At 40.5% G+C, this 126656-nt stretch overlaps 2 protein-coding genes and 1 pseudogene across 9 annotated transcripts; 1 reads left to right on the top strand and 2 right to left on the bottom strand.

Moving 5' to 3' along the window:
- Window positions 1–23610: 23610 nt before the first annotated feature.
- LOC150066263 (golgin subfamily A member 2-like) lies at window positions 23611–25020 on the top strand. The gene is made up of 2 exons (XM_090328996.1): window positions 23611–24612; window positions 24712–25020. The coding sequence occupies exons 1-2, from the start codon at window positions 23611–23613 to the stop codon at window positions 25018–25020; spliced, it is 1311 nt and encodes a 436-aa protein (XP_090185122.1).
- A 14713-nt stretch (window positions 25021–39733) lies between these two features.
- Window positions 39734–87983, bottom strand: LOC150066261 (ATP-binding cassette sub-family D member 2-like). Of its 6 annotated transcripts, none has more exons than XM_090319675.1 (7): window positions 86869–87983; window positions 84598–84778; window positions 74083–74204; window positions 67477–67645; window positions 66403–66497; window positions 62809–62954; window positions 39734–39764 (listed from the first exon to the last, which is right to left on the bottom strand). In XM_090319675.1, the coding sequence occupies exons 1-7, from the start codon at window positions 87808–87810 to the stop codon at window positions 39758–39760; spliced, it is 1662 nt and encodes a 553-aa protein (XP_090175801.1). In that variant the 5' UTR covers window positions 87811–87983; the 3' UTR covers window positions 39734–39757. The 6 variants fall into 6 exon arrangements, with proteins under 6 accessions (XP_090175801.1, XP_090175783.1, XP_090175792.1 ...); XM_090319657.1 differs by lacking the exon at window positions 39734–39764 and adding an exon at window positions 39906–39971; XM_090319666.1 differs by lacking the exon at window positions 39734–39764 and adding an exon at window positions 44454–44524.
- On the bottom strand, window positions 67560–69632 carry LOC150066262 (calponin-2 pseudogene; annotated as a pseudogene). Of its 2 annotated transcripts, none has more exons than XR_016532833.1 (2): window positions 68397–69632; window positions 67560–67645 (listed from the first exon to the last, which is right to left on the bottom strand). The product of XR_016532833.1 is annotated as a calponin-2 pseudogene, transcript variant X1 (transcript). The 2 variants fall into 2 exon arrangements; XR_016532836.1 differs by having other exon boundaries at window positions 68416–69632.
- Window positions 87984–126656: the final 38673 nt, after the last annotated feature.

Raw genomic sequence — 126656 nt, 5'->3', positions numbered from 1 at the left:
GAATTTAAATGGCATGATGAATCTACATATTACTGTGGATTTCTTCTCAAACTGACAATGTTAAGATTTTAAAGAAATAAAGTTCCAGTTAATCTGAAGCTCAATGCAAAGGATTGAGACTTTTCCTTTATTAAAATTGAGGTGAAATTCTTTTTATTATCAATGTTTGTTTAGATCCCGTAAACTATGCTTTGTTTATAGATATAATATTCTTTTGTCTTATACCCCCACTCTTTTCTTCATAGAAACATGGTGTGACATTCATCTCTTTGCTTCCTGATGCTAACCTAGAACACCACTGCGCATTCTAGCCCACTCTGCCAGCTCTAACACGGGTCTCTTCCTGGGTCTGTTCTCTACTCACAGGATGGGAAGTACGTGACATACTGCTTCTGTATATGAAGTGTTTAAGTATTGATTTACTTTTTGTTTTAGTTGGTCTGAACTCTACCCATTGATCATATTTCTTGAAGCAGGAGACAGACTAAAGAGTATAAAAGGTACTTTAGGGTGCTTGTGTGCCATTGATAGCATTTTTTATGTGCCGTAGGTAAGCAGGAGATAGCTCTGTAGGTTTGATCCTCCATATCTTACACCACGAGCTACTTGGGAACAGAGTTTAGGGGTCCTAGCAAGCCAATTAGTTGAAATTTAGTGAAGACTAATATCTGTATTTTACTTGGATTTAGTGTAGAGTTGCTTCCTCAGTATCTCACATTTATAGTTTTCTTTTTTGTGTTTAAAGGGACAACATGGGTTTACATGTGGCTTCCTTTGTAGGTGTTCTAGGACAAAAGGTTCTTTAAAAGAATATTTTTCGGGTCCGGGAGTTTGGCCTAGTGGTTAAAGTGCTTGCCTAGCATGCATGAAGACCCGGGTTCGATTCCTCGGTACCACATACATAGAAAAAAGCCGGAAGTGGTGCTGAGGCTCAAGTGGTAGAGCTCTAGCCTTGAGAAAGTCCAAGGACAGTGCTCAGTCCCTGAGCTCAAGCCCAGGACTGGCAAAAAAAAGCCAAAAAAAAAAAACAAAAAAAAAAGAGAATATTTTTCTTCTGACTTTTAAAACAATTTAGGAAACATAAAAACTCTGATTTTTAAAAACAAAAATACTGAATGGCATAGAAATTAATTGTTGCGCCATGTTAAAGATGGGTAAGACAAGACTTGAACATAGTTGCACTTAGGTTATTATCTAAACATGATGGTTGAATTGAGAGTTTTGAACTCTATAATGAATTACTGTGTTCTAATGGATTTGTCAGATAAATCATTTCTAACAACAACAGAAACCTTTGTGTTTATAGACTCATGAGTATTTCTACTAGGCACTTCTAGTTCTGGGGGCTTTACAAGTAAGTTTTACTTTTCTAGTAATTGGGCTTTTTTTAAGGCTGTGTCATGAAGCTTGATGGGGGAACACTTTAATACATTAATATATACCACCATCTCTGTGACACGTACATATACTTCAGAAGCAATTGTGTCTTCTAAATTACTTGTTTGTATTTGATTGGGCTTTTTGTTTTGGGTCCCTTTTAAAATTCATTACATTATATATATATATATATATATATATGTATATTCTCTTTTTACTAGTCTACACCCAAAGATCTGTGTTCTTAAGGTCTGAATGACTTTTGTTTTCTCTACTTATTGATGACTTAAAATAATGTTAGTCTTCCCCTCAAATCATGCATGCAAATAGGACAGTTATGTGACTAAACTGGAATTAGGTGCTTAATCGGTCTGAAGCATTACAGCTATAAGCCAGTAAGTGACTAGCCATTGTCACCTCCCTTAACTCCCTGTTTTTCTAATGTGCCTATGGTGAAGTGACAGTAGCATTTGCTGGCTTAGTTTGCAGTGCTCAGGAAGTGGGACATTAACTTTGGAGGTGCTTATTTGTGTTATCTGAACCCTCCCTCTAAGATATCTCTGGTAGATTTACCTCTTATAATAAAGATTTCAACAGCTATGCCTGTTTGACACTACATTCTAGTTCTTATGGTTCTTTCTAGCCTTCCCTCCCCCAGCTAGAAATAGGTAGTATCTGTCTTCTCCAAGTTTTTAGCTGGTTTTTAGCCCTCATCTGAGATCAAAATTGGGGGAGTACGCCCACAGAATTTAATTACAATGATGGTAGATATTTCCACTTGGTAAAACACCTCCATGCCACTCCATAATGAGTATTTCCTCTTTGGGAAGGCAGTGAGAGGAAATAATTTCATCTTAAATAGTAGTTTAGCTCTTGTTCTCCCCTCTCTCATTCAAGGGCCTAAGCTCAGGGTCTGGACACTGTCCCTAGCTTCTTTTGCTCAAGGCTAGCACTCTACCACTTGAGCCATAGCACCACTGCCAGCCTTTTCTGTTTATGTGGCACTGAAGAATTGAACCCAGGATTTCATTCTAGGCAAGCACTCTACCACTTTTTTTTCCCCTCATAATATTGCTTTCCCAGTTCCATCTCAGTTCACTACTTATTTTTTTTTTGCCAGTCCTGGTTTGAGCTCAGGGCCTGAGCACTGTCCTTGGACTTTCTCAAGGCTAGAGCTCTACCACTTGAGCCTCAGCACCACCTCCAGCTTTTTTCTATGTGTGTGGTACCGAGGAATTGAACCCGGGTCTTCATGCATGCTAGGCAAGGACTTTAACCACTAGGCCAAACTCCCAGCCAGTTCACTACTTATTAGAACTAATTCAAATAGTATTTTCTTGCAGTTAACCGTTCAGATGAATTCGATGTTATAGATATGATCAGATCCTGTCAACTGAACCAAATTGGACACTTCTAATAGTTCTTTTTATGTCTATAAAAATTCAAGTAACCCGGGGACAGGAACTAGTGCTTTTCTTTAAGCAAACTTCAGTTTTATCGCTACCGTGAGAATATTAGAAAGGCAAGAGCTAGAGGAAAGGCATCAGCAAAGATCATAGGCCACTGTTGCTTCTGAAATAAGTGCCCAATCTTTCTTTGCCTTCATTGCCAGTGATCACACTGAAAAGAAAAAATCTCCCACCTTAGGAGTCTGGAAACGAAGGACAAAATATGTGCTGTGGTCTCTATGCCATTTGCTGAGTTATCCTACCTAAATAGAAGTAATACAGATTTCCTAACAAAGGGTAAGAAAAATTAAAGCAAGCTATTTGCTCTGGAGGGTACAATTTTGCCCTTTTCTCTGTGGATGAAACTGAGTTTACTTGAAAATCAAGAGGTGGTTTATTGTTTGTGTCTTAGACCATCCTGTGTCTGTTTCGCCTAATTTTCCCTTAGGCTTGGATAAACTCAACACATAATTCCTTTTTACTATAAAATTCATAAATTTTACTTTTGTTCAAAGCAAATCACAGTGGTGGTGACTGTGATAACCACTACTGGGGAAAGTGCCATCCGTCTACTTGCCCGTGGCCATGCCAGTGGCGTGGCAGGACTGGTGACACCTGCATGGGCATGCCCCTTGTGACTGGTGGAACACCACCGTCGCACGGACACTTTGTACATCAGGGCCGAGGAGGGTAAAACTGGGATTTTGTTTTGTTGTTCCTTTTCTGATGGGGTGTGTAGTACTCGGTTTATGCGCTAACATAACGTGTAAAAGCCCCTGAAGTATTGTATGGGTATGGGTGTGTGTGTGAGAGCATTCGTATATGTCTGGCCATTAAACCTTTGTCTTTCACCTTTCTTGTGGAGGTGTTCGGCTGTTGTCATTACACCACAAGATGTCCAGTTCTGGCTAAGGAGGAGCCGACGACGTTTCCGCAGCAGTATACATCTCTTAAATGCACAGCAGCGTCCTATGCAGCAGAATAGAATTAAAAGATTCCAGACAAAACAAGAGCTCATCTTCACATCGAGACAAGACTTGCTAGGAAGAGCAAAAGGAATGCTTGACATGGTGTTTACCTGGCAAAGAGGCCCGGAGGCCCGGAGTCCGCTGCTCTCTGTCCTCTCTGCTCCTGGCTGCCTGGGAGGGCGGAGCGGCCGCTGCACTCCGTGTCCCCCAGGAGGCCCAGCACCGCACCTTCGTGGGCGCCGGCCCCGCGGGGGTGCTACGTGGGTGCTGCCTCTGGCTGCGGTGCGTGGCTGTGGTGTGCGCTGCCGCCAGTGGGGGGCGCCCGCCGCCCGGTCCACGTGGGGCTGCACAAGGGTGAGGTCCGCACCACGCCCCTGGCCAAGGCCAGCGCACCCAGGCAGCGCCTGCTGGGGCTGGTGGAGGACCAAGGCCAGCCGCGCTCGGCCACGGGGCTGGTGCTGGTGTCTCTGGGGGTCGGCGGCCAGGAGCCGAAGACGTCCCGGGTGTCTTTGGGTGTGGTTTGGCTGGTGGAGGTGAACGCGCCCCTGACCGTGGCCATCTGCGCCGTGTCCAGTCCGCGGGTGCCGACGCCGGTGGCCTGCGGTGCGGGGGGCGGGGCTCCCACACGGGCGCATGCGCACTGGGAAGCCGGGCTGCTGCGCCCCGGCGCGGTGGGGAGCGGGTCCCACCCGCAGCAGAGGAGCCAGAGGGTGAGCTCGGGAGGGCTGCCACGACCTGGCCTTCAGCCCAGCCTTCCACCTGGTCCGGATCCACCCGTGCCGGGAGACCCAGCTACGATGTCGACTCTGCCGGGCAGGCAGGTTGTCTACAACCTCATTTATACTTATTTTTCTACGTACACGGGTTTTTATTGTAATTAACAGAAGGCTTACATTATTTCACCATAGAGAAGCTGCGTTACTTCACAAGCATTGATGCCCTTTCTCAGGTCTTGTCCCCATTTCCCTTCTTCATCCCACCTCCGCCCCGCACCTTGTTTTCCCCCTTCCCTATCCGACTTCAAATAACAAAATGAGCATATATCCAATATATCAGATAACAAGGTGAAATACTGTAACAATGTGAGATAACCAGGGACAGCAAAAGACATGAGAGATAACGTAGTGCATCAAGGACAACCATCACTCATTAAATGGCTTTTGTTTCTGTATCCTGGAGGTCCTTTTGTTTAGCGTCATCCTAATGGCCTTATGTGTCTAGGTTTTGCTCTACTAGAAATCTCTGCTAGGAGAGCCCAAGGTTTCTACTGATGATGACGAATGAGGGAAACCATTGAGCCTAACTTCCTTTGAGTCTGGCTTACTTCACTTAATGATTTTTACTAAGTCTTTCCATTTCCTTACAAATGGGGCCATGTTCTTTTTGACAGCAGCATAGAATTCCAATTTCATACTTATTTTTCTTTTTTGTTTGTTTTCCTTGTACGATAAAATTAATGAATTATGAGCAATGAACATTACAGATTTTCTTCCTTAATACTTCTTTTTTCCTACATCAAACCAGATAATTAAGACAGCCGATCTCAAGTGTAACAGAAGACCACAGTATGATTCAGAGGAATAGGAACGTCTGCTTGCACATCTGCACACTTCCTTAAAGAACCAAAGGAATGCTCCCTATCTAAGACAACACCGCGAATTGGATTGTACATTTTTTCCTGACCATTGTTGTGGTTGAAATACAAATACTACTTCCTTTCCCCCAAACACTTTTTGTGCACAGCACACTTCCCCATTATTTTTTCCTTTACCTTCAATATCCTTGTGAGGTAGAGAAGGGAGGGAGCAAGAATTGTCTGTTTTGCAGATGAGAAAATCCTATGTGAATTTTAGATCAATTGTTCTCAATTTCATAGGGACATCATCAGAAAGTTTTCAAAAATCCCAATGGCCAGGTCACATCCCAGACCAAAATCAGAAACTTAGGGTCTAGGATGAGATCCATCCCATGAACATTTAAAAAAATACATTCTGAAGTGATTCCAAAGTGCAGCCAAGGTTGAGAAGCTACTACTGGTCTCTAGTAACAAATGCGTTTATCAGGTTATAAATGAAGGCTCTTCATTTCCCCAATGTTCACACTAACTAGCAACTTCTATTTTACAAAACTTGCAAATTCGAATCTTTGAGATCCAAATGGCTTGTTAAGTAGTAGGGCAATGATTTTGATCCTAGGTTCAATATGAAAAACACACGTGTTTGCTATATGTTTTTCCAATCACACCTTCAAAACCAGGTTACAAATGTTTACTAATAAGACAAACAGAAGTTACAAACAAAACTATCGGCAAAAGCTCTTGAAATAGGCTGCCTCACAACCTGAAAATGCAACAAGTACTTAAAGGACTTCATGATTTTCTAACTAGTCACTTTTCATCCTGAATCAGCTTTCATCATTCATTACATTTACATCTCATCAAACTGAGTTGAGCTGAAAAATCAATTTCTGTGTCAACCATGGTCTCAAATACATGTAACATACAACTTCATTTTGTACAACTCAGTTTCTTCTTGACAGGAGTATCAAAATGAAACTTTAACAAATTTCACTGTTCAAGCAATGTACCAGAAACATAATAAATACGTGTAAACCTTTCAGGTAGAAACAACAAATTTTTGCTCTATGGCTGAAATCTCCTGCTTCATAGGAGTGTTGTTCATTTTAACTCTCTAGGAGCAACCCCCCCAAGAACCCCAGCAAGCTGCTCCCTGTCTCTAATTCTGTTAGATTTAAAAGAAGATATAAATAGAGCAATAACCTAAAAGTACAAAGATTTCACTTGCTTTGATCAATTCTTATGTATCTGAGTCCATACAATTTATACTTTCATACAGAAACATTTCCCTTTGAACAAAAGAAAAATCTCAACTCATGTGTGTTGGATTATTAATTCAAGAGTCAGTGAAGAGATGAGATTTATCAGAGACCCAACCATCCAGAATCTAGGGCATACTAAATCCACTAGCACAACAATGTTCATTGCAGCATTATTCACCATAGCAAAGATATGGAACCAACCTAGATGTCCCTCAGTTGAGGGATCAGCAAGATGTGGTATTTGTACACAATGGAATTCTATGCTGCTGTCAGAAAAAATGACATCGCCCCATTTGTTAGGAAATGGAAAGACTTAGAAAAAATCCTATTAAGTGAAGTAAGCCAGACTCAAAGGAACTTAGGCTCAATGGTCTCCCTCATTCGTCATAATCAGTAGAAACCTTGGGCTCTACTAGCAGAGATCTGCAATAGAGCAAAACCTTGATACATAAGGCCATATAATGTGAAGCTAATTGAAAGGACCTCCAGGATATTGAAACAAAAGCCACATAACGAATGATTGTTGTCCTTAATGTACTATGTTATCTCTCATCTCCTTTGCTGTCCCTTGGGTATCTCATATTGTTACAGTATCTCACTTTGTTATCTGATATATTGAATTTATTTGTATTTGGTTATTTGAAATTTGATAGGGAAGGGGGGAAAACCAAGATGGGGGGTGGGTGGTGGGTGGGGGGAGAGTGATGGGTACCAAGACATGTGAAAGGGTATCAATGTATGTGAATTAATGCACCTTCTATCTGGCAAATATTGTGTAACCCTTTTATTAATTACAATAAAAATATTTAAAAAAACAAAGATTTATCAGTAAAAGTAGGAAATGATAGACTTTTTTCCATCATAACTTTCAAAATATCGCCAACCCCACCCTTTCAAGCACAATGTGCTATATTTCAAGTCCCATGGGAGTATTTACCTATAATGAGATTAAGAATAGTCTAACCTGAGCTCAGGTTGGCGCTCTTTAGGGTGAGTGAGTAAACATTTTCTTGATAGCCCAAGGCAGAGTTGGAGGCTTGTGCTGTTGCATGATATAAACAATATTAAATTAAGATTATCTGACAACATATACATCATTATAAAGTTAGGAAATAAAAGAACCATTAAGCATTCCTTTTCCTATGGTTTATGATGAACAGATCTGCTATTTGAGGACTATAAGAGCACATAGCATTGTCCTATAAAATGAGGCACTTTCTCAGAAGGCCAAAAAATGAAACCAGGTACCAAAAGATGTGCATTACTATTACATCTTAGAATCACTGTTACTGATATGAGTGTAATTAGAAGAATTACTTTCCCTCAATATTAAGTCAGGAGGTGAAGAATCTTTACCATTATCATGATGGTAAAAAAAAAACAAAACAAAAAACCAGCAACAACAAAAACCCTGTAAAAGTTACAGGAACTGTAAACCAAAATAATACAAAATGAGCCAACATAATACATGTCCTCTTAAGGTCCTCTTCTTTGTGGTTACCCAATTGTCCCCAAATGTTATTCTAATTTTGTACCATGTAGTGGTTTTTGGTTTTGTTTTTTTAAGAAATTTAACTAGAACAAAGCAACCACTTTGTCCTTTTTTTCTTAGTTTTTATACATATATTGTATATACAACTTTTTAAATAACTGCACAATTTTATTTCTCATTGCTAGAGAAGTGCAGTCCAGGCAGAACATACTTCTCAATATATTAAAAATATTAAGTAAAACCCCAACCAGTTTCATACTTACCTAACAGTCAAGCTGGCTGGCAAAACAAAGTGTATCAGGGAGGGAGGGACTGGAGAAAGAACAGGCAGTTGTAGATGGAATCAATCTTTCTTTACAAACAATTTAAAAATTTTGCTACTTCCTTATCCCTTTGACAGCACCTCTAACATCTCACCTTTTACTCTGGAAAGAACACACTGATAACATTTCTGGGCAGTGATGACCGGAGCAGGGGCTGGAATTTGGTGGACAATAATCTACTGCATAATGGCGAAGTCAATGGCAGTTTTCCACAGTGTAATAATGCACCAAAATACCAGATAGGAGAAAGAATTCGAGTCATCTTGGACATGGAAGATAAGACTTTAGCATTTGAACGTGGATCTGAGTTCCTGGGGGTGGCCTTCAGAGGACTTCCAAAGGCCTGCTTATATCCAGCAGTTTCTGCTGTATATGGCAACACAGAAGTGACTTTGGTTTACCTTGGAAAAGCTTTGGATGGATGACAGTGGCTTTTTCAGGTTGACAGAGTAGAGGAGACCTACTTGTGGAAAGTAGAACCATGAAGTGACAGTAATGTGTGCATGTCCAAGAAACATCCTGAAAACACATGAAGTTGTAAACTGGAGAAGCAACTCTACATCAGAGATGATCTTAGTGTTTCCTCTTTCCACTGGGCCAGAATAATCCTCAAGGTTGCGTTGGTTGAGTGCGCAGTTGACTTATGCATGTTATACTTATTTTTCTAAGGTTAATATTTCCAATCATATATTTAGTTTTTTCATATTTATAGAAATTGATCATGTAACAACTAACAATGTTTCCATTAGCTTTAGATCTGAATTATGTGTTTTATCTTTCCTTTTTTAGAGTATGATAAATTATTTATGAAGGCACATCCAATGTGCCTTTATGTAACTTTAATTAGGGTATTTGTTGAGACATTGGATTGTAGGGTTGATCTGCTATAACATTTGAAGGTTAGTGGGGTTGTGAAAATAATGTAAATAATTCTGAAAACATCACTCTACCATTTATTTGGTAATTGTATTGTGTTTTTATGTTGGGCTTGGGGATTGAACTCAGGTCGTAAGCAGTCACTTCCAGTTCGGATGGTACCTACCCCAGGGAGGAAGAAGAAGGAGCCGGGCTGGGCAGGCTGGCGGGTGTGCAGAGGGTGCTCCAGGTGGGCCGCTGGAGCTAGCCGCGCCTGCTGCTGGCCCAGCCCGGGAAGTGGTGGAAGGGCTCCAGAACACCTCCCTGAAGAAGTGGCTGCTGCTGCGAAAGGACGCCCCAAGTGTGGCAGCTGATGGCGACAGTGACTCCCCATCTGTTGGTGGAGACCCAGGAGCACAACTTGACCCAGTTTAACACGTGGACCAGGCGCACGCCCACTCATGACAGCTGAAGATGGAACTGGGGGAATGATGTGTACTTCAAGAGCACGAGATTTCATCCCCAAAACCTTAGGAAAACCCTTAAACCACGCACTTTCTTCGCAGGTGAAATAAAGCAGGCTGGGGACAGGAATTGGCCAGTCCAGCTAGATCTGCTCATGGAAAGTTTTTACTCTTTTAGGTTTTTCTTTGAGGAGACAGATTTGTTGGTTTGGGCAGGAGGTGTCAGTGTGTTGCTTGAGGAGGTCTTGAGGAGCTGTGAGGACACATGTGAGCCACCACGTGAACACGGAAGATTATGGCTGCTGTGCATCCCTGCTCTCAGTTCTTTCTCCCAACAGGTCGTCCTGCTGCTACCTGCAGCTGCCTGCTGATCTGCTCAGACAGAGTGAGGATCAAACATACCATGCGAACTGAGAGCTGGTGCTCACGCCTGTAATCCCAGCTACTCTGGAGACAGAGATCAGAGAACTGTGGTTTGAAGCCAGCCCAAGCAGGAAAGGGAAACTTTTATGCCCCCCCAAAACAAGAAAAAAGCCAGAAATGGAGCTGGGAATCAAATGGTAGAGAATGAACCTTGTTCAAAAAGCTCAAGGATGACATCCAGGCCCTAAGTTCAAGAACCAGAATCTACACACACACACACACACACACACACACACACACACACACACACACACACAAATTGCACCTAGAGCCTCACAGTGTGCTAGAGAAATTCTCCACCACTGACTCACAAACAGCCCCTTGGGAGCCAGAATGGAATCAAACTCCCCACAATGAAAATCTAAATGCTGTGTGTGTCTGTACACAGGAGGAGTAGTGTAAAATAAAACAAAGTTAAAACAGAGGTATGCAAAATCATGCCTATATTATCCAACTAAAAATCAGAAAGTAAGCCAGGCACAGTCGCTCATGTCTTCAATCCTAGCTGTTTGAGAGACAGAGATCAGAAAGATTGAGGTTCAAGGCCAGCTGGAACAAAAATAGTTCACAAAAGGGCCGGGAGTCTGGCCTAGTGATAGAGTGCTTGCCTAGCATACACAAAGATGCGGGTTTGTTGCCTTGGTACCACATATACATAGAAAAAACTGGAAACAGTAGTGTGGCTGAAATGGTAGTGCTCTATCCTTGAAAAAGTCCAAGGACTGTGCTTAGGCCCTGAGTTCAAGGTCGAGGACTGGCAAAATCAATAGTTCAGACATGCCCATACATTCAATGCGCAGCATGTTGGGACATTCCTGCCATTCTACCTTTGTGAGAAATGTAGCAGTATGGCAGTCCTGGCCGCCGAGGCATAACTCAAGAAAGTAATTACAGAGAAAAGGGCTGGAGGTATGGTTCAAGACATAGTGTGCCTGCCTAGCAATTTGAAAGTCCTGAGTGAAATTCAAATACTGAAAAAGAAGAGAACAAAAAAGAAAAAGAAAATAAAGAGAAACTATAAAGCAATGCATAAAAACTACCTGTGGTTTCAAAGATGGAGCTTATTCAATTACATTTGAATATCATTTAGCTGGATATTTTTTAGAGACATAAATGATTATAGATCTTTGTGTAAAAAGAATTTGATGGCATTTGTGTTGGTTTGGGGGCATGAACTTGGGACCTGGGCTCTGTACCTTTTTCTGTACCTGAGCATCTTTTGCTCAAGGTTAGTGCTCTACCATTTGAGCCACAGTGCTACTTCAATTTTCAAGTGGTTAGGGGGAGATAAGGGTCTTACTTGGAATTTGAACTGTGTTCCTAGGGTCTCAGCCTCCTGAGTAGCTAGGATTACAGACACGAGACACAAATCTGGCTTGGTTGACATATTTTTAAGCTCTTATTAAGAAGAAGCATTTTTTTGCCAGACCTGGGCTCTTGAACTCAGGGCCAGAGCACTGTCCTTAGACTTTCTGAAGGGTAGAACTCTACCACTTGAGCCTCAGCACCAATTCCGGCTTTTTTCTAGGTATATGGCACCAAGTAATCAAACTCAGTCTTCATGCATGCTAGGCAAGCACTCTACCTCTAGGCCAAACTCCCAGCCCCAAGAAGAAACATTTTCTAAGGAAAGCTTAGAAATAATTTTATTTAATTTCCAGAAACTTTAATATCAAATCTAGTAATACAAAATCTAGTAATACAACATTTTATAAAATCTGGTAATACAGTACAAAAATGTGCTCTGAGTGCTCAAGAATTTCTTTACAGGAAACTTACTTCTTTACCAAAAAACAAAACAAACAAAAAAAGAAAACCTCTGCATTTACAACAGTCAACTGAGAAGATTTCACTTTTATACCATTTCTTTTTCAAGTTTACAAGAGGTTTCAAACTTACTGGAAGGTAATGATAGTAGCAAATAATCATACTGATGAGGATCAAATGGGCTGTGGTCAGTTTTTGTCCTAAGCAATATATGAATATGAAGCCACCAAATTTGTACAACAACACTTTCAAGCACACAAAGCAATTTGTTTTGCAGCTGAGACCTGGCATGCTTTTTCCAGATCCCGTTCTTCCCTGGATGGCAGCAAATTTACAAAGAGGACAGAGGTAGCTGATTACTGATTTTAGCTGCACTGTGATCCTTTTTTCCTTGCAGTGCATTTGCGAGGACAATATGCGTACATTTGGAATGGCATTGAACTATAAATTCAAATTAGAAATCTTAAATGTAATCCCTACAATGACTCAAATATATCTATAGATTGAGTAGAAAAGGAAATGAGAAGGGAATTTGAATGTCCCATGATTTAAAAAATTAAACACAAAAGAAGATAGCAAGGCAAGAAATGGGACAAAAAGATCAAAGAATTATCAAATCGTTACTAAAGTATGCACTGTAATCAACTGGCAAAGACTGGTAATGGTGAATATTTCTGACTTCCTTGTGCTGTTCACAAAAGACATTAGAACGAGAAACACAAACAGATTAAGAATGAAGGGATGGAGGAGGGATTCCATGCTAACAGAAACCAAAAGAAAGCTGTTTCAATACCAGTTTATAGAGCACATTTCCACATGTATGTGTCGTGTGTGTGTCACAGCCTGGGCTCTGTCCCTGAGCGTTTGTGCTCAAGGCTAACGCTCTACCACTTGAGCCCCAGCTCCACTTTTGGCTTCTTGGTGCTTTATTGCAGATAAGAGTGTCATGGAATTTCCTGCCTGTGTTGCTATTAAACCAAAATCCTCCCTTCTTGGCCCCCTGGTAGCTAGGATGCCAGGCATGAGCCACCGTGCACAGCTCAGGCTCCTATTTTCTAATGTGACCCCTGATTCCATATCATCCTTATAGGGTGTGAGACTTCCGGGCCCTGATGCTCCGGAAACGTGTGCAGGACTTTGGACCCCTCAGCCACCGTAGCCCTGGATACCTCAGTGCCTGCCTGCCTAGGCGCCATAGTGGACTCCGACACCTCTGGAGACTCAGCTGCTGCCATGGTCACAGTCAAGATTTCATAGGGCTGAATGAAGTAAGAAATATAAAAGAGATTCTATATATGTTGTGAGTCCTGGGTCCTGAACTCAAGGCTTGGCTTTTCTGTTCAAGACTAGTGGTCTACCGGCTCTACCACTTGAGCTACAGCTCCTCTGGCTGGTTGAAGACAGGACTCTGATGGACTTTCCTGCTAGGCTTGGCTTTGAACCTTGATTCCACAGCTCAGCCTCCTGAGTCGCTAGGATTACAGGCAGAACCCACAGAGTGACATCAAGTCATGTAAGTTTAAACGATCACAAAATAATTCTGGTTAGAGTTCCTTAGTAAACATTTGTGGACAAATAATGTTTGTGGTGGGGTTTGAAAGGTGAAAATTCCTTTGCTAGCTAATAGAATGCTGAGTAAGAGTGAAATTAAATTTCAGGTCCACACAATGATGGGTCATTACTATGCAGAAGCATGGGGAGTTAGGAAATGTAGAGAGACAAAATAGATATGAATTGGCAGGTGAGCTCTATTTCTAGTAGAACAGGAAGACATGTCTATTTCTTTCATTGAGGAAGGGAGAAATCATTCTACCCAGTTTTGACAAGAAATATGCAACTGCTTCTTTTAATATATAAGGGAGAAAAATTTATTTCTCACAGTCCAAGGTACCATCATATGTCATCTGATGTCAGTCTTCTTGCTGTATCCTCAAGTGTCAGAAGGCAGAAAGGGCATCCAAACTTTGGATGCATTTGTCTATGTTGTTGTAGTTTTGGCGAATATTAAGAATTTCTTTAAAACCTTTCCCAGACCATCCACAAAATCATAGATGAGGTTAGACTTCAATTCTATCCATTTCCTCATTGAAGGAAAGGAAACAAATGTTTTCCCTGAAGCCTACAGAGTGGGAGAAGATCTTCACCAACCAAACAACGGACAAAGGCCTCATATCTAAAATATATCAACAACTCAAAAAATTGAATCACTCCAAAACTAACCTCCAAAGTAACAACTATCCCATTAAAAATGGGCCAAAGACTTAAAGAGAGTCTTTTCTGAAGAAGAAACAAAAATGGCCTATAGCCACATGAAGAAATGCTCAACATCTCTGGTCATAAAAGAAATGCTCAACATCTCTGGTCATAAAAGAAATGCAAATCAAAACAACTCTAAGATTCCACCTCACTCCAGCTAGAATGGCCAGGATCAGGAAAACGAATGACAACAGATGCTGGAGGGGATGTGGCCAGGAGGGATCACTACTACACTGTTGGTGGGAGTGCAAACTCGTTCAACCACTATGGAAAGCAGTGTGGCAGTGCCTCGAAAGGCTAAACATAGAACTCCCCTATGACCCAGCAATTCCACTACTTGGCATTTACCCAACCACCCAGAAACAAGGACATACTAAACCCACTAGCATAACAATGCTCATTGCAGCTCTATTCACCATAGCAAAGATATGGAACCAACCTAGATGTCCCTCAGTTGATGAGTGGATCAACAAGATGTGGTATTTGTACACAATGGAATTCTATGCTGCTGTCAGAAAGAATGACATCGCCCCATTTGTTAGGAAATGGAAAGACTTAGAAAAAATCATATTAAGTGAAGTAAGCCAGACTCAAAGGAACTTAGGCTCAATGGTCTCCCTCATTCGTCATAATCAGTAGAAACCTTGGGCTCTACTAGCAGAGATTTGCAATAGAGCAAAATCTTGATACATAAGGACATATAATGTGAAGCTAATTGAAAGGACCTCCAGGATAGTGAAACAAAAGCCAAATAATGAATGATTGTTGTCCTTAATGTACTATGTTGTCTCTCATCTCCTTTGCTGTCCCTTGGTTATCTCATATTGGTATAGTATCTCACTTTGTTATCTGATATATTGAATTTATTTGTATTTGGATATTTGAAATTTGATAGGGAAGGGGGGAAAACCAAGACGGGTGGGGGGCATGGGGGGGAGGGAAACGGGTACCAAGACATGTGAAAGGGTATCAATGTATGTGAATTAATGCACCTTCTATCTGGCAAATATCATGTAACCCTTTTACTAATTACAATAAAAAAACAAATGTTTTCCCTAATAATCAATTGTTTAGTTAGAGCAGGAAACAGGAGAGAGTATGTATGATGAATAGTGATTTTTTTTTTAATAACAAAATGTGCACTTTGCTGGGTACTGGAGTCTCAGGCCTGTAATCCTAGGTTCTCAGGAGGCTGAGATCTGAGAATCTCAGTTCCAAGCCAGCCTGGCCATTAAAGTCTCTGAGACTCTTTTTTTTTTCATATATTTTTATTGTAATTATAGAAGGGTTACATTGTGTTCACCAGATAGAAGGTATATTACTTCACAAATATTGATACCCTTTCTCATGTCTTGGTCCCCATTTCCCTCCCCCCCCCCACACACAACCTGATTTCCCCCCTACCCTCTCCTATTTCAAATAACCAATTAAGCATTTATAAAATATATCAGATAATAAGGTGAAATATTGTAACAATATTAGATAACCAAGGGACAGCAAAAGAGATGACAGATAACATAGTACATTAAGGACAATAATCACTCATTAGATGGCTTTTGTTTCCTTATCCTGAAGGTCCTTACATTTAGTGTCATACTATATGGCCTTTTTTATCTAGAGTTTATTCTGTTGTGAATCTCTGTAAAGGAGAGCCCAAGGTTTCTTCTGATTATGTCAGATGAGGGAAACCATTGAGCCTATGTTCCTTTGAGTCTGGCTTCCTTCACTTAAGTAAGTCTTTCCATTTCCTTACAAATGGGGCAATATCATTTTTTTCTGACAGCAGCATAGAATTCCATTGTGTATAAATACCACATCTTGTTGATCCACTCATCAACTGAGGGATATCTGGGTTGGTTCCATATCTTTTCTATGGTAAATAGTGCTGCAATGATAATCGTTGTGCTAGTGGATTTAGTATGTCCTTGTTTCTGGACAATTGGGTAAATGCCAAGTAGTGGAATTGCTGGGTCATAGGGGAGCTCTATGTTTAGTCTTTTGAGGAACTGCCGTACCGCTTTCCATAGTGGTTGGAGGAGTTTGCACTCCCATCAGCAGTGCAGTGATGATCCGTCCTGTCCACATCCCCTCCAGCATCTGTTGTTATTAGATTTCTTGATCCTGGCCATTCTAACTGGAGTGAAGCAGAATCTTAGAGTTGTTTTAATTTGCATTTCTTTTATGATAAGAGATGTCGAGCATTTCTTCATGTGTCTATAGGCTATTCTTATTTTTCTTCAGAGAAGTCTCTCTTTAAGTCTTTGACCCATCTTTTAATGGGATGATTGTTTCTTTAGAGATTAGTTTTGGGGTGATCCAATTTTTTGAGCTGTTGATATATTTTAGATATAAGGCCTTTGTCTGTTGTATGGTTAGTGAAGATCTTCTCCCACTCTGTAGGCTTCCTAATTAATTTACTAGCTATGTCCTTTGCCATACAAAAGCTCTGCAGTTTAATGCAGCCCCACTTATCCAGCCTTTCTCTGATTTGTTGAGTTTTTTGGTCCTTATTGTGAAAGTTTCGACCTGTGCCAAGGAGGCCTATTGTAGTTCCTTTTCCTTCTTGTAAAGTTTTCAATGTGTCAGCTTTTACCTCGAGGTCTTTGATCCATTTGGAGTTAATTCTAGTGCCGGGTGACAAAGAAGAATACAACTTTAGTTTTCTGCAGGTGCTTAACCAGTTCTGCCAGCACAACTTGTTGAAGAGGCTGTCTTCATTCCATTCTACTTTTTTTGGCTCCCTTATCAAAGATTAAGTGACCATAGGTCTGTGGTTTAATATCTGGGTCCTCAGTTCTATTCCACTGGTCTTCAGGCCTTTTCTTGGGCTGTTTTGATTATTATAGCTCTATAATAGAGTCTAAAGTTTGGCAATGAAATTCCTCCTGCGCTCTTCTTTCTGCTAAGAAGTGTTTTTTGCTCTACAGGGTTTTTTATTGTTTTATGTGATGTTTTGGATTGCTCCTTCTATTTCTTTATGAATGACATTGGGATATTGATGGGTATTGCATTGAATTTGTAGATAGCCCTTGGCAAGATTGCCATTTTCACGATGTTGATTCTTCCAATCCAGGAGCATGGGAGGTTTTTCCATTTCCTCAGTTCTGCTTTAATTTCCTTTTTCAGGGTTTTAAAGTTTTCATCAAAAAGGTCCTTTACATTCTTAGTTAAGTTAATCCTACATACTTTATTTTCTTTGAGGCTATTGCAAAAGGAGTTGCTTTCCTGATTGTTACCTCGTTCCTCTCACTGTTGGCATATAGGAAGGCAGTTAATTTTTGAGGGCTAATTTTATACCCTGCTACCTTGCCAAAGTTTCAAATCAGCTCAAGCAATTTGGGAGTGGAGTCTACAGGTTTCATTATGTACAGAATCATGTCATCTGGAAAGAGAGAAAGTTTCACTTCCTTTTTCCCTATTTCAGTCCCCTTTATGCTTGCTTCTTGTCTTATTGCTCTGGCTAGGAGTTCTAATAGTAAGTTAAAGAGGAGTGGAGAGAGTGGGCATCCTTGTCTTGTTCCTGATTTTAGAAGGAATGGCTTTAGCTTTTCACCATTAAGTACAATGCTAGCTGTCGGTTTGTTATACACAGCCTTTATTACACTGAGAAATGTTCCATGGATTCCTTGTTTCTCCAGAGCTTTTAGCATAAAGAGGTGTTGGAGCTTGTCAAATGCCTTTTCTGCATCTATTGAGACAATCATGTGATTTTTGTCCTTCCTCCAGTTGATGTGTTGAATTATATTAATTGATTTGCGTATGTTGTACCAGCTTTGCATCCCTGTGATGAATCCTGTTTAATCAAAGTGTATGATTTTTTTGATGAGTTGTTAAAGACAATTGGCCAGTATTTTGTTAGAAGTTTTGCATCAATATTCATCAAACAAATGGGTCTATAGTTCTCTTTCTTGGATGAATCTCTGTCTGGTTTTGGGATGAGGGTTATACTGGCTTTGTAGAATGAGTTTGGCAAAAAGACTTCATTTTCAATTTCGTTGACAAGCTTGAGGAATATTGGTGTGATCTCTGCTTTGAAGACCTTATAGAATTCAGCTGTGAAACCATCTGGCCCTGGGCTTTTCTTAGATGGAAGGTCTCTTATAACCATTTCTATTTCAGTGCTTGAAATAGGTCTGTTTAGTTGGATTAGGTCTTCTTGGGTCAATGTTAATATTGGCTAGAAATTCATCCATTTCTTCTAGATTTTCAAATTTGTTGGCATAAAGGGTTGAGAAGTATTTCCTTATGATGCTCTGGATCTTGGTAATTTCTGTCGTGATATTACAATTCTCGTCTGTGATTTTGTTTATTTGGGTATGCTCCCTTCCTTTTTTGGTAAGATTTGCTAAGGGTCTGTCAATTTTGTTAATTTTTTCAAAGAACCAACCCCTTCTTTTGTTGATTCTTTCTATAGCTATTTTGGATTCCAGTTCATTTAATTCTGCTTTGATTTTTAATAATTTGCTTCCTTCTACTGGGATTAGGGTTGGTTTGTTGCTCTTTTTCTAGGTGCTTAAGGTGACACATTAAATTGTTGGTTTGTGATTTTTCCAATTTGTGGTTATAGGCACTTAGAGCTATAAATTTTCCTCTGAGTACTGCCTTTGCTGTGTCCCAAAGGAGCTGGTATTGTGTGTCCTCCTTTTTCTGTATTTTTGCATAGCATGTTTGTACATCAGAGTGGTTTTAAATTGGATTCTCTTCCCTATAGATAAGGAACATCCATTCCTAGTATTTTGACTTGAAGTCAATCATTTGAAAACCATTACCTGATCCCTCTCACTCCAGTGAGCCTGAATTGCTCCAAATCCCTAAAGATGTTTTAATATAAAATACCCAAGATTTTATTAGAAAAATGAAATCATGAATCTCTCATTAGAAAAAAGAAAACATGAATCTCTCAGAGCCTGTAAGAGCTTTAGGACTTCCTGGGTACCTGTGCAGAGGTTTACGGAAAGAATTATAGTAGTGTCATCCAACATAAGATTCATCCTCTGCAACTTGGGTTGAACTCTGCTGCATCCCACAAGACCTCCACATGAGTTCTTCTCACACTCTGCATGTTCTTCAGCTGATTGTGTTCAAGGTGATGAAGACATTCACAGAAACATTTCATTCCCTTCATAGAGCCATGGGTGTGTGGAGGGGGTCACAGCCTGGCGTTCCAGGAGCAATCAGAGGTTAGGGGCAGCAAGGGGCAGCAGGAGAAGAGCAGGACATGTGGGTGGAATGGAGGACACAGGCAGGAGTGGTATGAGAGAAGTGTCCTTTGAAAACAGGCTACCTTGGGGAGGGGAGGGAGTGTGTCAGGGCAGCTACACCCAATATTCTGGGCTACTCAGGATTAAGTAGCTGCTAGAAGATTGAGGAAGGACTTGAAAGGTGCTGGAAAAAGTGGACAGATTGTCTGAAACATGAAAAATTTTCTGTTAGTGTGATCAATGATATTGTAAGAAATGGCCGTTCCTGGTAATGGGTAATAGAAAAAAATCTGTCGTATTGAAGGTGATAACTTGCCAACTGTGCTTGAAAACCATGAAGGCCAGAAGCCAACCAATCATTGTGGTTTCCTCTTCCAAGAATGTTGGAGAGGAGCTTACAAACAGAAATGAAATTGCCAGAAGTGTGTGTGTGTGTGTGTGTGTGTGTGTGTGTGTGTGTGTGTGTCTTGCTCTATGGAAATCTGAAATATTGCCTGATAAGTTGGCTTCTATAGAAAGCCACGTGGTCTAAATGCTGTATCACCCCCAAACAATGCAGAAATAAGCACCAATGGGATGGATTTAGGAGGTGGGAGTTTGGGGAGGTGATCAGGTAATGAAACCTCAATAATGAGATTTGCACCCTGGCAGAAGAGCTACAGGGAGCTGCCTCCCCCCTCCCCCATGCAGAGCACACTGAAGACATGCCATCTGAGAGACAGGGCTTTGTGCATGCTAGCCAAGTAGTCTACCTCTAGGCCACACTACTGGCCCATGAGCTGCCCCTTTTCCTATTATCCTGCCATGAGTTCAGAGGATTGGACCAGGCCAGGCTAATAGTAGTCATTCTTGAATTTTTTTCCTACTACAGTTAGGGAGGACCATGAACATTAAGATACTATTCCAACTGCCTCTGCATTCAAGGTGCATTCATGAGTAAACCATATAGCCACAATGATAAGTAAAAGAATTAAAATACCTAACGTATCTGTTAGTGTATGTTCACTGATTTTAAATAGTTCAGATAAAAGTTGTGGGGTGTTTTGTTTAATAAAAGATGACAAACCAGGACTGGGAATATGGCTTAGTTGTAGAGTGCTTGCTGAGACTGCAGGAAGCCCTGAGTTTGATTCCTCAATACTACATAAAAGAAAAAGCCAGAAATGGTCCAGTGACAAGGAGGTATATATGCAGGCATTTCTTACTGATTTTTTTCTTTTTAAAGAAATTTTATGAATTGTCTCATCTGTATGGAACCATGGGTAGGTTGATCTGCATTTTTAAAAAGCATTGCATATCTTTGTAAATAAGATAGATAAATGTTTCCCATATATGATTCATACTGGTACATTAGTTTAAATCAGAATGAAATTTAAGCATATATATGTGAAGGTGTATAGATGTCATCAGCTTATTTAGAACTGATGGCCGGAACCTTAAAATCTTGTTTGACCCAAATGAAACGAGTAGGTTGGAAAGGAAAAAGGAGCACTTTTGTACAGTAGCTTTCCTTCTCCTCTTCCTTGATTCTATGGTGGTGTCCTGTATTTACAAAGTATGCTTAGTGTTAATTAGTAAGGTATGTCTCAAATGTTACACTGTTTCTACCTGTATTCCTGCAACCCCTTAGAGGACAGGTGTTTGTGCCTGCATTTATGATGCACTGTGTGTGTGGTGAACAGTGATGGCAGTATTGTGGTCTTGCTGGGCTTGTCTCAGCTTTTGAAATAGATATGTAGTAGTATTTTTCAGAGTTAAGCTAAGTCCTTATTCTAATTTTATTCCTAGGGCCAAAATATCACAAATGATTTCTCTGAATCTTTCCCAGAATAACACTTTTGTGTTTGGTGTTTTCATATGTTATGGCCTTGTGGTGCAATTTAGACAGTGTTGGCCTTTCTCCCTTTAGCTCCATTCATGATGAACTCCCAAAGCCTAAAGAACAGTGCAAAGGATTGAAGCCCTTCATACAGCAGGCTGTGTGCATGTTTAGGGTACAACCAAATCAAGGATTCCTGGTGGTCTTGTGCACTTTAATCTGCTATAGTTAGACTGAAGGGACAAGGAAGAAATGAACTTACTAAAGCAGGCTGGCTGCATGATTCCGTTGTTTTTTCTTACTATTTTACCTCTGCAGACCATCCTGTGCAGATTACCACTTGACAGTTGCCAAATTTTCACATGCTGACTTCTGAAATTCACTATCAGCAGTTAGGCTACATTGCTGTGTTTCACATTAACCTTAGCAACTGTATATAATGTCACAATCCAATGGTATTTGACAGTATTTATATATACGTTTGAGAAGCATTTTTAATGGGATTTGTATTTTTAAATTTAGTATGTAATAAAAAGATGTGTTTGAGTGAAAAATTATTATACATACATATATATACTGTTATCTGTTATAGAAGCCAGGAGTTCAGCCTAGCATGCACAAAGACCTAGGTTCAATACCTAGATACCACATTCATTTGATTTTCTGCTTGCTAGGATTTTATTTTTGTCTATTTCTTAGGAGAACTGCATGTTGGAACCCCAAGTCTTTTTGCTTGGAGAAAGCTAGGGAATTTCCCTACTTTTCCAACACCATCTTGAATATGCAGACTGATTTTGAAGACAACATTTTGCTTTTTCTTCTCCTGAAGCCTGAGTTCACATAGAAAACGTTACACTCTAATGAAAATTTTTCCATATGAAAAAATTACAAGCACTTGCTTTGTGTTCCAAAATCCAAACTTTACATTCAAGGAATCTCAGAGTATCTTTCTAAAATGCATACAACTGTAAAATAGCATTGCAATCAAATTACTTCACAGATTAACATTTTTAGGTAACTTGTTCAATCGAATTACCTCTGACTGATGGAGAGATTTTTTTTTTTATCGGGCATGGGACCTGAACTCTGGAACTGGGTGTTTTCCCTGAGCTTTTTAGATCAAAGTTACCACCCTACCCCTTGAGTCATAGTACCACTTCTGGTTTTCTGGTCATTAATTGGGGACAAGACCCTCACCGACTTTAATGTCTGGGCTGCATTTGAACCGCAATCCTCAGATATCAGCCTCCTGAGTAGCTAGGATTACAGGTGTTGTGCCCAGATTTGGGGTCCCTAAAGACCACCAAGGATCCGAATCTGATGTAAGAGCACGAGAGTCTTCATTGCAAGCTCGAACGTGGACTCACAGCCAACACCGACAGAGCAGATCTGCGTTGAGAAAGTACCGACTTCCTGTTGTACAATGTTTTTATAGGATTAGCTCAAAGGGTTGATGTATTATGAATTGATTGGCTAGTGTTAGAGGATACGTGTGCAGTTCATGCTTAGGGGATACATGCCAAGCTGCCGGGCAGCTGGAGGACAGCTGGTCAGGATATCTCAATGGTTATTTTATCCTAGGGCCTCAAATCACTGAGAGTAGTCTGTAATTTATTACTTTCTTTGAAACTGCTACCTCTGCTGGTTTAGAGTCAGTTCAGAGCGACCTTCTGGCGGGGCCTGCTTAAAAATAACTTTTTACTGCAGTTCATCCTGAAAATTAATTTAGGCTTTCCAGTATGAGCCACTGTGTCTGGCCTTGATGAAGAGATTTTTTAAGATATAGATATTTGGCAGTAAATTGTGAAATGCAAGAAGGTATGTACAGTGATGGACAGTTCTGTCTGCATTCTTTATTCTCCATTTGAATTCTGAGATCCCATCCCCTGAACTTTGGTCATGAGAATCTGCAAAACAAGATGGTCTAGGGCAGAGACCTGAGACTGACATCCCAGGATTGTAAGTGACTGGAACTATGTGATGGAGGTCATGGCCATAAACAGACCCCAGTAGAGCTGTGCAGGCTGCCAGGTAGAGGTGGTCCCTAACTGACACCATGTGTGAGGGACTGCCTAGGAGAGGTTCAGATGCAACTGTCAGTGGGCCTTTAGCATTCTGCCTGCATCACAAAATTCTGGCCACACCTCCAATTTTTCATGTTGCTCTGACCAATAGGACACAAGAATTAAGGCCCCGCCCACATTCCATGCTGCCCAGTAACACCAGGATTCCCTCTATTAGCTCACACCACTACAGGAGTTGAGGGATGTAGAGGTGGTGAGTGGTGAGTGAGCGAATCGAGGTGACATTGCAGATAACGTTGGAGGTAGACAGAGTTATTGGTGATTGTGAGAAGTGAGTGGAGTTTAGAGCCTGGGAATGTGGCCGCCCCACCTTCACCGTCCCAGTGCTGGGATGTCTGAGCAGACGAGAAGAAAAAAGGTAGCTGCAGGAAGGAAAATACTGCAGGAATACCAGCAGAGAAATCATCCTGATAGACCTGCAGCATCCAAGAACAAGAAGAACACTAGAGAGGGAGGTAAACCCAAGACAAACACCTCTGGGGACTGTCCTGTACTCAAGGGGGCAGCCCAAGACCACGCACACCTTGAGCCTCCCCCTCCAATGGGCACTGTCACAGCTGCCAGGGGTAAGGGGGTCACAGGTCATAGTCACACCGAGGACCTGGAAAGGCAATGCCAGCACCTGGTGCTTGCCCTGGACTCCAGCACCACACACATCCAGCAGCTGTATAGAGACATCCAACAACTGAACCAGGAGAAGGAATCCCTGCAAGATCAACAGAGGGAGGAGAACCAGAAGATGGCCTGTGTGCAGGAAGCCCTGAGAGCAGAGCTGGAGCAGCACAAGCTGTGCATACACATGCTGAGCTCAGAGAAATGGGATTTGCAGTCTGCCCTGGCCCACATGCAGCAGGTGACCAGTGAAAGAGCACTGGCGCAGGAGAGTCTCACCAGCCGCCTGCAGGCTGCAGAGCAGCGCGTGGTAGAGCTAGAGATGACCTCGTCTGCAGACTGCACCAAGCAGATGGAGGCCGAGCAGAACAACATAGAGCTCCTGAAAGCCCTAAACCGTGTGAAGTTGCAGCTCCAGGCGAAGGCAAGTCTCTGTGAAGACCTGGAGGACGAGAACACAGTGCTGCAGGAGAGGCTGGAAGAGCTCCTGAGCGAGAAGGCCGCCATGAAGATCCAAGTGCACGAGGGCCAGCAGGCACTAGAGGAGTGGGCAGCATTGGAAAGTCAACTCAACCACATGAGAGAGATGGTGAGAGCATTGCAGTTGGAGAGAGACACCTTTGCAGAGGACCTGAGGGTGGAGAGGTGCACGGGGCAGGAGAAGGTCCAGCAGCTGGCAGAACAGGTGAGCCAGCTGAGAGAGGAGAAGGAGCAGGGGCTGGGGCAGGTTGGGGAGCTGGAGAGCAGGCTGGTGGAGCTGAGAAAGCAGCTGTCAGAGCTGCAGCCCCCGCCGCCCCCCGCAGGCCCATGTGAGGCTGAGCAGCAGCTGCAAGCCCAGGCCCTGCAGTGGCAGCAGGAGCTCAAGACCGTGCAGGAGCAGCTTCATATGCAGGTGGAGGAGGACCAGAGCCTCAGTCTCCAGTACCTAGAGCAGCAGCAGCGGCTGTGGATCCTGGAGAAGAAGGCTGAGGAGTGGGATCAGCCCGCTGAGGATCGGCGCAAGATCCTGGAGAGGATGGAAAAGGAGCACAAGACCATGAGATGCACCCTGGTGCTCAACCGAGAGCTCAAGGAACAACTTGATAACACCTAAGTCCATGCAGAAATATTCATTGGTTTCCACAGTCCTTGCAGTAAGTAGAAAAACAATGTACCGTGTTTAATGTAGAAGTCGAATGTGCGGCGCCCGGCACCCCTGACCAGCAGGGAAGAACGGACACCACCCGAGGATCCTTCTCGTATCACACTTTTAATGAAGAGCAACTCGTTTAAAGGGAGAGCTGAAGCGGAGGGGCGCGGGGCAGGGAAGTGCAGCTGCTTATAAACAATCAAAGAACGCGGGACTTTTTCCATTGGCTGCCCTGTTGCTAGGGTCATTTTAGAACTCGGGATTGGTCAGGCCTCTGACGTCATACGCGCAGACTCAGCGGAACGAGCAAAGGCTCTGCACTCACACACCAGATAAGGGGAACTAAGAAATTTGTATACAATGAGCGAGACAGGGGACAGGCGCCGTCTCGGCTGCTCCGGCTCCCCACATCTCCCCCTTTCTGTTTTAACGCAGCAGGCCAACATACCTGTTGTGAAGAGAGTAGAGGTGCTGTCCTCCAAAGTAAAACTTGAGGTCCTACTCTACAGGAGTGACCCAGGCGGCCAACCCTGGATCCCTCCCCTCCAGGTCCTCTTTTCCCTTTGTGGAGATGGGCTAGGGGCGCAGACCCATATGCTGACGCACATGCTCTCCCTGACCTGTTAGGGTCAGGAGTGGTACTTTGTCCATCATTTCACAACTCTTGGCTGCCTATACTCCTATACCTCGTGCAATAGACTAAGGTCTTGAGGGTGCAAAGGCAGTACAGGGCAGTTTTAGTTGGCCTTTAAAGCTGCAAGCCAAATTTTGGGGGAGTGTCCCTGCTCCAAGGCAGTGAGTGCATGAACAAGCATTGCTCTCTCTCTCTCTTATTGCGAGACCTCATTCAGCAGAGCAACCAAAGGCTAAAGACACAAAACCCAAAACAAACTGCAACAAACATTCACAGGAACTGGAACAAATGTAGGCAACGGCTCCAGCATTGACTCAATTTACACTCTATGGCAGAACAATTTAAAATAATCAGAGCGACCCAATTTTTGAGAAACCAGCCTAACACAGAAGGACAGATTGTTTTGACAGGGTAAGGCATAGGGAACCTTGCAGTTCTAGGGAAGTTGCAAGGAAGAATTGGTGGCACAAAGGGGAAAATGGAAGAAGCATTAGTCACAGGCATTGGTAATGGAAAGGTCTTCATCACTGCCCACATCGTCTTTTCCTTGTTGCTTTTTCCCTTCTGTCTCTTCATCCAAAGTCGTGGCAGCAGAAGAATTATTAACAGGATTATTCCCAGGATTTTGTTTCGCATCATCCTCTTTAGGCGTTTGATTTTCCTCCAATATCCTTACTAGGCGCTGCGGCACCCAATGGGGGGATTCCTGTCCCTGTGGAAAAACACAAACAGCTCCCCTGGATCTCTGAATTACAGGATCCGGTCCATACCATTTGTTATCGATAACATTTTTCCACATTACTTTTTGTGTGGGTGGTATTGCCATTTTTCCAGCATGCCGATCAGCAGCTGATTGTCCATTGTCATCCACTGTTACATAATTTAAGGTAAACAGTGCAATGGCCAGCCTTTCTCTGGGGGAGGCATCTCGGCCTGTTCCCTCCTTTTGTTTAAATAAAAGTTGTTTAAGTGTTCTATTGGCGCGTTCCACAATTCCCTGACCCTGGGGATTGTAAGGGAGGCCAGTAGAATGAACTACCTGCATTTGAGTGCAAAAGGAGCGAAATCCGGCAGAGGCATAAGCAGGGCCATTATCTGTCTTTAATTTTAATGGTTTTCCCCATGCTGCCCAGGCTTCCAAGCAATGAACTTTAACATGGGACACCCTTTCCCCTGTAAGGGCCGTGGCATGCAATATGCCAGAGAAAGTGTCCACTGAAACATGAACATATTTTGTCCTGCCAAACTCAGGCACATGAGTAACATCCATTTGCCATAAGGCATTAGAGCAAAGGCCTCTAGGATTAACTCCAATTATGAAAGAGGGGTGATATACTACACAGGATTGACAAGCTTTAACAATTTCTCTAGCCTGTTGGCGTGAAATGGAAAACTTATAACGAAGGGTTTTTGCAGAAACATGATAAAGTTGATGAAAATCTCGTGCTAATTGAACAGAATTATGGGAAAGGCCCACCAGTGCTCTGGCAGTCAAATCCACTAAGGCATTGGCCTCTGACATGGGACCAGGCAAGCCAGTATGTGCCCGAATATGACCAATGAAAAAAGGATTTTTCCTTTGTAAAATTAAACTCTGAAGTTGGGATAATATATTTGAAACTGTACTGCTACCTTTTATGGAGGCTGCGACTTCCAGGGATGCTACTGCATTAACTACATATTGTGAATCAGAATATAGGTTAAAAGGCTCAGGAAATTTCCTGAATACTTCTAAAACTGTTAGACATTCAACTACTTGTGGAGTTTCTGGTTGAAAATTTAAAGTTACTGGCTCTTTTCCTTGAACTACATAGGCACCTCGGCCTGTTTTTGACCCATCTGTAAATATAATTAGGGCATTACTCAGAGGCAGTTTTTTTGTAACTTTGGGGAAATACACCCAATCTTCACGCACAAAATTCAGCAGTGGATGTTTGGGATAATGATTGTCAATTATATTTGGAAAGGAGCACACCAAAACTGCCCACCAGTCAACAGAGGCAGCCAATATTTGTACTTGTTGTCGGGTATAAGGAATAATTAATTTGTCAGGAAATTTTGCAAAGTGAGTCAAACACGCCTTGCAACCTGTAAGAGCTAACAAAGCAACTAATTCTGGAAAATACTGAATAGTTTTTAAGCCATAAGAATTTCCATGCAACCATAACAATGGGCCTTCTTGCCATAATACTCCTGTAGGATAATTCTTTGTTTTAAATATGCACAATAAGATTGGCACTGATGGATTTACACGCAAGAGTTGTGCATTTTCTATGGCCTGTTCAAGACGCTGAATGGAACTCTTAGCCTGAACAGTCAATTTTCTAGGTGAGGTAACATCCGGGTCTCCCTCCAATAAGGAAAAGAGGGGCAACAATTCAGAGCGAGGGACATTAAGAAAATTTCGGACCCAATTTACGTCCCCCATTAATTTTTGAAAATCATGAAGGGTATGCAAATGCTTTGTTTTCAAGACGACCTTTTGGGGTGTCACAGCTATGGGAGAAATTATGGAACCTAAAAACTGAACCTTTTCTGAAAATTGCACCTTTTCTGGTGCCAAGGTTAAGCCTGCCTTTGCAAGGAGCTTAGATAATTTACTAAATACTTGAAAAAGGATATTCTGCTCTGGGGCAGCTATTAGAATATCATCCATATAGTGAAGAATTCTAACAATGGGAAATTGCTGTCTCACAGGGAAAAGAACTGTGTCAACATATAGTTGGCATATTGTAGGGCTATTAGCCATTCCTTGTGGAAGAACCCTCCACTGAAATCGCGCATCAGGTTGTTCATGATTAACAGAAGGCAGGGTAAAGGCAAAACGTTCTCTATCCCTGGGATGCAAAGGAATAGAAAAGAAACAGTCCTTAATATCAATAGATATAATGGGCCACTTTTGGGGCAAAGCAGAAAGCAGTGGGAGGCCGCGTTGGACTGACCCTAATATTTGCATTTGAGCATTAATGGCTCTGAGATCATGTAATAGTCTCCACTTGCCTGAGGCCTTTTTAATAACAAAAATAGGGGTATTCCATGGAGAAACAGAAGGCTCCACATGTCCAAACCTTAGTTGTTCCTGTACCAATTGAGTTATAGCCTCCAGTTTTTCTTGGGACAGGGGCCACTGAGGCACCCACACCGCTTTAAAGGAACTTCCCTTTGGGACGTAGGGGGGTGGGGCAGAGGGGACAGGTCGGGCCTGGCCATTGTCTGCACCAAATCCTCCCCTGGGGCTGTACGCGGCAGCCTGTTCCTCTAACTCCTCCTCTTCCTTTGAACTTAGCTCCTCAGGGGGCCCTTCCCCCTCATTTTCTGTGCTTTGATCTGACTCTCCTGCATCCTGATAGAGGGAGCTCCTTGGTCCCTCCTGTTTTTTCTTTTCTCTTCTCTCCTCCTCCTGCACTGTACTTTGTGAGGGCTGCAGTCCCTCAATTCCATTCTTTTGTTTTCTCTTACATTTTACCCCACTCTTGGTGGTCCCTCCTTCCTTGTACGATGACTCACTCCGAGAGACTATCCTGGTGCTTAATTAATACCTTCCTCCCTTCTTTAATAATCTCAGTATTTCTGCCCTCCTCCAAACAAGCTCGCACCATTCTCCATATGGGCAACGTGGCGCGGGAGACCCCTCCCTTTTCTAGAGCTCTATCCAGGTCCTCGCCTAATATATCCCAACAGGCCAGTGAGAGATCTCCAGACTCCGCAAACCATGGGGCGTGTATCTCAATATCTGTTAACACTCTATGTATTGTGCCGCGGGAAATTCTCAGCCCACGCTGTTTAAGAAGGGCCTGTAAGGGGGCACAGAAGTCCCTTATACGGCACACACTTCCTGAAGAGTTACCCATACTGATGTTTAAAGACCGAGTTAACACAAACCACAGAGGAAGAACGATAACAAGCACCCAGACAAGAACTTCTCAGAACAACATACCTAGAAGGAGTCCTCTTCACGTGTCAAGTTCTGGATTCTCTTTGGCCCCTCCGCAGGTCCCGGGTTTTCGGCACCAGTTGCGGCGCCCGGCACCCATGACCAGCAGGGAAGAATGGACACCACCCGAGGATACTTCTCGTATCACGCTTTTAATGAAGAGCAACTCGTTTAAAGGGAGAGCTGAACCGGAGGGGCGCGGGGCAGGGAAGTGCAGCTGCTTATAAACAATCAAAGAACGCGGGACTTTTTCCATTGGCTGCCCTGTTGCTAGGGTCATTTTAGAACTCGGGATTGGTCAGGCCTCTGACGTCATACGCGCAGACTCAGCGGAACGAGCAAAGGCTCTGCACTCACACACCAGATAAGGGGAACTAAGAAATTTGTATACAATGAGCGAGACAGGGGACAGGCGCCGTCTCGGCTGCTCCGGCTCCCCACACGAATGCAACATTTCTTTCATGAGATGTAAGAGAAGTAAGAAGCTTTAGATCAACTGTACACCTAAAGGGTAGAAGTACAATGCCCTTCAGCTGCTATAGGATGAGATGCAGATCGAATCATTTTCCACTGTGGGTTTGTGACAATGCATTGTGTTCATGATTAGAGAGGGGAGTGTATTCCCTGTGAGGAGGTGGTGAGCTTGACCTTTCCTTGTTTTGCCTCTGAGGAAATAAAGCGTCAAGGATTTCCTGTAAACCAGGATCTTAAAACGGAGTCTTGGCAAAGTGAGATTAGAACCCACAATTATAATTCTGTTTCTAGAATTTGCTGCTTTTCTGGAACTTGTTAACACAGGTTTTTCTAAAAATGCAGAATTTGTTTGTTTCTTTGTTTGTTTGTTTTTTGGTTCTGGGGCTTGAACTCAGGTCCTGGGCACTGTATTTGACCTCTTTTGCTCAAGGCTAGTGCTCTGCCACTTTGAGCCCCAGCACAACTTCTGATTTTTGAGTGGTTGATTAGAGATAAGAGTCTCCTGGAGATCTTTGAACCTCGATATTCAGATCTCAGCCTCCTGAACAGCTGGGGAGCCACAAGCTCCAGGCTTAAAACAGCATTTCAGTGGCCCATGAGTATTTCCAGTCTTCTTCCATAACTTTCATTTGGCGATCCTATGGTTTTGACTTCAGCACATCCATGTCACTTGCCAGTTCGGATGGTACTTACCCCAGGGAGGAAGAAGAAGGAGCTGGGCTGGGCAGGCTGGCGGGTGTGCAGAGGGTGCTCCAGGTGGGCCACTGGAGCCAGCTGCTGCTGGCCCAGCCCGGGAAGTGGTGGAAGGGCTCCGGAACACCTCCCTGAAGAAGTGGCTGCTGCTGCGAAAGGACGCCCCAAGTGTGGCAGCTGATGGCGACAGTGACTCCCCATCTGTTGGTGGAGACCCAGGAGCACAACTTGACCCAGTTTAACACGTGGACCAGGCGCACGCCCACTCATGACAGCTGAAGATGGAACTGGGGGAATGATGTGTACTTCAAGAGCACGAGTTTTTGTCACCAAAACATTAGGAAAACCCTTAAACCACGCACTTTCTTCACAGGTGAAATAAAGCCGGCTGGGGACAGGAATTGGCCAGTCCAGCTAGATCTGCTCATGGAAAGTTTTTACTCTTTTAGGTTTTTCTTTGAGGAGACAGATTTGTTGGTTTGGGCAGGATGTGTCAGTGTGTTGCTTGAGGACGTCTTGAGGAGCTGTGAGGACACATGTGAGCCACCACGTGAACACGGAAGATTATGGCTGCTGTGCATCCCTGCTCTCAGTTCTTTCTCCCAACAGGTCACCCTGCTGCTACCTGCAGCTGCCTGCTGATCTGCTCAGACAGAGTGAGGATCAAACATACCATGCGAACTGAGAGCTGGTGCTCACGCCTGTAATCCCAGCTACTCTGGAGGCAGAGATCAGAGAACTGTGGTTTGAAGCCAGCCCAAGCAGGAAAGGGAAACTTTTATGTCCAACAAACCACGAAAAAAGCCAGAAGTGGAGCTGGGAATCAAATGGTAGAGAGCGAACCTTGTTCAAAAAGCTCAAGGATGGCATCCGGGCTCTGTTCAAGAACCAGAATCTACACACACACACACACACACACACACACACACACACACACACACACAAATTGCACTTAGAGCCTCACAGTGTGCTAGAGAAATTCTCCACCACTGACTCACAAACAGCCCCCACACTGAAAATTTAAATGCTGTGTGTGTCTGTACACAGAAGGAGTAGTGTAAAATAAAACAAAGTTAAGACAGAGGTATGCAAAATCATGCCTATATTATCCAGTCAGAAAGTAAGCCAGGCACAGTCGCTCATGTCTTCAATCCTAGCTGTTTGAGAGACAGAGATCAGAAAGATTATGGTTCAAGGCCAGCTGGAACAAAAATAGTTCACAAAAGGGCCGGGAGTCTGGCCTAGTGATAGAGTGCTTGACTAGCATACACAAAGACGCGGGTTTGTTTCCTTGGTACCACGTATATATAGAAAAAGCTGGAAATAGTAGTGTGGCTGAAATGGTAGTGCTCTATCCTTGAAAAAGTCCAAGGACTGTGCTTAGGCCCTGAGTTCAAGGTCGAGGACTGGCAAAATCAATAGTTCAGACATGCCCATACATTCAAAGCGCGGCATGTTGGGACATTCCTGCCATTCTACCTTTGTGAGAAATGTAGCAATATGGCAGTCCTGGCCGCCGAGGCATAACTCAAGAAAGTAATTACAGAGAAAAGGGCTGGAGGTATGGTTCAAGACAGAGTGCCTGCCTAGCAATTTGAAAGTCCTGAGTGAAACTCAAATACTGAAAAAGAAGAGAACAAAAAAAAAAAGAAAATAAAAAGAAACTATAAAGCAATCCATAAAAACTACCTGTGGTTTCAAAGATGGAGCTTATTCAATTACATTTGAATATCATTTAGCTGGATATTTTTTAGAGACATAAATGATTATAGATCTTTGTGTAAAAAGAATTTGTTGGCATTTGATTGGTTTGGGGGACCTGGGACCTGGGCTCTGTACCTTTTTCTGTACCTGAGCATCTTTTGCTCTACCAGTTGAGCCACAGTGCTACTTCGGTTTTCAAGTGTTTAGGGGGAGATAAGAGTCTTACTTGGACTTTGAACTGTTCATCAGATCTCACCTCCTGAGTAGCTAGGATTACAGACATGAGCCACGATCCTGGTTTGTTTGACCTATTTTGAAGCTCTTATTAAGAAGCATTTTTTTTTGCCTGACCTGAGCTCTTGAGCTCAGGAACAAAGCATTGTCCTTGGATTTTCTCAAGGATAGAACTCTACCACTTGAGCCTCAGCACCACTTCCAGCTTTTTTTTAGGTCTATATATGGTACCAAGTAATCAAACTCAGTCTTCATGCATGCTAGGCAAGCACTCTACCACTAGGCCAAACTCCCAGCCCCAAGAAGAAACATTTTCTAACTACAGGCCAGAAATAATTTTATTTAATTACCAAAAAATTTAATATCATATCTAGTAAGACAAAATCTAGTAATACAACATTTTATAAAATCTGGTAATACAGTACAAAAATGTGCTCTGAGTGCTCAAGAATTTCTTTACAGGAAACTTCTTTACCAAAAAAAAAAAAACCTCTGCATTTACAACAGTCAACTGAGAACATTTCAGTTTTATGGCATTTATTTTTCAAGTTTATAAGAGGTTTCAAACTGACTGGAAGGTAATGATAGTAGCAAATAATCATACTGATGAGGATCAAATGGGCTGTGGTCAGTTTTTGTCCTAAGCAATATACGAATATGAAGCCACCAAGTTTGTACAACAACACTTTGAAGCACACAAAGCAATTTGTTTTGCAGCTGAGACCATGGGGCCCAAGGCTATACAGGTAACTTCTGACTGGACTCTTCATCCATTCTTCATATCCACAGTGAGCAAAGTGAACGTAGCCTTCTAAGCCAGTTACATTTTAGAAACATGGCATACTTTTTGCAGATCCCGTTCTTCCCTGGATGGCAGCAAATTTACAAAGAGGACAGAAGTAGCTGATTACTCTTTTTAGCTTCACTGTGATCCTTTTGTCCTTTGCAGTACATTTGCGAGGACAATAGGCATACTTTTGGCATGGCATTGAACTATAAATTCAAATTAGAAATTTTAAATGTAATCCCTATAATGATCACAAATGTATCTATAGAATGAGTAGAAAAGGAAATGAGAAGGGAATTTGAATGTCCCGTGATTTAAAAAGTTAAACACAAAAGAAGATGGCAATGCAAGAAATGTGACAAAAAGATCAAAGAATTGTTAAATTGTTACTAAAGTATGCGCTCTATGTATATATGTACATCTATGTACATCAGTCTAAAATCAGAGATTTTAAGCCTTAGTCTCAAACTCTAGAGGCTTTACATTTGAGGTCCAGTCACTCACCAGTATATGTCAAATAAAGAAACATGGTAAGCCAGGTGCCAGTCACTCATGCCTGTAATCCTAGCTACTCAAGAGGCTGAGATCTGAGGATCAGGGTTCAAAGCTAGGCCAGGCTTGAAAAGCCTGTGACACTGTTATCTCCAATTAACCACCAGAAAACTGGAAGTGGTGCTATGGCTCCAGTGGCAGAGTGCTAGCCTTGAGCTAAAGAGCTCAGTGACAACAGCTAGGCCCAGAGTTCAAGTCCCAGGATGGAAAAATGAAAGAGAGAGAGGGGGGGGGTCAGACACTAGTGGCTCAAGCCAATAATCCTAACTACTCAGGAGGCTGAGCTTTGAATATCCAAATTTGAAGTCAGCCCAGGCAAGAAAGGCCAGGAGACTTATTTCCAAACAAGCTACTCAGAAAAAGCTGGAATTTGCACTGGGATTCCAGTGTAGAGCACTAGTCTTGAGCAAAAGCAGCTCAGGAACATGACGAATGTAACTGTAACCACTCTATATATTATCCCAACAATAAAATACAATTAAAAAAAAGAAGCTCAGGAACAGTACCCAGGCCCTGAATTCATGCCCCAAGATGAGAGTGAGAAGGAAGGAAGGAAGGAAGGAAGGAAGGAAGGAAGGAAGGAAGGAAGGAAGGAAGGAAGGAAGGAAGAAAGGAAGAAAGGAAGGAAAATGGTAAAAGACAGAGGAATATTTATTACCTGACACAAGGCATGCCATGGGAAGACAGCCCATCTTCAATCATCTTCATGGTAGAAACATTTATCCTAAGTTCAGTAGGAAGAATTGGGAGCAGAAGTAGGAATGTATGTGTAGACACAATAGTTTCAGGCATCAGGCATGTGGCAGGAAGTCAGGGGTGGCCAGGGCTGGCAGTAGAGATGGCCCAATGGCTGTCTCAGGATTGATCAAGGGCATAGAAAACTCACTGGCACCTGGCAGGTGGTCTGGCTCTTGTTCTTTCCTTCCTGGTTTCTAAGATGTTTAAGTGACTTTAGGAGAGAATGGCTCACAGAGAAAGGCCTACATATGGAATGGAGGAGTCTAGGATAGCCCACCTGCATTCTATTCTTAAGAAATTCAGGGGTCCAAGTGAAGAGTCAGTGTTTCTCAGCACCAGCATCTTCAAAGTATCTGTGACAATGCTCCTGTCTTCTTTTTGATAGGGATGAGTGGGGGCGGAGGGGGCCGTGAACCAAGGGAATCTTAAGATGGTTCATCATACCTGTGCTGAAAGCCTTTTGCTTTCCTATATGATACACTCTGCCAGACATCAGCGGCTCAGGCCTGCACTCCTAGCTACTCAAATGTCAGAGCCAGAGACCCGAGTTCCTTGAACCACAGTTGGGAATTGGTCACCTCTGCCTGAAGACTTGGGGGCGCAGTCATTTGGTTGTAGGCAGCAGAGAGTGAACATTTAACTATATCACAGACATTCATCTTAGTCGCCATGTCTCAGGCTTCATAGGGCCCAAACCACTCTACCTCAAACATCATAGGGTCCAATTAGTAGTAACTTGCACATTTGTTTTGCCTTGACTGTTTGACATCTATGTTCCAGGCCTCCTGAGTACTGATGAGGCATCATTCCAACCTCTTAACCCTTTCCTGGTGTCAGAGCTCAGCTGAAGACTTCCCTACCCCTCAGAAATAGCTTGATCTGGCTGATCCCTGGCACTCAAAGGCTGAGATCTGAGGATCATGGTTCAAAGCCAGTCCAGGCAGGAAAGTCTATGGGACTCTTGTCTCCAATGCCTTCTTAGGGGATCAAAGGGATCCTAAGACATGTCCTAACTCTTTTGCAGCTTTTAGGTCAATCACACCTTGTGGGCTTGTCTTTCAGGGACTGGTTGTTTTACGCCTTTAATGAAAGTCTGTAGCATGATGGATGGAGTGGTTGTTGTTGATTTCTCTTTTTGAGAGGACATATTTTCACCTCTGAAAGGGCATTTTTCTGGTCTTAATACACTACACATCCTTGCCTGAATGATTCCATCCCTTCATGCAAGAATCTAGACCGCTATAGTACCCCTTCAGTGACAATTCTTTTTAATATTGCACATGTTAACCTGTCTCATCAAGCATAATTAGTGCTCTATTTTTCACAACATGCTGTAAATGAACTATTGTAGAGCTTGTTTTGCAGTTATATGTATCGCAATTACTTAATCCCCAAATAGCTAAAACTGCCAAAACCAAAAGACTCTAAATTCTCAGGTTCTCCTTTCATTTGTTTTTACAGCCTCTTTATGTGAACTGTGCAGATCAGAACCCATTTCTTCCCTTAGCTGAGTTCCATCATTATACATCTGCAGCTACAGGCTTCCATAATTTGAACATCTGTCCCCCACCAATCCAGCTTTCTTTGAAGTATCCACTTCATAAATTTATCTTAATTACCAATGCTATTCACTCCAGAAATAAGAACAATTCAGGAATAGCACCTGCAATTGCAATTGTCAGTCACTCCATTACTTCGTGAGTAGTAGTAATAGCAGTGAGCCTGTAAACTTTTTAATCACACTGAACATGCAAAAAAAGCCAGTTATAGGTGCATGTAATCACACACACTGGGAAAAATACATATATAACATAATATATGTATACATACATACATATATAATTTCCAGTCCCTTACTAGTTTTGGCTGCCTCTGTCACTGATGTGTTTATTATTTACAGTCTTCACTACTATCTCAATGTGAACTCCATGATGACAAAAATCATACAGAGCAGACATTATTCAAAAATTTAGAAAATCTACATATCATAGAGATTTTATGTAACATTTTCTGCATAAATTAAGATTCTCTAAATCTTTGTTAAAGATGTGGTCTGTCTGTGCACATTAATTTCCACAATGCAGGGTTTTGTTTTGTTTTGTTTTCAAGATTTTTTTTTAGTTCCCAATTGAGAATCCACACCTCTCTTCTTCTGTGCATGCTGGAAAAAAAAAGACCCGAAAAAAAAGCTTTTGGACTATTCTTCAATGGTCTTCTCTCCAAATCAATATCTTGTGTGTGTGTGTGTGTGTGTGTGTGTGTGTGTGTGTGTGTGTGTGTGTGTGAGTTTCAGTTGTGGGGCTTGAACTCTGGACCTGGGCACTGGCCCTCAGCTATTCAACTCAAGGTGAGTGCTCTAGCACTAAATCCACAGCACCACTTCCAGTTTTCTGGTGGTTAATTAGAGATAAGAGTCTCATGGACTTTCCTGGCCAAGCTGGCTTTGAACTGTGATCCTCAGATCTCAGCCTCCTGAGTAGCTAAAATTACAGGTATGAGCCACTGGCACCTGGCAATTTCAAAGTTTTACATGCAGAAGCAGCCTAGCAACCTATAGTGACATCCCTCTGTAAGAGGAAATAAAACTAATATCTGACTTTCACAGATAATCCGTTTGCCTTCAATTTTCCAAAAGGCATTGACTTTCTGTGTGTATGTGCTGGTTCTAGGGTTTGAACTCACGGTCTGGGCACATCCCCGAGCTTCTTTTGCACAAGTCTAGCACTCTACCACTTGAGTCACAGCTCTGCTTCCATAATTTTTAAACCTTGATTCATAATTAATTCTTGATTTCAAATTGTATTTATTTCACTAGCAGTTCTATTGAGTGTGTTTAATATGCCTATACAATTTCATGACTAAGAGGGACAGTTTCTTTGCCTTTTCAGAAGAGTTGAGTGATAGTTTCAAGAATGCGACTGGGAATAAGATTTCTTCCCTAGTATGCTTAAGGCTCTAGGTTTGAGTCCTCATTACCCTATAAACAAAAAAATTAAATAAAGCATTAAAATTTGTTCTAATTACCAAGAAAAAAACAAAATATTTTTTGCCAGTCCTGTGGCATAAACAGGGCCTGAGCACTGTCCCCGAGATTTCTCAAGGCTCGTGCTCTTCCACTTGAGCCACAGCACCATTTCTGGCTTTTCCTGTGTATGTGGTACTGAAGAATTAAAGCCAGAGCTTCATGCATGCTAGATAAGCACTCTGCCACTAGGCCACATTCCTGGCCCAAAACTGATTTTTTAGATTATGGCAGCAAAGCTGGGCATTGGTGGCTTATCCCTGTAATCCTAGCTACTTAGGAGGCTGAGATTTGAGGATCTCGATTCAGACAGAGCACAAGCAGAAAAGTCTATGAGACTCTTATCTCCAGTTTATCACAGAAAAACCAGAAGTGATACTGTGGCTCAAGTGGTAGAATGCTAGCCTTGAGTAGAAGGAGCTTAGCAACAGTACTCAGGCTCAGAGTTCACCAGACAGACAAAACAAAAACAAAACATGAAGGCAACATGAAGAAGATCCTATAGGATCAAGAGCAAGAATAAAGGAGAGTCTCTGGGAGACTTAGATTCACTGTTTTTTTTGGGGGGGGGTGTTTGTTTTGTTTTTTGTTTTTTTGTGAGTTGTAGGGCTTGGACTCTGGACCTGGGCACTGCCCTTTGCTTTTTAGCTCAAATCTAGTACTCTACCACTTGAGCCACAGCACCACTTCAATTTTCTGGTGGTTAATTGGAGATATAAATCTCAGGGACTTTCGTGCCAGGCTGGCTTTGAACCATGATCCTCAGATCTCAGCCTCCTGACTAGCTAGGTTTATAGGCATGAACCATCAACACCTGACATAGAGTCACTTTTTATTCTTCCTTCCTTCTTATCTTCCTTCTTTCCATCCTTTCTTCCTCCCTATTTTCTTTTTCTTTCTTTTATGTAGTAGGATTTTAACTTTGTTTCTCATGCTTATTTCACTTGAGCCCCACTTCCAAGTCAGTTTTGTTTTAGTTCATGTTTCCAATAGGGTCTTCCACTTTTTGCTTGGTGCTAACCGTACACTGTGATCTTCCTACCTCTTCCCTAAGCTTTGCTCATGTCACAGTCAGGAACCATAATGTCTCCATTTATTTTTATTTATTTTTTGCCAGTCCTGGGGCTTGAACTCAGGGCTTGAGCACTGTCCTAGGGCTTTCTGAAGTCTCAAGGTCTACCACTTGAGACACAGCACCACTTCTAGCTTTTTCTATGTTTGTGGTATGAAAAAAGCAAACATGGGTCTTTGTGCATGCTAGGCAAGCACCCTACCATTAGGCCATGTGCCCAGCCCTCAATGATACTAAATATTAAACATTTTAGAAGTGCGGGGAATCTTGTGCCATTTATATTGTGAAGAACACAATTTTCAGATTACAGTTATTGTGGAGATGACATGAAGAGATGGAGATATATTGCATAATATGCTTGAGTCCCATTTTCTTGAAAAACCATCCAGCTGACTCATAAAACTCCAAGTTCGAGTACATATTATGAATCTTTCACAGGAAACAAAAAACCGTGACCCTGCCAGAGGGAGATAAGCTTGCTATGTTCTCATAATGAATAGGACCTGTGATCAAAATTCAAGTTGCTCTGATTCTCAAGTTGGTAGTCTTCACTTTAGGCTGCATATTCTCATGCTTGAACTTGTATCTCTAATTGACAGTGTTGTTGTGTATTCCCAAGCCAGCAGGGATGGTTGATAGTGTCATGAATTGTGAGCTGATGTCCAGAGAGCTTCCAGTTATCCACAGCCTGTGTGAGTGTGTCCTGGGTCCTTAAGGTCTGTGTTAAGTGAAGTCTCCGTCGTAGCATGGTACCGACCTGACACTGGCATTCACTGGCTGGTACTCAGGAATGGCAGTTCTTGCTGAGGTTGCCTGGTTGGCTTCTTCCATGAAAATGAACTGTGACATTGCTCTGTTTACTTCCTAAGTAATCAATTCAGAGATTTGGAAATGGGTGTGACTAGTATTGAAGTGGTTAACTCAAGTCTTAGAAATTAGTAAGAATGGATTAATAGTTATTTTTTTAAACGTCTTTGTAGGGTTTTCTTTTGTCCCTTTGAAAAACCTACAAATTCCATTGCTCAAGGCATTTGATTTCATTGTCACTTGCAAACATCTTGCTGTCCCCGTCTGCATCCAATAAGAAATGACATGAAGGCATCAAATGACTGCCAATCATTGTTTTTCAATAAGAACCATGACAGTTGAACACAGAATAACAAGTTACTTCAATACAGTTGAAGTATTCCAGAGAGATCAAAAGCTTTCAATGGATTTTATTAAAATTGAAAAGAAAAAATGACACTTTTCCCAATTATTAATGTCTGCATATATACTGTATCCCCTAACAAATATGCACATCACATCCTATGGCCCCATGGTATAAAATATGGTCTTGAAAAGTTTTTTTTTATCTCAAATATGTAAGTATTCTCTCACTTAAATAAAAATGAGGGACAAAGACATTTATGGAGAGATAATGTGGCCTATCTTTTTAATCTTTTACTAAACATTATCTTTAAGTAGTTGTACAGAGAAACTTTATGTCAACATGTCAGTTTATGAGAATAGTAACTCTTGATCAATGTCCCTTTAAGGTAAATTAGAACACTGGTTCTGAAGACCTTGCAATGGCAGATATGAAGAGAGGAGTCTCATTACCACTGATGTACTATTGTCAACAGAGGATGAGGATGTTTTCTAGTGGGTGTTTTGTATTTTGTGTCTGGTTTGTTTGTTTGTTGGCAGTACTTGGAATAAAACCCAGACATTCTGTACGCTAACCAAGTGTTCTAGCACTTGAATCTCAAAACTCAACCCTTTTATTTTGATGCTTTGCTTGTTTGATGCAAGGCCTGAGTCTTGAACTTGGGGTCTGCTTGCTGTCCCTGAACTCTTTTGCTACAGGCTAGCACTCTACCACCTGAGCCACAGCGCCAATTCTGCCTTTTTTCTGGTTAGTTGGAGCTCACATTTTCACAGATTTTCCTGTCCAGAATGACTTCACAATTCTCAGCACTCGGTCACCTGAATAGCGAGGATTACAGGAATGAGTCACCAGTGCCTACCCTGTATTTTATTTTTGACACAGCATTTCACTACCTTTTCTCTGGTTAGTATCAAACTCTGTCCTTTTGTCTCTGTCTCCCAAATACTGATATTGCGAGTAGCCTGTCTCCTTTCAGAATTCTTCTTTTCTTCACCCCTCTTTGGTTTGTTTTGGGGGTTTTAGAATTGATTTTTCCAAATTCATTTAAAAGGTTAGGCTCTGCAGTCGAGAATTCAATCATTTCATTCTTCAGACCTGTAATATCTATTAGCAGCATTGCCACCACCATTGTCTTCTCCATAAATGCCCTCTTTCATTCCAAAGTCTTGTGTTTGTGATTTGTGTTTTCTAGGAGGCCTGGGGTGGACATGTCTCTTCATTTTCCCCTTCTCTTTCAGACCCTACAACAATAGCTGCTTTGTTTTAATAATCAAGATCTATCACTAAAAATCTCGCTCATATACATGAGGAAAGGAAGACTTCCTTTCTGGATGGTTTCTGACTATATCATCATATCATCTGTAAATAGGGGGGCCTCTAGAATCAGCAAGACCTGTGCTAACCCAAACCTAGAAAGCACCTGGGTAGCCCTGCTCCTCTTACCCAAACTAGTTTGAAGCATCAATTAATCTGATAGATCCTGCAGTTTCCCGTTCCATTCAACACCTCAAGTCTCTTTGAGGTAACATGTAGTCTTATTTGTTTATTCATTTAAAAAAATTTTGACAGTATTGGGGCTTGAACATATTACTTTGAGCCTGCTAGGCAGATGCTCTATAACTTGAGCCATGTTCTAGTTATGTTTGAGACAGGTTCCCATTTTTTTCCTTAAACCAGCCTACATTATGATCATGGAGCCCAGAACTAACTCAATGAGGGAGATGTTTCTCCTACTGCCAATCTCCCATGCTACCCAGAGAAAGTCCTATTTTTTTAAAAGTCCTAAAGATAGATTTTTTTCCTTTCCCCTTCTCTTTTTTGCCCGGCCTGGGGCATGAACTCAGGGCCTGGGCCTTGTTCTTGAGTTTTCTCAAGGCTAGTGCTCTGCCACTTGAGCCATTGCACCACTTTAGGTTTTTTTCTGTGTATGTAATATCAAGGAATTGAACCCAGGGCTTTGTGCATTCTAGGCAACCACCATACCACTAGACCACACTCCTGGCCCCAAGATAGAATTTTAATATGATCGTATGACACCACCCCTGAAGCAATATAAACAAGCGTGGGATAGAAATACCTGCACACCCACTTATCATTCTTTTTGCGCATCGTGCTTCAGAGACATTGCTGTCGGTTCATTGAAATCAGTAAAATAAGATGTAATACCATATAAACATGTGGACATTTTCGTATTTTAACTTAAAACACAACAAATATGTTTGTTTGGGCTCAGTTCTGGTAAGTGGATTCTCTAATTGGACTCCTTTGTTCTCTTTGTCAGAAATCACAAACCCGAAGCCCATTCCTGACACTTTCATCTTGGCTCTGATACCATGATTTGGGCCCAGAAATGTGCATGGGACTCTGTCCTGCAGATCCAGAATGGATGTGTCAGAAACGGGTGATGTGTTCCTGATACCTGGAGCTTTGGGGAGAGCATGTATCTCCTCGTGTTTTTGTAGCCTCTGGAGTCTGCTTCTGTTCCTTGTCTCCATCCGCCTCTCTGTTCCTCTCTTCAGAACTATCCATGTTATATATCTGTAATCCTAGCTGTTCAGGAGGTTATATTCTAAGGATCACGGTTCAAAGCTAGCTAGGGTAAGAAAGCTCATCATGAGACTCATATCTCCAGTTAAATACCAATAAACAAGAAGTTGAGCTGTGGCTCAAATGGTAGAGCACTGGAGCCTCAAAGCTCAGGGAAAGCGCCCAGTCCCAGAGTTCAAACCCCAAGATTGGCGTCGTACACACACACCATCCGTGTTCCATCTTCCTGGCCATGTTTGTACAGTCACATTGCCCTCTTTCCATAGTTGAGAGAAGAGGCTTTTCATTCTTGAGGACCCCTTGATGACGTCACACCCTCCCCCTACCCCAAGTCACACAGAGTACTCCTAATCACACCCGCAGAGTATTTTATGGCAAGTAATAAAACATACCTGTAATTTCCAAAGACATCTTCGTCAGGGAGAGTGTTGTGTTTTCTGGAGTCCCAGGTCTTTCCTATGAGCCCCCAAATTTATATCTATTGGATAAACTTAGATTGACTCCATCCTAAATTCTCAGCAAAGTAGTGCATTAATCTAAATATCTCCTCATCCCAGATCATCCAACGATCATTATTTCTTTGTTCTTTTTGCTTTTCTTTTCTTTCTTTTTTCTTTTTATTCTGGCCAGTCCTGGGGGTTCTTCTCCCCATTTGAGTTATTTTCTGTCTTTAATTGAAATAAGTTGCGATGAAAAATTTGTAATGAGGCAGATGTGCTGTGAATGGGTGTTGGCTTCCATGTGCCCAGGTGACAACTGGGCATTAACAAAGGAGCCATGGAACTGAGCGCTAGTGGTCCCACCTGTAACCCTATCTTCTCAGGAGGCAGAGATCTGAGTAATGCAGTTCGAAGCCAGCCTGAAAAATCTGTGAGACTCTTATCACCAAATAACCACCAGAAAAATGGAAGTGGTACTGTGGCTTAAGTGGTAGAATGCTGGCTTGAGCAAAAGAAGCTCGGAAACAGCTCCTAGACCCAGAGTTCAACTCTAGGACTGCCCTCCTCATCACCCCCAAAAGAAAGGTAGCCTTGGAAAATACTGAAAACTCAGTAGATTCAATATTTATTAAAAAAAATTTAAACAGCCAAACTGAGTTGTGGCTAAGGGGCAGAGGGCCAGCTATGAGCAAAACAACTTAAAGAAAATGCCAGGCTCTGAGTTCCAGCCCTACAAGTACTACACACATACACACACACACTCACAATCAAAACACCGATTAAAATTAATTGGTTCCCCATGCTTTTTCTTTTTTTCTTTTTTTTTTCCAATCCTGGGCCTGAGCACTGTCCTTGGACTTTCTCAAGGATAGAGCTCTTCCACTTCTGGCTTTTTTCTATGTATGTGCTACTGAGGAATCAAACCCCGGTCTTCATGCATGCTAGGCAAGCAGTCTACCTCTAGGCCAAACTCTCAGCTTCCTTTGCTTATTCTAAAATGCTTTAAGTATAATCATTAGTAAGTACTTTCAAAGGGAACTGGAATGGCAGCTTAATCTGGTGCAATGGAAATATTTTGATGAGATTGTTCCCTCATTACCTCTGAATTTCCTCACTGCAGTTATTCAGTAAGTTTCAATGAGTTTTTAAAGAAATTTTTATTGTGGTAATGTATAGAAGGGTTACGGTTACACAATGAGTTGTTTTGTTACCTTCTTTCAAAGATGCAATATATTTTTGTATTCTTCAGCCCCTAATATCTTCTTTTCCTACTTCAGAATCCTCTCACAATTATAAACAAAGTGTGGAATGCCTGCCAAATTCATATATGATGCTGTCCTGGGCCTCTCTATAGCATTCCAATTTAGTATATATGCTGTCTATGTGGACAGTTCTTCTCTTCTTTTCCTCTTCTTCTTCCTCCTTCTCTTCCTTTTTCTCTTTCTCTTCTTCCCTAACTCTGGGGTTATAGGCTTGAGCCACTGCAGCTGGAAAAATGATGAGAACAATGATGAAGATGATGATTTTAATAATACTTACCTTGCTGACATTTGGGAGCCCTGTTTAATTGTAAAGGTAAAAAACTGGCAGAAAAAGCATAGTGTTTTGTTTTGTTTTGCACAAGGTTGGCTCTCTATCATTTGAGCCATAGCTCCACTTCAGGCTTTTGGTGGTTAATTAGAGATTTAAAAAAATGCCTCACAAACATGTCTTCTGGCTTTGAACTGTGATCCTCAGATCTCAGCCCCCTGAGTAGCTAGGATTACAGGTGTGAGCCACCAAAAAAAAAGGAGTGAGCCACCTAGAAAAAACATCTGGGACAGAAGTTCTGCATCAAAGTTTGGGGTACCCTAAAGTGATCATTTTGAACCACTATTTTTTTTCAGCTCTCCTTTTCCTAGTTCTCATTTTGGACTAGATCATCTGTCCTAATAATGAGTTCCATCCCACCATCTCCCTCCAATGAAAACCTGCACACTCATGTCCACACACACTTAATTCTTTGGAGTATCTTTTGAACTTTGATATGACTTAAGCAAAAACCCTGAAGAAACTAAGCTAAACCCGTCCACCCCTTGCTCTCAGCCTGCTAAGCCCATTTTCTTGATGCACTTCTCACTGATCTTAACTGATGTGTTTGGATGATCAAATATACTTATGCTTTAATCCTAAGGTAAAGAAAATTAATCAGAGATTCTTCCATGTAGAAATTGGGGTCAGTGGACCAGGAAAGGGAATATTCAAATTATTCAGGAACTTGTATACAAGTGTAAAAACAAGAATGTTTGATAGGAGTCAGCTGAAAATAATTTCATTTTTACTACTAGGAATGAACATTTTAAGAGAAATAATTGTATGTACGTACGTATGTATGTATATATTTGCTGGTCCTAGGGCTTAAACTCAGGACCTGGGCACTATCCCCAAGCTTCTTTTGTTTTTTTGGTGATTAATTTGAGTTAAGTCTCATGGACTTTCCTACCCAAGGTGGCTTCTAACTGCAATCCTCAGATCTCAGCCTCTTGAGCAGCAAGGATTACAGGTGTGAGTCACAGGCACCCAGATGAAATTCTGAATTTACGAGGAGAGAGTTTGGGGAACTGTGTGTCTGTTTGCTGGTTTACTTCCCTATTTATTTCTCTTTTCTGAAGACTAGAGCCCTTTAGCTTTAAGTAAGTAACCCTGGCCCCAGAGCGCTTTATTTCATGATGGATTTTGCTATATCACAGCACTTACTTTCTTTTCAGTGTTCTAATTATTTTTAATGCATGTTAACCCTTATTGTTTTATCTTTCCCTGAGAAAATCCAATGAATAAATGCTTGTTGGTACTAAAAACTGGATTAAAAAACCTGCCAGAGTAGCAGGGCAAAAAGTAGCCAGCCCAGGTAATAAAGTGAGACTCTTATCTCCAATTAACCACCAGAAAACTGGAAGTGGAGCAGTGACTGAAGTGATAGAGCTCCAGCCTTGAACTGAAGAGCTCAGGATCAGCACCCAGGCCCAGAATTTCAAGCCCCATGACCCACCAAAAAAAAAATCTGCCAGAGTTCATAGAGTAATTGGAGATTGGATAAAATGGCTACCGTGGCTTATGTGAGAAAGGCAAAAGTGAACAAACCTAGATCTTAGCGGAGAGAATTTGGGTAAAATAGTAGTAACCAGAGGTTACTTTTTATTTATTATTACAGAGGCCATGGTGTAGAAGCCTTAAACCCTTTTAGGGACAGAAATGTATATAAAACATAGAAGAAACACTTTCATAGTAAAGCCAAATGTCCTTCAAACATGTGCTCTGTCCTGATCAATTCTTGCAGATGTCAAAAATTCTTTTTTTGACTTGGGAATTGAACAAACAGCAGGATTTTTTTGTGAAAGATGATTTCCATGTGAGATTAACAGAAAGTTAAATAAAACACCCAGGTTCCTTTCATGACTGTGATTCTAACAATATTAAGGCAAATATTTTTCCAGTTCCCTGACAGTTCTCTCCCTCAATTTTATGAAATTGCAAGCCTTATTTCATATTCTTTGATATGCTCTATTCAGTATCCAGAATCTTTGTCAAAGCAGCAAAACCAGAGAGTTCTTCTTGACCACAAATATTTCCTTTTTCTGAACAGAAATGTACTCACAAAACTAAACACCAAACACATAGATTTACATGCAGAATTGAATATTTATGAGGCTTATTGTAACCGAACTCAGAACAGATTGTTCCTACAATTTAATTCTCAGGAAAAACTTTTTACTTAAAAGAAAAATGATGAAATTATGTGATTTTTTCCCTAACTATAAGACAAATTCCCTAACCTCTACAGACTAGAAATCCCTAATTTTTTTTTACAATGGGGCATCTGCCTTTGAAAAACAAATATAATAAGGTGCCACATATATATATATACATAATACATACATATGTATTTATACATTGCATACATATATACATACTTTTTTTTGCCAGTCCTGGGCTTGAGCTCAGGGCCTGAGCACTGTCCTTGGACTTTGTCAAAGCTAGAGCTCTGCCACTTGAACCTCAGCACCACCTCTGGCTTTTTTCTATGTATGTGGTACTGAGGAATCGAACGCAGGTCTTCATGAATGCTAGGCAAGCACTTTAACCACTAGGCCAAACTCCCAGCCCATATATATATACATACATTTTTACTGCCTTTGAAGAAATGATAATCTCATTACATTTTCTTCTGAAAATGTGTGTTTAAAAATGTACTTGTGGAGCTGGGAGTTTGACCTAGTGGTAGAATGCTTGCCTAGCATGCACAAAGACCTGGGTTTCGATTCCTTGGTACCACATATATAGAAAAGCCAGAAGTGGTGTTGTGGTTCCAGTGGTAGAGCACTAGCCTTGAGGAAAGCCCAAGGACAGTGCTCAGGCCCTGAATTCAAGCCCTAAGACTGGCAAAAAAGAAAAAAAAAAGAAAAGAAAAAAAGAAAAAGCCAGAAGTGGTGCTGTGGCTCAAGTGGTAAAGCTCTAACCTTGAGAAAGCCCAAGGGCAGTGCTTAGGCCTTAAGTTAAAGTCAGGACAGTCAAATCAAAAACAATATCTGTGTATGTGTGTGTGTGTGTGTGTGTGTGTGTGTGTGTGTGTGTGTACATATATTTTTTTTGCTCTGTCTCTTCCAGGAATAGCATTATGTAATTTGTTTTCATAGTTGGTTTCCTTTCTTCTTTCTTTTTTTTTTTACCCAGAGGCAATGTAATGTTCTTAACAATTTTTCTAAGGAAAAAGTAAAGTTCATCTCCTTACAGACTACTAGATAAAGCAGAATTGAAAATACCAAGGATTTAGTCAGAATAAAGAATAGAGTCCTTGACCTGTTGATCTTTTTCTGGTTAGTACCCATTCTATATTGTTGCTCGCATGCCTGTAGCCTTCTCTTATTTATTTTCTTTCTTTTTTTCTTTGTAATAATTTTATAAGATTAAGAATTCTTTTTACATATTCTACAATGTATATTACAGTACAGAAACAAAAGAGAGTGTTAAATACTGTGAACAAAAGTTATTGTCTTTGTAAGTTCAAGTTTAGGAATTTTGGTATTTATAATTTTGTTAAGTACCTTCTATATATAGTTTTCCCCCTTAAGCATTTTGATATTTACGCCAGAATTCAGTATATTTGGTGTATTTGTGTATTTCTGAATAAGAAATTCTTAAAATTTGATGGGCTGGGTGAAACGCTTTGTTCCAAAGAAAAGCAAGTACTTGGTGTTGCATTTTAACTCTATGTGGGAAAGACCCTTTGTCCATTTCCCATGTATTTATTATTTCTGAGATCATCATAAAAATACAGTCATTTTCTCATTTTTATCACTTTTAAAGACAAATATTTTTGTACACCCTTAATTAACAAATATCTTTTTAAATTTGGCAACAACAAGTTGATCTGTAAATATATTAGCTCTTACCTTTATGTTTCTTTTTGTAAGACAGGTATTCTGAAGAGATTTATTTTGTTCCTTCTGTGCCATTCGAAAAAAGTGTGTCATATGATTGCATTTCACTTTGTTCTAACCTTTGTACCAGTGACCAAATGAATAAAAAAAAGGCTGAGCTTCCTTAGCAAAAGATTGACTAGAATAATTTCTTGAAGTCATCTCTGACTTTTGTAGCATAATAAGATGGTATGTTTATTTATGCTACTTAAGTACTATTCAGAAAATTACTAAAATGTGAAGAATTTTACTTTGTGACTTAAGTTGTATAATATTAATGTATACTTTCCTTTTTAGTAATATGTTTTTTTCTCATTTTATTTTTTTATTGTAATTAGTAAAAGGGTTACATGATATTTGCCATATGATGCTGTTTCCTTATTCCCTGAACAAAATTGGAATCATATTTGAACTCCACAGAGGTCTGCACTCATTAGCTCTGTTCTTGGGGCAAGATTCTTGACTTCTTTGAGCTTGCATTTCATCATCTGTAATGTGAAGGTAATATTTACTTTGCAGTGATTACATAATTATGTAGATTATGCATGTATACACAAATTATATAAATTAAATAATCTATTAAGGAAAATTCTTAGAACGCAGAGACATAATGACATTAAGTAAATGTCATAGTATTTCAAATTTTGCATTTTATCACCTAATTATTTTTCTCACCTAATTTGTCTAGGCAGGTTGAAAAATATTATGGCAAATGAATGTAGTCTATTTTTCTTTAGGAGAAACACATCTGTATATCTGAGAGCAACAATCCACAGAAGAATTTCAATAACATTTGTTGACAGAGAACACTTATAGATACAAAACTCAAATGAGCTAGGTGTCAGTAACTCATGCCCGTAATTCTAGCCCTTTAGGAGGCTGAGGTCTGAGGACCCTTGGTGGGAAAATCTGTGAAACTCTTATCCTCATTAACCAACAAAAAGCCACTGGAGCTGTGGCTCAAGTGGTAGAGTACTTGCCTTGAGCAAATATACCTTAGGGACAGAGCCTAGCTCCTATGTTCAAGCCCTAAGACAGATAAAATAATAATAATAACAAGAAGAAAGAAAAAGAAAAAGAAGAAGAAGAAGAAGAAGAAGAAGAAGAAGAAGAAGAAGAAGAAGAAGAAGAAGAAGAAACAGAAAGGAATAGCAAAAACAGAAATAAAGAGCCATTGGATAAGAATGTGTCCCAGGAAGTCATCTAGGAAAATGCTATAGCCTCTCTGACTTACACTGCTCATTGCCTTCCATTTCATACACTTTCTAACTTCTGTATTTGAATTAGGAAAACATGTTTTGGTTTTGTTTTGTTTCTTTGTTTTGTGTTTTGTTTTTATGAGTGTGTGTGCCAGTCCTGGGGCTTGAATTCAGAGCCTGAGTGCTGTCTCTGAGCTTCTTTGCGCTCGTCTGGTGCTCCAGACTTGAACGCAAATTTATTTTTTTCCTTTTTTTATTGTAATTAGTAAAAGGGTTACATGATATTTGCCAGATAGAAGGTGCATAATTCACATACATTGATACCCTTTCACATGTCTTGGTACCCGTTTCCCTCCCCCCCCACACCCCCCACCCATCTTGGTTTTCCCCCCTTCCCTATCAAATTTCAAATATCCAAATACAAATAAATTCAATATATCAGATAACAAATGAGATACTATACCAATATGAGATAACCAAGGGACAGCAAAGGAGATGAGAGACAACATAGTACATTAAGGACAACAATCATTCATTATGTGGCTTTTGTTTCACTATCCTGGAGGTCCTTTCAATTAGCTTCACATTATATGTCCTTATGTATCAAGATTTTGCTCTATTGCAAATCTCTGCTAGTAGAGCCCAAGGTTTCTACTGATTATGACGAATGAGGGAAACCATTGAGCCTAAGTTCCTTTGAGTCTGGCTTACTTCACTTAATATGATTTTTTCTAAGTCTTTCCATTTCCTTACAAATGGGGCGATGTCATTCTTTCTGACAGCAGCATAGAATTCCATTGTGTACAAATACCACAACTTGTTGATCCACTCATCAACTGAGGGACATCTAGGTTGGTTCCATATCTTTGCTATGGTGAATAGTGCTGCAATGAACATTGCTGTGCTAGTGGGTTTTGTATGTCCTTGTTTCCGGGTGGTTGGGTAAATGCCAAGTAGTGGAATTGCTGGGTCATAGGGGAGTTCTATGTTTAGCCTTTTGAGGCACTGCCACACTGCTTTCCATAGTGGTTGAACGAGTTTGCACTCCCACCAACAGTGTAGTAGTGATCCCTCCTGGCCACATGCCCTCCAGCATCTGTTGTCATTCGTTTTCCTGATCCTGGCTACTCTAGCTGGAGTGAGGTGGAATCTTAGAGTTGTTTTGATTTGCATTTCTTTTATGACCAGAGATGTTGAGCATTTCTTCATGTGTCTATAGGCCATTTTTGTTTCTTCTTCAGAGAAGACTCTCTTTAAGTCTTTGGCCCATTTTTTAATGGGATGGTTGTTACTTTGGAGGTTAGTTTTGGAGTGATTCAATTTTTTGAGTTGTTGATATATTTTAGATATTACGCCTTTGTCTGTTGTTTGGTTGGTGAAGATCTTCTCCCACTCTGTAGGCTTCCTGATTAGTTTACTAGCTATGTCCTTTGCCATACAAAAGCTCTGCATTTTAATGCAGTCCCACTTATCCAGCCTTTCTCTGATTTGTTGTGATTCTTGGTCCTTATTAAGAAAGTTTCGACCTGTCCCAAGGAGGCCTAGTGTATCGCCTACTCCTTCCTGTAGAGTTTTCAGTGTGTCAGCTTTTACCTCCAGGTCTTTGATCCATTTGGAGTTAATTCTAGTGCAAGGTGACAAAGAAGGATCCAGCTTTAGTTTTCTGCAGGTGCTTAACCACTTCTGCCAGCACAACTTGTTGAAGAGGCTGTCTTTCTTCCATTCTATTTTTTTGGCTCCCTTGTCAAAGAATAGGTGGCCATAGGTCTGTGGTTTAATATCTGGGTCCTCAGTTCTATTCCATTGGTCTTCAGGCCTGTTCCTGTGCCAGTACCAAGCTGTTTTGGGAATTATAGCTCTGTACTAGAGTCTAAAGTTTGGTATTGAAATTCCTCCAGCGCTGTTCTTTCTGCTAAGAAGTGTTTTTGCTATATGGGGTCTTTTATTATTCCATATGAAATTTTGGATTGCCTCTTCTATTTCTTTAAAGAATGACATTGGGATGTTGATGGGTATTGCATTGAATTTGTAGATAGCTCTTGGCAAGATTGTCATTTTCACAATATTGATTCTTCCAATCCAGGAGCATGGGAGGTTTTTCCATTTCCTTAGTTCTGCTTTAATTTCCTTTTTTAGGGTTTTAAAGTTTTCGTCAAAAAGGTCCTTTACATTCTTAGTTAAGCTAATTCCTAGGTACTTTATTTTCTTTGAGGCTATTGTGAAAGGAGTTTCTTTCCTGATTATTGCCTCGTTCCTCTCACTGTTGGCATAAAGGAAGGCAGTTGATTTTTGAGGGTTGATTTTATAGCCTGCTACACTTCCAAAGCTCTGAATCAGCTCAAGGAGCTTGGGAGTAGAGTCTATAGGATTCTTTAAATACAGAATCATGTCATCTGCAAAGAGGGATAGTTTTATTTCCTCTTTCCCTACTTGGATCCCCTTTATGCTTGTTGAGCGCAAATTTAATGGACTGGTCAGGAAAGGGGGGTTAACCGCAGGTCAGATAGAGCAGAGGCTGCTGGGAGGTGTCCATATCAAGGCAGGGCTTAAGACTTTATGGGTTCCAGGGAACAGGCCCAGGTCAGGGTTATTATAAAAGGTGAATCCTTTACAAAGGAAGCTGGGAGTAATGACCTTGCTTCATATTAATATTGGATGACACTGATATTAATTAATTATTGGAATGGTTTATAATGTAGTAATATCTTGACTTCATATCATGATATTATCTATTTTTCAAAAAACCTATACATGACAGTACTATATACATGATTTTAATCATTTAATGTAATAAGTTGGTACATTTATTGTATAGTTAGGCATATTTTCTTAATGTACTAAGCTATAGGAGCAATGGAAATAGTCTTGTTTGAATATTATAATGCCATGAGGAAGATATTGAGATGACCAAATAGTAAAAACTGTAAGAGAGAGAGAGAGAGAGAGAGAGAGAGAGAGAGAGGAAGAGAGAGAGAGAGAGACAATGTTCTTTTTTTCTTTTTTTTTTTTGCCAGTCCTGAGCTTGAGCTCAGGGCCTGAGCACTGTCCTTGGATTTTCTCAAGGCTAGAGCTCTACCACTTGAGCCTCAGCACCACTTCCGGCTTTTTTCTATCTATGTGGTACCGAGGAATCGAACCCGGGTCTTCATGCATGCTAGGCAAGCACTTTAACCACTAGGCCAATCTCCCGGCCCGAGACAATGTTCTTAATGGTACATATTTAGAAAACTGACAAACTATGAGTATAAAAATTATAGATGTGCTGTACTTGAAAACACTTTCCAAATTGTTTACAGAATTGTAATCCTAAACGAAAAATATAGAATTTTAGAAGTGCTATAGAAGAATATCTCAAATGTCAGTGTTTTTAGTAAACCATACAGCAATATGTTCTATATTATTTCTTGAATAAATAACATTTTCTCTTGCCTTTCTTTTTAATTTTCTTAGTTCATTACATTTACAATTACACATTATACCAGCAACAATGTATTTTCTTGTTTGAATATTAAAATGCCACAATGGGTTTTTTGAGATGAGTAATTAGCAAAAACTATAGAAAAGAAGGAAAGGTTCTTTTTTTCGCTTTTATATGATTTTATTCATAGGGTAGAAGAAAGACGAGATTAACAGCTTTTTATACTATAAAAGCCAGCATGGTGATATACGATACTATAGAATAATATTCTTAATTTTTTTTTGCATTTCTTTTTTTTATTGTAATTAGTAAAAGGGTTACATGATATTTGCCAGATAGAAGGTGCATTAATTCACATACATTGATACCCTTTCACATGTCTTGGTACCCGTTTCCCCCCCCACACACACCCCCCACCCATCTTGGTTTTCCCCCCTTCCCTATCAAATTTCAAATATCCAAATACAAATAAATTCAATATATCAGATAACAAATGAGATACTATACCAATATGAGATAACCAATGGACAGCAAAGGAGATGAGAGACAACATAGTACATTAAGGACAACAATCATTCATTATATGGCTTTTGTTTCACTATCCTGGAGGTCCTTTCAATTAGTTTCACATTACATGTCCTTATGTATCAAGATTTTGCTCTATTGCAAATCTCTGCTAGGAGAGCCCAAGGTTTCTACTGATTATGACGAATGAGGGAAACCATTGAGCCTAAGTTCCTTTGAGTCTGGCTTACTTCACTTAATATGATTTTTTCTAAGTCTTTCCATTTCCTAACAAATGGGGCGATGTCATTCTTTCTGACATCAGCATAGAATTCCATTGTGTACAAATACCACAACTTGTTGATCCACTCATCAACTGAGGGACATCTAGGTTGGTTCCATATCTTTGCTATGGTGAATAGTGCTGCAATGAACATTGTTGTGCTAGTGGGTTTAGTATGTCCTTGTTTCCGGGTGGTTGGGTAAATGCCAAGTAGTGGAATTGCTGGGTCATAGGGGAGTTCTATATTTAGCCTTTTGAGGCACTGCCACACTGCTTTCCATAGTGGTTGAACGAGTTTGCACTCCCACCAACAGTGTAGTAGTGATCCCTCCTGGCCACATGCCCTCCAGCATCTGTTGTCATTCGTTTTCCTGATCCTGGCCATTCTAACTGGAGTGAGGTGGAATCTTAGAGTTGTTTTGATTTGCATTTCTTTTATGACCAGAAATGTTGAGCATTTCTTCATGTGTCTATAGGCCCAGGAAACTGAGCTGGCTTATATTTCATTGTGAATTATTTATTATACTCAATGTGATCAACAATTAATAAATACCTAGCTCTGTGAAATTTGAAGAGGCCATTCTGTTCAGTGCTCAGGTACACAAAAGCGCACTGAGAAGCATTTCCTCTGGCAACTGGAGTAAAGTTTAGCTCATGGAGCTGCTCTGGGGCCTGAAGCCATCACCACCAATGGGGTTACCAAGACTTTCTGTGGTAGGAATCCAGAGTAGCAAGACACTGGACTTGTGCTAAAGGACAAACTGATTACTATGTCTCATTTCTTTAGGTGTTTGGAAATCATCCTGTTTTCTTTGATGAACAGAAATAGAAATTTTCCTCATAAAATGTCTTGACTAAGAAAATTATTTTTTTTCATTTCATTTTTTGTTTAGGTGTTTAACTTTTTTTTTTACAAGCAAGTGAACATGGATAAACTTATTTTTCCGATTAGAACTATAGAACACATTTCCAGGCAGTACAAACCTATGTTTATACTAATGTTAATAGTAACACCATTTTATCCATTACATAATAAGGATGTTAGGAGTATCCAAATATTGTTACACAGCTCAAAAACATGAAAAATAATTAGTTGTCTTCTCAGTTCACTAGCAGAAACCAACTTTATTTCTTTTTTCATGAGCGGATGGGAGGAGAGGGAGGAAAAAAAAGTTGGTAAGCCATTTCTAAGTATGAAAAAAGGACTCTGCCACTAGGCCAAACTCCCAGCCCCAAAATATAGAGATTTATTAAAAGCTGAACTACTCTAATTACTGCATGCAGGTATATGATTTATAGTTCAAACAACCAACTGTCCAGAGGAATTTATACAAAGTTTACCTCTGAATCTAATAGCTAGAAAGCAAGCAGTAGAAGTCAACCAGCTACAGCCAAAATGCTGAGGGTTCTTCATGGCCAAAATAATTTCTTTTAAACTGGGCACCAATGGCTCATACCTATAATCCTTGCTACCCAGGACTCTGAGACCTGAGGATTATACTTTAAAGCTATCCTGGGCAGAAAAGTCCCTAAGACTCTTATCTCCAATTAACCATCAAAAAAGAGTGTGGTAGAGTGCTCCCCTAGTATGCACAAAGCCCTGGGTTTGGATTCCTTGATATCACATACACAGAAAAAGCCACAAGTGGTGCTGTAGCTCAAGAATAGAACACTAGCCTTGAGAAAGCCCAAGGACAGTGCCCAGGCCCTGAGTTCAAGCCCCAGGACTGGTCAAAGAAAAAGAAGTAGTTTTGTGGCTCAAATGGTAAAATGCCAGCCTTCAGTAGAAAAAAAGCTAAGGGACAGACCCAGGACTTGATTTCAAGCCCCAATACTATCACAAAAAATAAAAATGAAAGAGAACAAGGGACATATTCATCCTAGCAAAAAGAGGATTATGCAACATATTTAGTGAGCAGCAGTATAAATAGATTGTTCATAATTAGCATAATTGACAGATTTGTAAAGAGAAACGAATTTGTGAAGATGTCCATTCACTTACTCAGTTGCTCATCAGCCATTTACTGCACAGTTAAAACAGACTTGGTAGGATGCTGCTTATACTGCCTAGCACATAGATGTCTTCTCCAACTTCTAGTGTATAAATATTTGATTAAGGAGGTCACATCATTGGAATCTTTCCCCAAATACATCATACTTTGGTTGACATGGTTGTGTGTATATGCGTTTCATCTGACCCAGAAAGTATTTACATATATGTTTATAATTTAGATTCAACTTCCACACAGGAGAGAAACAATGCAACCTTTGTCTCTCTGAGTGACCTCTGACAAACTTAGTATTTAACAAATAGAATGAATTCCAGGAAACTGGACCATATGTTGTCAGGGGCTGGGAAGAGCAAGGAGAAAGGAGATAGGCAAACAGAGAGGAAGGGTGAGTGAACGCTGTCATAATAAGCAATGTACACATGTGGATGTGGAGCCAGGTAACTTGAGAGGAGAGGGTGGGAGAGATGGGGGAGAAGGATAAAAGGGGTGATCAAGATGCATTATGTTCACAAACTGACATGCTGAATGGAAACCTTTGTACAGCTACTAAAGGATAATTTAAAAATAAAATAAAATAAGGATTTGTTCAACGGTGACTCGTCATGGGCAAAGTGTTCCAATGCAATGCTTACTCTCACAGCCCAAGGGTGTTGAACCCATGTCACTGTGACCTGTTGGTTGAAATGATCTTGAGAAGGCTGGGATGAAGCCATATCGCATTCTTCCTTTATAAGAGCAGTCAGATCCATAATCCACCAGGCAATGGCTTTTTTTTTCTCAAGAGACTGTATGTGTTTTGGCATTCAGAGATTCATTAAGAATCAAAAGGTTCAAAAGCCAGATACCTGCTGAGTGCCACACACTCCAGTTCTTGAACTCAGGGCCTCACACTCTCATTTGGCTTTTTCTGGTCAACGCTGGTTTTCTCAACCATGTAAGTCACACCTCCACTTCTAGTTTTGTGCTGGTTAATTGGAGATAAGAATCTCTCTGATTTTTCTTCCCAGGCAGGCTTCAAACAGTGATCCTTAGATCTCCTGGGCAGTTAGGATTACAGGTGTGAGACCCTGGTTCATGGCTTCCTTTCGGGCTTTCACTGAATTTAGTTCATGATCATGTGAGAGACCACAGGAGATGTAGGCAGTTCAGTGAGAAAGATCATGATATCATTTAACTTCCATGGAATCTTCTACCAATTAGCACAATTAGTCAGTTAAAATAGAGGTATAATAACCTTCCTGATACATAAAGCTGAGTTTCTTTGCTATGCTGTTCTGTCTTTTCCTTTCTCTTCCCTTTTAAAAATGTGTCCCTGCTATAGGTGCCAAATAAGATCGAGGGCTCAGTATGCATGAGGCCCTGGATTGAGTTGCCAGCAAACAAATGAAAGCTAATCAATTTAATTTAGTTCAAAATTATAATACCATCCCCACTTTCTACCTCTCAGATTCCATGTGTGATACAAATGGATGGAAATTTATGTCTCATATCTTCATCCACAATTCTGATTCATCTGAATCCATTTCAGATCTTGTTGGACTTGGAATCTGAGCAGGTAGAATTTCTCTCCTGAATGGATGAGTATATCAAAAAATGTGATATATGTATACAATGGGATATATGTACACTCATCCATCAGGAAGAGAAATGAACAGACTTGGAAAAATTTATGTTAAGTAAGGTCAGGCCCAGAGAAACAAAAAGTATGTGTTTTCTCTCTCGTATGTGGAAGTTAGGTATAATGTATAAATTTACATGTAAACATATACAGGGTCATATGCATACATACATTAATGTATATTAACTAAAGTATGGTATATGCAGTAGAGAATTCAAATGGTGTAACTACTTTGACCAACTGACATACAATATAAAGAAAATAAATGAGTTGGGTGCTGGTGGATCATGCCTCTAATTTTGAAGCCAGACCAGGCAGGAAAGTCTATGAGACTCTTATTTCCAATTAATCACCAGAAGACCAGAAGTGGAGCCATGGCTCAAAGTAGTAGAATGTTAACCTTGAGCAGAAAAGCTCAGGGACAGGGCCCAGGCCCTGAGTTCAAGCTTCATGACTGACTAAATAAATAGGAGGATAGTAGAACTTGAGGTATTGGGGAAGAGATCAAGGGTTAGGGGTGTAGACAAATGATAAGAAGAGTGGGAGAATATAGTCATAACATTCAATGTACAGATGTGAAACATGGAACCAGATCACTTGAGCTGTGGGTGGAATTCATAGAGATGGAAAAGCATGATAGAAGGAGTGATGATCAAGATTCATCGTACTCATCAATTTACATGTTGGAACAAAAACCTCTTGGTACAACTTACTTACAGATAATTAAAAAAAATAAACACATCCTCTCCTGAGCCATTTCTGCCAAGAGTAATGAGCAAAGGAGAACTGAGGTAGAATTACACAGTGGTGGACGTCCTGTGGTGAATGAAAGAGCACCTCTGCAGTACAGAGGAAGGCTGCACTTTGTGACCTCCTGTTAGTAGACACCAACTGCTTCCTGTCTTTCCTTCTCCTCGCTGGCAGCTACTTCCGGTTCTCATTTTGGTGATGGGTAGCACATTCTGTTCTGTTAGAAGGTGAACTAAATAAATGCACAGAAGGCTGACTTGTGGAGCTCTGGTAGCTGATTACGAAAGCTCACTGGGGATAAGTGAGCTAGGGAAGGGCCATCAGTTATTGGGGGAGTGGAATCAAGAGCAGAGGTTCACAGTTCCATCTAGGGACTTTGGAAGGCAGAGAGATACCACACTAAGAATCTCATATTGTCACAATATCTCACTTTGTTATCTGATATATTGGATACATTTGTATTTGGTTACTTGAAATTGGACAGGGAAGGGGGGGTGGGGGGGAGGTTAATGGGGACCAAGACATGTAGAAGGGTATCAATGTATGTGAATTAATGCACCTTCTATCTGGCAAATATCATGTAACCCTTTTATTAAATACAATAAAAAATTAAAAAAAAAAGAATTGACAAAACAGTACCGACATTCAAGGGAAAGGCTTTGCTTGACGGTCAGGGCTGCTACTCCAGCAAGGAACCCTACTCACCAGTGTAAGCAGGATAATCACTTTGCTTAGGAAATGCAGTCTCTAACAGATGACAGTTGTCAAAATAGTTTTCAAAGATACTATCTGAACACAATTCAGTATTTTGCCATCTGTCATCCCAGGGATGTAAAGTGCTAGTCTACATTGTAGATGAGATGGGCTTTTCCCACATGTTCCTGTAGTTATTATATTCTACCATTAATTAAGATGGGTGAGGCAAGAGTGTCTCAAAATTACATTAATATAGCACATCTCTGTACTCTTGGCCTACACCCAAGTTTTATTTTCTCTGGTTCTCATTATTAACATTGCTAAAATATCAGGAGACTCCAACTGGGAAAACATATACATGCTTGCACAATTTCCCAGAAATTTAGGTGACCCAGCTTATAAACTGCCAATAGCTCTGTGTGTGTGTGTGTGTTAGCACACGTGCACAGAGCTGGTTAAAAAGTAAGTAGCCTTAAATATGATGTTTTTCTCTCAGCAAATATCTATTGAATATCTAACACATACTAAGAAATTGTTCAGGGTTTAGTGGCTTAATATGTCTAACAAGAATGTTTTCCTTTTGTATACTGAGTGGTGCTATTAGAAGTCTACGGTTATAAAAACTATTCAATTTTCTACATGCAGTAACTATTCATGTACTTTTGTATTTGATCAATGCACAGATAGCCACCCGTTACCTACCAGGAAGTATTACATAAAACTTAAATAAAAAGTGAACTGTGAAATTTGTTTTCTGACTTGTGCAGTTGACATTTGCCTCACTTGTATATTGATTTTTTCCTTTTTATCCCTGCCAAACAAGAAATTAATCTAGATCCCCATGCTATACAGTAATATAAAACTCAATTAAGATATTCATTAATGAAAACAGCCTAAGAACAGAAGGTTATTTCCTGACACATATTTCAAAATAAGTTGTATTGCATATAAAATTACCTTGAATTTTACTTGAGAAAATACCAGCTTTTAAAGTATAAGAAATAAACCTCTTTCAGTTTACATACACATTTAAATAAACTTATACCTTTTAAAAAGAGATCTTATGGGGCCAGGAGTTTGGCCTAGTGGTTAAAGTGCTTGCCTAGCATGCACGAAGGCCTGGGTTCGATTCCTTGCTACCACATACATAGAAAAAAGCCGGAAGTGGTGCTGAGGCTCAAGTGGTAGAGCTCTAACCTTGAGAAAGTCCAAGGACAGTGCTCAGGCCCTGAGCTCAAGCCCAGGACTGACAAAAAAAAAGAGATCTTATTAGAAAATGTAAACATATACTGCGAATTTTCATGATCCTAAGAACTACAGAAGTAAGGTAAAAATGACTATAAACTAATTATTTTAAAACAGTTTAGCCTTCAAATGTAGACATCTTTCTCTTATTTTTCTTCTTAACTAGGTTGCATTTGACCTTTTTGCTTGGGAAAAGTTTCACAAGTAAGTTATTTGTTTGTTGCAAAATAACAGGTCTCCCTTTGGGCAAACATGCACTTTTAAAAATTTATTCATTGCTTGGAAATTTCTTAAGTCAGTAAGGCCAAAGGTCTAGTCAAGAACTGTTTCTTTCATACTAATACAGACTCTACAAGAGCTAAGATATTAAATTCACTATATTCTTTGATTTACCTTAAGAGAACAGATATTATTGAGACCATTTTTCCTCATGATTCTACGCCTTACAACATGAGTACAAAATTAAGAATATTCTACTTACTATAATTCCTGAAATTTGAACTTTGTGGATGTGTCTGTGTGTGTGTGTCTCTGTGTGTGTGTGTGTGTGTGTGCATGAGTGTGTGTGCATGAGTGTGTGTGCATACACATGCACACTTGGGCACCAATATTAGTACTTAAACTCAGGGCCTTATTGTCTCATTTGGTTTTTATCATTCAAGGTTATTTAACCCTTAGTAATAAAGCATGGAAAAATTACTGGTCCAGAAGTACATGAAGAATGTCTTTTGTTCAAGCCCCATTTCATCTTATCAAAAAATAAATAAAATCCTGCCTCTGTTTCATTGTGTGTGGCACTTCCAAAGCATTATGAGGGAAGACAGCTGAACATATCACAGGAAGAAATGTTCTTTCCCTATGGCAACATTTTCAGTTTTAAACCAATTTTAATTAAAATACTTAAAATTGTTACTCATGAAGCACAGTCATAATACTTTTCCCAGAAACTCTTCAACATAAATGGGCAAATTTTATGGCCTATAGACACATGAAGAAATGCTCAACATCTCTGGTCATAAAAGAAATGCAAATCAAAACAACTCTAAGATTCCACCTCACTCCAGTTAGAATGGCCAGGATCAGGAAAACGAATAACAACAGATGCTGGAGGGGATGTGGCCAGGAGGGATCACTACTACACTGTTGGTGGGAGTGCAAACTCGTTCAACCACTATGGAAAGCAGTGTGGCAGTGCCTCAAAAGGCTAAACATAGAACTCCCCTATGACCCAGCAATTCCACTACTTGGCATTTACCCAACCATCCAGAAACAAGGGCATACTAAATCCACTAGCACAACAATGTTCATTGCAGCACTAGTCACCATAGCAAAGATATGGAACCAACCTAGATGCCCCTCAGTTGATGAGTGGATCAACAAGTTGTAGTATTTGTACACAATGGAATTCTATGCTGCTGTCAGAAAGAATGACATCGCCCCATTTGTTAGGAAATGGAAAGACTTAGAAAAAATCATATTAAGTGAAGTAAGCCAGACTCAAAGGAACTTAGGCTCAATGGTTTCCCTCACTCGTCATAATCAGTAGAAACCTTGGGCTCTCCTAGCAGAGATTTGTAATAGAGCAAAATGTTGATATATAAGGACATATAATGTGAAGCTAATTGAAAGGACCTCCAGGATAGTGAAACAAAAGCCATATAACGAATGATTGTTGTCCTTAATTTACTATGTTGTCTCTCATCTCCTTTGCTGTCCCTTCGTTATCTCATATTGTTATAGTATCTCACTTTGTTATCTGATATATTGAATTTCTTTGTATTTGGTTATTTGAAATTTGATAGGGAAGGGGGGAAAACCAAGACGGGTGAGGGGTGGGGGGGGGAAGGGAAATGGGTACCAAGACATGTGAAAGGGTATCAATGTACGTGAATTAATGCACCTTCTATCTGGCAAATATCATGTAACCCTTTTATTAATTACAATAAAAAATACAAATAAATAAATAAATAATTAATGGGCAATTTTAGAGTGGAAGAATGCTGACAAGCTTAATGGAGAGATAGGTAAACTATCTGAGTACTCAGGACTTTGTGAGAATTTCACATCTAAGGCAGTCCATCCTTTGCAATAGTTTGCTAATCCCTCAGGCAAACATCTATAGTCCCTGAGTATTCGTTATATTTCACCAGATGTGAGAATAAAAAGTAACAATTTTGTGCCAGAAACTATTATAATCAAATTGGGGTGATTGAATTTTTATTTCCTTAGTAGATCTTTCAGTGAAAATATCCACGAGATTTATCAATCCAAGAGTGTGTGAAGAATGAAGATAAATTAAGAGTGAAAGGATTTTTTTTGCCAGTCCTGAGGCTTGAACTCAGAGCCTGGGCACTGTCCCTGAGTTCTTTTTGCTCAGGCTTCCATGCTACCACTTGAGCCATAGTGCCACTTCCAGCTTTTTTTGTGTGTATGTGGTACTGAGAAATCGAACCCAGGGCTTCATGCATGCTAGGCAAGCACTCTACCATTAAGCCACATTCCCAGCCCTGGATGATGTGTATATATATATATATATATATATATATATTATACACATATACATAGAGAGAGGGGGGGTGGGGAGACCTACCTTTGTGGGATATAGAACATGTGCTGAGGAGGTGGTTTGTAGAGGGTCCCTTCATATACAGGCCAGAGCCCACTTAAAATTCGGAAGAGAGAACTTTTCCCACAGCCATTGGGACCAGTTATCAAAAGATGCATTCCTTCTTGTACCTAAAGTGAGAAATCAAATTAAAAACTAGAATATTTAAAATTATTTTGGCAGCATTTAAAAGTGCTTTTGTAAAATTTTTTGAGAACATTCAATCACATGACCTCTGATGGACAAGAAATCAAAGAAAAATGGACCAAGGTTGAGAATCTCCAGTTTTGCTTTAATTAGTATCTAAAATGAAAAGCAGCATAATTTAATTGCAAAGAAGATGAATTTCTTAGAACAAATTTTTTTTGTGCCAATACTGGGACTAGCACTTATCCTTTTTATACTCTACCACTTGAGCCACAACTCCACTTCAGGCTTTTTGCAGGTTAATTAGAAATAAAACTCTCACTTTTCTGTCCAAGATGTCTCAGATCGCAGCATCCCAAGTAGCTAGGTTTATAGACATGATCCTATCATTGCCTGGCTTCCAATGTTTTCACTGAACTTTTATTATCACATAACTACACATACAAGGTGATACAATCACATGAGAGAAATTATGACATCTGCATTAAAATATAGTAAATTTCATATTAATAGTTGATTAAGATTTATATTGAATGTAAAAATAACTGCAAAAATAATTGCTTTATATTAAGTGTAAAAATTCAACTGTTACTCTGTAAAGCACAGTTTTCTGAAGAGCCAAAGTAACCAATTTTGCATTTCAGCCATCACAAAAAGTCCAGTCTGAGTCAAATTCTGTTTTGTTCACAGATGTAGAAAATAGATTTACCAAAACTAAGATGAGAAAATATATGTAGTCTGTTCTCAATACTCACAAGTTCTAGAATTGAGAACACAATAACTGTGGGTTAAAGAGAAAAAAATTGTACCTGCTCTAAAAACAGACATGTTTTTCTATGTGCCATTTTATTTTATTTTATTGTTGATCATGGGACTTGAACTCTGGGCCTAGGCACTGTCTCTGAGCTCTTCAGCTCAAGGTTACTGCCCTACCCTTCGAGGCACAGTGCCACTTCTGGTTTTTTGGTGGTTAATTGGAGACAAGAGTCACATGGACTTTTTAGTGCCTGGGCTGGTTTTGAACTGTGATCCTCACATCTCAGCCTCCTGAGTAGCTAGGGTCACAGGCAGGAGCCACTGCACCTGGTTTATGTGCACCACTTTATATGAGGGACTTGAGTATCAACAAATTTTGATAACCACAAGGTGTCTTGAAACTGATTACTACAAGATACCTGATGGGAAAACTGTATGTATGCACATACATACACATGAATACATGTATATGCACTTATATATGCATATATAAGTGAGTCATTCTCTACATACATAAATATTCCATGCTTTACAGTATTCAATGATAAAATATTATCTTAGATAGTTTCTTTTATTTTGTATTTGTTGGTCACGAGGCTTGAACTCTGAGTCTGGGCATTATTCCTGAGCTCTTCAGCTCAATGCCAGTGGTTCTACCACTTGAGCTACAGAGCCACTTCCGGTTTCCTGATGGTTAATTGGAGATAAAAGTCTCTTACAGACTTTCATGCCTGGGCTGTCTTTGAGCTGTGATTCTCAGATCTCAGTCTCCTGAGTAGCTAGAATTACAGGTGTGAGCACTAGCTCTTCTATTTTAATTATTAATTACTTTTTCCTGTGACTTGAACTTGAGTCAAAGGTTTCATGCTTCCAGTTGGTTTCCTTGCTTAGGTCTGGCACTCTACCACTTGAGCCAAGCCTTCAGTGCAGTATATTGTTTGTTAATTAGAGTCAGAGACTCACAAACTTTTCTGTATGGGCCTGGCTTCAAACTGTTATCCTTCAGGTCTCAGCTTCATCTGTAGCTAGGATTATAGGCATGAGCCACTGTTGCCAGGCTTGTTTATCATATTTTTAAATTTAAGTTTGAATAAATTTCATGAACATCTACTATGTTCAGTAGGATGAAGAAGGTGTATTACTGTATTAAGTTAAAGATACTGTGAATAAGGAAAAGGAACATCATTTAAAGTTGATTTGCTTTTTCCTAAGAACAAATAGTTTTTATAGTCAATGAGAAAACCAACAAGAATACAATATGAAAGCATGAGAGGCAAAAAAATCTTCAGGTTATCTGTAGCTGTAGCTTTGTAGTGAATGGATATTAATATCCAACATCAGTGACAAGGAATTTTCAATACTGAAAACTCAAAGATGAAGGGCATCGTATCAAAGAAAATCCTGCAACAAACCTTGAATAAACTCATTTTATGATATGCCTACTCTTTCACTAGACAAGATTAAGGAAGTTTGAATTTATACAAGTTTCTATGTTTCCCAAGTGACATTTTAAAGATATATACGATGCCGAGACCTGCATTCACAAAATATTTTAAAAGATACTCCTCTTTTAGAATTATTGATTTCTAACTTAGAGAGTTATATTTTTATGTAAAATATAATAGAAAGTTTTGTTGCCCCTGTATTGATTTAAAATAAATAGCTTTCTAGAGGAAAGGATTATCATTCTATTTTATTCTACCTCCAAAATTAAAAATACCACTTGTAGAAGAAAATTCAGTAAGTGAAAATGCTTTTTACTGCATACTGTGAACAGCAAGCCAGAGAACTTATGCCAAATATTCATACTAACTGAGCACTAGTGGCTCATGCCTACAATCCTCTCTATACTCAGGAGACTAGATCTGAGGATAGCAGTTCAAAGTCACCTTGATTATAAACATCCATGAGAGCTGAGCATCAGTGTCTAACACCTGTAATCGTAGCTACTCAAGAGGCTGAGATCTGAGGATCCCACTTCAAAATCAGCCCAGGCACGAAAGTCCATGAGACTCTTACCTCTAATTAACACCCAAAAAACCAGAAGTGGCACTGTGGCTCAAGTGGTAGAGTGTCAGCCTTGAGCTGAAGAACTCAGGGACAGTACCCAAGCCCCAAGTTCAAGACTACTGACAAAAAAGAAAAAAATTAATTAATTAAAAATCCATGAGACTGTTTTTTGTTTGTTTGTTTTTGCCAGCAAAAAGCCAGGAGAGTAGCTGTGGCACAAGTAGTATAAAAAGTATTAAATAATTGGTTATTTTCCAAAGAAAGCCAAGCCAAATTTAATTCTGTGTAACTTCTGCTGCTTTCTCCTAATCGTAAATGTGGTTACTGAACATATTACAATAGTCCCATTATTTTTCAGTTTCTGTAAGGAAAACTAGTATTTTCATATATTAATTTATAAAGAATTTTTCTATTGTTCCCCTATGTTACCTGGCATAGGCTCTCAGGGCACTGATTTTCAACCTGATAATAAAGCAGCAGAAATTTCTCTTCTTTCTGCTCCTAGAAGGTAACTGTTTCTGTGCCTGAGCCACTATGCATATCTTTCTTGATTTCTCCTCCTTTCACACTCCTCCAAGCATTTAACATAAGGGACATGAATTCTGAGTTAAAACCTATGTACCAGTGTGACAGCAACAATCAGAGGGTTTGTGAATATCATCTTACTTTGAAGTTTAGACTGGAAGCCACCACTTCTCCTGCTGGCGTAATTATGGGAACATTTTCACATATAATTCCATGATCCACATCAATAACTTTTCCTATAATTAAGGATGAGCTTAAGTTACAAAAGCTATCACAGTTTACTGCTAATTAAATAGCTCAAGGTATAATGTAGTATAATGGGTAGAGGTAGTGATACAGAAAATTCATGTTAACAACTCCTAGGAAAATATAAAGATATGAAATGATGTTTAATATTTTTGACACATCTATTTAGTATACTAATACTAAATAACGTATAGTATATTTTTGACACATCTGTTTAGGAAATCTTTCTGAGAAGCATTATTTTATAATAGTGCAATGTCAACATCATTATGATAACACAGCTAAATGCAATCTTTCATAGCTCAGTCATATGTTTTAACAGCCAATTTTCCCTGAATCATTCTTTCTTACAAAAAAAAAACTCCAAAAACAGAATTAAGAAATTGGATAACGGGCTGGGAGTTTGGACTAGTGGTAGAGTGCTTGCCTAGCATGCACGAAGACCCGGGTTCAATTCCTCGGTACCACATACATAGCAAAAAGCCAGAAGTGGTGCTGTGGCTCAAGTGGTAGAGCCCTAGCCTTGAGAAAGTCCAAGGACAGTGCTCAGGCCCTGAGCCCAAGCCCAGGACTGGCAAAAAAAAAAAAAAGAAATTGGATAACATATTTTCATACATAGTGACCAAACAAGTTTAGATACAGAAAAAAATGAAAAACAATTTAACATCTGTTCTAATTCGATTTGGCAATTGAATTTTACGAGCAAATCATTTATTCAGCCAAATGTTTCTAAATAAAATTCTGGAAATGTTTTCTTAAGTAAAAGTAGTATAATATTTTTATGGTATCTAGTTACTGCTCTTCACACTGCAGTGCTCATTTTAGGGATTGAAGCTTATGTAACATTGCTTATAAAATACTGGTCCCTTATAAATATTAAAAGCTATCTTCCAAAAAAATCTCTTTAGTTCTGCTGATAAAATAATACTTAAATATAAGAAAAGTATAAAAAGCAGTTGGGATTCATACCTTTAATTTCCCGTGTGTCACTGAGGGGTAATTCTATGTTAGTTTCATTCTTGCTCTGAATTTCAGGCTCTTGAATGACAGCAGCTCTTTTATAAATGCCTCTCTTCACTTCATCAAACACCCAAAACATATTGTACACTCGAGCAGTATAGCCTGCTAATTCAGTGACCTAAAATTAATATGAAGCGATAAAATTAAGTTACTATATCCACCATAAGCTTTATTTCTTTTCATTAAAAATGGAGGTTTTTATTGCTTTTGGTCCACACTAAGTATTTCACATTATCTTAAAAGTCCAAGGGCCCCTGGGCTAGAGAGGGGGGACAGTGGGCAGTATAGTGGGGCAGATAGAGAAGAGAAGGCCACAGTGGAACTAGTCAGACTCAAAATGGGAAGACCCGAGCGGCCTGGGGAGGCACTTGTGAGAAACATTCCGAACGCTACTGGGCTGTCTGGCCTCAGTTTCCCCACTAGGCTGCTGAGAGAGGTTAGAGTTGTTCATCAGGGAATATTAGGGAAACCTTGTCCTTAAGAGGTCTACAATATTTTGGGCTTCCCCCACTCTGGGGGGGGGTGTCAACTACCCAGCATTCCTCTCTACTAACCTTGCCCCATTCCCCCAAAAAAGGAAAGAAATAACAGGGGAAACTGTGGCTCCTACCTATAATCACAGTTACTCAGGAGGCTGAGAGCTGTGGATCCCAGTTCAAAGCCAACCAGGCAGGAAAGCCCATGGAACTCTTTTAATTCCAATTAACCACAAAATAGCCAGGAGTAGAGCTGTGGTTCAAGTGGTAGACTGCTAGCCTTGAGTAGATAAAGTTAAGGGACAGAACCCAGTCCTTGAGCTCAAGCCTCAATATTGGCAGAAAAACAACACACACACACACACACACAATGTTTTCTTTCCTTAAAATTACCTAGAAACTTCTGCCTTACAGAAACCACAAGTTGATGAAGAGATGAGGAAACAGGAAGTCATTTGGGGGCTGGCCCATAACTGGCCCTCCCTACCTTAGAGCCTTCTGGGAAATTTGTTGCCAGGCAACATGCCCCACCCACTGACTCCCTCACTTCTGCCCAGGATGGGACATCCTGGCAGAATAGGTAAGAGCAGCCCCAATCACCTACAGACAGACCCTCCATGGGTGGCAGTCAATGTTTAAGAAAGAAGAATTAGAAAAGGAAAAATAAACCCACAGGACCTCCCAAAACCCCAGATAAGGTGCTGCAACAGACAGTTGACTTTCTGGGGTGCTTCAGTAGCCAGCTTCCTCCTGGTAGGGTGGATACTCTGGGGCCTCCCTGGAGTCATCGCTGGCACCAGGTGGCATCCCATCCGCCACAGAGCCTTGTGGGCAATACTTGGGGTCGTATATCTGGCGGCCCAGACCAAAGATTTGGCCGCTCTGATTGGCACCCTGAGTGTAACCCATCTGCAGCGACATGGAGGAGTTATCACACTTGTCCGTTCCCAGCTTGGTGTCGTAGATATGTCGTCGGGTCCCTGGAGCAGTCATGCCCACCTGACTGGCACACTTGTTTGTGCCCATCTGCAGGCTGATGGTGGAGTGGTCCATGGGAGGCAGGATGTGGTTTTCGGGGTCATAGAGGTGTCGCCTGGTGCCATAGGCTGTCATCCCCGACTGGCTGGCACATTTGTTGGTACCCATCTGCAGCCCAATAACGCACTGGCCGGCCTTCATGGTGGCATCATCAAAGTTCCGCTGCTGCTTCTCTGAGTACTTGACTCCAATGTCCACGCCACTCTGCAGTCCTTTTGTCTTGGCCTTCCCTGCCAGTGCGAGAAGTGACACCTGAACCTGAGTTATGTTCCCGCTCTCGAACAGGTCATTGGCCTCAAACAGGTCCACAGGGTTCATACCATAGTTGACCATGGCCTTGATGAAGTTGGAGAGGTTTTCTAGCTGGTGCCAGTTCTGCATGGAGCGGTTGATCTTGGAGACAGAGCCTGGCTGCAGCTTGTTCATGAGTGTGCACAGGATAACTCCATCCTTCAGACCCTTCTGGAAGTCGGGCCCGATGGAGAGGCCCATGAGTCCTTCGATCCAGCTGCGGAGCTCTGCCTCCTTCTGGGGGTCGTATTTGGACAGGAGCCGGTTCTTGACTTCGGCCGAAAGTCCTTATGAAGGTCCCTTGTTGAACTGCATGGAGCTCATAGCAGGCGGGACTGCTGTGTGGCGGGACCGGGACGGGATGCGGCGGCGGCGGGGTCCGGCGGTGCGGCGGGCACCATAAGCTTTAAAATAAGTAGATTATAGGTGCTTCTTGATGTAATTTTTTATTTTTACTTTTGCCATTCCTGGGGCTTGAACTCTGGGTCTAGGCGCTGTGTCTCAGCTTCCTTTGCTCAAAGCTAGTGAGTGCTCAACCACTTGAGCCACAATGCTACTTCTAGCTTTTTCTATGTAAATTATTGGAGATAAGACTCTCATGGAGTCCTCAGATCTCAGTCTCTTGAGCAGGTTAAGATTACGGGTGTGTGCCAAGAGAGCCTGGCTTGATATAACATTAAAGATTCTATTTTATTATACATGAGAAGTAGATAATACATTTCATAACTAATATCAGTAAAAGATTTTTAAAAGCTTACCCAAGGCAATAATAAAGCTAGATATCAATGTAATTTTGTGTGTGTGTGTGTGTGTGTGTGTGTGCGTGTGTGTGTGTATGCATGCACAAGGGCATACCAGTCCTGGGACTTGAACTCAAGGCCTGGGCACTGTCCCTGAGCTTCTTTTGCTTAAGGCTAGCACTCTACCACTTGAGCAACAGCACCACTTCTGGTGGTTAATTGAAGGTAAGAGTTTCACAGATGTCTGCTGGGGCTGGCTTTGAACCATGATTCTCAGACCTCAGACTCCTGTGTAGCTAAGACTATAGGCATAAGTAATGCAATCTGTATTAATGCAAATTTCATTGGGATTTTAAAACACATAATGAATGTTAAGCTTCAAAATGAGAAATGAGTCTTAAGGATCTTGTTACCATACTTCTGTCATGGCCCATGTTCATACGACAAATTTCCTTTCCATAGTATTAGAAAGTCAGGGATTAGATAGTACCTGCACACAGGAACAAGGCCATATGTTCAAACTCTAAGACCGACCCTCCCCACAAAAAGCTATCTACTGAATGAAAATAATAACACTGCCATTTCATTTTTGTTTGCTTATGTTAATAACTATTAAAAGGATAATTTCTAAACTGCTACCTTAAAGAGTTTTTTTATTAAAGAATTTATTAACATTGATTTTGACATCATATTTCAAATAACGTATTTAACAAATTCAAGAAGGGAATCTCTATATACAATCACTGGCACTTAAGATTTTAGAACATAATTAAAATTAGGCTGAGGGTTTTGTATGTCATATATACATATTAATCTATGTAATAAAACATTATGTCTACAGTCATAAATTTTTATGTCTATGTAGTTGTGTTTACATTTCCAGGACCATGCCTTAAAGAGAGTTTTATATTTGAAAGTAGAGAAAAAGAAAGTTAAAGCTTAACCAAATCTGTATTCAAAAGAAACATGGGCCTGGGCCAGGTGGTTCATGCCTGAAATCCTAACTACTCAGGAGGCTGAGATCTGAGGTTTGAGGTTCAAAGCCAGCCTGGGGAACTAAAGACCATGCGACTCTTATCTCCAGTTAACCACTGGAAAACTGAAGTGGTGCTGTGCTCAAGAAGTAGGGCGGTAGCCTTGAGCTGAAGAGCTCAGGGATAGCACCCAAGCCCACAGTCCAAGCCCCCCGACCAACAAAGAGAAAGAGAGGGAGGAAGGGAGGGAAGGAGGGAAATAAAGACAGACAGACAGACAGAGAGAGAGAGACAGAGAGAGAGAGAGAGAGAGAGAGAGAGAGAGAGAGAGAGAGAGAGAAGAGAAAGAAAGAAAGAAAGAAAGAAAGACGGACTAATATTTGAATAAGAAAAATACAACGTCCAAAATCCAAATGCAATAAACAAGGTAGGCATTAATGAGTAAGTAGACTTGGATAGAGGGTGGTATAGGCAGGTTGTGCCTTCAGAAAACTTCAGAATGTGTCCATGAACAAATTATTTGGAGATTTAAGACACAGGACTTAGCTAGGAACTGGTGGCTCACATCTGTAATCCTAGCTACTCACGAGACTGGGATCTGAAAATCACAATTCAAACCCAGACAAAACACAAAAATCCATGAGACTCTTATCTCCAATTAACCACCACAAAAACCAGAAGTGGTGCTGTGGATCAAAGAGGTAGAGCACTAGCCTTGAGCTAAAGAACTCAGGGACAGTGCCCAGGCCCAGTTTTCAAGCTCCATGATCAACCAAAAAAAAAGTCAAAGGACTTGTCCCAGAAACTGACTATAAAAGGAATCCAGCTTCTCTGGAGTCAACAAAGAAGGCATAGCAATGGCCTGTGTAACCACAGCACTACACAGTACTGTTCCTTTGTGTGTGTGTGTGTGTGTGTGTGTGTGTGTGTGTGTGTGTGTATACACACACATGCATGTACACCACTCCTGGGGTTTGCACTCAGGGCCTGGGCACATTGTTCCTAAGCTAGTGTTCTATCACTTGAGCCACAACTTCACTTCTGACTGGTGGATAATTGAAGATAAGCATCTTAGACTTTTTTGCCTAGGCTGGCTTCAAACTATAATCCTCAGATCTCAGCCTTCTGAGTAGTAGGATTATAGGTGTGAACCACCAGGGCCTGGCTTAGTGCATAACTTTTAAGAAGTATAATTATATGTTTCAAAATAAATGGAGGCAGGGCTGGGAGTTTGGCCTAGTGGTAGAGTGCTTGCCTAGCACGCACGAAGACCCAGGTTCGATTCCTTGGTACCACATACATAGAAAAAAAATGCTGGATTCCCCCCTTCCCTATCCTATTTCAAATAACCAAATAGACATATGTACAATATATTAGATGCGGGGTGGGAATGGGGGAGGGGAAATGGGGACCAAAACGTGAGAAAGGGTATTAATGTTTGCGAAGTAATGCACCTTCTATGTGGTGAATATAATGTAACCCTTCTATTAATTACAATAAAAAATATATGAAAAAAAAGCTGGAAGTGGTGCAGTGGCTGAAGTGGTAGAGCACTAGCCTTGAAAAAGCCCAAGGACAGTGCACAAGCCCTGAGTTCAAGCCCCAGGACAAAAACAAAAAACAAAAAACAAACAAAAAAACAAGTAGAGGCATTTAAGGCAGAATTCAGTCATTTTTTGGATTAGAGATAACCTAGACTGATTAAATGATACCATTTCCTAAACTTGAGAGTGTTTTAATATGGATGAATCAAGTTTTGTCAGTTAATTTCAATTATCACTTAATATTAAAATAAAATATAATATACAATTCCAAAACTGCATTATCTCGTTGCCTCAAGGTTAGCTTAGAAACTAAATCTGTAATATGGCTGTAGCAATTTATATTGATGTGAAAAACACAAGAATAATCAATTGCGATAATAATTGTTCAGAGGCAAATCTGAGTTGAATAAAGTGATTTTAATCTTAACCCTAAGGGATGCATGTCTGTTACCATTCTTTACTTTTCCTAGCCACATGCATATTACACAAAACAGTAAAATGAGTATTAGGAATGTAAGGGTAATTCAGACAACCCTTGTCGCAAAGCTTCTCCAGGTCAATAGGATAACAGGACAATGTGGGTCAGATGACACAGGTAAAGACAGAGAAGGAGATGCCAGCTGCAGGGAAGGTGGGGTGAAAGAGGCTTTCTAAATGGTTTGAGACTTTATCAATGAAGGATGGCAAAAGCTTGCAAGATACGGAAGTATTATTAGCTGACATTTGTTGAATGCCAAAAGTGTGTATTGTTCCAGGGTTGTGGAATCTGGCTCAGTGGTAGAGGGCTTGTCTAGCCAGTGAAAAGGCCCTGGGTTCCATACCCAGTGCCACAAAAGAAGGAAAATGTACTATCATCAGTGCTCTACACTCATTAACTAGCAGCAGCCCTTGATCTTCCCTTTCTTACAGATGAGTAAATAAAAATACCAGAGGATTTAGGGAAATGAACCAAGCTTACCTAATTAGTAAATACAAATGTAAGAATGTAAATATAAGCAGGTTCTAGAGTCCACAGCTGAGGGATTTTTTTTCAATTTAAAAGCAAATAAGTAATTCTACAGACAAAAACAACAACAACAACAAAACAAAACCAGAAGAATCAACCAATGTACCAGCCGACATGTATGGGGGAGGGGCCACTCGTAACCTTGCCTGTACTCTTAAAAGCTAGGGTAGAGGGGCCAGGGTTTTGGCCTAGTGGTAGAGTGCTTGCCTAGCATGTGTGAGGGTCTGGGTTCAATTCCTTGGTATCACACACATAGAAAAAGCCCTAAGTGGTGCCGTGGCTCATGTGGTAGAGTGCTAGCCTTAAGAAAGCCCAATGACAGTGCTCTGCATTCAAGTCCCGGGACTGGCAACAAAAAGAAAAGAAAAGAAAAAAACCTGGGATAGAGTAAAGGTATTTCTGAAACACTATGTGTACTTGAAAATTTACCCTTCGTTTGATTTTCTTATGTGTTATCTTACTTTAACGACAGGAAGTGGCCAATACCTCTTTGTAGGAAGACATGATCCTCTCAATTGCATCAGCTCCAGAAGCAAGTAAGTTGCGCGCAGTGGTAAAGGCTTCGGTCCGGTCACTGACCATGGCTTGTTTCTGGCCATCCTCTAGATCTAAAAGTCAATCACACAACTCCTGAGTTTCTTGTTTTTCAGAGTAGCTCCATGCATTACTTTAGATCAACTAAATAATGGTGAAAACAGCCATAAATATTTCATTAGTATTAGCAATTTTCTAGAAATGAAATGAATTATTAAAAATGGAGTATTGAATAAATAGATTTTATTTGAAGCTTCCTTTTATTATCATCTAAAAGGAGAGCTAAGACAGTTAAATCTAGAGGAATGAGAGATTGCTTTCATGTAATTTCTGATTTTTCATATATTCAGTCTTCTCTAATCATTGTAGCTGCGCAATAAGATACTACCGGTGTGGCCAATAAATACTATTAGTGAATATAACAAACATTCATGATGTAGTTTCTTTAACAGAAATACAAACTAGCTGGCCTTCAGTCTAGATTCTGCTTTTCTCAAGATTCAGATGTATCCCAAACTTTGCCCTATTCTGTCAGTCTTCTGGTATTGGCACGTTTATTTCTTCCAACATTAATGTGCTTTTTTAAAATTGCCTGGCTCTTTATTTTGCTAACTCTCCTCTTTAAGGGGAATAAAACATAACTTAACTTTAATTATAGATTTTTCTGAAAAGGGCTTATTTGTCTCTTCCAGTGGATTACCAGTTCTTGAGGGTCAAAACCCTTTCATGCTTAACCCCTAGTATTCAGTATAGGACCTAGCACATAGTATTCCATAGTGTATAGAGAAGAGGTGGGTGAATGAATAGACGGATGGACTGACGGACCTATGGACACTGTTAGGTTATTGGTTAAAAGCCAGAAATCAGATTGAGGCATGAATTCAGGTTCTATTACTTATGGAAAAGTAGGAAGCTAAATAGAACAAGACACCTTCCCCACACTTGTTTTCAAGTCTTTAAAATGTGGGAAATAAGCTGGGCATGGTGGCTCAAGCCTGTAATCCTAGATACTCAGCAGGCTGGGATTTGAGGATCTTGGTTCAAAGCCCAGAGACTCTTATCTCCAATTAATCACCAGGAAATTGGAAGTATCTGCTGTGGCTCCAAAAGCAGGGCGGTAACCTTGAGCTGGAGAGCTCAGGGACAGGGTGCGGCGGCCCGAGTTCAAGTCCCACAATCAACAACAACAACAAAATATGTTCCAGGGTTAAAAGTAAAATAATAATGAAGTGTTAGTCGAATATATGTCCACAGAAAATGCTGCATTTGTGGCATCATTACCTTCTCTAGTTATTACTAATTTTTTTTGCCAGACCTGGGGCTTGAACTCAGGACCTGGGCACTTGGGGTTTCTCAGTGCTAGCACTCTACCACTTGAGCTTCAGTGCCACTTCTAGATTTTTCTGTATATGTGGTACCAGGGAATCAAGCTCAGGGTTTCATGCATGCTAGGCAAGCACTCAACCACTAGGCCAATTCCTAGCCTCATTAGTACTATTATTGAATCAGGTTAGTATTTCAGCCTTCCCTATTTGGGCCTGCAGTAAGATTATCAACCAAATTCCAAAGTAAGTGTTATAAATTAATGAAGAAATCAATAATGATGTGAGATAGCTCTGGGGCCACTTTGATATTTATTTCCTCATATTTTATATTAAAAATTCTGCTCCTGTGACAAATATGTAAGTTCTATTCCAATATTATTATGAGATAGTTTTACACTGAGATTCCACCTCACCCCATCAGAATTGCTATCATCAAGAAAACAGATGACAACAAATACTGGTACAGATACGGGAAAAAGAAACTGGTACTGTCTGCTGATATGTACATGAATCAGTCAAGGACTTCATGGAATTCAGCATGGAGGTTCCTCAAAACAATGAAAAGTAGAATTCCAAATGATCCTGTGTAAATATAGTTAAGTATAGAAATATCTATATGCCAGTTTTTATCACAGCACTATTCCTAATAGTCAGATTATGGAATCAAGGTAGGTGCCTATCATCATATGAACAGTGGAGTTTGATTCAATCACTGGAAATAGTAAGATTATACCATTTGTAGGAAAGCAGAGGAGAGCCAGGTGCTGGTGTCTCACTCCGATAACCGTAGCTACTAAGGAGACAGATCTGAGGATTGCAGTACACAGTCAGCCCAGGCAGAAAATCTGTGAGACTCTTGCCTCCCATTAACCATATAAAACCAGAAGTGGAACTGCTGTTCCAAGTGTTAGAGTACTAGACTTGGGCACAAAAGCTCAGGGACAGCTTCCAGGCCCTGAGTTCAAACCCCATGACTGACAAAAGAAAAATAGATGGACTCGAGACCATTATGTTAAATAAAATAAGCCAGTTTCACAAAAACAAGTATCACAAAACAAAGACTAAGTAGTGTGAACAGAGTAGGAGATTACTTGGGGAGGATGGGAGAGAAGGGTGGAGAGGGGCCAAGAGCAGTGATGGATGAATAGAACCAAGGATTGTGTACACATGCTTGGGAAATGTCACAATGAAACCTTCTGCTGTTACAATGAAGACACAGCAAATTTTTAAAAAGAAAGAAAAATAGATTGGTGAAAGAATGTAATCTTTGTTTTTTCTCTTTTTATTTAGGTCATTGTACAAAGGAGTTGCCTTTCTTCCCCTTTCTTTTTCTTTCTTTCTTTCTTTTTGCTACAGGATCTTATTATACAGCCCAGGTGAGCCTCACATTTGTGATCCTTCAGCCTTCATCCAACAAATACTTGAATTACAAGTGTCCATCCACCGCACTAATTTTAGAATTTCCCTGTGTGTGTGTGTGTGTGTGTGTTAGAGAGGGGGGGGAGAATATGAATTTGTATGTGGTTATATGCCAGTCCAAGGGCTTGAATTCAGGACCTGGCCACTGACTTTCATTGCTGGTACTCAAAGCTAGCACTATACCACGTAAGCCACAGCTTAAGCTTTTGGTGGTAAATTGAAGATAAGAGTTTCAAAGACTGCTGCCTAGGTTGACTTCAAATGGTGATCTTAGATCTCAGCCTCCTGAGTAGCTAGGATTATAGGCATGAGCCACCAGCACCCAGATTTCAACTCTAGAAATTGTGACTAATACAGTTACACATATGGTAAGATTTAGTTAGTCACAAAAACAAAACAAAATATAGGATTCATGGCAAATTACCAAAGCAGTGAATTGCTATATCTGTGAAAACATGGAGAATATAAACTCTCTGAGCCCAAACTGCCTAATGATCCAAAATCCTAGGGTTTTTATGAATTTAAATGAAAAGGCTTTTGTCCAGGAGCTTTCATGGCAATCTCTGCTAAGAAGAACAAAAATAACATTTGGACTACTAGCCGATATGAAATGGCTATTTTCACTTTCTTGGCTGATTTGTTCCTACTGGGTTCTTTTCATGTTTTTAGCCATGAACAAATAGTTTCTCATGGATTTCATGCAACATGTACTGTGAAAGCAGTGCCAGTAATATTTTATCATACATGTCATAGCCATCAGCCTGTCCTTGGTGAAAAGGACAGATTCATTAGTGTCAGAGACATAAATCTATAGGCCAGGCATGGCACACCTGCCTGCAAAGCATTCAGGAATTAGGAGTAGAAGGCTAGTAAGTTCAAGTCTTTCTTTCTATGGGATGAGGGGAAGGGGAAAGAGAAGAGAGGAGGGGAGGGGAAAAGAGAGAGGCAAAGAAGAGAAGAGAGATCCATGACCTAAAATCATTCACCTATTCTGTATGCTAACTCAACACATTTTTCCTTCCTTGCCACATATATTTTATCTACTTTATAGAAAAGTTAAAGATTCTATGTGTTTTACTGCTACTTCTCAATTTTGAGGGTAATAACTATTGAAAACTAGTCCCATAACTGGATTTTTCACTGAGAGGATAAGAAAGAATTTTGGGCCAATGTTATATTAAAACACATTTATCAAAACCCTTACAACTGGACAACACCAAGAATGCACCTTAATGGAACCTATAGATTTTAGTTAATATTATACAAATATTGGTTCATCTTTTTTTCCAGTCCTGGTGCTTGAACTCAGGGCTTAGGATCTGTCCTTGGACACTTTTTGCTCAAGGCTAGCGCCCTACCACTTAGGCCACAGTGCTACTTCTGGTTTTTTCATGTACATGGTACCAAGGAATTGAACCCAGAGCTTCATGCATGCTAAGTGAGCACTCCACCACTAGGCCAAGTCCAGGCCTTGGTTCTTCCTTTATAATAAATATTCCATACAACAAATATTCCACATTAAGATAGGATGTAAAGAACAGAGGAAAAAACTAGAAAGAGGATATTGGAGAATTCTATACTTTCTATTCCATCATTTTACAAAGCTTTAACTGTTCTAGAAATTACGTACCTTAGTTTTTAATATAAAGTAATATGATTCCTCTGTACTTTTTTGACTTATAATTTGACTTATAATCATTGTTTGCTTTTTGTCTTTGTCATCTTGATGAATCTCAAAAATATAGCTTTAACTCATGCCATATGTAATTATCAATTCTAAATGGTCTAAAGATCTAAATGTGAAATGAAAAACCAACTAAATTTCTAGAACATAAAATAGGAAAACATTTATGACCTTTGGTTAGGCAAATATTTCTTAACTAAGATATAAAACTACCAATCACAAAGAAAAGTACCAATAAATTATAAACTTCCTTTAGACACTATCAATAGCAATAAGAAAACTTAAGAGTAGGAAATGACACTGAGATTATGTGTGTGAAGTATACAAGTATACAATTCTAGCAGAAGACGTCTACATTACATAATAAATTTGACAGATAAACATTAAAACTAGGCACAAGAGACACTTCACAATATAGGCGGCCTCAGTGAGCCAAGCACACGAGCCCAGGTTTGTAATGCTAGCTATCTTGGGAAGCAGAACTCTGGATATTGTGGTTCAGTGCCAGTCTAGGCACAGAGAATTTTATAAGCCTCTATCTCAACCAGTGGCTGGGCACAGGGAAGCACAAATAGGAGGATCACAGCCCAGGCCAGCTCAGACATAAAATGAGATTCTACCTGAGGATAGCCAACACAATAGGGGCTGGTTCAAGTAACAGAGTGCATAGGTGAATCCCTAGTATCCTCACAAAATACACACACACACACACACACACACACACACACACACACACACACACGTGCCAAAGTACTTCCTTTATTCAGAGTATAAGACTATATGGTGGTAAGAATGTCTACAACAAAAAAGAGAGACAATATCAAATAATGACAAAGAAACTTTCCCATTCTGTTCATTGGAATGTACACTGGAAAAGCTATTTTAGAAAAGACTAACAAAATCACTGACACTGACTACTTTTATAGCATAGTCTAGCAGATGAAGGCACAAAATAAAGTACATACTATTCATTAGGGGCTGGGAGTGTAGCCTAGTGGTAGAATGCTTGCCTACCACGCACAAAGCCCTGGGTTTGATTCCCGGTACCAAATATACAGAAAGGGCCAGAAGCGGCTCTGTGGCTCACTCAACTGGCAGAGTGCTAGCTTGAGCAAAAGTATCCAAGGACAGTGGCCAGGCTTTGAGTTCAAGTCCCTGGACTGGTACTAATATTCTCAAAATTGGATATGATGTAAATGTCTATCCTCAAGATAAAAATAGTAAAATAGGAATAAATGTATTAGTGGTGAGAACAGAGGAATTTGAGTTATTCTCAATAACACTGATGAATCTCATAAAAATAATGTTGAGGGGAAAAAAGCTAGTACCTAAAGAACACATAGTTATAATAGTATTTAAATAAAGTTGAAAAGCCAGCAAATATAATCACTGGTGAGAAAGTCAGCTCGGTGAATACCTTGGCTGTGGCTGGGTGGAGGTGTGGGGAGCTAGCAGGGGTTGGGGAAGGCTCATGGAATGTTCTGGGGTGTTGGTATGGCTCATGTTAGTGACATATTTGCTTGTTAGCACATATGTTGTACTAGGAGCAACTGTAATGACTTATATGCTTAGCTAATCCCAGCTTTAAAAGAAAGTCTCTGAAAGCAGGGGACTGGTAGCTCATACTTGTAATCTTAGCTACTTAAGAGGATGAGAGCTGAGGATCTTGGTTTGAAGTCGGCCCATTCAGAGAAGTCAATGTCACTGTTATCTCCAATTATTCACCAGTCAGAAGTGGTCTAGTGGTAGGGTGCTATCCTTAAGCACAAAAGCTTAGAAACAGTGCTCAGATCCTGAGTTCAAGCCCCAGGATCAGCACACATGTAATGTACTCATCATTAATGCCATGGTAACTGTTTAATACAGATGTAATTACTATATATTCAAATTGCCCACAATATATTTTACTTATTTGTTATTGGATTATGAGACAGAATAGAGAAGTGATACTAAACAAGCAATGTTGAAGGTGCATTTTAAAAGTAAGAACATCACCCATGGTTCTAGGGAGGATACAGGCTCCATTTCTGGGAGCAGAGTCTCTCATTCACTCCTGCTGTGCCAGTTCACACTCACACATCACAGAGACAGCCAGTTGCTTAGATATAAAGATCAATACCTTAGGTGCTTTTTTCCCTACTTGATAAGCATCTGTAGCAAGGTGTGGCAAAAAGCTAATCATGTCAGCAACCATCTATTGAGCATCTTCTAGGAGCCAGGCACTGTTCTAAGCTTTACATATGTGATTTTAATCTTTAAAACTGAAACAAAAAACAAATGATCTGCCCAAAGCCACGGCCTCCCAAGCAGAACACCCCAAGGATGAATGATGAGAACTAGCAGACCAAGATTGGAACAGTGGTGTGCTTCCCACTCTTGCTTTTTCCATTCCTCCTTTATTTTCTCTTTGCTCTTTTTTTCTGACTGACTCATTTTCCATTGCTTTTTGCCTTAAAATATATACTTTAGTGTACTTCATCTCTAACATAAAGGACATGAAGGTAAATTTAGTCTAATCTAGTCTTCACTAGATTAGGAAATATGGTATATAATTCCAAGATATAAAACTTCTGAAATAAGTCATCATTTTAACTTACGTTGCATTGGTGGCTCACAACTGTATACCCAGCTACTGAAGAGCATGAGATTTGAGGATTCAGGCTTGAAGTCAACCCAGACCAAAAAAATAATGTCTATGTGATCCTTACCTTCAATTAACTGAAGGCATTAGTATAAGTGATAGAGTATTCACCTTGAAATGCCAAGTAAGAGTCCCGCAAAAAATATTTTGTCTTGGGGGGGGGAAACAGGGACCAAGGCATGAGAAAGGGTATCAATGTTTGTGAAGTAATGCACCTTCTTTCTATCTGGTGAATATAATGTAACCCTTCTATTAATTACAATAAAAATATATGGAAAAAATAGTTTGTCTGAGTGAAATAATATCTTCATGTGTTAGGCCAGTGTAGGTAAAATGTATGTAGTAAAATATATACATATGCACAAACATTGTAAACACATATATCTTTAAATATAAAAATATTAAAGCATATTTCCAAATATTGTCATATGATTTCATTTTTTTCTTACATACGAAGTTTGCATTGCTCTTCTCTATATGTATTTTTTTCTTTTAAGAGAAATTTCAAGAAATACTTTGTTTCACTTACAATTTCAATCTAAAACCCTTCCTTTAATATGATATTTTCAGGATTGGTAGGATTTATTTTTAAACATCCTATTGCATCTTGTTAACCAAGCTTGTTAGATTCTCTGCACAAGTTGTTTACTTTTTACTAGTCTCTATGGGGTTAATTTGTCACCATTAATAGATGCATTTTCTCTATTCTGTGTTGGATACCCCAGGGTATTCTAATAAGAGCAAACACTGCTAACAGTACTTCGTTATAATCTTGTCTTGGAATTGCCTTTATCATACATAATATCTCAAACTTTTTTTTTGCCACTCCTGGGCTTGAGCTCAGGGCCTGAGCACTGTCCTTGGATTTTCTCAAGGTTAGAGCTCTACCACTTGAGCCTCAGCACCACTTCTGGCTTTTTTCTATGTATGTGGTACCAAGGAATCGAACCTGGGTCTTCGTGCATGCTAGACAAGCACTTTAACCACTAGGCCAAACTCCTGGCCCATATCTCAAACATTTTAAAGAATATCAGTGTAAGAAATGACTTTTGAAAGGCTATGTTACCAAATATCTTAGTAAGACTAATTTTAGAACCTTAAGTTTTTAAGTGTCTTTCTCCTCTCCAATACTCTTTTACTTATGAAAGGTGAATGTGTAAAATACAAGTACTAACAATATGTTTTGTGTATGCTAGTACTAGGTCTTAAGCACTGGGCCTTGGGTTCTCGTTTGGCTTCTTCTCACTTAAAGCTACCACGTGAACCATACTACTTCCAACTCTTTTGGTGGTTAATTCGAGATAAAACTCTGCAGACTTTTCTGCCTATGTAGTCTTTGAACATTGATCTTCAGGTCCCAGTATCAGGACACTTTTTAAATGATACCTTTTTTTCCCTCTGGCATAGTTTCAATACGTAAAAACAGATAAAATTTAATTCTTCAGTTGTCTATTAGGAAATTTAGATGTGTGATATATATGCATATATACATATATTACATATATTTGTATCACATCCTAGTTAACTAAGCCAAACATTTTTAGTAGAGGAATGACTCAGATTTGACAAGTTTTTGTAAAAATTGGTTACAGGGCTGAAGCACTGTTTTGGAACACTAAATATTATTTTTACTTGTTTTAATTTTAATTCAGTTTCATCATATTGTTAGTCTTTAATAGTGCGTGATAAGTCACTAAAATAGTGTGGCTTCTTTCACATTATTCTCCATGTTGTCTTTTGTTTTCTAATTAGTAACTGTTACTGTATATCAATAGTACCACATGGTCTGTACCTTATCGAGTTTTAATTAATACAACGAAGAAGTTCTTAATAGGAAGAACTGGAGCCATCATCTGAACAGAAATGTTTCATTCAAAGTAAGGCTTATGCTTTTTCCTGACTCCCTGATGCCATGGTCAATTTCAGTCAAGTGGTTTTGAAAGAAGAGAGGGAGAAGAGAAGAAAATATTGCTTCTTCAAATACATTAATCCTTTGGTATCCCCAGGGGGATGAAGACGGATTGGTTTCAAGAACCTACTCCTGAGAATACATAAGTCCACAGGTGCACAAGTCTCATATAGAAAATGCTGCATTAATTGTTTATAACTTACATCCTCTTATATACTTTAAATTACATCTATATTATTTATAATGTCTAAATAATAAAGGTAGTGTTATACTATGTTATGTTTAACATCATACAAGCTACTTATACATACTCATTATAGATAAAAATTTCTATGTTTTTTCTTTTGATGGTGGAGCTAGGTTTTTAATTAAAGACCTTGTACTAATGAGGGAGGAAGTTTAACTTAATGAGCCATGCCTACAGCCCTTTGTGCTTTGGTTACTTTTGAGATAGGGTCTTACTTTTTTTTGCCTATGCTAGTCTGGACTGTAATCTACCTATTTTATGTTTCCTACCATTAGTGGGATGACAAGCATACCACTACATCCAGTTTTTTATTGGTTGAGATGGTATCTTATGAACTTTTTGCCTGAGTTGGCCTTGAAACAGGATCCTCTAGATCTTAGGATTACAGGTATGAACCATGGTATCAGGCTATATAAATCAAACTTACTTATTTTTCAAGTATTTTTTTTATCTTTAGTTGGTTGAATTCTTGAATGCCCACCATGGATATGGAGTTATGACTATAATTCCTCTCTGTTCAGACAATGAAGACCCAAATTGTCTTCAGAGGACTGTATAATGTATTCCCTGTTTATCTCTTGTCCTTACATTTCTTAGTTATTCCAAAGGATGGAAAATGTTTGCAGAGATTTCTGAGGCAGTGATAGTTGAGTACCCTGCTTCAAAAGAAGCACAAAGCATGCCACAAAGAAGATTATCTGTGTAATCAGCAAGCTGCAGAGACGGAAGGTCATGATGTTAGCATACTCTGAAACAAGACTTGTGGTTGTCTAATATTCCAACCTACTTTTCATGGGAATATTGAGTTATCGAGTATTTATATTATTATTAATACATGTTATTAATGTATTATTTAAACTTATATGACTGGACTATAAAGAATTAAACACAAGGAGAACTTGTATTTCAATTCTTTCTAACGGTAACTTAAATTGAAATGCAAACTAAAAAAATTAGAGCATGAATTAAGGTTGCTCACGGCAGACTGCCATCAACATTGCATCGAGATCTCTGAATATTCCAGATTTCACACACACACACACACACACACACACACACACACACACACACACACACATTGCTGGTCTCATTACTGAATATTGTCTGGCATTGTTTCTGACTACCAATAAGCACAGAGAGATGACTCTGTATATGGTTTCACTCACAAAACTAGCCAAACTGGATAGCTTCAAGAGATATCATGTTCACTCTATATTTAATATTAAGTATAAGTTTCATTACCACCATCTGCAAAGCCAGTTGCAGTGATAATAGGTATGGCCACCATAATCAGTCCACAGCTGCTCCACACATACTTCATCAAGAACTGCTCTATCATGATGTACCATAAGCGTTTGGACAGAATCAGGTTCATCTGATCTGCTAAAGCTTGGTAACATTGCTGGAGTTGCTTCATTTCTACCTATAGAGGGAAAGAGATAAGAATTAATCCAGCAATAGCTGCAAAATAAATTGACTGCAATGGACGATTTTTCTCTGAATGTTCTGGACATACTAAATCATTCTGAGTACTACAGTAAACATTATGGGTGAAGTCTACCAGTAAATGCAGATTACTCTTAGAATTAGGCATTATTTAGTTTGGGTTATATATGTGTTATTTTTAAAACATGCCATTTCATAAATATAATGATAATATGTTAATATGGTGAAATATATACTAGTGAACTGAGGGTTGAGCTCAGTGGTAAAGCACTTGACTAGCAAATATGAGACCCTGGGTTCAATCTCAACACTACTAGAGAGATATAGTTATCTGTCTGTATGTATATGTGCGTAAATATATAAATACATATATATACAAGTATGTCTACATACACAAATTATAATTGCTGCTTCAAATTCTATGATGTTAAGATTACATTATATTCTCTAAGACCCAAATAAACAGAGGCAAATTATTCTCAAACACTCCAAAAGTATCTAAAAACAATCACATGACAATATGTATATATAATTAGACATCTTTAATTAGCTCCATGGTCTTTTGTGCAAGAAACTTACAACAGACTGCAATTTACATCATCAAGTTCAATGATTCAAAAACAAAAACACATCAGCAGTAATACAATATATGAGGCCAATTTCCAAGCAGGAGTAGAGGTCCTAACATTGAAACTTTTTCTTTCGACTGATTTTGTTAAACAGATCTTTATTGCTACACTAAAAAGTAAACAAATCAACCTGATACTTAAATTATCATCTTCTGATTTAGAATACCTCAATATTTAATTTGCCAGCTCATCTGTAATCAGATATCAGATGTAACCCCTCCAAAATGCTTGCTCTAGTCACATCCATTCTGAGGTGCCCACCAGGCATGACAGGTTTATGTAATTGTGCTAATTGTTTGAAGGGCCTGCAGTGACTGACATCTTCAGGACTGAAAGGTAACATCCTACATAACCGCTTCCTCCTCACTTGCTTCCTCTTTAGTTGCAGCTTTTGGGCTGCAATATTTCATTTCACGTCCTCTTTTTGTATGTGTCAGAATTTGGTGCTGAGCAAGAACTAAGAGTAATGGAAATGTCATTCTATACCCCCCCACACACACACACATTTCCTAGGACTTGGGGGCTCCATCATTGAGCAGACCCCAGAATTGTCAAAACTCCCACGTGAAAGCATGGAACCCTTCTCTTGAACGTTGAAGGAGCAACACCAACCAAGCCTAATACCAAGCTACGTTTGCCATCCACGCAAAGGAGTTTCCAAGTACGTATTTCCTCTTAGTTTTCACCTACCAATTTCTTTCACACACACTAGAACCACTTACCAAGTTAGTACTTAAAGTTTAGAGACAATGCTTTGGAGACCATTTTTGCTTCTGTCTGCATAACTGAAACGATGTAGACCTTCTATTGAAACTATTCTAGTGAAACGAGAAAAGTTGGCCGTTTATAATTCTTTAACAGCTGTGATTTCAAAAGGACCACAAGGTCTTCAGCTTTACTAGAAATTTAAATATCAAAGGGATCTAAAGTTCTAAGGAAGGAGGTCTATCTGAAGTACACCAGAAAGACAAAGGGCCCATGTCTTATCTCTATGTAGAAAATACAAACATATATGAAAACGCAGACAAGACAGGGCTGTATGCGTATCTACACAAACAAGTTGACCAAAGGATGTTAAGCTAAGAAGAGTCGAATGGTGTCACTCCTCTGAGCAGCTTAACTGCTTAACAAAATGAATACCAGGAAGCTGAAGCGTGGGTTGGTTGCTTGGTTTGCGTTTTTTTTAGGGTTTTTTTTTTAGGGTTTTTTTGGGGGGGGGGGAGAGGTTAGGGAAGGACAAGAATACATAAAAGGTGAACAAATGGAGTCATTCTATTCCACATACATTAGATAAAAGTTGAACAATGTCATTTGAGGGTATGGAATAACATCAACCACCACCGGTGGTGAAAAACCCAATACAACAGATGGCATTTACTGCTGCAGAGGCTGCTTGAACCGTCTCCCGTTTCACCCATCACCTTCCATTCCACCTTACCTTATGGCCTCTGTAGAAAGCAATTTCTTCCACATTGGCTATAATTCTAGAGTGCACATAGCGCAGATAGCCTTTCCTGTGAGCCTCTTTGGCCACCAACTTGCCAAATTTGGGAGAGCAGGTTTTCAACACTTTAGCCGTGGCATAGACCACGAGTCCCGATAGGAGGGTGGGTTCCATGGGGCTGGCTCCCCGGGACACCGCGGTCCGGATGAGGGTGTAGGAGGTGAGGATGACGTCCAGAATGGGCTTGGTCAGATTGGAATACAGGTGAGCCACGGACTGGGAGAACATCATGATGTCCTCGGTGAGCGACTGGTCGGGATTGGTGAGCCTCCCGTCCATGTCGATCACCTTGTAATAGGTCTGATTGGCGAAGTAGGTCTTATACGCGTGGTCTACCAGACGCGTCCGGAACGCCAAGGCCAGTTTGCACTCCAGGTACCGGATGGCGCTGTGGACCAAGGTGGCTGGAATGGCGATCAGGAGCCACTTGATCAGTTTGAGGATGAAAGCCCGGGGCTGCTTCTCCACGATGCTCTTGACGATCTTCCCGTCCAGACCGGCCACGGAGATGGACAGGAAGGTCCTGGAGACCAGAGCCACCGAGTGCAGGCACAGCCACCCGGTTTCCGTGGTCACCACTCTGGGGAAGAGAATCTTGCGAAGTTGCAGCAGCTGCCTGAAAAAATCGGCGTTCAGCCCTGGCGCGGGCTTCCTGCCCGCCGCCCCTGCGCCCTGCAGCCTCGACGGGTCCCCCGCGGGCCCGCGGGCGGCTCGGCTCTTCCCGCCGGGGCCCGACCGCGCCAAGCGCCGGCCAACCACGGGACCGACCGTCCTCAGCGCATATGCCGCGGCCACCAGGCAGGCGGCCCGCTTGACCGCCCCGGAGCGGGTCCACCTGGCCCGGCCGGGCGCCGCGGCGTGCAGCAGCGGGATCATCGTCCCCGGCGACCCTGCCTGCAGCCCGAGCCACAAAGGCGTTCCTCTCAAGCCGCCCCGCTCCGCAGGAGCGCCGGCCAGTGCTGCAGCGCGGCCTCCAGCATCCCGCAGCGAGCCGCCGGCCTCCTCCCAGGCGAGCCTGGCCCCCCCTTCGCTCAGCTGCCTGCGCGGAGTGAGGGAGCCAGGCAAACCCGGCCTCCCCTGCCGGAAAGATCCCTCCATGCCCTGGCGGCCCGCGGCCCAGGCCCCGCCCCCAAGCTCCGCCCCCGGCCCCTGATTGGCTGACGGCGCGGTAGGCGCTCAGAATCCTTGCCCAAAGTCACTTGGAAACCCGCTGAAGTTTCAGCCCAGACAGCCCTTCCATCCCTTCTCTAGGCATCCCCGACCCCCTTTGAGCAGAAAAGATTGACCTGAGCTGCACGGAGCTGGGGGTGGGGGTGGGTGGAGGACAGCAGGGAGAGGACTGACAGAAGATACAATGTAAAAACCCACGCGAGGAGAGCCCAACAAGAAAGGGGCAAGTGGGGAGGGGCATGGGAGAAGAGATGGCATCCAGGAGAAAAAAGGCTTTGCAGTGCATGCTCTCTTATGCGGTGGTGGCTGTGGGTTCACGTGGATTCCCGGATCCCCAGGAAACCAGTAGTAACTGAGGAAGTTCCCTGCAAATAAACAGGGGGAAGTCTTCGGGGTTGAGAAAACAACTAAGAAGCAGGGCCAGGAGTTTGGCCTAGTGGCAGAGTACTTGCCTACCATGCAGGAAGACCTGGGTTCGATTCCTTGGTACCACATACATAGAAAACAAAAAGCTGGAAGTGGTGCTGAGGCTCAAGTAGTAGAGCTCTAGCCTGGAGAAAGATCAAGGACAGTGCTCAGTCCTGAGCTCAAGCCTGGCCAAAAAAAAAAGAACTCAGAAGAGTCTTTGCTGTACATTTACCTTTTTTTTTCTTTTTTCTTTTTGCCAGTCCTGGGCTTGAGCTCAGGGCCTGAGCACTGTCCTTGGTCTTTTTCAAGGCTACAGCTCTACCATTTGAGCCTCAGCACCACTTCTGGCTTTTGTTTTCTATGTATGTGGTACCGAGGAATCGAACCCGGGTCTTCGTGCATGCTAGGCAAGCACTCTACCACTAGGCCAAATTCCCGACCCACCCCACCCCACTTTTACCTCTGCATGCCTGCATTTGCTTGTCTTCAAATTAAAAAAACAAAACCTCTTTAAAATAAGCATGATCTTTGTATTTGGATGGTTATTGTGACGATGGTGTGTAGAAAGGTTACAGTTACCTAAGTCAGGTAATGCATCACCTCTTCCCTCATTTTCTGTTAGTTTCCCCCGCCCCTCCTCCCTCACAAGTTGTATAGTTCATTTTCATCATACTGTCTAGTGAGTAACACTGCTGCATTTGTTCACTCTTTGTCCCATCACTTCTGAGCTACCATACCCACCTTCAAGGTTCCTACCTGTTATTTTCAGCAGGGGATAGAGATGGTAAGCACTTGTATTTGTTTAGGGGGGGAGGTTCTACTAAAGGAGACTGAAGTTTGACGTCCTTTGTACTTTTACTCTGAGAGGCAGGCGGCACTATAATAAAAATGTAACCATCTGGAACACCAACTGGATTCATTTCAAGAACTCCAGTGTCTCCTGCAAGTTTGTTTTCTCTGTGTTGTTTAAAATTAGAAATAATCGAATAGCTCCTTCCTATTTTTTTTGTTTCAGCTATTTGAAAAAAACATGTTTATTTTTTTTAAAGTCATCTCCCTAATAGGAGACTTCAACTACACAAGAGTTAAGCATGTTTTTCACATTTAACAGCAGGTGAAGTGCAATTTTTAGGTAAGTCTATTTATTTTGAATCTAAAAAAATATTTTTCTGTCTTTACTTCCCCCTACAACATACATACAAAGTTCTAGTCCACAGAAAATGATACCATGTGATGAAATCCATAGATTTGCTCCTGTTAGGCAAGCATTCTACCCCCCAAGCTACATTCCAGCCCCAGGCACACTCTAAGAATTCTTTTTTTTTTTGCCAGTCCTGGGCTTGAACTCAGGGCCTGAGCACTGTCCTTGGCTTTCTCAAGGATAGAGCTCTACTACTTGAGCCACAGGACCACTTCTGTTTTTTTTCTATGTATGTGGTACCAAGGAATTGAACCTGGGTCTTCATGCATGCCAGGCAAGCACTCTACCACTAGGCCAAACTCCTGGCCTTAAGGATTCTTTTACTGTTGGGGTTTTGAAGTTAGGTCATTATGCTTGTTACTCAGGTCCTCTACCACTTAGTCTTGTCTACAGCATCTTAGAAGCCATACTGGCAGAGCTAAGTGGATGGAACAGACTATAGTGTATAAAGGGTCACTTCCGACCCTTGACAGAAATTAACGAGCCTCTGGCTAGAATATAACACATGTAATTTTTTTTCGGGAGGGGGGATTGTGGGACTTGAACTTTGGGTTTGGGCACTGTCGCTTAGTCCTTCAGCTCAAGACTAGCTCTCTGCCACTTGAGCCACAGTGCCACTTCCAAAAACATGTATTTTGTTACTGTTTTATTTTTGTTTTTGTTTTTTTTTTTTGCCAGTTCTGGGGCTTGAACTCAGGGCCTAAGCACTGTCCCTGAGCCAATCTGTGCTCAAGGCTAGGCTCTACCATTGAGCCACAGTACCACTTCCTGCCTTTTCTGAGTTGTTTATTGGAGATAAGAGTCTCATGGACTTTGCTGCCTGGGCTGTCTTTGAATATCAATCATCAGATTTCAGCCACCTAAGTAGTTAGGATTACAGGTGTGAGCCACCATCACCCAGTTTGTTTTTGTTTTGTCTTTTCATTTCTGGTACTGAGAATCAAACCTATAAGGGTTGCGTAAAGAATGCAGTTCAGGTAAAAGGGAGTTTATGAGGAGAAGCAAACCACTAGATATTGATGTACAGAGCATGGCAGGTAGTATTGCACGCGGCCTGACTGATGATGGAGAGCGATTACAAGCAAGAGTGTATGGGGATGTGACCTCAGAGCCTGAGGTCCTTTGCTGACTAGCAGTCAGATGACTGACAATAACAAGTGATTACTGATGGGAGGGAAGAGTTGACAGAACCCAGGATATTGCACTTACTAGGCAAGCAATTTGCCACTGAGCTACATCCCAGCCCTAGAACATGGCTTAATGTTGGATGATCTTAATGATTCACTTAGTCATGACTAAAAAAACTATTCTCACTTCTATAAATATTAATATAGATTATAGAGAGAGATAGGTATCCATACAGAGAATATAGATATGTATCTATAGTTCTATATAGGCTCTATATGTCCATATAAACATATATTTATATCTGTAGATAGTTAGCTAGAGAAATAGATCGACAGATAGGTAGATATAGTGCCAATATTGGGCTTGAACTGAGGGAACTCTACCTTAGCTTTTTCACTCAAGATGGTCATTCACCCATGAGCCACTCTTCTGTTTCCAGCATTTTGCTGGTTAATTGGAGGTAGAAATCTCCTTCAACTTCCTGCCCAGGATGGCTTTGAACTTTGATCCTGAATTCTCAGCCCCCTGAGTAGCTAGGATTATAGGAGTGAGCTACTGAGCCTGGTTTGAATACGAGTTCATTTTAGGTGGGGGAAGGGAGGAGGGTGGATCAGTCCTGTAGCACTGGGTACTGTCCCTGAGTTCCTTTTGCTCTAGGTTAACACTCTATTACTTGAGTCACAGTGCCATTTCCAGCTTTTTCTCTGATTAATCGGAGATAAAAGTCTCATGGAATTTTTTGTCCAGGCTGATATTGAACCCAGAATCCTCACATCTCAGCCTACTGAGTAGCTATAATCATAGGAAGGAGCCACTAGCACCAGCTGAATATCAATATTCTTAAACTTAAATAAATAAAACAAAAACATTAAACATAAAAACCCTCTATCTTTGCTATGTGATCACATTATATCCAAGGATCTTTTCATTTGCATTCAATTAATTAGATTTGCTAAAACACGGGTGATGGATTCATGCAAGTTCTCTTGGATAGCTGGCATATTAGAAGCACACTCCACTATCTTAATCAAAGATTTCCAAATCTTTATATGGAGATCTGGGGTCCTAGTGGTTACAGTAAAAATTAAAAATAAAACAATTTTTAAAAAAAACCTTTGATTTTTCAGATCATGCATTCAGTGTATGCAAAATTAGACTAACCTTACACTTGTAAAGTGTAATCATCTATTCTGTGATTCCTGACAGGGACTCACAAAAGGGTTAACTGTAACAGGACAGATGGGAGTCAAGGTAAATCTAATTGAGGGGTGATGGTGGGGTGTTCAGTGAAGTGGAACATCGCACACAGAAGGATACCTAGGTTAGGCCAGAGCTGGCAGTTGCCATAAGTGACTCCCATTACTGACAAACAACCAGAGGCAGCCATAGCGAGGAGGAGCAGGGGCATAAGAAACCTAGACAAAGGGCTAGAGCTGTGAACAGGACAGCAGTCAGCTATAGGAAGTAGGTCACTTCACTGACTTATAATGAGGCTGGGATGGTTTAATTCAAACTAGGTTTGAATTCCTTGGGGGAAGAGACTTCTGAAAAGGAAGAACCAATTATGGGGAAAGTGATCAAGATTAGAAAAAAAAATTCAGCTGTCAGAATTAAGGTACAAGGAAGGTTGAAGGTCAGGTATTAGAACTGGAGAGTCAATGTTATATCTGAATTGATGTTGAGACTTTTGGGTACTGACCTACCTAGTATCCTTTCAATGCCACCCCTACATTTTACTCTTTCCTGTTGCCAAGGATCAGGGCTGTTCCTGAAATCTGCAACTATGCATAAGACTTCAGATGAGGCCAAGGAAGGATTCAATATGATGGAACGATGTGTTGAAAGGAAAAAAGGCTGATATACAGGTGCATTTCTCCTGCCGTGACAAAATAACAGCCACTGTGTGCCAAAGGCTAATTTCCTGTTAAGTGTTGAAAGGGTCAGGAAGTGCATTCTGTGTCAGAAATGCAGTCATGTGCTACATAATTTATCAGTCAGTAATGACCACAGAGTATGACTATGGCACTGTAAGATTATAATAGGTCTGAAAATTGCATTTGTCTACTGACAATATTACCATTGTATTGTCATAGTACTCCTGAGTTTGTGATGATGCTGGTATAAACAAACACATTGGGTTCTATAATTATGTACAATTATCATACACATAGTAATGGATGATGATACATTACCATGTTACTTGGTTTATGTATGTACTATAATTTTATAATCATTTTGTAGCATATTCATGACTACAAAATATAGTTTATCATAAATCAGAATGTCATGTTATATCAGTAGCAACCGTCTCATGTTTAAGTCCTTTGATGCATCGAGAAAACCCAAGGAGTTATTTCATTTCACTTCCTCTTTTTGTATGTGTCAGAATTTGGTGCTGAGCAAGAACTAAGAGTAATGGAAATGTCATTCTATACCCCCCACACACACACATTTCCTAGGACTTGGGGGCTCCATCATTGAGCAGACCCCAGAATTGTCAAAACTCCCACGTGAAAGCATGGAACCCTTCTCTTGAACGTTGAAGGAGCAACACCAACCAAGCCTAATACCAAGCTACGTTTGCCATCCACGCAAAGGAGTTTCCAAGTACGTATTTCCTCTTAGTTTTCACCTACCAATTTCTTTCACACACACTAGAACCACTTACCAAGTTAGTACTTAAAGTTTAGAGACAATGCTTTGGAGACCATTTTTGCTTCTGTCTGCATAACTGAAACGATGTAGACCTTCTATTGAAACTATTCTAGTGAAACGAGAAAAGTTGGCCGTTTATAATTCTTTAACAGCTGTGATTTCAAAAGGACCACAAGGTCTTCAGCTTTACTAGAAATTTAAATATCAAAGGGATCTAAAGTTCTAAGGAAGGAGGTCTATCTGAAGTACACCAGAAAGACAAAGGGCCCATGTCTTATCTCTATGTAGAAAATACAAACATATATGAAAACGCAGACAAGACAGGGCTGTATGCGTATCTACACAAACAAGTTGACCAAAGGATGTTAAGCTAAGAAGAGTCGAATGGTGTCACTCCTCTGAGCAGCTTAACTGCTTAACAAAATGAATACCAGGAAGCTGAAGCGTGGGTTGGTTGCTTGGTTTGCGTTTTTTTTAGGGTTTTTTTTTGGGGGGGGGAGAGTTTAGGGAAGGACAAGAATACATAAAAGGTGAACAAATGGAGTCATTCTATTCCACATACATTAGATAAAAGTTGAACAATGTCATTTGAGGGTATGGAATAACATCAACCACCACCGGTGGTGAAAAACCCAATGGCATTTACTGCTGCAGAGGCTGCTTGAACCGTCTCCCGTTTCACCCATCACCTTCCATTCCACCTTACCTTATGGCCTCTGTAGAAAGTAATTTCTTCCACATTGGCTATAATTCTAGAGTGCACTTAGCGCAGATAGCCTTTCCTGTGAGCCTCTTTGGCCACCAACTTGCCAAATTTGGGAGAGCAGGTTTTCAACACTTTAGCCGTGGCATAGACCACGAGTCCCGATAGGAGGGTGGGTTCCATGGGGCTGGCTCCCCGGGACACCGCGGTCTGGATGAGGGTGTAGGAGGTGAGGATGACGTCCAGAATGGGCTTGGTCAGATTGGAATACAGGTGAGCCACGGACTGGGAGAACATCATGATATCCTCGGTCAGCGACTGGTCGGGATTGGTGAGCCTCCCGTCCATGTCGATCACCTTGTAATAGGTCTGATTGGCGAAGTAGGTCTTATACGCGTGGTCTACCAGACGCGTCCGGAACGCCAAGGCCAGTTTGCACTCCAGGTACCGGATGGCGCTGTGGACGAAGGTGGCTGGAATGGCGATCAGGAGCCACTTGATCAGTTTGAGGATGAAAGCCCGGGGCTGCTTCTCCACGATGCTCTTGACGATCTTCCCGTCCAGACCGGCCACGTAGATGGACAGGAAGGTCCTGGAGACCAGAGCCAGGCCAGTTTGCACTCCAGGTACCGGATGGCGCTGTGGACGAAGTGGTGTTGTGGCTCAAGTGGTAGCACTTTAGCCATGAGAAAGCCCAAGGACAGTGCTCCGTCCTTGAGTTCATGCCCCAGGGCTGGCAAAAATAAATCACTCTGCTTTAAAGTATGATATTCTTTTGTTTAGTTCTAGTGCTTGAACTCAGGGCCTGGTTGGTGTCCCTGAGATTTTCACTCAAGAGTGGTGCTCTACCAGTTGAGTGATACCTCCACTTCCAATATTTTGGTGGCTAGCTAGAGATAAAAGTCTCTCATTTTTAGTTGCCTGGCCTGAATATGAATTGTGATCCTCAGATATTAGTCTCCTCAGTAGCTAGGATAACAGGTGAGAGCAACCAGCACCTAGCTAATGTATGATATTCTAATTATTATCATAAATATCCATCTCAGCAGGATTAGAATATATATTAGAAACTGTAACCCTTTTTAGAACTACTTAAAGGTAATTTAAAGTATTTAAGGAAATTATATGTATATACACAAAATTATATAAAGAATGAAACATTAAAAATATGTTGTGGGCTGGGAGTTTGGCCTAGTGGTAGAGTGCTTGCCTAGGATGCATGAAGCCCTGGGTTCGAAGCCTTGATACTACATACACAGAAAAAGCTGGAAGTGGTGCTGTGGCTCAAGTGGCAGAGTGGCTAGGTCCTGAGTGCACATCCCAGCATTGACAAAAAACTAAAACACCAAAAAAGTTTTATAATAGAGAATAATGTATTTGCATATAAACACATAACGTATATTATATATGCGTTGTGTTTAGATTATAAAACCCTGGCAAGGATTTTCTAGAAATAGTTAAGTGTTAAGAATTTGGAATGGATTTTATTTTCAACAAATGCTAAATAGTATTTCATCAGTACTGTATTGTTTTCTTGAACTGTTTCCTTTCCCAAGAGATTACATAATTGCTTCACTGGCCCCAAAATAGCAGTGTTTGATTCTTATTTTCAGTCTTGTTAGCCCTACTCATTGTAGATATAAGCAATACCGAAGATAAGCTTTTAGGTCAAGCTATTTCCTTGCTCCTAAGGAAATCTCTTTTCCTGTGAAAGAAATCATCATTAATACTTTGTCTGAAAAAATGTCTCATGCTTTAATCTTAATCTCTCATTGCCTCCCAGTAATGGAAGACATCAGTGGCTCTAGTGAGGAACAAGAGATGGTTCCACTTAGCTCTCGAGTTCTTGATTCTTCTCCAACGAATTCTATCTTTGCGTGCCTTCAGAAAGTCCTGGAACTAATTGTTCCTCCCAGTGAATTTAGTCAGGTTTTAGAGTGTTGAAAGTAGGCTGGGGGAAGTGGCTCAAATTGCTTTGGTGGTGGAAATTGGGAGGATCACAGTTCAATGCCAACCAAACAAAAAGTCAGGGAGACACCCATCTTAGTGGATAAAGTGGATGTGGTTACATGGGCCTGTCGTCACAGGTTACTGGGAGAAGCAGGGTCTGCAGTTCTTCCAGCTGGGGCATAATGAAAGTAAACCAGGTACCAGGTCCATGTGCGTAACCCTAGCTACTCAGGAGGTAAGACCTGAAGGATAGAAATAGGAAACCAGTGGAGACAGCAAAGAGTGCAAGATTCCATCTCCAACAAATCAGCCAGATATACTGTGATGAGTTTAAAAGTTAAAATTTACAATACTAATGAAGGACCTATCCTTGGTACTATTTTCCAATGACTTAGAAAATGTATTATTTTATTTTACCCTGGGGGGGGAGGAAGTCATAGTAACTTTTTTTCTTTCTTCTTCTTCTTCTTCTTTTGCCTGTCCTGTCTGAGGTTTGAATTCTGGTCCTGGGCACTGTCCCTGAGATTCTTTTGCTCAAGACTAACACTTTACTGCTTGAGCCGCAGCACCACTTCTGGCTTCTTCGGTAGTTTAGTGCAGATTGTCTCATGAACTTTCCAGCCCAGACTGGCTTCAAACTGTGATCTCAGCCACCTAAGTGGCTGGGATTACAGATGTGGGTCATCAGTGACTGGCTTGATTTGCTTTTCTTGGTGCCAGTACTAGGGCTTGAACTCGGGACCTGGGCACTGTTCCTTGAACAATTTTGTTCAAGGCTAGCATTCTAATTTGAGCCACACTTCCACTTTCGGCCTTTTGGTGTTGACTGAAGAGTCTCATAAACTTTCCTGCCTTGCCTTGCAATCCTCAGATCTCTGCCTTCTGAGTAATTGATTACTGGTGCTGGTGAATTTGTGTGTGTGTGTGTGCATTTATATTTGGAATAAGTGTAAGTCAGTTTGTAAGATATATGCTTTTTGATGATATAATAAAAATACAGAAATGAACAGCAAGATCCAATTTTTGTTTAGGAGGACCTTATCTATTAAGCAGTTTAAAATAATAGAACTGTTACTGCTAAACCAAGGTTTTTTTTTCCCCCCAAGGGGGTTTAATTTCAAGGCTTTTGGCTGGTTGGGCTTGATCCCCTCATAGAAGATGGTCTACGACCTGAACCACACCTCCTGACCTGCTTTTTGCTGGTCATTGAAGAATTCAGGTGACATTTGATGTCTTCTTTCCTCTCTCTGACCTGATAGGCTTGTGCCTATAATCCTACCTACTCAGGAGACTGAGATGTGAGGAAAGGCCTACAGTCTTATCACCAATTAACCACTGCCCCCCAAACAACCTGCAAGTGGCCCCACCGCTCAAATAGTAGAGTGGAGAGAGAGGGAGAGGGCCCGACATCATGACAGTGGAGAAGCTTTTGTTGTTTTTCTAGTCCTGGGCCTTGAACTCCGGGCTTGAGCACTCTCCTTGAGCTTTCTCCAGGCTAGAGCTCTGCCATTTGAGCCACAGCACCACTTCCAGATTTTTTTTCTATGTATGTGGTGCAGAGGAATCGAAACCGGGCCTTCGTGCATGCTAGGCAAGCACTCTACCACTAGGCCAAACTCCCTGCCCCTAGAGGGGAACTTGTGAAATCCTAACCCTCTGCCCTCCTGGCTGGGCCTCGAGGACCCCCGGGTCCCCACCACACCGTTTCCCCATACGGCTCCCCTTGGCCCTCGACATGAGGCTCCTGGCCAGAAGTGCGTTCCTGGCCGGAAATGCCTGCGCAGCAGCGAGGTCTGGAGGTGGGTCTCAGGACCTGAACCGGAAGGAGCTCCTGAGCGCAGTGGACGACGGGAGGTGTCCGGCTTGGCCCAGGCGGAAGTCCTCCGAAGGTCCGGAGCGATGAACTGGGTTGGGGGCTCCCGGTAAGTGGCGCCTCTGGACTTTCAGACGAGTTCCTCTGTTTCCTGACGCGGCTTAGCTTCTGCCTCCATAAACTTCGGTTTGGGGGTCCACTGTGGGTAAGCTTCGGAGTCCCTCCTTTAATTCGGCCTGGAGCACTGAGCCAGGCCGCCTATTGCTCCTAATATGTCTGCGCCACACCTGAGGCTGGCCTACTGCTCCCAGTGCGCCTGTGCCACACCGGAGCCTGGCCTACATACAGCTCCCATGGCGCCTGTGCCTGACGGACCAGAGCCAGCTTTACACCTCCTCCGCATTGCAATTTTTGTTTTTTGTGTTTTACTGAAGCTTGAACTCAGGGCTTAGGCATTTGTTTTCAAGGCCTGAGGCCTACCACTTGACCTACAACTCCACTTCCAGTTTTTTGTTTTTTGTTTTGTTTTTTTCTGGCAAGTTGGAGGTAAGAGTCTTGTCAGGCTTTGAAGCGTGATCCTCGGATCTCATCCTGGAGTCCTGAGGAGGTAAGATTACACATGTGCAACACCAGTGTCCAGCTTATAGTTTTGTTTTTCAAGGGAAGTAAAGTTAGTTTTGTGTGGATAACTACTATATAGTTTACAACTCTGTATTCAAGATTAATTACAAGAAAGTATGGAAGATTGATAGCTTGCTTTTGTAAAACCTATTCATTGCTGCTTTCCTTAAATTCTAGTGGAAATCATGTAGGGTTTGTTTGTTTTGTTTTTCTTAGTCGTGGGGCTTGAACTCTGGACTTGGGCATTGTCCTTGAGCTCTTCAACTCAAGGCTACCACCCTTGAGTCACACAGCACCTTTTCCTGTTTTCTGGTGGTTAATTGGAGATCAGAGTCTCATGGTCTTTCTTGCCCTGGCTGGCTTTGAACCATGATCCTCAGGCCTCAGTCTCCTGTATAGCTAGGATTACAGGCGTGAGTCACCACACCCGGATTCATGTAGGTTTTTAAGTGTGTTTGATTGTCTAGTCCTCACTGGAAAAATAGAATCCATTTGAAGAGTTTTTGAATCACAATGATACAATACATAGCTTTTGTTTGTCTGTGTGATAACTATACCCACGACAGTAGTGTTGGAGTTAGAATGTAAAATTTTATGATTTAAAGAATTTATGGGCCAGGAGTTTGGCCTAGTGGTAGAGTGCCTGCCTAGCATGCACGAAGACCCCGGTTCGATTCCTTGGTACCACATATATAGAAAAAGCCAGAAGTGGTGCAGTGGCTCAGGGTAGAATCCTAGCCTTGAGGAAAGCCCAAGGACAGTGCTCAGACCCTGAGCTCAAGCCCAGGATTAGCAAAAAAAAAAAAAAAAGAAAGAAAAGGGGGCTGGGAGTTTGGCTTAGTGGTAGAGTGCTTGCCTAGCATGCATGAAGACCCAGGTTCGATTCCTCGGTACCACATACTTAGAAAAAAGCCAGAATTGGTACTGAGGATCACGTGGTAGACCTCTAGCCTTGAGAAAGTCCAAGGACAATGCTCAGGCCCTGAGCTCTAGCCTGGGACTGGCAAAAAGAAAAAGAAAAGAATTTATGTCATGCCGGGGGCAGTGGCTCATGCCTGTAATCCTAGCTACTCAGCAGGCTGAGATCTGAGGATTGAGGTTCAAAGCCAGGACCTGAGACTCTTATCTCCAATTAACCTCTAGAAAACAGGAAGTGGGGCTTAGCTCAACTGTAGGTTGGTAACCTTAAGCTGAAGAGATCAGAGATAGCTCCCAGGCTGAGATCAAGCCTCATGATCCCCCTTTCCCCCCCCCAAAGAATTTATATATCAGTTACAGATAGTTCACACCTGTAACCTTAACCACTTAGGAGGCTGAGATCCAGGTGATTGAAGTTTAAAGCCATCTAAGGCAGACAGATCCAGAACTCTGCAATTAACCAGCAAAAATCCCAAGGTGGAGGTTTAGCTCTAGGGGAATGGCACCACCTGTGAGTGCCAAAACAGAGGCCCAGCCCTGTGTTCATGCCCAAGTTCCAGAAAAGAGAATTAATGAGAAATGATTTTTTTTTTTGCCAGACCTAGGCTTGAGCTCAGGGCCTGAGTACTGTCCTTAAACTTTCTCAAGGTTAGAGCTCTACCACTTGAGCCACAGCACCACTTCCAGCTTTTTTTCTATGTGTGTGGTACTGAGGAATCGAACCTGGGTCTTCATGCGTGCTAGGCAGGCACTCTATCACTAGGCCAAACTCCCGGCCCATGAAAAATGATTTTTTGTGTTTGCTGATTTCTGTTTTTGGCTGGGGTGGGGAGGATACTAGGGTTTTAACTAACTTAGGTTTCCTACTTCATAACTCCAGCCCTCTTTGACTTTAATTTTTTTTTGTATACGGTCTTCAGGTTTTTTTCTTCTCCCCCCAGGGTCCTCTGACAACAATTCACCTATCTGTGGCCTTACATAAAGTTAGGATTATAGATCTGAACCACTATACTTATTTATTGAAGTGAGGTCTTGTTAATTGTGTGTGTGTGTGTATGTGTGAGTGTGTAGGAGTCCTGGGGCTTGAACTAAAGCTTGGCCTTGTCCCTGAGTGCCTTTTGTTCAAGGGTAGCACTCTACCATTTGAGCCACAGCTCCATTTATGCCTTTTTCTGTGATTAATTAGAAATGATTTGCATAGGCTTCCTGCCTGGGCTGGCTTCAAACCAATATCCTCGGTTCTCAGCCTCCTGAGTTGCTAAGTTTACAGGCATGAGCCACCAGCACTCAGCTAGACTTGCTGGTTTTTAGCTTGCGCTGACCTCAAAAGTGACCTCAAAAGTTGTTCTGATGTATACCTCCATAGAAGCTAGGATTATAGGTGAGAGCCACCATTCCCAGGCCTTCACCTTTGCTTGTTACAAAACAAGTGTTCTAACTATATTTGAGAGCATTTATTCTATTGAATATATTAGCATTGTATTTTAGAAATTTACTGAGTTTACTGTGGCTAGTATTGTAAGAGCACACTTGAATTTGTGAAAAAATGAAAATTTAATACACGTCATCCATGTTTGATCCATGAGTATAATATGATGCTTATGTATGAATTTAGGGCCTTGCACTTGCTATAAGGCATTTTATCACTTTATTTCTCAGATAGGGTCTTGAGTTTTATGCCTAGGGCTGGCTGATAATTTTATTACCTACTGCCTCTTGCTTAACTGGGATGGCAAGAGCTTGTCATAAGCTTGTTAGTTATGATGAAGTTTTGATAACTTCTTGCCAAGGCTGGCATCAAACTGTGATTTTTCTGTTTCTACCTCCCTGGTAATGGAGATTGTAGGTGTAAGTCACTGTAGCTGGCCTGAATTGTACATTTGTTAATGTCAATATTGAGAGATTTTTTTGAACATTACTACATAGACATAAAAATCCATGCTGGGACATACACTCTATAGACATAATGTTTTATTATATAGATTAAACTGTATCTATTACATACAAACCCTTAGTTTAATTTTAATTATGTTCTAAAATGAATGTGCCAGTGATTACATATAAAGTTCCTTCTTGAATACTTGTTTAACATGACATTTGAAATATGATGTAAAATCAGTGAGTAAAATCTTTAAAAATATATAAGATTTATACTTATAATCAGTATGAGGTTCCTTCAAAATTTGTAATACAGTACTTACATTTTCATTTGCTGTTTTATACAAATATTTTTCACTCTGAACTGATGACAAATCTCCAGCAGTCATGGGACTTATCTAAAGGCATTGTATTTTTATTATTGCATTGCTCTAGTTAGTATAATCAATTTAGTCAGTACAACAGTGTATCTATTTTGTGCTCAATATGTAGCCTACCTTTGTAAATGAACTGTAATCTTTTAATTTCTCACCACAAAAGACTTAGTGAACAAGAGTGTGTACAATTAAAAATAAAAGACAGGTCACATACAAAGTCTGGTGAGAAAACACAGTAGAGAGAGACTTGTGTGGAAAGAAGGATCAATAAAGGTAATAAGGAGTCATTGTTTTAATCTACCCAAGTCTCTACTACTGTTGGACTTAATAGCACACCACTGAGATCATGAGAGACAAGATTGTCACTACATGTTAAGCCTCAAGATATCATAAAGCTTGTGTTACAGATGCCATAAAGGCTTGTATGGTAATCCAAAGTAGCAAGTGTTCTATTACATATATTCGGATGCAAAATTTCTGGCAACATTTAGCAAAGTATTTTTCAGAGAATAATAACCACATATTTCTAAAATTTAATAATTGTATTATATTGTCAGGGTGATATATAAAGGGGTTACAATTATATTCATCAGGTAGTAGGTACATTACTTCTTTAACATTGATACCGCTTCCTATGTTTTTCTCCTTTTCTCTCCTCCCACCCCTTCCAATCATCTTGTTTTTCCCCTTCCTTTCCTATTTGAAATAAACAAATAAATGTATATACAAAGTATATACCAAGTACCAAGGTCAGATATAGTAACAACATGAGATAAACTAAGGAGAAAAAAAAGAGATGGAAAAGAAATAACTTTACATAGTACGTTAAGAACAACAATCACAAAGATAAATCTCTTGTTTCCATATCCTGTAGTTCATTTCCCTTAGCCTCTTCCTCCATGGCAACCACACATTTTTAAGAGTGTCTTAAGTGGATTTACATTTGCAATCATGAATCTCTGAGACCATGGTAAAAACTACCAGGGAAAATGTGTCCAGATAAGGAAAGGAAGGTTTTGATAAAACAGGACATCTCTCTTATTATTACAACATGCTGTAGAACTCTAGGGATTGGGGTGCTCACGTGCAAAATAATAAACTTTGATTTGGCAGTGAAAAATTCTGAAAAAGTCCAATAAAATGCTAGGTTCCATTAATGTAGAAAAAAATTTTTTTGAAGTGGGTGGCTCTTGTCATTGCTAAAAACAAACAAACAAAAAAAAACCTTGAGCACCTTCTTTTGTCTCTGTGGTCTTGAGTGAGTCCCTGGACACAGAAGGAGAAATAAAATGGCAAAACTTTATTGAAGGAAAAGATAAGCAGAGAGAAATAAAGCTCCTGCTATACAGGGGTCCCAAGGGAGGGCATGGGGGGTGGGGGGGAGATAAGGAGTTAATTAGGAGTAAATAAGGGGTTAATTAGGAGAGATCAATGTAACTCTCAAGATCATTGGACAGCCTGAGGGCCATAGCAGACCCTAGACCCAATTGGAGGCACCATACAGTGTACAAGCTGTATAGACTTTAGTTTCTCTGATTGGATGCCTATTCTGGAGTACATGGCTGGGATCCAGTCAGTCTGCTGATCACTTGTGAGTCTTGCAAGGTCAGTGAATCATGGATGTGATGACTAGGGGCCCACATGCACAACTATTTAGTTATGGTGATGTGATATCTAGGGGCCTGTACCAAGGAGTTTTTGGGGCCATGGTGAGGGAAGTAGAACCTCTGTGAGAGAGAGGGAGGCAGGCTTTTTGTCCTAATTGCCTAAAGGGCTATTTTTGTTGTTGTTGTTTGTGTGTGTGTGTGTGTGTGTGTGTGTATGTGTGTGTGTAATATTACACAGACTTTCCTGGTTATTCTAGGAGGAATATTTTAGTTATGAGAGTTCACAAAAGCACTATACTGCAAAAATAATGCAGTCTAAGATTTTGTTTCTCAAAGATAGTAAGGTGTCATCCCTTTCCTCACTCTCTCCAAGTGTTTCCCTCCTCTCCCCACCCACAAGTTGTGTAGTTCATTTTCAACACTGCTGAGTATTGTTTTCTTTTAGCAGTACTAGGATTTGAACTCAAAGCCTTCCAGAACATTCAACGTTAGTGTTTCTTTGCTGGGGAGTGGGAGGAAGTACTAGTCCTGGAGCTTAAATTCAGGGACTGTGCACTGTCTGAGTTTTTTTCTTAAGGCTAGTGCTTGACCACTGGAGCCACAGTTCACTTCCAATTTTGAGGTGGTTAATTGGAAATAAGAATTTCATGGATTTGGCCAGAAGTGTGTCCTACTGGTAGAGTGCTTGCCTAGCATGCATGAAGCCCTGGGTTCAATTCTCCAGTACCACATACACAGAAAAAGCCGAAGTACTGCTGTGGCTTAAGTAGTAGAGTGCTAGCCTTGAGAAAGCTCAAGGACAGTGCCGAGACCCTGAGTTCAAGCCCTAGGATTGGAAGAAACAGACAACAAAAAAGGATCTCATGTATTTTCCTGCCTGGTTTGGCTTTGAATCAAGATTCTCAGATCTCAGTCTCCTGAGTAGCTATGATTATAGGTGTGAGCCACCAATGTCTGTTTATTAACTGCATTTTTACATGTCTGTTTTTGAAATGTTTAGGGCTTTACAAAAGAAGAGAAAAATGATTTTGTTTTTTATAAAAAGACCTTATGATAAAATGTTGAAATACTGTTTTTATATTATGGAAACTCAGTCTATTAAGTTTAATTGTAGACTCAATCACTTGATGACTTCTTGACAATAAGAGTGCAAGGGCCAGCATTTCTCACATAAAATAAACTTGACATTTGACCTTTATTTGCTCTTCAGTTAAGGAGTTCTCAGGGAAATAGTTGTAGCTATTCTTTTAAAAATTGTTTTCTTGGCTTGTTTTGATGTGGTTTTTAAACATGTTTGCAAGATACCCTACCATTTCACTTCAGTCCACAATCTCATTAAGGGTAACAAGATTTGATCTTACCAGGCTCACTCTTGTAATTCTAGCTATTCATGAGACTGAGATCTGAGGATTGCTGTTCAGAGCCAGCCAGGCAGCAGTCTGTGACTCCCCCCACCCCACCAATTAATTTTATTGTAAAGGTGATGTACAGAGGGATTAAGGGGTTATAGTTACATTGGTAATAAGTTCCTCCCTCCCTCCCTCCCTCCCTCCCTCCCTCCCTCCCTCCTTTCTTTCTTTCTTTCTTTCTTTCTTTCTTTCTTTCTATCTTTCTGCCAGTTCTGGGGCTTGAAGTCAGAGCCTGAGCACTATCCTTGGATACTTTTTGCTCAAGGCTAGCACTCTGCCACTTGAGCCACAGTACCACAAAGTGTTCAGAAATAACAAATAGTGACAATATGGAATAGACCAAAGTCTGAGGCTTGAAGTCAGAGCCTGAGCACTATCCTTGTATACTTTTTGCTCAAGGCTAGCACTCTGCCACTTGAGCCACAGTACCACAAAGGGTACAAAAATAACAAATAGTGACAATATGGAATAGACCAAAGTTGCAGGAGGAGAAGAAATTACTGAAAACAGTGCAATTAAAAAAAAAACCTCTTAATTTCCATTCTTCGATAAGCATCGTTTTATATGGTCAGATCCACATAGCTATTGAGCCTTAGTGATCCCCTGCTAAGAATATCCCAGCCAGGTGTCAGTTGTTCAGGCCTGTAATCCTATCTACTAAGAATATACTAGCCAGGTATCCATAACTCACAACTGTAATCCTAGCTACTCAGAAGACTGAGATGTGAGATTCCCAGTTCAAAGCCAGCCTGGGCAAGAAAGTCCACCATGAGACTCTTATCTCTAGTGAACCACTCAAAAACCAGAAGTAGGGCTGTGGCTAAAATGATAGAGTACTAACATCTAGTGCAAAGAGGCTCAGGGACAATGCCTGGGCCCAGAGTTCAAGCCTCACATTTGACAAAAAATAGAATATGGTAGACATTCTCTAGTTATTACAAATGAGAGAATCCATGCGGCCTGTGTTTCTTTGGGTCTGGCTTACATTGCTTAATATAATTTTTATCTCTAGTTAATCACCAGAAAACTGAAAGAGATGCTGTGGTGGAGCTCAGGGACATATACCCAGACCCCACATTAAAGCCTCACTACTAACAAAAGAAAAAAAAATTGATCTTAAAACCTCTATTTTTTTTTTTCAGTGTTAAGTAGCTTTTATTATCTTGACTTAGAAGGTGAAGGGATTTCCCTGAGGTTGGCCTGTGAGCCTGTCTGATTTATTGTGGTCAAGATGGCCCTGTGATGATGTGTCCATAAAGACCACAGCCCCAGCAAATATAAGCCTCTCACAATGCTTACTCGTGAATCTTGCCAGCTACAAGTCAGAATACTAGTCTTTGACCTTGAGCTGACCTCAGTGGGTTTGATGTCATTTGTTCCCTGTCTTTCCTTAGGCTGGTTTTTCAAGGCACAGATTTGGTGACGGCTATGTGACTTAGCCAGTTTGAGCACTTAGTTTCTAGGGGTGCAGAGCCATTTCTAGGGGGCTTATTCTCCCACCTGCATGAGCCTTACCTTATCCTGTTCTTTGGGCTGTGGTGAGGGACTCTCAAGTTCAGGAACAATGAGTACTGCTTTTTGCCGATTCTGGGGGCTGAACTCAGGACCTCATGCTTATGAAGCAGGTGCTGTAAAGCCACTAATTTACATGTATATGAATCTTGCTAATCGGTGACATTGTTTTCAGTGGACTTTTTTCTCCCAAAGTTTTACCCTTCTAGCATTTTTATTTTAAAAATCCCTTATAAGTGAAGTTAACATCAGTCCTGTGTCATTTTCATCAGTTATAAGCAGTTTGTTTACTCATCTGGAAATCATTGACCTAGAATTCTCTTTTTTAATGTTTCATTTGTGAAAGTCACTACTGAAGCCTCTATTTCTTGATGAAATCAAGGTGAGATTTGAAAGAGGAAAAAAAAAAAAAACAAAATGAGGAAATGGTAGGAAGAAAGGATAATAAATGTGAAACCAGACTTGTACTGCAAAATATTGTCTAGAATCAGACTATAGCTCTAGAAATACACCACTGTACATAATGTAAAACTTTGTATAAATGAAGGCAATTATGTTTATAATTGTGATTCGAGAGTTGGATGAGTGTCTTATAAAAGCACAGGAAAGGTTCTGTTTAATAGAGGTAGAAAGAGGCTATCATTTGTAAATGCAGGCCTTCATCTAACCAAATAACAGAGTACTGTGTTTCAGGAAGAAAGTACAAAGTAACTAAAATCTAGTATTTTTTCAAGAGATCTAGAGTTTACTGATGGGGAAGAATGTGCCACTAAGTTTGACATTGTTTTAGGAAAAGAAGCCCAAATATATGCTATAAGAATAAGTAATATGAATAGGGGTAGAGCATAGGATAGTTTTACTAATAAAAATATAAAGGAATTAGTAATTGATATAAAGTTTGTTTTGAGGGTAAAATTTTGTAAATTAAAAAAAATTAAATAATTTTTAAAAATTCATTGGGACCAACAGGTCAAAGCTTTAATTGATCTCCTAAAGGAAGGATTAGATAGTGAAAAAGAAAGAAACATTGTATAATTGAAGATAAGATGATATATGTCCGCTGGAAGCCACAGAGCCACTCAAGGGCAAGGGTAGCACAATGAAAGGGTGTTTTATGAGTATTGGTTTGCAGTGTTAGTGATTTGGATTGGTATATAGCTAGTAAAGATTCTAAGATAGCTGGGCGCAGTGGCTCACTCCTGTAATCCTAGCTACTCAGGACACTGAGCTTTGAGGATTGTGGTTCAAAGCCAGCTGGGCCACTAAAAAGTCAGGGAGACCCTTACCTCCAAAATCACTAGAAAACTGGAAGAGACGCTGTGGCTCTAGGGGTTGGGCTGTAGCTTTGAGCTGAAGATCTCAGACAGTGCCCAGGCTCAGAGTTCAAGTCCCACCACCACCAAAAAAAAAATTTCAAGGTAGTCAAATTAGTTAGAATTCGGTTAGAATATAAAACATATTTAATACTATTTTCTGTTTTGTAGTTTGACTACATATTCTCCAAATCTAATGAATATAAGACCTGACTCACTTTGTAGGGATTACAGGCTAAGTGTACTAGGGTACACATAGGGCTGAGCTGGTTATAGGCGAGGCTTCTTTATTATACAAAGTCAAATACAAAGCTTGGAAGGGGCACATTTAAATGAGGATCCTGAAGCTGAAGCTTAATTAGTTCTAGAGGAAATTGGCTTTTGTCTTGTCTGCTTCCCCCTCTTAGTCTACTGAGTGTGGTTAATGCTTAAATGTACAGTGAACACCATCCTACACATGTTTTTTACTTTTTGTTGGCTGTGGGGCATGAACACTGGGCCTGGGGGCTGTCTCTGAACTCTTCAGCTTAAGGCTAGTGCTTTACCACTTGAATCACAGCACCACTTCCAGTTTTGTGGTGGTTAACTAGAGATAAGTGTCTCAGAGACTTCAGTTTAGTGCCAGGCTGGCTTTGAACCATAATCTTCAGATCCCAGCTTCCTGAGTAGCTAGAAGTACAGGCATGAGCCACAGGTGCCACTGAGACAGTTAAGGCTTAGGTATATGGCCAAAGGACACATTTATGCATTGTCTTTAATTTTTTGTGTGTGCCAGTTCTGAGGCTTGATCTCAGGGCCTGAGCGCTATCCCTTAGCTTTTTCACCTAAGTCTGATGCATTACCACCGGAGCCATAACTCCACTTGTGAATGTTTTGATGCATAAAATTTGTAGATAAGAGTCTCACAGGCTGCCTGGATTGGCTTCAAATTGCAATCCTTAGATTTTAACCTCCTGAGTGGCTAATATTACAGCTACAGGCCACTGGTGCCCAGTGTACTATTATGGCACAATGAAATTGACAGCTATTGAATAATAGTGTCCAGGAATAGAGTGTGAGTAGTAGAGGAGGTTAACTTGATTAAAGTACAATATATGTGGGCCGGGAGTTTGGCATAGTAGTAGAGTGCTTGCTTAGCATGCACAAAGACACAGGTTCGATTCTAGTTCCTTACAAATGGGGTGATGTCATTCTTTCTGACAGCAGCATAGTATTCCATTGTGTATAAATACACATCTTGTTGATCCACTCATCAACTGAGGGACATCTGGGTTGGTTCCATATCTTTGCTGTAATGAACATCGTTGTGCTAGTGGATTTAGTATGTCCTTGTTTCTGGATGATTGGGTAAATGCCAAGTAGTGGAATTGCTGGGTCATAGGGGAATTCTATGTTTAGTCTTTTGAGGAACTGCCATACTGCTTTCTATAGTGGTTGGACGAGTTTGCACTCCCACCAACAGTGTAGTAGTGATCCCTCCTGGCCACATCCCCTCCAGCATGTGTTGTTATTAGATTTCTTGATCATGGCCATTCTAACTGGAGTGATGTGGAATCTTAGAGTTGTTTTAATTTGCATTTCTTTTGTGATAAGAGATGTCGAGCATTTCTTCATGTGTCTATAGGCCATTCTTATTTCTTCGTCAGAAAAGTCTCTCTTTTAAGTCTTTGGCCCATTTTTTAATGGGATGGATGTTTCTTTGGAGATTAGTTTTGGAGTGATTTAATTTTTTGAGCTGTTGATATATTTTAGATATAAGGCCTTTGTTCGTTGTATGGTTAGTGAAGACCTTCTCCCACTCTATAGACTTTCTAGTTAATTTGCAAGCTATGTCCTTTGCCATACAGAAGCTCTGCAGTTTAATGCAGTTCCACTTATCCAGCCTTTCTTTGATTTGTTGTGTTTCTTGGTCCTTATTAAGAAATTTTTGACCTGTACCAAAGAGACTAGAGTATCTCCAATTCCTTCTTGTAAAGTTTTCAGTGTATGGTCTTTGATCCATTTGGAGTTAATCCTGGTGCAGTGTGACAAAGAAGGATCCAACTTTAGTTTTCTGCAGGTGCTTAACCAGTTCTGTAAGCAACATTTGTTGAAGAGGCTGTCTTTCTTCCATTCTATTTTTTTTGGCTCCCTTATCGAAGATTAGGTGGTCTACCATAGGTCTGTAGGTTAATATCTGGGTCCTCAGTTCTATTCCATTGGTCTTCAGGCCTGTTCTTATGCCAGTACCAAGCTGTTTTGGTAACTATAGCTCTATAGAGTCTAAAGTTTTGGTATCGAAATTCCTCCTGTGCTGTTCATTCTGCTAAGAAGTGTTTTTTCTATATTGGGTCTTTTATTATTGCATATGAAGTTTTGGATTGCTTCTTCTATTTCTTTAAAGAATGACATTGGGATCTTGATGGGTATTGCGTTGAATTTGTAGATAGCCCTTGGCAAGATTGCCATTTTTATGATGTTGATTCTTCCGAACCAGGAGCATGGGAGGTTTTTCCATTTCCTCAGTTCTGCTTTAATTTCCTTTTTCAGGGTTTAAAGTTTTCATCAAAAAGGTCCTTTACATTCTTAGTTAAGTTGATTCCTAGGTATTTTATTTTCTTTGAGGCTATTGCAAAAGGAGTTGCTTTCCTGATTGTTGCCTTTTTCCTCTCACTGTTGGCGTAAAGGAAGGCAGTTGATTTTTGAGGGTTAATTTAATACCCTTTTACCTAGCCAAAGTTTTGAATCAGCTCAAGGAGCTTGGGAGTGGAGTCTTTAGGGTTCTTTAATTACAGAATCATGTCATCTGCAAAGAGAGAAAGTTTCACTTCCTCTTTCCCTATTTGGATCCCCTTTATGCTTGCTTCTTGCCTTATTGCTCTGGCTAGGAATTCTAATAATATGTTAAAGAGGAGTGGAGAGAGTGAGCATCCTTGTTTCGTTTCTGATTTTAGATGCAATGGCTTTAGATTTTTGCTATTAAGTACAATGCTAGCTGTGGGTTTGTCATACATAGCCTTTATTATACTGAGAAATGTTCCATGGATTCCTAGTTTCTCCAGAACTTTTAGCATAAAGGGGTATTGGATCTTGTCAAATGCATTTTCTGCATCTATCCAGTAAATTAGTGATTTTTGTCCTTGCTCCTGTTGATGTGTTGAATTATATTAATTGATTTGCATATGTTGAACCAGCTTTGCATCCTTGTGATGAATCCTGTTTGATCATAGTGTGTGATTTTTTTGATGAGTTGTTGAAGACGGTTGGCCAGTATCTTGTTGAGAAGTTTTACATTGATGTTCATCAAAGAAATGGGTCTACAGTTCTCTTTCTTTGATGAATCTCTGTCTGGTTTTAGGATGAGTAGAATGAGTTTGTCAAAGTGCCTTCATTTTCAGTTTCATTGAAGAGCTTGAAGAGTATTGGTGTGAGCTCTACTTTGAAGACCTTATAGAATTCAGCTGTGAATCTAACTTAGAAAAAATCATATTAAGTGAAGTAAGCCAGACTCAAAGGAACATAGGTTCAATGGCTTCCCTCATCTGACATGATCAGTAGAAACCTTGGGATCTCCTAGCAGAGATTCACAATAGAACAAAATCTAGATAAATAAGGCCATCTAGTATGACACTAAATGTAAGGACCTCTAGGATAAAGAAACAAAAGCCATATAATGAATGATTGTTGTCCTTAACGTAGTATGTTATCTCTCATCTCTTTTACTGTGCCTTGGTTATCTCATATTGTTATAATATTTCACCTTGTTATCTGATATATTTTATATATGCTTAATTGGGTATTTGAAATAGGAGAGGGTAGGGGGGAAATCAAGTTGTGTGGAGGGAGGGGGGAGGGAAATGGGGACCATGGCCTGAGAAAGGGTAATGTACCGTCTATCTGGTAAATATAATGTAACCCTTCTATTAATTACCATAAAAATATATGAAAAAAAGCTAGAAGAAGGGATTTTTTTTTACCAGAAAGACATGATCATTATGAGGAGATACATATCCTTAATGTAATTTAACATTATTTAATGTATAATTAAAACACTACATAGTACTTTATAAATATTCAGACCTTAAGGTTTTAGTGTTATGCTTTTATTTTAATGTTATCTTTTCAAGGTAAACAAATAGTTGATATAATCTCCCATTTGGCAAAACTTGCTTTGAACATTGCTAGGTACTTCATCTGTAAAGATTATTTTCTCTCTCTCTCTTTGTCTTTTTTTATTTTTGCTAGTCCTGGGCTTGAGCTCAGGGCCTGAGCACTGTCCTTGGTCTTTCTCAAGGCTAGAACTCTACCACTTGAGCCTCAGCACCACTTTCGGCTTTTTTCTATGTATGTAGTACTGAGGAATCGAACCCGGGTCTTCGTGCATGCTAGGCAAGCACTCTACCACTAGGCCAAACACCCGGCCCCTCTCTTTGTCTTTTTTTAAAAAATTTCTTTGCCACTCCTGTGGCTTGAACTCAGCGCCTGGACACTGTCCTTAGACACTTTTTCTCAAGACTAGTGCTCTGCCATTTGACCCACAACGACACTTCTGCTTTTTCTGTGTATGTGTTACTGAGGAATACAAACCAAGGCTTTGTGCATGCTAGGCCAGCACTCTATCAATTAGCTATGCTCCCAGCCCCTTGTATATTTTCTCAATTACATAGAATTGTCAGCTAAAAAGTTGAGTAGTTTAAAATTTATTACCAGAGGCAACTTAAAGATGATTAAAGGCAGTATTAAAATAATTTAGATATAATTAATTCATTTTCTTCTGAAACTTTTGAGTATCAATATTGAAAATAAATGTAGCTGAATTCAAAAGGTATAAGTACAAACAAGTACAAAAATACTTTTCTGCTTAGGCTTTTTGCTTCACCTTCTGATAATTCATAGAAAAAAGTTTTTGCTTGCTGCATTGTTCCTGGAGATAGCTGTACATTTATATAGTAATTTATTTTGGAAGATACCTTTTACATAAGATGTTCTTGAAGTTTGACAACATAAAGTCATTGTTGTTTGATACACAGGATTCTTTGGTATGGATTTTTAAAATAAAATTTTATGGTTAATGTGTTGTACAGAGCGTTAGCATTCTATAACCCCCCAAATTTTAATGTGTATATATGAACATACATACATATATATATATAAATACACATAATTTTAGTTATATTTCATTATTTAGCTTCCCTTTTACTATCTAGCATCCTTACATCTTTCTTTTTCCTTTTTTTTTTGGTACTGGGGTTGAAACTCAGGTTTCTTACTAGCTAGGCAAATGGTCTGCCTCAAGTTAAGTATACTATTTGAATAATAAATGAAAAAGAATATATTAAAATCTATGCATATAACAGACATTGAATACATATTAGGTGGTATTCAGTCAGTAATGGTCAGTTTATCTAATTGGTTGAGTATAAAATTTAGAATTTGTTGAGTTTAGGAATGAAGATATTTTGAATGTGCAGTATACTTGGCTTATATTTGGTGGTACCTGATAAAATTATTATGTTCATAGTTTTCTTGCTGAAATTCAGAAATATTCTTGACATATTTCAGGATGATGATCATCACTGACAGTGTAGCCACCCTGAGAGGGATTAAAAATAGAAAAAGTAAATACCTACTGTTTACTTTATTGCCTCTTCTTTTTCCTCAAGGTTTTAGGTATTAATATGTTTTATTTAAGGAATTTAGAATTTTATATTTATAATGTTGCTTATGAAAATTGAAATCTATGTCAGTCTACTTATATAGCTACCAGGAATATTTGTGTGGAAACTTACCAAGAATTTAGTTGTAAAATAAATTACTAAATTGTAACCTTGTACTAGTTAATTAAACTTGATGGCTATATGTTCAGTGTTCCAAAGTTACTTCTAAACTAGGAAATGATGAATACACTCATTTTTTCTTCTTGATTTTATGATAATGTGAATACCTTGAAGAGAGACAGAGAGACAGACAGACAGAGACACAGAGAGAGACAGAGAGACAGAGAGAGAATGTGTGTGTATGTGTATGTATATGTATATGTGCATTTAGAATGTCATTCAAATCCTAAAATCTCTTCCAGTGGGTGTTTAGGTTGTTTGCATTTGTGATTCTAGTTTTTACCTATAGAATAGTGTTTTTGGTGAGAAAATAGTGTAATTCAGTTTGAGAATTCAATTAAATGCTGTATTCCAGGAATCAAACAGGTTTCTACTTCATTGGCTTCACAATTTTTTCCCTCAATTTCTTTTTGTTTTTTAAACATTTAGTTTTAGGGGGGTTTATTTTGACATTTAAAATGTTTACAATGCTTCTGGGCTAGACTCACCCTCCTTATCATTCCCCTTTCAGAAAGCAATTCCAGTAGGTTTCATTTTTCTATTTTTGTGCAGGAATGTAAAGTTCCTGCTGTTGATCCTCCCACTCAGTTGTCACTACTACCTTCCCCTGGACAGGATTTGCTTTATATTACTGTCATTCATTTTTAAGTGTATATTTATTATCGGGGGGGGGGAGTTCCCGGTAATATTTCACAATGTGCATATTGTACTTTTTTTTGCCAGTCCTAGGGACTGAACTCATGGCCTGAGCACTGTCCTGGGGCTTTCCTCAAGGTTAGTGCTCTACCACTTAAGCCACAGCACCAGTTCCAGCTTTTCTATATATGTGGTACTAAGGAATCGAATCTGGGTCTTTGTGCATGCTAAGCAAGCACTCTACCACTAGGCCAAACTCCCAGCCCGCATATATTGTACTTTAATCAAGTTAACCTCCTCTACTACTCATACTCTATTCCTCGACACTATTATTCAATAGCTGTCAATTTCATTGTGCCATCATAGTACACAGATACAATGTTGATATTATTTACTCTTTATCATTTTCCTTCCCCTAATTTCTTTATTATTTTTTATTTTAATGTATAGAAGGGTTAGTTATATTCGCCAGATAGAAGGTGCGTTACTTCTCACACATTGATATCCCTTCTTATGTTTTTGTCCCCATTTCCCTCCCATCACTCCTTCCACTCATTTTCCCCCCTGCTATTTCAAATAAGTAAGCATCTATATAATATACCAGGTAACAAAGTGGGATACTGTAACAATATGACATTAACCAAAGGGCAACACAAGAGAAGAGAAACATAATACATTAAAATTAAGTCACTCATCATTAAGCTCTTGTTTCCATGTCCTGGAGGTCCATTAATTTGGCCTCATCCTATATGGCCTTATGTATCTAGGGTTTGAGCTATTGTAATCCTCTCCTAGATTTCTAGATGTGTAATAATTATTACAAATGAGGGAAACCATTGAGCCTATGTTCCTTTGGGTCTGGCTTACTTCACTTAATATGATTTTTTTCCAAGTGCAAAAAACATTTTAATGTCTTCCCAATGAAAATGACTCAATTTGTGATTTTATGAAGTTGAATGATTCTCACCAGACTGAGTCCAGTTCCTGTCACTTTCTTCCCCTGTCATGGGCACTGGTCCTAAAGGTTTTTTTTCATATATTTTTTATTGTTATTAATAGAAGGGTTACATTATATTCACCAGAAAGAAGATATATTACTTCACATATATTGATAATACCCTTTCTTATGTTATAGTCCCCATTTCCTTCCCCCCTCCCCCGCTCATCTTGATTTCCCCCCTTCCCTATCCTATTTCAAATACCCAATTAAGCATATATAAAATATATCCGATAACAAGGTGAAATAGTGTAACAATATGAGATAACCAAGGGACAGCAAAAGAGATGAGAGATAACACAGTACATTAAGGAAAACAATCACTCATTATATGGCTTTTGTTTCTATATCCTGAAAGTCCTTACATTTAGTATCATACTATATGGCCTTATTTATCTAGATTTTGTTCTATTGTAAATCTCTGCTAGGAGAGCCCAAGGTTTCTACTGATTATGATAAATGAGGGAAACCATTAAGCCTATGTTCATTTGAGTCTGGCTTACTTCACTTAATATGATTTTTTCTAAGTCTTTCCATTTCCTTACAAATGGGGCAATATGGTTCTTTCTGACAGCAGCATAGAGATTAATTTTATTTATTCATAATAAATAAAATAGCGGTAGTGAGCAAAGTTCAGAACCCTCTTTGTCATCATCCTACCTCCTTTTATTCACTTTTACTTGGGGAAGAAACCCAAATGAAAGATATATCATATCTGTGCCCAAGAACACTTGTTCTAAAGCTCATGGACTCTGTCTGACATCCCTTCTTCACACAAAGGAAGCCCATTCAAACTTAGATTATCTTCTATTCTTTTTTCATATATTTTTATTGTAATTAATAGAAGGGTTACATTTTATTCACCAGATAGAAGGTGCATTACTTCACATACATTGATATGCTTTCTCATGTCTTGGTCCCCATTTCCCTCCCCTCACCCCCACCTCTCATCTTGTTTTCCTCCCTTCCCTATCCAACTTAAAAACCCAAATACCCATACATTCAATATATCAGATAACCAGGTAAAATACTGTAACAATATAAGATAACCAATGGACAGCCAAAGAGATGAGAGATAACATAGTACATTAAGGACAACAACCACTCATTATATGGCTTTTGTTTTTATATCCTAGAGGTCCTTTCATTTAGCGTCATACTATATGGCCTTATGTATCTAGGTTTTGTGCTATTGCAAATCTCTGCTAGGAGAGCCCAAGGTTTCTACTGATTATGACAAATGAGGGAGACCATTGAGCCTATGTTCCTTTGAGTCTGGCTTACTTCACTTAATATGATTTTTTTTAAGTCTTTCCATTTCCTTACAAATGGGGCAATGTCGTTCTTTCTGACAGCAGCATAGAATTCCATTGTATATAAATACCAAATCTTGTTGATCCACTCATCAACTGAGGGACATCTGGGTTGGTTCCATATCTTTGCTATGGTAAATAGTGCTTCAATGACCATCGTTGTGCTAGTGGATTTAGTATGTCCTTGTTTCTGAACAATTGGGTAAATGGCAAGTAGTGGAATTGCTTCCTCCCCCTAATTTCAAACAGTCCTATTGCAATTGTTTTTCTCTTTATGAATACATATGTTCATTTATGTACATATAGATATATATGATCTTTTATGTACATATGTTTATCTTTTGGATTTAGCTTCCACATATGAACTTTGTGCATTCTGAAACTAATTCTTTTTATATATATATATATTTTTATTGTAATTAGTAAAAGGGTTACATGATATTTGCCAGATAGAAGGTGCATTAATTCACATACATTGATACCCTTTCACATGTCTTGGTACCCATTTCCCTCCCCCCCACACCCCCCACCCGTCTTGGTTTTTCCCCCTTCCCTATCAAATTTCAAATAACCAAATACAAATAAATTCAATATATCAGATAACAAACTGAGATACTATACCAATATGGGGTAACCAAGGGACAGCAAAGGAGATGAGAGACAACATAGTACATTAAGGACAACAATCATTCATTATATGGCTTTTGTTTCAATATCCTGGAGGTCCTTTCAATTAGCTTCACATTATATGACCTTATATATGGCCTTTTGCTCTATTGCAAATCTCTGCTAGTAGAGCCCAAGGTTTCTACTGATTATGACGAATGAGGGAAACCACTGAGCCTAAGTTCCTTTGAGTCTGGCTTACTTCACTTAATATGATTTTTTCTAAGTCTTTCCATTTCCTATCAAATGGGGCGATGTCATTCTTTCTGACAGCAGCATAGAATTCCATTGTGTACAAATACCACAACTTGTTGATCCACTCATCAACTGAGGGACATCTGGGTTGGTTCCATATCTTTGCTATGGTGAATAGTGCTGCAATGAACATTGTTGTGCTAGTGGGTTTAGTATGTCCTTGTTTCTGAATGGTTGGGTAAATGCCAAGTAGTGGAATTGCTGGGTCATAGGGGAGTTCTATGTTTAGCCTTTTGAGGCACTGCCACACTGCTTTCCATAGTGGTTGAATGAGTTTGCACTCCCACCAACAGTGTACTAGTGATCCCTCCTGGCCACATGCCCTCCAGCATCTGTTGTCATTCGTTTTCCTGATCCTGGCCATTCTAACTGGAGTGAGATAGAATCTTAGAGTTGTTTTGATTTGCATTTCTTTTATGACCAGAGATGTTGAGCATTTCTTCATGTGTCTATAGGGCATTTTTGTTTCTTCTTCAGAGAAGACTCTCTTTAAGTCTTTGGCCCATTTTTTAATGGGATGGTTGTTACTTTGGAGATTAGTTTTGGAGTGATTCAATTTTTTGAGTTGTTGATATATTTTAGATATGAGGCCTTTGTCCATTGTTTGGTTGGTGAAGATCTTCTCCCATTCTGTAGGCTTCCTGATTAGTTTACTAGCTATGTCCTTTGTCATACAGAAGCTCTGCAGTTTAATGCAGTCCCACTTATCCAGCCTTTCTCTGATTTGTTGTGATTCTTGGTCCTTATTAAGAAAGTTTCGACCTGTCCCAAGGAGGCCTAGTGTATCTCCTATTCCTTCCTGTAGAGTTTTCAGTGTGTCAGCTTTTACCTCCAGGTCTTTGATTCATTTGGAGTTAATTCTAGTGCAAGGTGACAAAGAAGGATCCAGCTTTAGTTTTCTGCAGGTGCTTAACCAGTTCTGCCAGCACAACTTGTTGAAGAGGCTGTCTTTCTTCCATTCTATTTTTTTGGCTCCCTTGTCAAAGAATAGGTGGCCATAGGTCTGTGGTTTAATATCTGGGTCCTCAGTTCTATTCCATTGGTCTTCAGGCCTGTTCCTGTGCCAGTACCAAGCTGTTTTGAGAATTATAGCTCTGTAATAGAGTCTAAAGTTTGGAATTGAAATTCCTCCAGCACTGTTCTTTCTGCTAAGAAGTGTTTTTGCTATACGGGGTCTTTTATTATTCCATATGAAGTTTTGGATTGCCTCTTCTATTTCTTTGAAGAATGACATTGGGATGTTGATGGGTATTGCATTGAATTTGTAGATAGCTCTTGGCAAGATTGTCATTTTCACAATGTTGATTCTTCCAATCCAGGAGCATGGGAGGTTTTTCCATTTCCTTAGTTTCTTGTTGTAGGCACTCAGCGCTATAAATTTTCCTCTGAGTACTGCCTTTGCTGTGTCCCAAAGGAGTTGGTATTTTGTGTGCTCCTTACTGTTAAATTTCATAAACTGTTGGATTTCTGTTCTGATCTCTTCGATGACCCATTGGTGATTCAACAATGCGTTGTTCAGTCTCCATGAGTTACAGGGTTTTCGTTGGTGGAGATGTGTGTTCAGTTCCAGTTTGATGCCTTTGTGGTCTGAGAGTGTGCATGGAATAATTTCTGTGTTTCTGAATCTGTCCAGGTTTGTTTTATGGCCTAAGATGTGATCTATTTTGGAAAATGTTCCATGTGCTGCTGAGAAGAACGTATATTGTGTTGTTGCTGGGTGGAATATTCTGCAGATGTCTGTTAGATCTAGTTGGTCTATATAGTTGTTCAGTTCTAAGGTTTCTCTATTGAGTTTTTGCCTTGTTGATCTGTCCATAGGTGAAAGTGGTGTGTTAAAGTCACCGACAATCACTGTATTTCGATCTATGTATGGTTTCAGTGTAAGTAAAGTTTGCTTGATGAAGTTTGGAGCTCCGGGATTGGGTGTGTAAATATTTAGGATCGTTATGTCTTCCTGGAGGAAAGATCCCTTTAGTAGTATGTAGTAACCTTCTTTGTCTTTTCTTACTAATTTTGGTTTGAAGTCTATTTTATCTGATATGAGGATGGCAACTCCAGCCTGTTTATGGGGGCCGTTAGCTTGATAGAGTTTATTCCAACCTCTCACTTTCAAAAGATGCTTGTTTTTTTGGGTAAGATGTGTCTCTTGAAGACAGCAGAACGATGGCTCTTGCTTTTTGATCCAACTAGACAGCCTATGCCGTTTAATTGGAGAGTTGAGTCCATTGATATTGAGAGTTAGGATTGAGAGATATTTATTAGGTCCTACCATTTTTAAAAGTTTTTATTTGGGCCTGTGTCTTGACAGTTCTTGTGGTCCTTAGGTGGTATGCTGTTTAGGTGCCATTTCTTTCCCTATATTGCCTTTATTTTGGTTTTCTATGTATAGAACATCTTTCAGAATTGTCTGTAGTGTTGGTTTTGTTGCGACATATTGTTGCAGCTTTTCCCTGGAATGGAATGTTTTTATTGTTCCCTCAGTTATGAATGAGAGCTTAGCTGGGTACAGTATTCTTGGTTGGTAGTTATTTGACTTAAGGGCATGACATATATGCTTCCAGTCACTTCTTGCTTGCATGGTCTCTGCTGAGTAATCTGGGGTTATTCTGATTGGTTTTCCTTTATAGGTTACTGAACCATTTTCCCTGGCTGCCTTTAGGATCCTTTTTTTGGTTTGTCTGTTCGTCTCTTCTTCCACTCTCCTTTTTTCTTTTCTTTTTTTTCTTTCTTTTCTTTCATTCTTTCTTATTTTTTTTTGTCAGTCATGGCGGCTTGAACTGTGGGCCTGGGCACTGACCCTGAGCTCTTTCACTCAAGTCTAATACTTGAGTCTCACAGACTTTAGTGTCTGGGCTGGCTTTGAACTATGATCCTCAGATCTCAGCGTCCTGAGTAGCTAATATTATAGGCATGAGCCACCAACAAAGGCTGTTTTTTTGTTTGTTTGTTTATGTTTTAATACTGATTCTGTGGGCTGACCTGAGCTTTATTTCAAGGCTGGTACTCTCCCACTTGAACCACAATCTAACTCCCGTAGTCTGTTCAACAGTTCTATTGGCCATGATGTGTCCTCTACTTAATCCTCCTGACTTCATATTCTGTCTCCATCTCAGCTTTCAGTTGATTCACCACATTGTATGTCTCATCTCAGTTCAAGACATCAGTGTCTTGAAACTGAAATGAGTCCTTTCCCAGGACTTGGAATCCCAACATCTTGTAACTTGTTTTGTACTGCCTGCTTGCCAGGTCATACAAGTAATACAATTGGGTAAACAGCCAAGTGATATTTGGCTAGGGTGTCCTGGCTTTCTTGATTGAGCATTCCTTCCCTGCTAGGCAAGTGTGAGTACCTCAGCTCTCAGAGCTCACTCCCCTCTCATTCTGGAATGAAGCCCACAGCACCTGAATAGATGTTCTGTTTTCCCCAAATGAGTTAAAAAATAAATGAAAGCAAAACAAAACTTGTGTGTGTTTCAGTCATTAAGGACAACTATAATACCACAACAAAAATAATCTTTGACCTTTTCTTTTCTTTTCTTTTTGTCTTGGAGTTTAGACACAGGGCATGGGTACAATCCCTGAGCTTTTGTGTTCCAGGCTAGTGCTCTATCACTTGAGCCACAACTCCAAATTTGGGTTTGTGTATTTGTTTTTGATCCTTACTTGGACATAAGGTCCAAGGACTTTCCTATCCCTGCTGGCTTCAAACTATGCTCCTCAGATCTCAGCCTCCTGAGTTGCTAAGTTGACAGGCAAGAGCTAACAGCAACCAGCTAAAACCCCTCATTTGAATACTAATATCTTCTATGTTTTTGTGTGCTTAAATACAATGAAAAAAATTTAAGGAAACAACTTGATCTGGGCTGTGACTTTGTAGACAGAGAAGATTTCTGCTTTCTTCTCTGAAGTTCATCTATTCTGTGCTAGAACTTGTCCACCCCCTTGTGGTCTTTCACCGTAAAGATAGTTCTCAATTTCTGCTAAATAAAAAAGCCTAGAAACTAGAGACAGTCAATGCATGAAAGTTTAAAATTAGATAAAGGAGGGCCAGGAGCGTGGTCTAGTGGTGGAGTGCTTGCCTAGCATGCATGAACCCGTGGGTTTGATTCCTCAGTATCACATACACAGACAAGGCTGGAAGTAGTGCTGTGGCTCAAGTGGTAGAGTGCTAGCCTTGAGAATGCCCAAGGACAGTGCCCAGGCCCTGAGTTCAAGCCCCTGGACTGACACTAAAAATATATATATAACGGTCAAAACTCAATGGATAGATTTTTTTTTTGCCAGTCCTGGGGCTTGGACTCAGGGTTGAGCATAGTCCTTAGGCTTTCCTCAAGGCTAGTGCTCTACCACTTGAGCCACATGACCACTTCTGGCTTTTTCTTTGTATGTGGTACCTAGGAATCAAACCCAGGGCTTCATGAATGCTAGGCAAGCACTCTACCACTAGGCCACATATCCAGCCCCTAGATGTTTTGATTAAGGAACACTCCCCTTTGAAGCACATTTCAGTTGGCTTTGTTCATTCATGGGGAATCTGGAATTGAGATTCAGGACATCTGGGAGGAGTTTGTTGATGGAAACCAGGTAGTGGTGACTTTCATCACCTTACAATTACAAAAAAAAATTGCCTACCTGAGATCACACATGAACTCTCACAGGAGAAACAATGTAAGTGTGTTCATGAAATGCTAATGATAACAAGCAACGCTGAAATTCAGGGAAAGAACAAAAATAAGAAAGAAATAATCACCAAAGAATAAACATTCTCAAATATCTATCCAGAAAGAAGAAAACTTTAAGGAATATGTTTAAATTTTAACTTACACTCTTTTCTTTTTTTGCACCAGTCCTGGGGCTTGAACTCAATGCCTGAGTGAAGTTCTGAGCTTTTGTGATCAAGGCTAGCACTCTGCCACTTGAACTACAGCTTCATTTCCAGCTTTTTGGTGGTTAACTGAAGAGAAGAGTCTCAAGAACTTTCCTGTCCAGGCTGTCTTAGAACCATCATCCTCAGATCTCAGCCTGAATAGTTAGGATTACAGATATGAACCACAAGCACCTCGCAGTATTAAGCCAATATTTTAACACTGATAGGGAAGCCCTAGCATTGACTAATGCACATTATTTTGAAGACAGAAGAAATAGCGTACATGACAGTGAGTTTTAATCTGCAGTTTCATTGAAATGTTGATGAATATATGAGGGATCTCATTTTCCCCTGGTAATTTTCAGCAGACAGATACTAGATGGCCTTGAATGCACTCAATAATGATGAGGAGATGAGATGATTATATTAAAAGTATTAAAGAGAAGATTCAGGTTAACTGACTTTCAAATTGTTAGTCAATTATGGTAGACTTCATGAGAACTTGCTAAAAGCCATGTCATTCTGCTTATAGTTCTTCTAAATAGCAATCGATACCTATAACATAAAGAATTGGAATGAAATATTAAAAATCTAATTGTCAATGCTGTAATGGTTATTTTTAGTATTTTTCTAATATAGGCAGTAAAAATAACTTCAGTTTTGTGTTATAAACCAAATGAGTGAATCTTAATGAAAAACTATGATGAAATGACTAAAATAGAATAATTGAACAATATATGGCCCATTGAAATACCATTATCAGAAATCTCTGCTATCGTATCACCCTGTATCAGAATCTCTTCTAAATGGACCAAAGACCCCGATATAAGGCCAGACATCATGAAAAGATTACAGGAAGGGGTAGAGGAAACATGAAGTCTTCTAGGCATGGGTCAGAACTTCATAAATGAAGACCCAGGATCACAACAAATCAAGAAAGACTAGATAAGTGGGGCTGCATCAAACCAAAGAGCTTCTGCATGCCCAAAGACACAGCTGAAAGTTATATAGAAATCCCACAGAATGGAAGAAGACTTTTACCAACTCTGCATCAGATAAAACCCTCATATCTAAAATATGCTCAAAACTCAAAAAATTACCCCCCCAAAAATAAACTCTTAAAAACTCAACAGTTCAATCAGTGAATGGGCTAAAGACTTAAAGAAAGACTACTCCAAAGAAGAATAAGAATGGCCAATAGATATGTGAATTAATGCACCTTCTACCTGGCAAATATCATGTAACCTTTTACTAATTACAATAAAAAATTTTAAAAAAAGAATGGCCAATAGATACACAAGGAAGTGTTCAATATCTCTGGCCATAAAAGAAATCCAACTACAAGCAACATTGAGCAGGATGACCGTCGACAGCCGGCGCTTGGCTGGCCTGGGCCGTAGGTAGAACGACATAGAGTTGCCGTCCTTCCGCACAAACAGAGTGGAGGAGTGGGTGGGCCCGTTGGGTCTTGGCTTAAATGCCTCGGCTCCGCCATGGCGAGGCCCGACCCAACGCTAGGTACCCAGGAAACCTAGCACTGCGCGTGCGCAGCACAGCCAAAGCGCCCGCCCTCCCTCCTCCCGGAAGAGGTGGGACTGTGGTGCCTATTTTCCGCTCCGCGCGTGCGCAGCTCACACTCTCCCCTCTTTCCCCGGAACAGGCGGGATTTTTGGAGCTTAACCTGGAAGTAGTCCTGATACCCTTGTTACTTTCCAGTCAGGATCCCTGGGAAAGATGGCGACGCTGCAGGAGGCGGACGTGAACGTGGATGGTGAACTGAACCTGAGCAGGAGGTAAGTGTGGTTCTAAGGTCCGGTGGGCCTCTGTGGGGTGGGGCGCCTCGGGCCAGACCGGGAGGTGCATCGGGGCTCCACTGTCCGGGTCCTCGTGTGGCCGCGCTCCGGCCCTGGAAACGATGTGCCCGACCCCCACCCCGGGATCAGCGGGTGCTGGGGTTCCCTGCCTTCACGTTGGGATGGGGAACGCAGGGGCGCACCGAGCAGGGACAGGAAAGGAACGTGGAGCTTGTTGTTGAGCGGGGCGCCAGGCGTGTGTGTGTGTGTGTGTGCGCGCGTGTGCATGTTTGCGTGTGCGTGTTTGTGTGTGTGTGCGCGCGTGTGCATGTTTGCGTGTGCGTGTTTGTGTGTGTGTGCGTGTGTGTGCGCGCGCGTGTGTGCGTGTGTGTGCATGTGCGTGTGTGTGCGTGTGCATGTGTGCATGTGCGTGTGTGTGCACGTGTGTGTGCGTGCGTGCGTGTGTGCGTGCGTGTGTGTGCGCGTGCGTGTGTGCGTGTGTGTGCACGTGTGTGCGTGCGTGTGTGCGTGTGTGTGTGTGCGCTCGTGTGCGTGTGTGTGCGCGTGCGTGTGTGTGCGCGCGTGTGCGTGCGTGTATGTGTGCGTGTGTGTGTGCGTGTGTGTGTGCGCGCGTGTGCGTGCGTGCGTGTGTGCGTGCATGTGTGCGTGTGTGTATGCGCGCGTGCGCGTGTGTGCGTGTGCGTGTGTGCGCGTGCGTGTGTGTGTGTGCGCGCGTGTGTGCGTGCGTGTGTGCGTGTGTGTGTGCGTGTGCGCGCGTGTGCGTGTGTGTGCGCGTGCCTGCGTGTGTGTGCGTGTGTGTGTGCGTGCGTGTGTGTGTGTGTGCGCGTGCGTGTGTGTGCGTGTGCGTGTGTGTGTGCGTGCGTGTGTGTGCGTGTGCGTGTGTGTGTGCGTGTGTGTGTGTGAATAGTGATTTTTAACAACAAAACATGCACTTCGCTGTGTAGTGGTGTCTCAGGCCTGCAGTCCTAGATACTCAGGAGGCTGAGATCTGAGGATCACAGTTCCCAGCCCCCCTCCCCAGGCACTAAAGTCTGTGAGACTCTTTATCTCCAGTTACCCACCAGAAAACCAGAAGTGGTGCTATGGCGCCAGTTGTAGAGTGCCAGCCTTTAGCTGAAGAACTCAGGGACAGTGGCCAGGCCCAGAGTTCAAGCCTGACTCCACACAGAAAAACCAAAAAAAGTAAACTTTATGATGTCTTAAAATTGTTACATGTTTAATGATGTTCCTTGTAAAAAAATGTAATTTACGGGTCACAGCTGGCTTTAAAAGCTGACCCTCAATTCCCAGCCTCCTAGGTAGCCAGGTTTATATGAATCAGCTACCAATGCACAGTCTCTTTTGCACTTTTAAGTACTACTTTAAAATGCTGGGGATGAAACTCAGTAGGAGAGAGTGTGCTTTCCATGTGCCAGGTCTTCGGTTTGCTCTGTAGTACTAGAAAAAGTGCATAACACATTAGAAGTTTTCAAAAAGAAATTGAGAACATTTACAACTTAACAGGAATTCTCTGTCATATTTTGTTCCTTGCCTAAGAACTTTCCTTAAAGTCATTCACAGTGTTTATATTGTCTGGAATCAGAGTAATCTTTTACCAAATATAGCCTATCACTAATGTTTAGTTAAAGATAGACTATTACATGCCAAGGAAAAGATAAAAGGAATAAATGTAGTAGGAAATATAAACAAGGCTATCAACTCAAAGGGATAGACAGTTGTTACAGGTGAATGATGTACAGAACCTGGGATATAGAAATCAGTTTTTTTTCGCCATTCTTGGTGCTTGAACTCAGAGCCTGGCAGTATCGTTGGGCTTTCTCAAGGCTAAGACTCTACCAATTGAGTCACAGTACCACTTCTGGCTTTTTCTGTATATGTGATAGTGAGGAATTGATCCCAGGGTTTCCTGAATGCTAGGCAAGCACTTTACCACCAAGCCACACCCCCAGCCTAGAAATCACTTAGGAAAAATAGTAATAGTATTTTTGGATAACCCCAGCCCCAACCCATTTGATTTAATGAATTATAGAATGAGGTACAAACCTGGGAGGCCTCAGTAAAGGCCACCCCTCATTCCAGCTTCCACAAGGACCATAATAGGTGGCTAGATGTGCAATTGAATGGTGACACTGTCACACTCATCGTGCTTGACCCCGAGGGGTGGACTGACAATGAAGAACAAAGGACAACATCATTCCAACATCTTTTCAAAGTTCCCAACTTTATTTATAAGCTGAGATTCAAAGGGCATTGACTTTGGAATTAATCCCTTCATGTATAGTTTCTGATTACATTATTATTTGGCACATTATTTTGTCCTTTCATTTTTAATTTCTCTATAATAATAAATAATAGAGGTTATGCTGTCTTGATGGAGTTCTAATGAAGATAAAGTTAGCAAATGCATGAAAAGCTTAAAATTTGACCCTGGGACTTCTTCTCTGTGTTTCCTGTAGTTTGCCCTTTCCTCCTGTTTTACTTTTGCTCTCACTGTCTAGATCATTTGCTGTCAATTCCTCCTGGATCCTTTGTTTCTTTCAACTTTTGGGTAACAATTAGGATTCTTTTATTCCTTCTAATTTACTGCCACTAGAGGGCGACGTAAGCCGCAGCGTTACTCCCCTGATCACATTGGAAAGTGGAAGATGGGACAATATTCCCTGGGTCAATCAGTTACTCAAAACAGAAGAGACCT

Source organism: Megascapheus bottae, chromosome 2 (genome assembly GCF_031878675.1).
Source record: "Megascapheus bottae isolate mThoBot1 chromosome 2, mThoBot2.hap1, whole genome shotgun sequence".
Lineage (NCBI taxonomy): Eukaryota > Metazoa > Chordata > Mammalia > Rodentia > Geomyidae > Megascapheus > Megascapheus bottae.
This window is presented reverse-complemented; position numbering and strand designations above follow the sequence as displayed.

Bases quoted from the DNA above. Each gene is read 5' to 3' on its own strand.
- LOC150066261 (XM_090319639.1), bottom strand. From the start codon at position 87,810: ATGATCCCGCTGCTGCACGCCGCGGCGCCCGGCCGGGCCAGGTGGACC. The intron at 74,205-84,597 runs GTAATGAAACTT...ATTGACTTTTAG, and splicing joins AACTGGCTTTGCAGATGGTG to ATCTAGAGGATGGCCAGAAA. The intron at 67,646-74,082 runs GTATTGGCCACT...TATTAATTTTAG, and splicing joins TCATGTCTTCCTACAAAGAG to GTCACTGAATTAGCAGGCTA.
- LOC150066263 (XM_090328996.1), top strand. From the start codon at position 23,611: ATGTGGCCGCCCCACCTTCACCGTCCCAGTGCTGGGATGTCTGAGCAG. The intron at 24,613-24,711 runs GTGAGCCAGCTG...TCAGAGCTGCAG, and splicing joins TCCAGCAGCTGGCAGAACAG to CCCCCGCCGCCCCCCGCAGG.